Source organism: Gymnodraco acuticeps, unplaced genomic scaffold (genome assembly GCF_902827175.1).
Source record: "Gymnodraco acuticeps unplaced genomic scaffold, fGymAcu1.1, whole genome shotgun sequence".
NCBI classification, from domain to species: domain Eukaryota; kingdom Metazoa; phylum Chordata; class Actinopteri; order Perciformes; family Bathydraconidae; genus Gymnodraco; species Gymnodraco acuticeps.
Genome location: NW_022991920.1, coordinates 707,045 through 829,944, shown reverse-complemented (window position 1 = coordinate 829,944; position 122,900 = coordinate 707,045). Strand labels below are relative to the sequence as shown.

At 40.0% G+C, this 122,900-nt stretch overlaps 6 protein-coding genes and 28 non-coding genes across 36 annotated transcripts in view; 23 read left to right on the top strand and 11 right to left on the bottom strand.

Moving 5' to 3' along the window:
• Positions 1-1,406: 1,406 nt before the first annotated feature.
• Positions 1,407-16,378, top strand: LOC117535655 (dihydropyrimidinase-related protein 5-like; the record flags this gene model as incomplete). The annotated part of the gene is given in 13 exon segments (XM_034200194.1): positions 1,407-1,518; positions 2,723-2,872; positions 6,549-6,707; positions 7,810-7,989; positions 9,121-9,189; positions 9,342-9,386; positions 9,473-9,548; positions 9,628-9,784; positions 9,872-10,013; positions 10,384-10,526; positions 11,768-11,975; positions 13,094-13,265; positions 14,484-16,378. Coding segments are annotated over 13 exon segments (1,695 nt in total). The 3' UTR covers positions 14,570-16,378.
• A 664-nt stretch (positions 16,379-17,042) lies between these two features.
• Positions 17,043-35,209, top strand: LOC117535654 (microtubule-associated protein RP/EB family member 3-like). 2 transcript variants are annotated; one of them, XM_034200191.1, is made up of 8 exons: positions 17,043-17,134; positions 21,042-21,109; positions 24,468-24,592; positions 25,045-25,190; positions 27,310-27,469; positions 29,169-29,305; positions 32,122-32,271; positions 33,458-35,209. In XM_034200191.1, exons 3-8 carry the CDS (start codon positions 24,472-24,474, stop codon positions 33,524-33,526), a joined length of 783 nt encoding a protein of 260 aa, XP_034056082.1. In that variant the 5' UTR covers positions 17,043-17,134; positions 21,042-21,109; positions 24,468-24,471; the 3' UTR covers positions 33,527-35,209. The 2 variants fall into 2 exon arrangements, with proteins under 2 accessions (XP_034056082.1, XP_034056083.1); XM_034200192.1 differs by having other exon boundaries at positions 33,445-35,209.
• A 945-nt stretch (positions 35,210-36,154) lies between these two features.
• Positions 36,155-55,754, top strand: tmem214 (transmembrane protein 214). The gene is made up of 17 exons (XM_034200195.1): positions 36,155-36,461; positions 44,346-44,539; positions 45,476-45,626; positions 45,807-45,941; positions 47,569-47,651; positions 47,811-47,916; positions 48,888-48,969; positions 49,254-49,355; positions 49,696-49,837; positions 50,885-50,976; positions 52,189-52,237; positions 52,410-52,517; positions 52,614-52,731; positions 53,686-53,782; positions 53,932-54,100; positions 54,196-54,347; positions 54,668-55,754. The coding sequence occupies exons 1-17, from the start codon at positions 36,302-36,304 to the stop codon at positions 54,792-54,794; spliced, it is 2,067 nt and encodes a 688-aa protein (XP_034056086.1). The 5' UTR covers positions 36,155-36,301; the 3' UTR covers positions 54,795-55,754.
• A 1,597-nt stretch (positions 55,755-57,351) lies between these two features.
• Positions 57,352-57,439, top strand: trnay-gua. The gene is given in 2 exon segments: positions 57,352-57,388; positions 57,404-57,439. It is a non-coding gene; the product is annotated as a tRNA-Tyr (tRNA).
• Positions 57,440-57,937: 498 nt separating this feature from the next.
• On the top strand, positions 57,938-58,010 carry trnaa-agc. The gene has a single exon. It is a non-coding gene; the product is annotated as a tRNA-Ala (tRNA).
• Positions 58,011-58,364: 354 nt separating this feature from the next.
• trnaa-agc lies at positions 58,365-58,437 on the top strand. Its single transcript has one exon. It is a non-coding gene; the product is annotated as a tRNA-Ala (tRNA).
• A 3,386-nt stretch (positions 58,438-61,823) lies between these two features.
• On the top strand, positions 61,824-61,896 carry trnaa-agc. The gene has a single exon. It is a non-coding gene; the product is annotated as a tRNA-Ala (tRNA).
• Positions 61,897-62,767: 871 nt separating this feature from the next.
• On the bottom strand, positions 62,768-62,840 carry trnaa-agc. Its single transcript has one exon. It is a non-coding gene; the product is annotated as a tRNA-Ala (tRNA).
• A 425-nt stretch (positions 62,841-63,265) lies between these two features.
• On the top strand, positions 63,266-63,338 carry trnaa-agc. The gene has a single exon. It is a non-coding gene; the product is annotated as a tRNA-Ala (tRNA).
• A 331-nt stretch (positions 63,339-63,669) lies between these two features.
• trnaa-agc lies at positions 63,670-63,742 on the bottom strand. The gene has a single exon. It is a non-coding gene; the product is annotated as a tRNA-Ala (tRNA).
• Positions 63,743-64,235: 493 nt separating this feature from the next.
• Positions 64,236-64,308, top strand: trnaa-agc. Its single transcript has one exon. It is a non-coding gene; the product is annotated as a tRNA-Ala (tRNA).
• Positions 64,309-64,635: 327 nt separating this feature from the next.
• trnaa-agc lies at positions 64,636-64,708 on the bottom strand. The gene has a single exon. It is a non-coding gene; the product is annotated as a tRNA-Ala (tRNA).
• A 425-nt stretch (positions 64,709-65,133) lies between these two features.
• trnaa-agc lies at positions 65,134-65,206 on the top strand. The gene has a single exon. It is a non-coding gene; the product is annotated as a tRNA-Ala (tRNA).
• A 6,394-nt stretch (positions 65,207-71,600) lies between these two features.
• On the top strand, positions 71,601-71,673 carry trnaa-agc. The gene has a single exon. It is a non-coding gene; the product is annotated as a tRNA-Ala (tRNA).
• An 858-nt stretch (positions 71,674-72,531) lies between these two features.
• On the bottom strand, positions 72,532-72,604 carry trnaa-agc. Its single transcript has one exon. It is a non-coding gene; the product is annotated as a tRNA-Ala (tRNA).
• A 425-nt stretch (positions 72,605-73,029) lies between these two features.
• Positions 73,030-73,102, top strand: trnaa-agc. Its single transcript has one exon. It is a non-coding gene; the product is annotated as a tRNA-Ala (tRNA).
• Positions 73,103-75,438: 2,336 nt separating this feature from the next.
• On the top strand, positions 75,439-75,511 carry trnaa-agc. The gene has a single exon. It is a non-coding gene; the product is annotated as a tRNA-Ala (tRNA).
• A 1,733-nt stretch (positions 75,512-77,244) lies between these two features.
• trnaa-agc lies at positions 77,245-77,317 on the bottom strand. The gene has a single exon. It is a non-coding gene; the product is annotated as a tRNA-Ala (tRNA).
• A 420-nt stretch (positions 77,318-77,737) lies between these two features.
• Positions 77,738-77,810, top strand: trnaa-agc. Its single transcript has one exon. It is a non-coding gene; the product is annotated as a tRNA-Ala (tRNA).
• Positions 77,811-78,832: 1,022 nt separating this feature from the next.
• Positions 78,833-78,905, top strand: trnaa-agc. The gene has a single exon. It is a non-coding gene; the product is annotated as a tRNA-Ala (tRNA).
• An 863-nt stretch (positions 78,906-79,768) lies between these two features.
• Positions 79,769-79,841, bottom strand: trnaa-agc. Its single transcript has one exon. It is a non-coding gene; the product is annotated as a tRNA-Ala (tRNA).
• Positions 79,842-80,266: 425 nt separating this feature from the next.
• trnaa-agc lies at positions 80,267-80,339 on the top strand. The gene has a single exon. It is a non-coding gene; the product is annotated as a tRNA-Ala (tRNA).
• A 1,022-nt stretch (positions 80,340-81,361) lies between these two features.
• On the top strand, positions 81,362-81,434 carry trnaa-agc. The gene has a single exon. It is a non-coding gene; the product is annotated as a tRNA-Ala (tRNA).
• A 1,949-nt stretch (positions 81,435-83,383) lies between these two features.
• On the bottom strand, positions 83,384-83,456 carry trnaa-agc. The gene has a single exon. It is a non-coding gene; the product is annotated as a tRNA-Ala (tRNA).
• Positions 83,457-84,976: 1,520 nt separating this feature from the next.
• On the top strand, positions 84,977-85,049 carry trnaa-agc. Its single transcript has one exon. It is a non-coding gene; the product is annotated as a tRNA-Ala (tRNA).
• A 1,350-nt stretch (positions 85,050-86,399) lies between these two features.
• On the top strand, positions 86,400-86,472 carry trnaa-agc. Its single transcript has one exon. It is a non-coding gene; the product is annotated as a tRNA-Ala (tRNA).
• A 2,335-nt stretch (positions 86,473-88,807) lies between these two features.
• Positions 88,808-88,880, top strand: trnaa-agc. The gene has a single exon. It is a non-coding gene; the product is annotated as a tRNA-Ala (tRNA).
• Positions 88,881-90,643: 1,763 nt separating this feature from the next.
• trnaa-agc lies at positions 90,644-90,716 on the bottom strand. The gene has a single exon. It is a non-coding gene; the product is annotated as a tRNA-Ala (tRNA).
• Positions 90,717-91,141: 425 nt separating this feature from the next.
• On the top strand, positions 91,142-91,214 carry trnaa-agc. Its single transcript has one exon. It is a non-coding gene; the product is annotated as a tRNA-Ala (tRNA).
• Positions 91,215-93,862: 2,648 nt separating this feature from the next.
• trnaa-agc lies at positions 93,863-93,935 on the top strand. Its single transcript has one exon. It is a non-coding gene; the product is annotated as a tRNA-Ala (tRNA).
• A 1,659-nt stretch (positions 93,936-95,594) lies between these two features.
• trnaa-agc lies at positions 95,595-95,667 on the bottom strand. Its single transcript has one exon. It is a non-coding gene; the product is annotated as a tRNA-Ala (tRNA).
• A 1,011-nt stretch (positions 95,668-96,678) lies between these two features.
• On the bottom strand, positions 96,679-103,224 carry ccdc25 (coiled-coil domain containing 25). Its single transcript, XM_034200174.1, has 9 exons — positions 103,042-103,224; positions 102,837-102,884; positions 102,625-102,664; positions 102,414-102,465; positions 102,188-102,263; positions 99,224-99,327; positions 98,841-99,043; positions 98,431-98,476; positions 96,679-97,365 (listed from the first exon to the last, which is right to left on the bottom strand). Exons 1-9 carry the CDS (start codon positions 103,064-103,066, stop codon positions 97,336-97,338), a joined length of 624 nt encoding a protein of 207 aa, XP_034056065.1. The 5' UTR covers positions 103,067-103,224; the 3' UTR covers positions 96,679-97,335.
• A 272-nt stretch (positions 103,225-103,496) lies between these two features.
• On the top strand, positions 103,497-116,908 carry esco2 (establishment of sister chromatid cohesion N-acetyltransferase 2). 2 transcript variants are annotated; one of them, XM_034200172.1, is made up of 15 exons: positions 103,497-103,629; positions 104,837-104,901; positions 105,356-105,501; positions 106,007-106,310; positions 107,321-107,618; positions 108,613-108,734; positions 108,879-108,990; positions 109,067-109,130; positions 109,261-109,303; positions 109,555-109,693; positions 111,168-111,299; positions 111,833-111,922; positions 112,113-112,256; positions 114,507-114,691; positions 115,869-116,908. In XM_034200172.1, exons 2-15 carry the CDS (start codon positions 104,852-104,854, stop codon positions 115,999-116,001), a joined length of 1,962 nt encoding a protein of 653 aa, XP_034056063.1. In that variant the 5' UTR covers positions 103,497-103,629; positions 104,837-104,851; the 3' UTR covers positions 116,002-116,908. The 2 variants fall into 2 exon arrangements, with proteins under 2 accessions (XP_034056063.1, XP_034056061.1); XM_034200170.1 differs by having other exon boundaries at positions 104,805-104,901.
• A 1,945-nt stretch (positions 116,909-118,853) lies between these two features.
• Positions 118,854-122,900, bottom strand: part of pbk (PDZ binding kinase) — a 13,232-nt gene continuing 9,185 nt past the window's right edge. The window contains exons 5-7 of the mRNA XM_034200173.1: positions 122,679-122,808; positions 120,458-120,661; positions 118,854-119,499 (exon numbers count right to left, since the gene is read on the bottom strand). Of these exons, the coding sequence (XP_034056064.1) occupies positions 119,267-119,499; positions 120,458-120,661; positions 122,679-122,808 (567 nt within the window). The 3' untranslated portion in view covers positions 118,854-119,266. The remainder of the gene's footprint in view (positions 119,500-120,457; positions 120,662-122,678; positions 122,809-122,900) is intronic.

Genomic DNA, 122,900 nt, shown 5'->3' with positions numbered 1-122,900 from the left:
TTGATAAATATAGTTGAGTATCATCCGCATAACAATGAAAATGTACAGAATGATTCCTTATAATATTGCCTAACGGAAGCATATATAATGTGAACAAAATAGGTCCGAGCACTGAGCCCTGTGGCACTCCATGGCTAACTTTGGTTTGCGTGGAAGATTCATCGTTGACACGTACAAACTGAGAGCGTTCAGATAGATAGGACCTAAACCAGTCTAAAGCAGTTCCCTGTATGCCAACTAAGTGCTCTAGTCTTTGCAACAAGATGTCATGGTCGATAGTATCAAATGCAGCACTGAGATCGAGCAAGACAAGAATAGAGACACGTCCCTTGTCAGAGGCTATTAGAATGTCATTTGTGACTTTAACCAGAGCTGTCTCTGTGCTATGATGTGTTCTAAAGCCAGACTGAAAAGCTTCAAATAAATCATTGTTTTTTAAATAATCACACAGCTGTTTTGTGACTGCTTTCTCAAGAATTTGTATTTATTGATTCCTTGTCATCAATCCTTAGTATGGACATTTTAAAATGGTTTGAATATGGTTCACATAACCAGCTTTCTACCTCCAGTAGAAACTCTGTTATATTCCCGCAGATGCTGTAATAGATTTGTAAATTATATATCCTCTGCTTGCCTTAATATTTCATAGAGAAAGCTAAAGGAAGTTTTATTTCTTACAAGACAAAAGGAATATATTAGAAACTCTAGCTCATAATACAAGATGTGTGCAACAATGGATAGTTGTCCCCTTGTGCAGGTTTTTGATTGAAAGCTTTTTCTTACATTCAGATAACTGCAACAGAAGCTGTGAAGCACATTCCCACTCTTTGTCACTATGACACTTTGTGCTTTCCTGTTCTCCTCACCACACAGAAGCCTTTGCATTCACTCTTGTTAGCAGAGGCTTTGGATTGGTTGAGGCAGGACTATGAAAAGATCTTTAGCAAGTCGATTCCTGCCAAGAGGGGCGCAACGCCAGGTTTATTAACAGGGTGTCCGCGGGGTCTTAAAAAGTCTTAAAAGTTGATAAAAACAATTTAGCGAAAATTAAGGATATTAAAAAGTATTAAACAGCATTTTCCAAGGTATCACATTTTGTAGCTTGTTTTCAATAAGTCTATAAATGGTCCAAAGAGGTTGTATTCTACAGTTTGCCTGAATGTATTCATGGCGTAGGTGTGTAGTGTGATTCTGTGTAGTTTATTTATGGCATCCCGTTGGATTTGACGTCATCTGAACAGGACAGCGCACGCTCACTGCTTGATAGCGCGCAAAGTCCCAGGCTCCTCCAACAGTGCAACACAATAAAACAGATCAAATCAGTTAGTTGAATGAAATAAAGGAATTGTGATTGTGATTTATGTCTCAATAATATTGATTTAAATGCATTCCTTTTTTTCCTCCAGTAGGATGGCCAACATGGGTTCGATGCGTATTCTCATCAAGGGAGGGAAGGTGGTCAACGATGACTTCACCCAGGAAGCAGACGTCTACATTGAGAACGGCATCATTCAGCAGGTACACCACGTTCACATGCATTCTTACTCAAGACCCCGCTTTCAAATATACTACACCCTTATTTCTTTAAACACACACACACACACACACACACACACACACACACACACACACACACACACACACACACACACACACACACACACACACACACACACACACACACACACCCTCTTTGACCCACACACTCTCTGCCCAGTGTATCCCCAGCTGTTAGTGTGACTCACTTCACAATAATACAGTATGAGGAGAATGAACCCTGTGGCTGTACATGATGATAGTAAACGCTATAATTAGCTCGCAGAATGTTGTCATGGCAATAAGAATCGGTTCATGTGGAGAGGATGATTCAGACCTGGAAACTCGATTGTACTTTATGAAACACGTTAAGGGTTACACAAATGATAATAGTACTTTAGATCGATAAGTCACTTTTAAAAGGTTATAAGAATAGTTTTAAGATGTTTCTGTATATCCTTGATGCTATCATGCTATCACCTATAAGCACTTTTCAGCTAAACGCAACAACATGCTCACTAATTTGCCTATGTTTGCAGCTATAATGTTTATCATGTAACCATCTTGGTTTAGCATGTTAGTAGGAATGTCATGGCTCAATGTCATTTAGGTATCTGACAAATCTAAATGTTGACCTGATGTTCGCGATAGATTCAAGATAATTGATCACCACAGTTTTTACAATTAATCTGAAGGAGGTGATCAATATGTGTACTACATTTTATAGCAGTTCAATCAGTAATTGTTATGACATTGTACTAAAAATTCCTAATTATAATATCTCTTAATATTTCAGTATGAAAAGACAGTTTATTCTCAGCGCTAGATAAAAACATTAGGAATGATCCTCTGGGAATCATTAATGTCTTTATGAAACTCCTCGAAATACATCCAGTAAATGTTGAGATGTTCCACATGATTAGTGAACATGTAATCCTAATGAAGCACTTACTGTGGCTGTGGTGTAATCCATTCAGTATTAACTCCTGTCTTTGATTGGCCCTCTTTACTATGACCACTCTATTCACAGTTTAATGGACTAGATTAAAAGCACATAGACTCAAACACCAATTGTCCTTTATAGGTCCTCCTGGTTCTAGTCTGTGGTTCACATTATACTGTATGAAAAAGAAACACTCATGGATAAAGTTAATGTTAAATGTGGTGCTCGTGCTCTCTGTGGCAGGTTGGAAAGGAGCTGATGATACCGGGCGGGGCGAAGGTGATTGACGCCTCTGGAAAGCTGGTGTTGCCGGGCGGAATAGACACCAGTGTGCATCTGCAGCAGACCTTCATGAACGCCAGCATTCAGGATGACTTCTACAGCGGGACCAAGGTATAAACACACAACACACACACACACACACACACACACACACACACTGACAAAGCTCTCCAGCATGCCTGTAATTGAACACATTTAGAAACCAGAGACAGCTGTCACACACAGACATACTTTGTCTCTCTCTGCCGTGTCTACATGCAGATCTCCACCCTGCTTCATTCGATCGTCAACACTAATGACCACATGTGATGCAAACACAAACAGCTGTCACACGTTTTTGGGTGTGGATGCAAAGACTTCTGTCACAGCTGTTCAATCTTTTAATGCACACAGGGTTAATTCGTTTATTTTCGATGGATGCTCTGCGTGTTTTCCACTGAGGCTCAGAGCAGAGGATGATTTCATAATTAGGAGACTTAAACATTCAAAAGAGGGAGCGTAGTTGTTGCCTGCAGCAGTGCATTCTGGAGGTTTTTGTGGGCTGTTTTTTTGTTGGGGTTTCTTTTCCCTGGTTGATTGAAGTCAAAGGCGTAAACTCAGTGTATGATGGTGTGGCAGAGGCTACATAATGTAAGCTAGGAACAAAGGTCCAAAAGAAATCCATTTTTCAGCCTTGTCTCAAAAAGTCAATTATTGGCTATTTCACATTAAGGACCAACAATCCTTCTTAAGACAGTTCCTACATGAGGTCAAATTGTTCAGACTGTGGTGTGGTTAACATCTTCTAGAGCAGGTTTGAAACGTTATTACCTGCAGGGCGTTGCAGTGAAATGAGGTCAGAGTCTGATGGAATGCCAGCTGAAATGGGGTGAGAGGAATTTGGGGGGGATTGAATCATCCGTATGCCAGCTTTTCCTCCCCCTTAACTGACCCTGCTGCATAGCAACTAACCCGCTCTTAGGCTACAAATGTGTGCACGCAGGAACATGGCAGAATTGTCTGATCTCTATGGCGACTGCGTTACTGTGGCAACGGCTCATGTGCAAATTGTGAATGGACCCCAAAACTATTTCTCTCAGCATCCTCTCTCCCTCCTGTCGTTTTGTTACAGTGCTCTCCCCCTCTCACGCTTTCCTTCCTTCCTCTCCTCTTCTCTCCCCCTACTGTTTCCTCTGCATCTCCCCCCCCCCGTGTGTGTGTCCCCCCCCCCCCCAGCAGGAGGGCAGAGAACATGCAATGTAGAAACCTGTCAGCGCAGCGTTTATGCATCTAGCGTTAAAGTTGTGTGACCAGATATTTAGCTATACTGTATGTACACTTTAAATGAATTGATCTCGGATAAAAAACGAACAAATATATATGTTATATAGTTTTGAAAACCAAAACATGATCTGCCTACCACAGAAAAAGCGGGGAAAGACACGAAATGTAGGGAAAGAGAGCTGGGGAATAGAACGCAGGTGTAGTATGCGCCATGGGTCTAATCTGTTATGTTAACAAAGAATGAATATTCTACTCAGCACTGAGAGGGGCTGATCACAGAGCTGCAGTGTAATCTGTCCGACACACTGATAGCCTTTCCCAGAGTTCAACATACAAAAATCGTCTCATCCTCTCAGATCAGACATGTCTCCCCCTCTCTCTCTCAGTCTGCTTCACTTTCTTCTCAGGGGATTGTCTTCACAGGAGGCGTCAGGGGTCTGTAATAGAGCAGGGGATTCATGATGAAACACTGTTTGGGGTTTATGTGTAACCATTCACTTAAGCTGTGCTGGCAATGATCAGTAATATGTTTAAGGGGGGAATACATTTGGTCAGGTTTACTGTGGCTTGGCAAGGGAGCTATTAGATTCAAACCATGTATGATCATGTTGTACTACAGGATAACAAAACAAGAACAGTCCAAATGGAATGAGTACTAGGTCAAATTATTAATCTGGCAGTCATTTGGTGTTTTTTGTCAATTTGTACAACTTGAAAAAATCAATTCAGTGGGAAGGAAAAGGCTTTGTCTGCTCGTAATCACAAACCTTTTATAATGGATTGTATGAAAATAATAAATGAGGTTGTTACTATGGAAATGGCTATAAAAAACAGCATGTGTCTTCGAGGCTGGTTTGTACGCCGTGTCTGTCAGCTTCGTTCTGCTCAGCAACACCAGTTACAAACCGTTTCATCAGAACACAACACTGACTGAGCATTTACTGCAATTTATTTTAAATCGTCAGCAGGTGTTGAATGTAGGACATCTAATTTTGGATGCAGCTTAAAAAGAGGAAACTGTCAGCAGGAAGAAAGACATATTTTCCTGCAGACAGTTTCTTTTTTTCCTTTCTGTTGGAATTGTCTTCGGTTCTGGCTTCTGAAACGCTCATAATATAATATAAATACACGTAGCTTTCCGACATATTTTCTCTCTTCTCTCTCGCTATTGTTCATTTTTATTCCACTATCCTTCTTCTTCCGTGAAATGCACTGGCAGTAAATCTTAATTAAGGCCGACACACATCCCACATTCCCCAGCTGTGTCCATGTCCTCTGTTCTCTCTCCGTCACACACACACACACACACACACACACACACACACACACACACACACACACACACACACACACACGCACACGCACACGCACACGCACACGCACACGCACACGCACACACACACGCACACACAAATACACACTGACAGTGATCACTCTTAACACACACACATATATCCAGAGACCTTCGATGCTGACGCTGCAGATGATTCGGACTGGTTACTATGGTAATGGAAAACTTGATAATTCGTTGGCTGGTGGAAATGTCACTCGAAACCCGATGCCCCGCCCCTGTCTGCCACATGTCTGGAGTGACTCAACGCTGAGACATTAACCAGCGTTGTGTTTAAATCAAGTAGCATTTCATTCAGGCTGGTTGTAGAAATGATAGAGAGGTGATGCTTGAATTCTGGTTGCTTTTTCTTTATATGAGGTGAAAATAAATGAAAGAAAGTCTGCAGGGATAGCACACGTTCATTTCCTATTTCATAAATGATTACTGCCCATGACTCCTAAGTGCAATATCCCTGTTAGACTCTGTATGGCCAGTGCACATTTTGAATGGAGAAAAGAGTATGAGGAGAAAGCAGGGAGATGAGGAGGAGGAGGAAGAGGAGGGTGGGGACATGCTACAGGCATGGCTGAGCACTATCTGTTGTCATAGCTACAGCAAAGTGCATTTACCAATCAGCCGAGCGAAACGAGTCACTGCAGACCGCTCCCTTCTCTCCATCACTCCGCCATCTTTCATCTCATCGTTTCGGTTTATTCTACCTCCCTGACTTTCTTCATTGCCACATTCACATCCTCTTCTTCTCCTTTTCATGCCTCATATTTGTCTGCTTCAGTTTACTGTGTGTGAAAAACAGGCACCGGGTTTAGAAAAGATTTTTTTAGAAGCAGTAAAGTTTGGAAGTTCTTACCAAGGCTCTTCTCGGGGGCTCTTTTTTTCTCCTGATCACTTATTTTGAATCGTATACGGAAACCAATTTCTAAGATTGTTCCAAGAAACCAGACCTTTTCACGTTATCCATTTGTTTTGATTTTGAAACACAACTAGTAACAAGTACACTTTATGATGATGAGACAGCAGTTCATAAGGAAAGACTATGGCTCATTGTCACCAGCACAAACAGTGTCTGTGCTTTATAGTGGATCCATTGTTCTCACTTCTAATCAATCTTTCTTGTTTCTCTTCCTCTCCCTCCACTCGTCTCCCTCCTTGCTCCCCCCCCCCCCCCCCCAGGCGGCTCTGATGGGTGGTACCACCATGGTGATGGCTCTGGCCCTGCCTGAACAGCACTGCTCCCTGGTGGACGCCTACGAGAACTGCAGAGCTCTGGCCGACGCCAAGGCCTGCTGCGACTACGCCCTGCACGTCGGGGTCACCTGGTGGGGGCCGAAGGTAAGACCCAAAAACAGAGCATGGAAACTCTTCTTTGTCTTCAATAAACACATTTTAGTCTTTGCAGTTGTCTTCCTCGTGCTTTTATCTTTTCTAAATGAATAATAAAGCAGACAAAGCCTTTTCACATGTGGGTGAAGTGTGTAATGACCTATATTAAACCCCACACGATGTAGGTTAACACACATGCCCACTGGGCACGTTAGGCAGATTGTATGAGTCAACGTGCCTCACCGAGCCTTCGGCATGTGCCACATACTATTACATATAGTGCAATGTTCAACAGCATACTTGGGGCTGCAAAAATGTATACTAAGCATTTTCAAAAACTCTGGTAGTTATTCTTATTTACTGATACATTTTTGGTGTATTAAAAACATTTTAAAATGCCGTCTTTGAATTCCCAGAGCCCAACATTATATGTTTTACTTTAACTGAAACCAACAGATATTCAGTTTATAAGGATTTGATGATGTGTGTGTATAATGCACTGCCAGTATAACAATTACTGTAAGTCTGCAATTACATTTACATTTTAGGTTCAGTGTGGTCACTAAAGGGCTGCCACATTTGCTCAAATATGTCGATTAAAGTGTATCTTGTTGTGCCGTATGACATCTTAGCTTTTTAAATTAAGGAAGATCCTAAATACTGTATGCAGTACTTCTTTCATACCCTTTCATTGATGACATTTTCTCACTTATTTGAATTGTGATGACCCCCTTTTAATGTAGTATCGATGTTTTATTAGTATTTATCGCTAAACACTATATAGTTTACTTTTATTGCATTTTGAGTGAATTACATTTTTTCTTGCAGTGAATGTCTGTGTTGGATTCCTGACATGCAGCAATGTGATCTTTCTCTGGCTGCTCTCCAAGCTCATTTCATGCCCCATATAACACACACACACACACACACACACACACACACACACACACACACACACACACACACACACACACACACACACACACACACACACACACACACACACACACACACACACACACAGTTCTATGCCCTCATTCACATACACTGACATATGCTCTCCCCTGCTCCAGACTTTGTTCTTGACCTCTGACCTTTGCCCTGTGCTCAGGTGCACAATGAGATGGAGACCCTGGTGAGGGAGCATGGAGTGAACTCCTTCCAGATGTACATGGCCTACAAAGACTCGATGATGCTGAGGGACTCGGAGCTGTACCAGTCGCTGCAGACCTGTAAGGACATCGGGGCCATCGCTCGCGTCCACGCCGAGAACGGAGAGCTGGTGGCAGAGGTGAACGTCAACCAATCACACACATATCCCTCCATGTTCTCCTTCTAATGAGAGATGGTCAGCACAGTGACAATTATAACTGCACAGATTAATTATGCCACCAATCCACATGATGGATTTTGAAAAATGAACGCACAGATCAGCACAGACAAAACATGTACATTATGTCTTTGGAGTAGAAGATCTTAAGTGTGAGTAAAAAACACATAATGCTTACGGTTTATAACACCTGCAAGTCCAAAATAAGCTGTGGAGGTACAAACAATGTTCTGACAACAAGAAAGTCCTGTAACCTTGTGCAGTTTAGAACACAGACAGACTTCTGCAATAAGTCCCTCTATAGAGAGGCGAAGTCTCGCCCATCTACTTCTGATCCATGGGACCTTATTTTGGAAAAAGTATGTATTGAAGTCAATGGAGAGAAAAAAGTTATCTTTCGATCCCATTTGAATTGTGCCACGAATTACACATATGATGTTTGTCGATCTTAAATAATAATTTCCATGTAAAAAAAGTCACAGTTTGTCGTAAAACTGTTGAAATATAAGACTATGAAAAATACGCAACTAGAAAGACTACAAATCCCGGCTCTCACGGAACCGACTAACTCCCCTTGTGTGTACGTACAGCTCTCAACGTGCCCAGACTTGTAGTGATTTTCACCTCTTTTAATACTTTCCGCCTCATTCTGAAAGAAAGAAGTGAAATGTTTCAACGTGACGGCCGTCTTGGTGTGTGGAGCGAGACGGGAGATATAGGTCATTGAGCGGTTTCACACAAAACAAAGTGTTACTTCACAGTTTTACGACACATTTAAAAAAAATTGACTTGCAAAATTATCTTTTAAATTGACAAACATCATATGTGTAATTCGTGGCACAATTCAAACAGGAATCGAAAGATAATCTTTCTCTCTCCATTGACTTCAATACATACATTTTCTGAAATAAGGTCCCATGGAGGTCCCCCGGAAGGGGAGGGACTTTGCCTCTCTATTGCATCTGGTGCTATGATAATGTAAAAATACAAATAAAGACGGCAGTTATTTATATATAATAGTGAATGTTTTTATGAAAAGTCAACAACAATGATTGTGTTTTGATTCAAGTTATGTTATATGTGTGTTATTAGGGTGCCAAAGAGGCTCTGGAGCTGGGCATCAATGGACCAGAGGGGATTGAGATCAGTCGACCAGAGGAGGTAAATTCACATCTGAGGTCATTTCCTATCAACCCAGTTTTTATTTCTTTAGATTTTGTGCTTCTACATTTATGTGAATACAAATAAGTTGGTTTTCTGCTCATCATTGATATGGAGTACTTGTTTGAACTCCTCTGTCTTATTTTCTACAGCTTGAGTCTGAGGCTACTCACAGGGCTATCACCATCGCCAACAGGGTAAACAGATGAAACAAATATTATCTTGTCTGTGTGTATGTGTCTGTCTGTCTTTGATAAATGAATGAATGCTCTTGTGCTTGCAGGCTCACTGCCCGATCTACCTGGTGAATGTGTCCAGTGTGTCTGCCGGAGACATGATTGCTGCTGCTAAGATGCAAGGTGAGAGACAGTGATGTTCATATAAAGAAGATGATAAAAAAGATTATTTTAACTAACTTCTGTGGTTTTCTGTCTGCAGGTAAAGTGGTCCACGCAGAGACCACAGTAGCTCATGCTGTTCTGAACGGGATGCACTACTACCACCAGGACTGGATTCATGCTGCCGCCCACGTCACCGTCCCTCCTCTCCGCATCGACCCCAACACACCCAGCTACCTCATGGGCCTGCTGGCCAAGTATGTGCTCCCAACAACATTTCTTTTGTCATACTGGTAAATGATTATAGACAATTCAGATTGTTAAAATGCATAACCTGTTTCCAGTGACTCTCTGAGTGTGGTGGCATCGGAGCACCGTCCATTCAGCACCAAGCAGAGAGCTCTGGGTAAGGAGGACTTCACAAAGATCCCTCATGGGTTGGCTGGAGTCCAGGACAGGATGAGTGTCATGTGGGAGAGGGGAGTGGTACGTACGATACACACAATCACATCACACACACACAAAAACAACTTGTGTTTTGTCTGTGTCAAATTTCCTTTGTTAGTTTGTGTCATGTTTTGTCAACTTCATTTTTAGTTAGAATACATTTCTGGGTTTTTCTCAGCCAAAGAAAAACTGTATATTAACGTCTATTTTGATTACATTCAATTCTTTACTCTCATAATTACCTTAAGTATCAAAGTCCCCACATCAGCATCGCCTTAACCGGGCCGCAAAACCAACGCAAACTAAATAATATGCCGTAGAATCCTCTGACAATAACAACAATTCACAGATTATTAACTAAATGTCCTGGTTACATTTTTTCTTACATGTTTTAAATTATTACCTGCAGGTTACAGGAAAGATGGATGAGAATCGTTTCGTGGCAGTGACAAGCTCTAATGCTGCAAAGATCTACAACCTGTACCCACGCAAGGGTCGTATCATCCCCGGAGCTGACGCTGATCTGGTGGTCTGGGACCCAGATGCAGCGAGGTACACAGTTATATTCAAACAGGAAGACACAAAATACTGGCTGCTAATGCTTAATTGAGTTAAACATGTATTGATATTAAAGATCCCCTATTATACTGTTTTTCATCAATATATTATAGGTCTCAGAAATATACAAAACATGTCTTTGAAGTGTTTGGATCCAAACACCAAACAGATCATTGCAGCACTACCCATAATCCCCTCTGTTTCAGCCCTGTTTCCAAAGTGCTGATTCTCTGTCTGTTACTTTAGATGAAAATAAGGAGCCCCTCCCCACGCCCCTCTGAGAGATATTTGGTTACAAAGAACACAAAGGTGCTCTAGGAGGAGATTCAGGTGATAAGGTGGGGGGGGGTTACCTTGGTTGCTGATTGGCCAAAACATTAAACAAGCCAAAACATCCTTATGACATCATGAAGTGGCCAAAATCTGATCTGATCATTTTCAGACAGGTTTTTATAGAAATGGATCAGGACGAAAAGAGAGAGAATCTTTGTTCCTGAAACTTTCAGAATCTCTTTACACAGAGGGGACACATGTTGATGTAGAAGAGACATGAAGAAGAGGGGACACATGTTGATGTAGAAGAGACATGAAGAAGAGGGGACACATGTTGATGTGGAAGAGACATGAAGAAGAGGGGACACATGTTGATGTAGAAGAGACATGAAGAAGAGGGGACACATGTTGATGTAGAGGAGACATGAAGAAGAGGGGACACATGTTGATGTAGAAGAGACGTGAAGAAGAGGGGACACATGTTGATGTAGAAGAGACATGAAGAAGAGGGGACACATGTTGATGTAGAAGAGACATGAAGAAGAGGGGACACATGTTGATGTAGAAGAGACATGAAGAAGAGGGGACACATGTTGATGTGGAAGAGACATGAAGAAGAGGGGACACATGTTGATGTAGAAGAGACATGAAGAAGAGGGGACACATGTTGATGTAGAAGAGACATGAAGAAGAGGGGACACATGTTGATGTAGAAGAGACATGAAGAAGAGGGGACACATGTTGATGTAGAGGAGACATGAAGAAGAGGGGATACATGTTGATGTAGAAGAGACATGAAGAAGAGGGGACACATGTTGATGTAGAAGAGACATGGAGAAGAGGGGACACATGTTGATGTAGAAGAGACATGAAGAAGAGGGGACACATGTTGATGTCGAAGAGACATGAACAAGTGGATTTTGCATAATAGGTGACCTTTAATGTCTACTGTGTGTGTGCAGGACGATCTCTGTGAGCACTCAGGTGCAGGGCGGAGACTTCAACGTGTACGAGGGTCTGCGCTGCCACGGCGTCCCCCTGGTCACCATCAGCCGAGGACGCCTGGTGTGTGAGAACGGTGTGTTCATGTGTGCCGAGGGATCCGGAAAGTTCTACCCTCAGCGCACCTTCCCTGACTACCTCTACAAAAAGATGGTGCAGAGGGAAAAGGTGTGTTTACTTTAAATGAATCTGATGACTTTGTGAAGAAAATATGTTCGGCATTGCTGCAGACACACCCATCCTACTGTGTCTATCTGCACTGGTTTGGCAGTCGATAAAAAGGATTTAATGCTCCTCTGTTCGCTGACACAGGTTTTTCTGCCGTCTGCCAACCCCTATTACAGCCAGCCTCTGCAAGGATGCTGTTCTGTTTCATTTACACTAATAGATTATACTGCTAACCCATGGGACTTACTGTGCAATGCTTTCAATATTCATTTGTATCAAGTGGCTATAAATCCCAGAATTAAAGATGCGGGAGCATGAGGACAGATAATCTGTGTCATATATCTTAACTGCTCTGCTCCTTTAAAAGTGTATCTGTACTCTAGTTTATCTACTGTAACTATAAAAGTAAAAACGATTAGGTTTAGTCATTTTTTTGTGAATGCTCATTTTTATTAAAACGTTAAGTGCCAGGTCATTTAAACATGTTTTTATTTGCATGATGAAAGCTATTAAAGGTGGGGTAGGTAAGTTTGAGAAACCGGCTCAAGATACCCTTTTTGTTATATTCCATGGAATGCTCTTAACATCCCGATAGCAATGAATATCTGAAGTGCTTTGACAAAAAATCTATAAAAAAATGTCATCTGTGGAAGCCGTAGCGCTGTAAAAATCACGACCAATCATCTGAGCCGGCCCGGCTAAAGTAACTGGATGGCCTACCTGCCTGTCAGCCTTCCATCTGTGCACAAACTTATCTCGTGCCCTCATTGGTCATGTGCGCGTTCGTGTGTGTTGGAGGAGGGGCTCTGTAAGGAAGTGGCAGATTTTTTCCGGCTGTGTATTTTCAAATTCTAGCGCACTCGAGCTGGTTTCTCCAAAATTACCTACCCCACCTTTAACAGAGCTTCTATTATTGCTATTACTATTATATTATATCCAGGAACACCTCACCATATGACAAAGTTTGTGTTCACATTTCTTCATAAAGAGAACATTTGAAATGTACTAATTTATTTGATGATGACTAGCAGAAAAAAGGGTATAAAATCACAAACCTGTATATATGTGTGTTTGCTGTATTACCTGTTAACATCCCCCCCCCTCTCTCCCTGTTTCAGACCCAGGCGATTAAAGGGGTGGACAGGGACCCTTACTCTGGTGATGTAGCCAAGTTGGCAAACACCATGAAGAAGGAGCTCGGTCTGGGCCCCATGGATGGAGACACCAAAGGCGTCCCCCGCGCCCACCAGGGGGTCCGAGACCTCCACGAGTCCTCCTTCAGCCTCTCAGGTAGCTGGAAGAAACATAATAACATTTGAAGGGGCTATATTTTTCAGTAACTGTCAACAGGAAGACCACGTGTGCGATACAACACACATCAAAGACTGTGATATTGCACTCAGGAACTTTTTTATTTTTTTTAAAGAAAAGTGAAATGCTATTTTTAGGCAATAGCATAGGTCTCAGATATATACAAATATATAAAAAACATTTTTGCATTTTGCTCAAAATACCGAACAGATCACCCATTCTAGCCATGCCTCATATCCCTCTATTTCACTTCCTGTTTCAAAAGTGCTGATTTGGGGAATAAAGCTTTAAAAAAAAAAAAAGGAGGGGTCTGAGCTCATGCGGGACCCGGCAGCTACTGTCTAAACTAAATACTGCCGTGATGAAACGCCATATCATGGATTATCAAGGATTCTCTCAGTATGGAGCTCAAAGGCTTTCTCTCTTGCTGGTTATACCACAAGGTGAGTTCCTTTCTATTTCCTGCTTCTTCACACACATGCTCTCCAGTACAGGTTAGCTCTGAGTGTTAGCGATGCTAATATGAACACCGACCATATTACGTCCAAAACAGTCGGGCATTGTTTCTGATAGCAACGTTTCTGATTGGGCCGTGGGTCCACATTTCCAATATTACGTCATATCGGACGCAAATCTGGATCAGCTCCGCTGGAAAAAAGAGGTTTTATTTTCTGACGCTGCGTGAGTTCCCTGACGCACCGGGGACACATATTTATGTATAAAAGACATACAAAAGTACCTTTTGCATGATATGTCCGCTTTAAGTCAATGGACCAAATTGAACGCCAGGCATATTGATAATATTTTTTAACCTCTAGAATATGGACTCTAAAAACAAGGTATTTCAAAACTTCCCCTTGAAATGTGACAATCTGAAAGGGAAAATTTTCACTATTTTCTGACATTTTATCGACTGATTTTAGAACGATTCAGGATTAATCGAAAGGGTGACGATTGGTTCCTGTTCTGTTTATTTTTTTGATATTTCAAATGTAACTATTCATTATTTTATTGTGTGGAAAATAATATCCTTTCTTTTTTTTTATTCACCCAGCAGTTTTTTGTATTTTAGCAGTATAAAGCAAAACAAGAACAATTGACCCTTCTTATTTTTTTTGCTAACCTATACTTAAGAACCTAAAAAACCTTCATGCCTGTAGTTTTTGTTGATTTGTGTGTTGTCATGTTTTCTCTCAGGGTCTCAGGTTGACGACCACGTCCCGAAGAGGTCCTCGGCTCGGATCCTGGCCCCCCCCGGCGGGCGCTCCAGTGGTATCTGGTAATCACTGCAGCCGGAGCTTCACCCGTCCGAGTCTCCTTGTTTTGTATTATTCTGCGCAACCAGGAAAACTGCACTGATTTTCAATCACATGATCAAAGTTAAGAGAGGCAAACAAATAAAGCACACGTCTGTGATTGGTGAAGAACTAACTGACGGTGCGCCAAAGTGACTTTTACAAATCTAATTTGTGTCTTAATTGGAGTGACTGACCTGATTATTTACACGAGAGTGAAGGGCTATATATGAATTTAAAATGTGTTGCCAAATTCAAGCTGATCATACTAACGTTAAAGTGAACTCATTATCACCCTGCTCGTATCCCGCGGAGAAACGCAAACTAAACAAACTGTGAGAGATCAAAACCAGTACAGTTTTTGAAGGTTGGAAGTGATGTCGACTGAATTATTTAAAAGTATTAACTGGATTCAGTGAAATATCTATCACCCACATACACTGTAGGCACCATAGCTTTAGACTCACATGAAGACGTGTATGGATTCTGTTTGTGATTGAACACCCACTGTGCTCGGCTTCCTGCTGCACCGCGGGTTCCTCTAACACTGTTTTTATTTCCAACGGGTGATCTGTGCTGTGTGGTGATGAAATCCAACTGCTTCATAAACACTGTGATTTTACAGCTACACTATCTATAATATCCATCCGTTTATTTCCATTACCTCTGACTGAGACAACACTCACGTATCCCAGAAACATCCTGCCTCACCTGCAACCTAGCAGGACTTTATAGACTGAGTTACAGAAGTAGTGTAGTCTTTTCTGTATGTATAGACTTTGGAAAGACTGGGGAGAAGGAAAGATAAAGAGTAAGTGATTTAAAGGGGTAAACAAGAAGGACAGCGTTCTGTTATTTTTCTGCTGATAGTACAGAACATAACATTAGGGCTTGAAATGATTTAAATAAATTAGAATCTCATTCACCAGAGAGATTACTGTCTGAGGGAAAGTAGGAGCTGCTAAAAACACCAGGGGCCTCATCCATCAAAATGTGCAAGTGTAAACGTCTGTGTTATTGCCAGTTAAGGAAATAATAAGGAAGAATATAGTAAATGAAAAGGAGTATGAACAGGAATGGAAAAAAGGGAAGAAAATTAAAGATTTAGTTGGAAAGTTTCCTTCAATCTGAGTCTCTAGGTTAGTAATTACCATTTGCACCGTTTATGAACACACTAATCTGATTGCACAGCTAATAAATGAGGATGATGATACCCTAGAGATCGCACGTAGAGGGCCCCGAAAGTAACAACAAGAAGGGATGTTATGTTGTTGAATTTCAGTAGTATCTAGAGGATTTTGAGAGTAAACTTCCTGTTTTTAGGTAAATAAAAAAGGGATTTCTTGTCCAGAGCAGGAAGATTGAGCTGCACAGCCTGAAGAAACTTTCTCTTCTCATTCCTGCCTACCAGTATTATATTTATACATGATCACCTCTTGTCTGTGAACTATATACTTAGGATGTTTGTTTGTTTTGTTTTTTAGTTGAAAGAATACATGTGCCAATGTGAATCACTCGTGCAACACCCACACCCATGCATGAAGAGCACCACGCGGAGACGGAGCAGTAAATCTCTTGCAGGCTCACAACAATGGTGCTGTTTTTTTTTTACTATAACCTACTGCTGTATACAACTACATTATTTTACTGTTGGATGGATTTGTTGTTTTGAAGGCACTGTGACTGGTTGGTGGCTGTGTGTGTTTGTAGGTTGTTGTCGTGTCGGACAGTGAAACTGTTGAATCTGTAAGTGGCTGCTTGTTTCTTACCACACGAATAAAGAGAAAAAAAATAACATCTTGTTTCCTTTGTGTCAACTTTTTTTTGTAACATATATTAATATACATAAATATATATATATTTCATACAAAAGGGGACATTGTGTCTGAGATACACTGCATAGTGACATACATGTATGCATGCATGCTATAATATGCATACCAAAATATATATAATAAATTAAAAAAATAAGAAAGCTAGAAAAGTATAGATAAATATGTATAAATTGGACTGGGCATTTAAGCCTACTTTAGTATTGTCTTTTAATCACACTTCTACTCCAATACAACTAAGTCTAAGATTAATATTCTACATTTTTACTACAGTAGCCTACATTTATTTGACTGATTAAGAATTTTGCTTACAAAAAGCTTATAAATATGATGTCTACTGTATGATAGATACATTAACCCAACTGTTTATACAAAACTGCTGACTTACTTTAGTAAGTAGTAATTATTAAGTAACATTTTGAATGCGGGACTTTCTGGTGCTAGTATGTTTATACCGATGTATACCTAAGCAAAATATCTGGATACTTCTCCCACCACAATGGCACCGAACATGGGATGCAATATCTCCATCATGGCTGCTCAAGGGGACACCAGTTTCTCCCATTAAAACGGCAAAATGCTGCAACTGCCCTGCGCATGCGCACTGCCCAAGCGGCTTAGGTGGGTGCGCAGCAGTCAGCGGTGTTATAGCAACAGAAAAGCCCATCGTCATTTAGACACAACAGGACTGCTGTGAGCCGAGAGACGCTGTCGCACTTCAGTGAGTAACATTAACTCAACTTTACTTAAAATCTGCTTCCTTACGTTCAACATCAGTTTATTTAAAGGCTTGTTTCATTTACATGTCACATACATACTTGTGTCGTCTTGTTGGCTGACAGTTATACCGTCATTGATAATGTGCGTGTGTTATGGGGCAGAAAAGGGGCCTTCAGAGGGGCGTAACGTCCGGATGGAAACACACACAAGTCAGTTATAGTTGGAAATACTTTGAGTTCTCTACTGTCATTATGGTGAAATTACATTTCATTGAAAGTGTGTACATTAAAAAATAAACAGTCAGTCGCAGAACAGGTTAGCAGTGTTAGCTAACAGCTAGCAGCTTGACAGTCACACAGCGGCTGTAACGTCAACTGTCACTACACTCGTTAACGGTACGACACCGGGATGAGGAGTTATTTACAAACACACAGGATAGTTTACGTGTGTAATTACTACATAGTCTGTAACCTACTTTAACTGCCAGACCTTATTACATCTCCTGAGAATAAACATCACCAAGTAGCCTACAATACAACTGTCCACCTGAAGCTGTTTACTTGTGGTCACATTTCGTTTATTGGATAATATAAACATGTTTGGCAAGATACATTAAAATATGATCACTTATAACTATAACGTCTGTAGTTATAACCTACTCTAACGGTTATTATATCTGCTGAATATGAGAATAAACATCTCAACGTGTAATAACTGTCCACCTGAGGCTGTTTTCTTGTGGTCAAATGTCACTATTTTAATAATAAAAACATATTTAGTAAGGTAAATCAAATAAGAATCATCTCAAAATACTGCATGACTTTCATCAGTTATTATGGAGTTATAATACGTTTTCCTCAGGTATCTCAGATCAAGTGAGCATGGTTCCTAATGCTGAACAATTGTTACCATGTGTCATCTTGGAATACATCCTTACAATGTTCTCAAATGTATGTGCAATAATGTCGATAGTATTTGCAATATTATAACCCTAACCCTTAACCTGTACTTAAAGGTCCCATGTCATGGCCATTTCTACTGATCATAATTCCATTGTTGAGGTCTACTAGAATACATTTATATTTTGCAATTTTCCAAACTCACATTGGTTTCTCACAGCATCTCTGTATAGTATGTGTATTCACTCTCTGTCCCAAACGGCTTGTTGGAGCTCCTGCCCCCCCCCTCCCTATGAGCCCAGTGTCCGTCTGCGAGACAGCGAGACACAGCTAAACCCAGCCCGAACACACACACACACCCGCAGCCTGGCTGGGAGTTTGTGTGTGTGCTCACACACATTACATTACATTACATTGCATTACATTTAGCTGACGCTTTTATCCAAAGCGACTTACAATAAGTACATTCGACCAGGAAGACACAACCTTGAAGAAAACAGAATCATATAAGTACATCAGGTTTCATAGAGCCAAACATTTCAAGTGCTACTCAACTGGCTTTAGATAAGCCAGTCCTTTATTAGTATATAAGTGCTTTGTTAATAGTTCTATCTCTCGAAGTGGAGTCCGAAAGAGATGAGTTTTCAGTCTGCGCCGGAAGATGTGCAAGCTATCTGCTGTCCTGATGTCAATGGGAGCTCATTCCACCATCCTGGAGCCAGGATAGCAAACCCACGTGTTTTTGCTGATGGGAACTTGGGTCCCCCTCGCAGTGAGGGCGCAGCGAGTCGTTTGGCTGATGCAGAGCGGAGTGCACGCGCTGGGGTGTACGGTTTAACCATGTCCTGGATGTAGGAAGGGCCAGATCCATTCAGCAGCATGGTAAGCAAGTACCAGTGTCTTGAAGTGGATTCTAGCAGTTACCGGAAGCCAGTGAAGGGAGCGGAGGAGCGGAGTGGTGTGGGAGACATTTAGGAAGGTTGAAGACCAGACGAGCCGCTGCATTCTGGATGAGCTGCAGAGGTCGGATGGCACATGCAGGTAGACCAGCCAGGAGGGAGTTGCAGTAGTCTAGGCGTGAGATGACGAGAGCCTGGACCAGAACCTGAGTCGCTTTCTGTGTCAGCTGGGGACGTATCTTCCTGATGTTGTAAAGCGTGTATCTGCAGCAACGGGTTGTAGCAGCGATGTTTGCAGTGAAGGACAGGTTGTTATCTAGGGTCACACCCAGATTCCACACCGACTCAAAGCCTCGCCGCGTCTCGCCGTCTCAGGGAGGAGAAATCGGCAGAGCTGCAGCTGAGAAAAGATTGTGTCTGTGTGTGTGTGAGGAAGTCTTAACGTAACAGCTCCACGGACGTAGCATAACGGCTCCACGGATTGGTCCATTTGGGTACGGGCACGTCACTGTACCCAGGAAGAAAATGAGGAATGTCCAACGAGGCGTTCTGGGGCAGCACAGACAGGTCTTCTCTGTGTTAGAGTTTTACTCGCTACAGGGTGTACTTTGAGGGTTTGTGACTCTGCAGACCGTTCACATGCAGAAAAACCTTCATAACAACAAGGGGACGGGTAATAACCAGAAAAGTGTGACATGGGACCTTTAAGATTTAGTTTTGTATATATATATTTGCAGCCCATAGGAGCAAATAATGATTCTAAACTTAACTTGTTTATGTGTTTTGGCATTGTGTTAAACAGCACACTGTTTAATGTTACTGCCAACCTCGTTACAAAATGTAATTGAATGTGTCTCAACTCCTTTATAGTTCTTGGCATTGTATACATTTAGCAAACTGGTGGATTTTAGATATCTGATATATGACATTTTTCACGTGTGAACCATTTATTTATACTTATGTTGCAGAGGTGTCCTGGTCCAAACATCATCATTTTCATATCTAAGAAATTGTTGCAAAAAATGTCCGTCGTGGACCAGGGTTATTTGCATGCAGTCCGTTCACAGGAAATGCTTTGCTATTGTTGGATGTTTCCTTATCCGAGCAGTCAGTGTGATAAATGGTAGCTGTGTTTGTTTAATGCCTGCTGGATTGTATATCTGGTGATCACAGCTGCCTCTGTGCAACATGACCGGTTTCAACACGCTCAACCCGGGCTAAAGGGATTAAACTGAGGCAGAGATTAGTGACCAGTGAATGACTGCTAGTTTATCTGCTGTTTCTCCTTGTTAACCTGATGGGAGCTCCTGAACAGGACACTAAACTGTACTGACCATTCAGTAGACTCACAAGCGGACAGGAAGTTGTGTTCCACTTTAATAACAAGTCGCTTTGATGTACAGGACAGAATGACTTCAAAAGCACTATGTCCTGATCATACCTACCTAGAAAAATCCCTTCATTTTCAGAAATCTAACCATATTTTTCGACATAAAACCACCATTTTTTAATTAGAAAACACAAACTTAGTTAATAATTTCCTGCATGTTATTTATAATTCGTTTTATATTCACAGACTATAATATCACAGTCAATAATAACCAACAACATTGAGTGTGAAACAGTTGTGCAGGAAACTAGGACAATAGCTTGTTTTTGCCTCATGGGCAAACATGGCTTAATCTGGTTAAAAAAAACGTTAAAAATACAACTAAGAAGCCAGGGGTCTAGATGGAGGGGCTGGAATAATAGAGTGCATTATGTTTTGCTGTAAAAGGTCAAGAATTGTGTGTTTTCAATGGGTTGAACACGTGAAGTAAAGTTTCATATTTATAGTCTAGATGTATGCATTTTGGCTACACAGTGTATTTTATTTAAAGACGTAAATAAGAGACAGACTCAACTCCCTCACCAGTACTTATGTCATGTGCATTAACACAGCCAACATTTTTGAACATTTTAAAATCCAAAAATGTGATGGATCATTGTTAAATAATGATAGATTTTAAGAGTTGGCAGTAAAACTAATTAGAAGTATTATTTTCTTTTATATTGCAGTTTCATTTTTGTTACCACAGATGTATAACATGATACTGGTTTCTATCTCCAGGTCTCTCTGTGAGGTGGTCTACCACAACCCCCTTTGAAGAGTTCACACCAAACACACACCCAGCGTAGGTGAGTAAAGAGAGAGAGAGTGAGTGAGAGAGTGAGTGAGTGAGTGAGTGAGTGAGTGAGTGAGTGAGTGAGTGAGTGAGTGAGTGAGTGAGTGAGTGAGTGAGTGAGTGAGTGAGTGAGTGAGTGAGTGTCTTTTTTTTTGCATCCACAGTGGAGGAGTTCACGCCAGGCCTGGGTGGCTTCTGGTAATGTGGTCCAGTAAACTTCCCATCCACCTGTGGCCTTCCTTTTCCACCTGGGGGTGGGAGTTCAGGGGCTGCAAACATCATCTGTCCCCAGCAGTGACCAGCTTGGAAGGCAGCTCTCTTTGTGTGTTGAATCAATGCTGCTTGTGTTGGGGGGAGTCCTTCCATTATTCTACCTTTCTGGGTGAAGAGCTGCTTGCGTGCCTGATTGACTGACTCCTGGCTGCTAGTGCGGTCATACAATACCAGAGAGCACTGTCACACTCACTTCTCTACTTCCCCTCTTCTACGACCAGGCCAAATCTGTGGCCATGATTCGTCATTCCATCGATGTGGCAAGGCAGGCATTGGAGATTCTGAATCCTGGTCAGATCACTCTGGATCAACCTCTATACGCTGTGGCTCAACTGATGGCAGCACTCAAGGTACTTGGCGACCTCCTGGAGGGGTAGCGGGTGGACAAGAGCAGTGTCATGTCCCCAGTTCCACTTCTGGTCTATCATCCTGCAGCTGGAAATAGAGTTGATGATCTATGTGCGATCAATAAGAGAGGCTGACTTCCTACTCTTCATAAATGCCCTGACCAAGATTGTGCCTTGGTTCCTTTCTCTGGGACACACCCACCATGCTGGATGGACACCAGTCCACTTGCGTGACATTATTGTGCTAAAAGATAACCATCCTGATGTCCATGGGCAGTTTCTGAAAGGAAACTTTGGTGTGAAGAAGACGACACGCAGCTTCTCTGCTATTGTCATTGACCAGGCCCACGAGCAGAACAATGCCTCTGTGAAAAGTGATGGTGGTGCTGTGGGCCTGACAGAGAACCCTGCAGCTCTGCGATCCAGAGACGGTGCTGCTCCACCATGCACACATGAGGAGGCTGATACCCGCATCCTACTGCACCTAGGAGATGCTGTGAAGGAAGGGTATAGCAAGGTGTCAATACGCACAGTTGACACGGATGTGGTAGTACTGGCAGTCACAGCAGCCCAATGCCTCAACATCACTGAGCTGTGGGTTGCCTTTGGAGCTGGGAAGAGTTTTCGGCATTTAGCAGCTCATGAGATGGCGAGGTCACTAGGTCCAGATCGATGCATAGCCTTACCAATGTTCCATGCATTTACTGGATGTGACACTGTGTCATCTTTTGGTGGCAGGGGCAAGAAGACGGCGTGGGATACATGGATGACGTTTGATGATGTCACCAGAGCCCCAGACTCCGTACACAACTGGATGGAGCCTGCTGGGGACAGATGATGTTTGCAGCCCCTGAACTCACACCCCCAACTCATCCATTATGGATGCAAAAAGGGGTGCAGTGGACAATGCAAATGTGTCAAGGCAGCAATTCAGTGCACTGCCCTTTGCCACTGTGGTGGACTGTGTTTTCAGAACTAAATCTGCATTTAGTTGAAAACCTGTAATATTACATATATATTACGTAACATCAGGGCCGCCCCTTGCTAACTTGGGGCCCCAAGCGACATTGTGAGATGAGGCCCCCCCCCCCCCCCCCCAACCGACAGGAGTGAAAAAATGTTTGCAAATATAATTCCTGTTTATTATTATTATCAACAGTTACTTTTTTATACAGTGAGGTAAATGTGCATGTATGTCGTTCAGTATTCGTTTACAGGTGAATACGTCTGCATTTCCTGCCAAATACTAGCCTCATAAAGATTCAAATATAATTAATGCAAATAAACTACTTCTACTAATAATCATAATCAATTCAATAATAAAAATACTATATTGTTTTATTATAATATAGTCAAGACAAAACATGCTTATGACATGCTCAAAAACTGATATTTCTTAAATCTGTATTCTAGTTCCCTCTGTCAGCAATGTATCAACAACTACACACACATTTCTATCAGTATTTCTCTGTGTTGTGGTTGACATGATGATGACTGTTAGGAGTTAAGGGGAGAGGCTGATCGTCACCATGAAATGTGCAAATAGACATAAAAATGAATAAAAGGGGAAAAAAATGCTCCATGTTTTTTAGGCTGTAAACTTTAACTGTTATGTAAGGCAACTAGACAGATAGTGTATCACTCTTCCTCCTGTACATCAGCAGATCAAAGGCATAACATACTTGAATGAATGGTAAATAAAGAATGCTGGAAATAACTGCATCTCCATTAGCCTATATGCTCTGCAGAGACTGCCTTCTTCATGTCGTGAATTGCAGCTGATGTTTTAATATGGCAATTGGCAATTTGACTTATACAACATTCGCAAGTTGTACATTTGACTCACAAACATCACTTTAAATGGAAGATCCCCATAGCCCCCACCCACCCTATGATCGGATCGGCGATTGGTATGGGCCGATACTTATTCCGGCAATCGGCCCCAAAATTCCCGATCGGAGCATCCCTAGTAACATGTAATACTTCACCATAATACATATGTTAATGGTTTGACTGTGTATTTTGGTCCCTGAATACCAGATACATGTAGTTAGCTACATTCTATCAATGGCGGCCATTTGGCGCCATTGGACAAATATGCGATGGCCCTATAGCCAAAAATCTTCCTTCCTCTAACAGTGTGTCAAATGTCATGTTTTTATCATCAAAAGCACAATTCATTCACATCTGCTGTACTATAATGATCCAGCACAGTATCTTTATTTATGGTAGTCTTTTTTTTTATTGCAGTCGTTCTGTCTGTAAGAGACAGATCTTTTCACTCGGTAACACCATTAATAGAAGCTTTGAATAAAACAAATGTATTTCCATACAGCCCTCTATATGTTATATACAAACACAGTTGCTCCATAGCTTCTTGGACAACTGGACTTTAAATCACACTGTACATTTTACATGTATATCCAATCTAATATTTCATATTCCTCACATACTTATGTATCAAATCCTGCTTTATATTTCGTTACTGTAAACGGAAATGTTATTTCTATTGAGAAGTTTACATTTTGGAATGTGTATTTCCAGTCTTTTAATTTGTATTGTTAAATGCTATGTCTTTTTGTGTGTGTGTGTGTGTGTGTGTGTGTGTGTGTGTGTGTGTGTGTGTGTGTGTGTGTGTGTGTGTGTGTGTGTGTGTGTGTGTGTGTGTGTGTGTGTGTGTGTGTGTGTGTGTGTGTGTGTGTGTGTGTGTGTGTGTGTGTGTGTGTGTGTGTGTGTGTGTGTGTGCCTCAGGAGGATGGCGGTGAATGTCGTCTCCACCTCTATGACTATAGAGAACCTGAGTCGTCATGACATGTTAGCGTGGGTCAACGACTCTCTGCAGCTCACTCTCACAAAGATCGAGCATCTCTGTTCAGGTGAGCACACACACAACCACTTCTTTATAAGGTTAAAGGTTTAAATTACATTTTAAGCATCAGTTTGCACGCACTACCTTTAAAGCAGATGTGTGTCTCTGTAGTCGGCGTAAAGAAGTTGGATTCTTTGCAGAATGATTTGAAGGGCTGTTAGAATATTTTTATGTATAGAAAATGTATAAAGAAAGTGTAATTAGAAAGTATGTTCAGGTTTTATGTTTCAGTATTTGTAAATGACCGAAAGAATATTGCTTTTATTTTACTTTTTAATGGTTATTTAATTTTTTTGTTTTGTAAGAAGGGGCAGGTAAAATAAGATGTTCTTCTCCCTGCTCCTTTCCACCATGCGCTATAAAAAACAAACAGTATAAGAGTATAATAAATAAAGGTCTTGAAATTAAATTCCAAATGTACATCAAGCTCTTAAACTAAATGTTTGTTTGTCCCTCAAGGTGCTGCTTACTGTCAGTTGATGGACATGCTGTTTCCTGGGTGCATATTAATGAAGAAAGTGAAGTTTAACGCTAAACTGGAACATGAATACATCCACAATTTCAAAGTCTTACAGGGTTCATTCAAGAGAATGAATGTGGACAAGGTGAGAACACACACACACACACACACCCCACACACACACACACACACACACACACACACACACACACACACACACACACACACACACAAGAAAGGATCATTATTGAGTTACAGTTAAAAAAGAAGGGTAAAGGTATTTCTGACTCTAATTCGACAGAAATAAGAGGAGTGATAGAAGGGGTGATGTGCAAAAATGATCAATTAAACAGGAAACGTTGTGAATACATAGTCAGTATCTTAAAGGTCACCAACATGCTATTTTTAGGCAATAGCATATAGGTCTCAGATATATACAAATATGTAAAAAACATGTGTATTTAGTGTTTTGCTCAAAATACCAAACAGATCACCCATTCTAGCCATGCCTCATATCACTCTATTTCACTTCCTGTTTCAAAAGTGCTGATTTTGGGTATAAAGCTTTAAAAAAAAACGTTTTTGATAACAAATAAAAAGGGAGGGGTCTGAGCTCATGAGGGACCCGGCAGCTACTGTCTAAACTAAATGCTGCCGTGATGAAACGCCATATCATGGATTATCAAGGATTATCTCTGAAACAGTTTGGAGCTCAAAGGCTTTCTCTCTTGCCGGTTATACCGCAAGGTGAGTTCCTTTCTATTTCCTGCTTCTTCACACACATGCTCTCCAGTACAGGTTAGCTCTGAGTGTTAGCGATGCTAATGTGAACACAGACCATATAGAGAACCGCAGTGACGTGTCCTAAAACCCGGAAGGAAGTTAGCATTTTTACCACTGCCGGTTCCTTCGACAAAAGCAATGGGATTCCTCCATAGGGTTTAGGAAAATAGCTGGAAATGAGGTCTGTGGTTGAGACACATTGAAGAGACGGATCACGTTTTGTTCTACGACATTAAATCCATCAGCAGTGACCCCACTTGTGATTTTTGAAGAGTTTACGTGTCTGAAAAACGATGGTTGTTAACAAGTGGCTGAACAGGACTACAGAAGTTGTCGAGGCCGTTGTACGTCATTACGCCGAACACGTAAACACTCCTCTAAGTTAGTTTCTGTTCTGCTTGAAAGCAAGTCCCTGCCTCCTGCAAACTGTTCAAACAAACGCTTCAACTCGTTCCATTTACAATCTGTAGTTTTGAATATGGATCTTAAGTCGGCGTGACGTTGAAGCAGCGACCCTGCTGTAGTTCCTTTATAGCATAACGTTAGCATTTTGCTTCTGGCGACTAGATTTATGATTACAAAATGATAAAAGTAGAAGAGACATGTGGAGATTATCCGGCTGAACAAAACGTGATCCGTCTCTTAAATGTGTTTCAACCACAGACCTGATTTCCAGCTATTTTCCAAAATCCTACGGAGAAAATTGCATTGCTTTTTGACGAAGGAACCGGAAGGAGTTTACTTCCGGGTTTTAGGACGCGACACTGTGGTTCTCTATTACGTCCAAAACAGTCAGGCATTGTTTCTGATAGCAACGTTTCTGATTGGGCCGTGGGTCCACATTTCCGATATTACGTCATATCGGACGCAAATCTGGATCAGCTCCGTTGTTCCCCGTTTTTAGAGATTTGGGTACGGAGGAGTTTTATTTTCTGACGCTGCGTGAGTTCCCTGACACACCGAGGACACATATTTATGTATAAAATACATCAAAAAGTGTATTTTGCATGATAGGTCCCCTTTAAATATAGCCTTCTGTGTGTGGCCAAGTATCATCTTATCCCCAGATTTTGTAATTGGATATTGTAATGTTGTTGTTATTGTAATTTCATATAGTAGTGACCCTTGATCGCAAACTGTTTTTATTGCAGTAGCATTTTCTTTATATCTGTATCCAGGGGTACAGTGTGTCTTATCTGCTGTTTAGAACATATTTTATAGACCATTAGAGCTGCAGCAATTTTTCGACTAATAGGTTAGTTGATAGACAGAAAATATATTACTACAACCAACTACCTTTCATGCAGAAATTTGCTAAATTAAGATTTAGCTTCTGGTTTTGGTCTGACGAAACGAGACATATAAAGACTTAGCCTCGGAATTTGAAAAACTAGGACAAAGGTTTATCACTATTTTGTGAAATGTCATAGCCAAACCTTAAAGAAAACTCATCCCTCTCTCTCTCTCTGTTTTTCCCTCAGATCATCCCAGTGGAGCGTCTGGTTAAAGGAAAGTTTCAGGACAACTTTGAGTTCCTTCAGTGGTTTAAGAAGTTTTTCGATGCCAACTTCGACGGGAAAGAATACGACCCTTTAATGTCACGGCAGGGCCAGGAGGGAACGCCGCCTCCACCAAACCCAGGTACAACACACACTTCACTATCTATATCTGTGTGTGTGTGTGTGTGTGTGTGTGTGTGTGTGTGTGTGTGTGTGTGTGTGTGTGTGTGTGTGTGTGTGTGTGTGTGTGTGTGTGTGTGTGTGTGTGTGTGTGTGTGTGTGTGTGTGTGTGTGTGTGTGTGTGTGTGTGTGTGTGTGTGTGTGTGTGTTGTGTGTGGTGTGTTTTGTGTGTGTGTTTTTGTGTGTGTGGTGTGTGTGTGTGTGTGGTGTGTGTGTGGTGTGTGTGTGTGTGTGTGTGTGTGTGTGTGTTGTGTGTGGTTCGTGTGTGTGTGGTGCGGTGCTGTGTGTGTTGTGTGTGTGTCCGTGTGTGGTGTGGTGTGGTGTGTGTGTGTGTGTGTGTGTGTGTGTGAGAGAACTCAAAGGCTTCATTTCATTGGTTTCACGTCTTCATGGAAAAACATCCCCACCTCTAACCCAGGTGCACACAGTCCCAGCAAACCTAAAAGACCCCCCTCTCGCTCAGGTAACATCTGCTGCATCGTGTGTGTGTGTGTGTGTGCGCGCAGAGTGACTTTTTCTTCATTCAAACTGTTTATTGATTTAAGGTACATTTTAATTGTTTCATTCAGTCTCACAAGTATGTTGGACATTGTCTCTACAAAAGCAGCCTTCACAAGGTTTCCTGCTATGACTCACAAGTTGTTGGTCTGTCTGCCAATCAATATTTGAATGTGCTGCATGTAAATAAGTTGCAAGGCAGGAAAAAGAAGACGTCCAACCAAAGTTACGGTATATTAGAGAACAACAAGTGCGTCAAATCAAACAATGTTAGCAGTGAAGTATTCCAGTCGTGACACGTGAATTGTTATTCAAGGTAATAACATCAAAGCAAACCGCAAAGACATGTATCAATAATCTGTGAGTGTTTGTGCATGTGTGTGGGTTTCCTTTTGTACTTTTATGTTAGAAACAGTTACAGGCCTCTCCTTATCTCTTGAAGGGACTTGTTGACAGGAATGACTTGGCTTTAACGTTGTAAGGTAGGAAGTCGGTTTAGGTTAGGGTAAGTGTTGAGTTGTTTTTGTATGCGATGAGTATGATATCTTATTTGCTTTGTTCTAAGTTGGAGAGAAAAAGGTTGAACCCAGAGTTTAAAATCTTGATATCTCATTAAATGTATTTGCAACATTCAGAAGTTTTAAAGGTTTCATTAATATATGAATAGGCTGAAAAGAGATATTCAAATCTCTGCAAACATGTTCCTTCTTCGCAACTTTTCATTGTTTTTCTCCCAACACAACCCTTTAGTACAGAGAGTAAGAATGACTTACGATACGATATTACTTTATTGGTCAGATCAAGTCTGACATTTGACTTGCATCACAGCAGCTCCATGTCCAACACCAACATAGACACAGTACATGAAACACAAACATTTAACATAACAGCACAATCAGTATTTTCATGACCCTTCAGCGTGCATTTGATCTGGGATTCAGCTCTGTGTTTACTGTGAGGATTGACTGATGCACAAAGGAGTGCTTCAGTCTGACCTTATTGAATCGTGGGACACTTAAAACATACAAATAATTTTGGGTCACATGTATTCTCATATAATTGACTGGTTGCAGCTGCATTGGGTAAAATGAAGTGAATCTGACAGACTAAAGACAACACAGTGCAGATATATAAACATGTGTGTGTATGTTTCTGTCTTCCAGGCCCTGTGAGGACTTCCCCTACAGTACCAAAACCTGCCCCCCCGCCACAGAAGCAGATCATTGTAGCAGCGCCCCGCAAATCCAATAACACGTCCCGTAACGGGGGGGACTCTGAACTCGTGGAGCTCCACCAGCAGGTACCGACGGATGCACCTGTTCAGACATTTCTTTTATTTTTTAACATGATTTTTATCGGGTTTTTTTATATACATACATTAACACATGGGGAAATAACACTCCCCTCCCCCCTCCCTCAACATCGAACATTCAGGGAGACCTCACAGATTGAAATGTTAATACAATCAGATAAAGTAAAGGATGTGAAACAATAATACAAAAAATGAATATGAAAGAATAACTTGTTTCTATATTTAGAGATAGTTATTATTATTATTATTATTATTATAAGCAGCATTATTATTATTTTGTTATCAGTGTTTGATAGCGATATTCATCCATTTTGTTCAGAAATGTCTTTGTTACGTCCCCACTAAGGCCTAGGGGACCTGGAGACAATAACATACAACCAATAAAAATGAGGGAGTCAGCGTAACAGTTGACAAAAGGTTTATTTTGTGTAAACCCCGAACCGAACGGACATATCATTGAAACACTCTGTTGGTGAGGAGGAGGAGGAGGAGGAGGAGGAGGAGGAGTCAAAGGATTGTGCCAAACAAAAGAAACAAGCATAACAAAACCAGGCCTATCTCTACATCTACCCTTCGAAACCAAAACTCAAACAAAAAAACCCTCACTAACTAAACTACAAAGAATTTGACAAAACAATATACAGGGGTGGCAACAAGCTGCTAACCTAGTGTGTCTAAACATTAGTTAGCTACGTGGTGAGAAATGTACAGGGTACCCCAGACTAGTGATGGCAGTTTGACACTGAAGCTTCGAACGGAGCTTCAACCCTGGACTTCCTATTCCATAGAAGCAGTGCTTCGAAGCATGCTTCAAATCACGTGACATATGACGTCCGAACCAGCAACTGCTTCATTTCCTGAATGAATCAGTTGACTGGTTCACGGTCCATTCACGCGATTCAATGCACTGCCTCGTCTCGATTCTGACAGGTTGAAACAGTTTCAAACTTGAGTGCTTCAACACTTTATGTCTGCTCTAAACAATGCACAATGTGTGGGTTGTTGTCGTAGTTTGCGTTGTTGCTGTTGAGTTGTTGTTGGTATTGCATTTGATATCATTATAGAGCAAGCCAGGAAGTAAGATCGGTCGTTCTGGGAAACACTTCGAAATGTGGAGAAGTTGTGAACAAAAAGACAATTATCAGTAATATAAAAACAGTTAAATATTTCAAGCAATAGATAGCCCAGTGGGTCGAGCCGGCGGCACCGAATGCGGCGATGTCCTCCGCGCACCTTGTTCAAAGCCCGGAATAGATGTATTTTAATCATTGCTTTTCAACTTTAATAACTGATAAAAGGCCGTCTCCGCCCAAAAACACGTCCAGCACTCTCTAGTCTCTTCTCAATAACCCAATACACACAATTATCAATCTTTAATTGCAAATAGAACATGATATTCAGTCTTAGTGTGTGTGTGTGCATCGAATATTTTTCAAGGCAAAGATACGTTAAACCCACTGCAGCCTTGCACTTCGCCAGGAGAGGTCGCTGTAACTGAAGCTTCGAGAAATGAACCTATTTCCGACACAATTGTCCAAGTGGTTCGACGCTTCATTCAAAGCTTCATTTTGCCATCACTACAGACAATACCAGGAGCATGAGTTGCTAAACACTGCAGTCAATTGCAGGCTCCTCAATCAGCAACAGGCCCAGAGTGAGAGAGAGAAGACTTCCTGGGTGCCTCCTTTATGGTCGGCGCTGGCTGCTGATAGGCCAGCTGAGGGTGAGAGGATCCAATCAGCCATCAGACTCAGGTGCACAGGCAGATACCGATCAGCTGCTGATTAGCTGTGCAGAAGACAGGAGCCTCATCCCAATACCCCTCCTCGACTCCTCCTTTCCCTCACTCGCGTCCCTTCCTTGCATCTTAGCTCCGCCTCCGTAAGATGCAAGCGAGGGACACGAGGAGGTGACGCGAGGACAGAGGAGTCCTCAGGTATTAATTGGGACGTCCTCGTTCACTCAAATGTCACTCTTCTACGACGTCTGTTAATGATGACATGTGCCCAGCTGTATCCCCTCTCGTCGGGCTTAACTGAATAACCCTTTAGAACCGGCCCATTTGTTGTTAAATATTTATTTAAATGAATGAATCTTTCTCTTGTTAGTCAATGTATGATGGTTGGTCCTGCTTTTGTGTTCCGTTTTGGTGTAAAATGTAGCCTACATTTAAATAAAAAAGTAATTATAGTAATGTGAAAGCCTTTTAGAAATGAATTGCACATAATAATTCCCACGGAGCTGTGAGCACTTATACATTTATGTGACGCTTTTCCACTCATCTTCCAGTTGTCGGTTTTCCTCTGTTGAAATCGACCAGCTGTGAAGGTGGGGGCGGGGCTTTTATACGCGAGTAGTGAAAACACTTCCGCGTAGTCTGCTCGCGTGTATCCTCCCTTTTGTCTCCTCCCGCACACCTCCTCCCGCACACCTCCTCCCGCACACCTCCTCCCTCACCCCTCCTCGACTCCTCCATGTGCATTTCAGCTATTGGGACGTCCTTCAAAATGGAGTGTCTTGATCGATTTCCGGGTCAAGTCCCGGAGGAGGGGAAGAGAGGAGTCGAGGAGGGGTATTGGGATGAGGCTAGGGAGAAGAGAGAAACACAGGAGGGAAGGAAAACCACACAAGTACAGCCTGCCTGGCACGTAACAGTCTTCTATACGTAGAAGTAGTAGTTACCCAACAGTGCAGGTTTATAATTAAATTGCATGATTAATGGTACCTAATTATGTTTATGAAGTTTCTCTGAAAGCCCTGTTTCATATTGAGAGCACCCAAACCCCTCCTCTCTCTGCACACAGCTGTCGGACCTGAAGCTGACTATAGACGGACTGGAGAAGGAGAGAGACTTCTACTTCGGAAAGCTGAGAGACATTGAGGTCCTCTGCCAGGACAGCGAAAGTGAAAACCCAATCTTCAACAAAATCATGGATGTGCTTTACAGTACAGAGGTAAACACATTCAAATTACAGGACACAAGATTTAACACGTTAATAATATTTGCTTACATGCCAAATTAATAATACTTTTTAAGCTGAACGATGGAAGAGAGATGGTTCTCAGTTTTCTATTAATATTGTTTAGTGCAGTGCTTCTCAAACTTTTCTCAGCCAAGTACCCCCTGACCGACCCCGGACATTTTTGACAGAAAAAGCCTATATAAATAATTACAATATAGTGATGTTCCATCGAAAACAAATTAAAAACAGATTTTTCCAAGGAGTTTTTCAATTGAAGTAATATATGTTTAACAAACCAGTGAACAAAATAATATATTATGAAAAACTAGAAATACAATACACAAATGTAACATGTTTATATAAGTGGTTCTAGGAATATTTTATATACAATTTTGTTTTCTATTTAACTTATTGTACTAAGATTATTTTTGTAATCATGCATGGTATTTTTTTAATTAACCTTTTTATTTTATTTTTAACCTCACATACCCCCTGCAGTACCCCCGACATACCTCTAGGGGTCCGCGTACCCCCATTTGAGAATCACTGGTTTAGTAGGTGCAACAATACAGAAGAGAAATTACTTTAGAGTTTCTTGTGAGAATGTCTTAGGAAGACTTAGAGAAGTTCCTGGATAGTCATGAGTTAGTTAATGTGTACAGAATTATGCATTAATAGTTTAGCAAGTAGCGATTAAACCTCTGAATCTGCTTTCTTTGAAACCTGTTTTCCCATTTACATGAGTTTTAAAAATATCAGCGTGCTGCAGAAAGCCAACTGCAGTATCTTTAAGCTGACTCAGAGGTCTGATGGAAACAAATTAAAGCTTCATGTCAAGGTGAAATACAAGGATCTGATCTGGCAGAACGAACAAGGACATCTGCAGTAACACCAACCAGTAGAGATTTACACCTCGGCATATTAGGGACATTGTAGATAAAATAAATAACCTTCGGAGCCGGGGGGAGGGGGTATAATGTAAGAAAAAAACATTTGAGTATTGTTATAAATTTACAAAAGAATTTGGTACATTCTCTGACTATTCACTTCCATTTTCTAGTAAATTCACAAGGTCATTCTTTTTTTTTCTCTGATTATAATCCACCCTCCCCCGGCTCTGGTGAATCATGTTTTGTTTCTCATCCTGACGTACACTGACCTCAGCCTGCTTCCACAGGAGGGCTTTGCACCACCAGAGGATGAAGACATCGACGACGGGGCACAAGGAGACGAGGAAGAGTTCTGATCTCTTCATCATCCTCCACCCTATCATCGTCCTCCTGTTTTTACCCCTTTTATTATTTCCTTTCTACAACTTCCCCTTCCTTCCCCCATCTTTTCCGCGGCTGTCCATATCCATGTTGACTTTTGCTTTAAAGTAGCTGGACTCAACATGACGTTATTCTCACAGAGGAGACAGCTGCACTGCAGGGCTGAGTTAGCCTGCAAGAGAAAAGGTTGACAGCAATGAGATTACAGGAATCCAGCACTCACAGGTCACTTTCTCTCACCATGCACTTTCATCGGTGGCCACACACGAGCATCAGGGTCCTCTGTAGAGTTTACATATGAAACCACAGCAATTTCCACACAATGTGACCAGTTTAAACATATTTGGGCTATACACTTCACTAGGAGACATTATTAATCGATTTAAGACACTTTAAGAAAGAGGCATGCACATATATTTTTAAGATTTTTCTTATGATGACACGTGAACATGCATTAACCCCCTTTCTTCCCCCCGGACATATCACCGACTTTGAACTGCTCATAATGCATAAAGAAGTCATCACTCCCGAATTCATTCATACGGTTTGCTTATGATTGTATTGACGATTTGTTTATGAGACAGTATGTTGTATTAATTATTTATTTATGGTTTTTCTTTGCTACAGTTTCTGGATTTGGGGATATTGAAGATATTGCACAAAATGTAGCAAAACAAATTGACTAAAAGGCCAACATGCAGTGAATATACAGAAAGATGCAATTTTATATATTTTGTAGATTTATTTTAAAGAGGTTTGTTTTTTTTCGATTTGCATTGAAATGTGAAATGGCCAAGTTAGAGGCGTCAGAGTAAATTACAAGACAAATGCCAGGCTTTGAATTCTTTGAGAGCATAACATGTACAGACAGACACTAATAAGTACTAATGTTTGGCTGTGTTGAATGAGTTAATCATTTTAGCTGCTATCATCTTTCTGTTGCCGTATTTAATTGAGTTATTTTACAAAGCGTTCAACCGCCACCACAGGGGCAGCCAAGGAACTATTGGTGTGGTTTATTGTGATCGACAGTGGTTAAACCTGTCTGAGAGAAAATACTTAAAAGTGTATCTCATGGCAGCTTGTGATAAACTTGCATCGTTTGCAGTCACTGCTGCAATAAAATAAAACTCTTGTGTTCAAAAAAAGAAACAAACCTTATTGTTGTGTTTGCTTTCTGACATGTTACTGCTGTATTTCTCCTTAATCAGGAGCAGTTTTGTATCACCGTGCCAATAACATCACAAACACACACTTATATATCATACAAATATGAATTTGTTGATCAAATACTTGGATATTGCTATAATATTGTAGGGTTTCTAATTTCAAAACATACTTACACAATGAGATAAAACAATTATAATAACCATCAGTAATGTGAATATAATGACTAAGTGGGTAAAGATACATAATACACAATTTAAAAACTTGGAAAAGACAACAATTATGCCATATCTTGATATTCCGATATTCAGAATCGAAGAAAATATCTTGTCTCATATCCCAAAATGTATATATTGTCCAACCCTTGTAGTGTAACAACAGGATGTTGAGTCTAGAGAGAAATGATTTGTACTTGAAACCTGTTTTGGGACCAAGAGAGAGGTGTATTGTCAAGTAAACAAAAGTACATAAGATAAATATTGACACAGTGAGATGTCCATTGTGGTCATTGGTTAAGCTTCAACTCAGAGGAGGTTTTGAAAGAGATCCAGGATGTTCGCGCCAAACACTGAGAAACTGCAGCCAAAATCACCGTCTGCTCCCCAGATCCCAGCCATCCTTTATGGTTTAAATGGACGTGGCACTGGTTAGAGATGGAGCCAACAACAGAGAGCACATAAGGACGACATGAATACATTTCTAGTTATTCATTAAAGAAAATTGGTAATCAATCGGCAAATCATCAATAATTTCAGCTAAAGGTCGGGCTGGCTACAGCTCTTCTGTAGCATATGATTTGTATAAACACAATTGCTATTGTTTGTATATTGCTTGACTTAAAGAGCTTATAGGCTACACTTGAATATAATTCACAATATGCGCAGACCCAAGTGGAGAGCTATGCAGCTTTTAAAAGAGGTAGTGTTGAGCAGAAATGTGCAAAATAGAGGATTGTGCAGGGTTCACAGTATAAAAAAGGTTTGCTTGCATGATGTGTCAATATAAGGGTTTGTTAGGACTCTGTTCGGATCCCACACCTTGATGAGAACAGTAAATAAATCAAAGTTTATTTATATAGCCCAATATCACAAAACACGTTTGTCTCAATGGGCTTCATAGATAACAGGAATGAAAGTGCTAAAACATTAATACAATTACAAGACAGACAGAGAGTAAAATATCTAAAATACAAAAAAAACACAATAGAAACAATACAATAAAAGGTCTTAAAATGTAGGACTCAGGATGCCAACATAGGGTAATCTTAAAATACAATGAATTATTTATTCTTTGTGGTTATGTGTGTATTAGTTTTGTGGGGAGGTAAAATGTTCTTAAATCATCATGTGTGAGATGAGAACCCTTTAATGCATTTTTTTTCGATATAAACGCAGACGTGTTTGAATGTGAAGGCAACGGTTTGAACCGGTTTTTGAACGCATCACTCTGACGTCACGCTGACCAAAGAGACGTGGCAGGCGGAAGGTTAAATTATCCGAGCAGTTTGAGTCGTCCTGTTTCATTCAGCAGGAGGAAGGAGTCGCACAACTTTAGAAAAACGACCCAGTATCAGGACTAAAAACATGGCTTCGAACAATGGCTCAGCTGGTAAATGGGAGGTGGTGAAGAAAGGGAAGAAAAATACAAGCGCAACCGGAGGAGGAGGGAAGAACCTGAGCGACAAGAAACCCGGAGCCGGTGGACGGAAAGCCCTGGGAGAATCTAACATCCTGGCATCCAGACGTAAGTGGCCCGAATAGCTGACCCATTTACCCCACAGAAGTAGTTCAAATAAGACTACAAATGTGATACTAATGGAGCTCAATAATCTCTTTCATGTCCGTGCCTTAAAGGTTATGAAAGTCACGGAAACGGGGTCTTAACGGTTATGATATTCATTGAAACGGTCTCGGTTACGATAGTCAGGGAAACGACGTCTTAACGGTTATGATATTAGTAGAAACGGTGTCTTAACGGATATGATAGACATATAAACGGTGTCTTAACGGATATGGTAGTCATGGAAGCGGGGGAGAATTAAAGGGATTCTCATAGCTGTCAACTGATTCGACCTGCTAGCTTTAGCATTAGCATCACGCAGTAAAGCTACTTCCTGCGTGCACAATTTTGTGTTGTCTAATTCTACCATTTAATGTGAGTGGTTGTATTTATAACTTCTCTGCTGACATAATCATTTTAAAAATAAAAGCTTACTGGCCTTTCTGGGCAATGTCGTTATTTCCCATAGAGCTAGTAGGGATAAAAAGGGTTGCAGTTAGCTTGCTAGCAGTGTGTCAACAGGAGCAACGTCATCACTGAGGAGCTGCTTGTGGTAGCATATGTGGGACCTTTTGGTCTTTTTGCTGCCGTTACATTTGTGTAAAAGGTGCTGTTGTTGCGTCGTAATTCAACAGTGTAATGTCAGGCTAATGACTTGGGCATCCCCTTTTTTCCACTTCGCCTTAAGGAACAGCTGTCAGTGCTGAATCATCAATGTATTTTAGGATTTTTCAGGATACCCATTAGCTGATGCAGAACTACAGCTGCTTTTCCTTGGGGTTCACTCAAAAATAACTACATGATTGACAGTTTATTTGGTTTTGCAGACAAACAACAAAACATATCCTAATAATAATCTGTGATTAATAAAATGCATGTGTGGTGTTGTAATAAAGATATGCATGACAGACTGATAAGAGAAACCAGAGGGTTTTTTACTTTATTATTACATCATTTCTGAATTATAGGCTTGAATACACTTAGCTAAAGCATCAAATCCCTTGTATCCCCCTTTTTAAAGGATAAGGATGGCAATATTCAGTTTTTTTAACATGCTGATATAATATATATATAGATATATTCTTTATCATTACAAGTGTACCTGTTAATCAAAATGAAACTAAAACACTTGCCACAGTTCTGTGACAGGTCTAGAGCAGGGATCAAGACTGGATTAACAATTTGGTAAATTGGGGAACTGACCCTCAGTCCCAGAAATCCGGGAGCCCCAAAAGCCCAGCCTTACTGTATGTAAATCAGTTTGAGACCACCACAACATCAGCTGATGGTCGGCATGATGATCAGTTGAAAGAGGAGTCATGGGTGATTACCTGAAGCCCTGGTTGCGTTCCGATAATCCAAAAATCAGCTCCTAAATTCTAACCCTATCTCCTATTCCTTGACCTCCGAGTGAAACGTCACGGGGTTGAGGGATAGTGGATAGGAGAATTCAAAAGGACTTAGGAGAAGAGACTGCGGTACTTTAGAGCAGTGGTTCCCAAACTTGTTTCCAAGGCACACCAAAGGACAAGTAAAAATCTCAAGGCACACCTATTGTGCAAAATAGCCCTTATAACACGTGTTATCACTCATATCATGTAAAATATCTGTAAATGTGCATAATTATTTACTAATGCAAAATAAAATGTGACAAAGACAACTATGTTACTCGTGAAATATTTATTAACGAAGTTCAGAAATTAATTTGAAACTGTATCAAATTAGGCTTCATCAAAGCAGCAACACACTCATTTAAACCAGACAGGTCACAACATTAAAAATGAGGCAAAGGAAACTCAGCAGAAATTCAGCACAGAGAACTGTCAATGCAAGGAAGCTGCATTGTCCATGGTCCTGAACTACAAATTATAAATGTAACATTTCAGCAATCAGCATTGAAACATGTGCTATTGTAAATATTTTGCCGATTTACAAATTAGTGAGATACATGTGCCTGTCGGGGTGCTGAGGAGAGGGCCACTCGCAAGTCCTGTTCAACAGAGAGCCGTGACCTCCTGTTCTTCATGTAAACCAGAGTAGAGAACGCCAACTCCAGAGATGGGGTCGTTACTAAAAAAATGTAATATATTACATATTACTTTAAAAAAAGTAATATATTCCACTACTTCGTTACTATCTACATAAAGTAACTCGTTACTTTACTCGCCGAGCCAGTACGAACTGCGCATGCGTGAGTGGCAATAACTCTCCTTGCCAGCAGGCGGCGGTAGTGTGTATTTGTCATTCAAAACAGGCAACAACCGGAAGACAGAGAAGAAGAACAGACTACGTGATATAAACAAACAACAAATAGCGTGTGCGGTAGCTTCACCTTAGCATGTGTTCTTTGCAGGTGTGTGTTGAGGTTTGACCACGTGGTGTTTCCAGCAGTGGATAACAGCTTCTGGCCTGGACACAGTTTGCACCTCACCGTCACATTCCTGTCTATTCTTCGGACGAACTCAAAGTAATGGGCATACCTCCACCCCTCGAGAGTTATCGCTGACTCAGCCATGTTTATGCAGCACTGCACGTGGAGATGTGGACGCACAAGTCGCGCAGATTACGTGCATATAAAGCTACAAAGTACTGATATAGTAAATAAAAAAATAATTATTTGTTGTGTAGTTGTATATTGCAATAATAATGTATGGTTGTCACAAAATCCCACGGCACACCCGGACACACACACACACCAGTGTTCCGCGGCACACCGTTTGGGAACCACTGCTCTAGAGAATCCGAATGCACTTTCACTATCCGACGTGTTTATGATGCGCCAGCGGACGTCATGAATGTGCGTCTGCTGCTGTGGGGTAACTATGGAAACTACAGTTTTCTATACAGCGGACTACAACATGGATGTATAATAAGAACGAGGGACTCATCTAGAGACTCTGTGCTCTGACGCTGTTGCTTTGCTTTATGAACGGGGACAACAGAGAAACATATTCTTCAGGACCAAAGTTGGAATTGAAATAAAAAAGGAAAGTGAAACTTCTGCTCGTCACCCTCTCCCTCCGGTCCACATTAATACAAATGATCCCAATACGTATGATTGTATGAACTATAAACATATCTTAAAATCAATACAAATGTATTTATTATAAACGTTAGTGCTGAACATCTATCACTGTCTATATCACCATTCAAACATCTTTTAAAAGTTGAACAAACCACACAGCTCAGTAAAGACTGTGAGATGTTGACTTTATTTGATCATTTCAGTAAAAACTAACGTTCATATTTCTCTTTTTGATTATAATACTGATGAACGTTCAGAACAAAGCACTTTGGCAACTTACCACATACGTTTTAAAAAGCTTAATAAGCACCGTAACTTTCATGATATCATTTCTCGGTCATAATCGGTTGTTTCCGTGAACGGCCGACTGTTGAGTGACGGCAAATGCTGCGGCTGCAATGCATTGTGGGGCAGCATTTTCTCCTCTCCTTTCATCAAGGGAGGTCCAGTGGTTCCTAAGCTAAAGGAGGTTATAAAGGAAGTTTGAAACCTCCTTTCCTTTCATTTGGAGAATTGGAACGGCACTTATCATGGCTGCCACTGAGGGACTTCCGGGTCATTTCACTCCGTTAGGAAGGTTCCTAAACTAAATGGACTATTGGAACGCAACCCCTGTCTTGAGTGGAGCATATGTTCGAATCCATTTTGTGCTTAAAACATTGCAAATCTGTAAATGAATGTGTAATATAAATGAGTAGACCTGGAGCCAGGACAGACATGTTCAGAGAGTGGGAAGGAATGTGGTGGTTGAAAAGAGCTAATCAACTTATTTCTACACTTATAGAGAGGCGAAGTCCCTCCCCTTCCGGGGGACCTCCATGGGACCTTATTTCTGAAAAAGTATGTATTGAAGTCAATGGAGAGAGAAAGATTATCTTTCGATCCCGTTTGAATTGTGCCACGAATTACACATATGATGTTTGTCAATTTAAAATATCATTTTGCAAGTCAAAAAAATAAAAACGTGTCGCAACAATGTGAAGTAACACTTTGTTTTGTGTGAAACTGCTCAATGACCTATATCTCCCGCCTCGCTCCACACACCAAGACGGCCGTCACGTTGACACATTTCACTTCTTTCTCTCAGAATGAGGCGAAAAGTATTAAACGAGGTGAAAATCACTCCAAGTCTGGGCATGTTGAGAGCTGTACGTACACACACAAGGGGAGTTAGTCGGTTCCGTGAGAGCCAGCATGCGGGACCGGGACTCTGGGATTTGTAGTCTTTCTAGTTGCGTATTTTTCATAGTCTTATATTTCAACAGTTTTACGACAAACTGTGACTTTTTTTACATGGAAATGATTTTTTAAGATTGACAAACATCATATGTGTAATTCGTGGCACAAATGGGACCGAAAGATAATCTTTCTCTCTCCATTGACTTCAATACATACTTAATACGAAATAAGGTCCCATGGGTCGGAAGTAGATGGGCGGGACTTCGCCTCTCTATAACTACACTGTAGCTATGTACGAATGACAATAAAAGCCTTCAGTGTGACACTTTACTGTGTGATGATTCAGTATGGCCTACTTCAAATGAAAAACCTTTGATGGATTGATTGTTTTTTATTCATTACATTCAGTAAACCTGGCAAAAACTGTCTGTATTTACCACACCCTCTCTTTGCAGCACATTTTAATCTTTTTTTCCACCGCTATTTGTTTACGCACCAGTTTTATCAGAGAACCAGCCGGTCCAAAGTCTGTCTGATCACAGTGACCGTGACCGGGTCAGTTTAAAGGTGATTTCAAGGTTTTATTTCAAACAAATACATTTCTCTTTTTGGCAAATGCTTTTAAATTCTTCAACGACTATAGTTCTTATCGTGAACTATCCTAAAATGTCTAGTATTGACTTGGTGTAATCAAGCTAATACTTTTCTCAGAAACTAACCATGAGCTTTACCAGAAAGAAATAGATAAATACTGAAATATTAGTTATTTAGATTCATTAACTTAAATGCCTACAACACTTACATGAGGCATGGGTCATGTAGAGAAAGTAAAATATTCACAGTATCTCTGACCAAATACCTAAATATTGCAACGGTTAACAAATATAAAATAAGAGTGAGATAACGTAACCAAGACTAGGAACATCACTCGGATAACCTTGATTATTTACTCTATCTTCCCTCTTAATATTCTGTATCTTTCTAAATCTACCGGATTTATTGCAATGCATCATATACACAACTTCCCCTTGAGAAGGTCATATTTACGACAGCTGATTTGAAACTTAGATTGAACTTGTCACATCATGTCCAGACAAGTTCTAGGATGTCTGACCACAGCTCTAGTTTCAACAGAAGAGATTAAGTGCAGTCCAACACGTAGGTTTACAAGCCACATACTTTGAGGGGACCCTAACTTGGGAAGATGACAAAAATAGACGTCATTCAAACCGTTATTGTTGGTTTATTAAATGTTTAGTTCAATTCATGTTATGTGTAACAGTTACATCGAAGCATTTGTTGGCATGAAAGTCTCACCAACATGTCCCCAAGATATTGAAGTGACTGTTATTTTGTATATATTGATTGTTTGCTTTTATTTATGTCTAAATGTGTTTGTGTATATATAGGATATACATATTTTTATAAATATTTTTGTATTCGGGATTGTGGGAAAGAGTATTTCGATCTCTCGGTCTGTACACACAAACTGAAAGATGGACAATAAAGTTGACTTTGAACACCTAATTAAACATGCAATCTGCAAGTAAAAACAAGCGACACAAGCCTGGCTGTTGTTGAGAAATATCTGAAAGGGGTTTGCTCTGTGTCTATATGTGAAGAATCCTGTCAGCTATTCTTCTGCTGGTGTGAAAATCCATTCCCAGTCCACCCACCCTGTGAGAGGGCCATGTTGGGTGCATCTACTCCGATTACACCCCAGCAGACCACGAAGACCCTCTGCTCACAGACACCAAAGCTGCCACCAAAATCCGCCCCTCGTTCACTCGGTTCACTCAAGCGCTCGTCAAATATCCTTATCGGTTTTTTAAAGGTTGCTTGAGGGGGCGGGGCGGGGGGGGGGGTGAATTTAGTACAGTGATTGTGTCTGTCCGTCTTCGATGATGACTCAATGGAGACATGACGCTTGAAGAAGTGGAAACCTTCTCTGGTTTATGGCTCATAGAGGCTTTCATGGAAATGGTCATTGATTTGATGAATATATTGTCAACACCAAAACGTTGATAAACGCTGTTCTTGTTTAGTCTGGCTCAAAACCATTAATATAGAACAAAGCCGTTTGAGGATCTCAAAACCACGTATTTCTTTCCCAACTTTGATTGGTCGTTTTTACATTTTTTTAAGTACAGGAAATCAAGTAAAGAACGATAGTAAGGTGTCAGCAAAAAAGAACATTATAGAGGAGGTGTGTGGTTTTGCATGTGACTGGTTTTGAGTAAGACATTCTATAGCAAACAACCGATCTCACAGTTTCAACACACTGCTAAAATTATCCTTTTTGAACGAACATTATATATTTTTCCCTTTTTAAATACATAACATCACATAGTGTACATCTCATCAAGTACCGCCTCCAATTGAGGGAAATCAGTCTGTTGGCTAAAAGACGTTCATTAGCAATGCAAGTTGACTGTCCTTACAATTAAGATGATTGTACTCACAGTAGAGTGGCCTCAAGTTTCTTTTATAGGGCAGAATCTAAATGAATTCATTTGAAAGGAGATCATTATAGTCCTGGTCCTGGAATTGACTTGTAATTTAACTTGGGTCCGAGCACACATGTATAAAGCTGTCATTTACATATTTTACCATTTCCCTGTGTTCAGTAGAGTGGCCTCATGTGTTCCCTTGGTTACTGTATGCAGCAGGTCCTCATGTCAGGAGCTGCTGCTGGAAAGGATTGACTTCCTGACACGTGTATGGATATTAGTTTGTAGTATTCATAGACGTGAACACCTTGGTCGGCTTACCTCATTACTCAGTCTTTCAGTACTTCCCTCACTGTTAAACTCTGGTAATGCATACTAAGCAATCCAGACAACTGGCTTCAGTGTTCAGTTCAGGGAAGTGAAAGGTGATCCTGCCTCAACATTTGAATAGGGAACTGAATCCAGGGTGTGATGAAACGCTGCGTCACAGCCCTGTGTTGTACTGACCAGATATAGATTTAGGTTTGTCAGCAGCCTGTACAGCTGAATGATCCGTGAACAACTGGTGAGCTCTGCCAACACCGACTGGAGTGTGTGGGGAGGTCTGACTGGGACTCCTGTGTGCAGCCGCGTGGCCTTAAATACTGTACGTGTCTGTGCTGTGTGAGTTACTGTAGCATTGTTATGGAGCTTCATCTGAAAGTTCTGCAGAAGAATTGTATACCCAAAATTGTGTTTGCGTAGTAGTCTAATATAGGCTTAAAATATTTGGTCTTTGCCAACTTATTAGACGGGTATATTGGTGTTGGTCAATCTCTCATAATGTGCTTAGTTCAAGTGGAAGTTGTTTACAAATCGGGTCCTAATGAGTAACACACAGGGGAATACTTGCTGCTGGTGCTTAACTCTATTCCTTCGTGGATTGTAATAAGTGTTGCATGAATTTCGTCCTGGATAATAACAGCGTATTATGCAAGTCATAGAGGGAGGGAGGACGCACTGAATGTGAGGGGAGGGAGCCACAGGCAGGGGACGGCCATGGTTTCATGGATTAACTTCATTATCAGGACACGGGTCGCATATGAAGAAACTGTTGGAGACCATAGAAAATGCTTTTGCTGCATTTAAAACAAACCAATCGAAGTAAAGAAGCACATATCTGCACGCGTCTTAGTTTCCCTTGTTTCTTTTCAGCTCCCCTGAAGATGTCGGAGACCATTTATGACAGTTTTGAGAAGATGGCAAAGAAACAGAACAAGGAGCAGGTTCCACCACCAGCCGAGACGGAAAATAAGAAACCCTCCTCGAGTAAACCACCCAGGAAACCCCAGCCCAGCAGCCCAGTCAGCCACGCAACTCGCAAGACCCTCGAGGAATCGTTCAAAACCGTGAGTAATGCACACACACCTCTTTACTATCTCATCCTGACAGCCTTTGAGACATTGAAATGTAGCTTGTATAAAAGCTGAACATTTGTATTTCTTGCAGTTAAATAGAAGCTATTATTAAACTATTTTTAAAGATTCTGCTAAATATTCCCTGGTGCCTCATTAACACCTCCTTAACACCTGGTACCCTCAAAGGTCCAACTCTCTAATGATAATGTGCTAACGATGTTACAGCGGATAGACGCCCGTAGAGTTTTGCAGATGAGTGCGATGGTGCTGTGTTGGAGTAGGGACAGGGAATCTAACCATTAGTTTATCTGTTATTTAAAAATGCCATGTACGGGAGCTTTAGTCATGTGTTTCCATGAACCAACTGTCTTTCCACCTCCATCAAAAAATATATGAAGGGAAGCGTGACCATGCCTAAATTCACTGCTGTCGTGACCCCTCTTATAAATGATACCACCAGTTCTACGCTAACTATGTCACTGTAACTGCTTGTGGCTTTTAGCACACATCTATGTAACTGTTTTTGCAATAATGCTCTTTTGCATAGAAAGCATTTCATCCTTTGAAGGTGCTTAGACACTCATACGGTATTCTTTGGTCTTATTTGTACAGTTTTAGTGGCTACAAAAGCTGTGCAATCCTTTTGTAAATCCCCTCTGTGTGCTTTTTGCCTTAAAACTATGAGTTTTTAGAAAAACCTGATTATTTATCATCGTCACAATTTAGCTTTTCGTGACTAGACAGAAGAAATGATGTTATTGACTTTGCAAAAGCTATAAATAACTCCATCCACACACGCACACAATCAATGCTGCATTGTAGCATCTTCCAAGTTGAACATCACATGCTGAAACCCACTTTGCATAATGGACCGGTTGTTTCTCCGTGTACAGCCTTACATGTTTCTCTTCCTTGTTGTCTTTGTAGTTGGATGTTGCGGACCTCAAGCAGCAGTTGGCTCGCAGTCAAACTCTGTTCCCAGAAAACCCTTCAGTGTGGGTCAAAGACCTGGCAGGATACCTCAACCTCAATCTGACTGCTCCAGAGAGCGAGCCCACGCTCAGCAGCTACGCTCACGGTCAGTCAAACTCAGGATTTAAAGGCGGAGTAAAGATCAAATTCACCGCACACTCAATATATCCCTTTAGGACTTATTTTGACTTGAGTTTATTTGTACTAAACAGTCTGACGTGAAACATTTCTGCAGGACAATTCGAAATACTTGTATGAGTCCAACTTTTTTTGTTTCTGTCCCCAGACTACCCATACTGCCTTGCAGGAAAAGAGCTGAAGACTGTGATCAAAGCCCTCATCGGACGCTGCAGTGACATTCTGCCAGATTTCTTGGACCACTGTGTTTATACGATGCTCAGGGAGATGGACAGACAGTCAGGTGGGTCAAAGAGAAGTGGTTTGTGCTGTGGATCAAAACATAAGGGACGGTGATGTCATGTATAGTTATTTAGTTCACTCACATAATTGCAACATGACACCACAGCAGATCAAATATATAATATGTAACAATAACACAGACCTTGGCTGACATTTAAAGCGCTAAAAGTCACCGTGCTTACTTCTGGAATGTAATTTTGGTACTTATGGAAGAAACAAACATTAAGATGCTGCTGATATGTGTATAAATAATTGACTTTACTATATTTTAAAGTAACCTTGTTGCCTTTATTTCACAGCAGTAATAAGGGGAGAGAGAAAAGTGACTTAAAGGGGACCTATCATGCAAAATGCACTTTTTGATGTCTTTTTATACATAAATATGTGTCCCCGGTGTGTCAGGGAACTCACGCAGCGTCAGAAAATAAAACCCTCTCTCTTTTCCTCCGTATCTAAATCTCTAAAAACGAGGCTACAACGGAGCTGATCCAGATTTGCGTCCGATATGACGTAATATCAGAAAGTTGCTATCAGAAACAATGCCCGACTGTTTTGGACGTAATATGGTCGGTGTTTACATTAGCATCGCTAACACTCAGAGCTAACCTGTACTGGAGAGCATGTGTGTGAAGAAGCAGGAAATGAAAAGGAACTCACCTTGTGGTATAACCAGCAAGAGAGAAAGCCTTTGAGCTCCAAACTGTTTCAGAGAGAATCCTTGATAATCCATGATATGGCGTTTCATCACGGCAGCATTTAGTTTAGACAGTAGCTGCCGGGTCCCTCATGAGCTCAGACCCCTCCCTTTTTGATTTTGTATCAATTTGTTTGTTTTTTTAAAGCTTTTTACCCAAATCAGCACTTTTGAAACAGGAAGTGAAATAGAGGGATATGAGGCATGGCTAGAATGGGTGATCTGTTTGGTATTTTGAGCAAAACACTTTATAGACATGTTTTTTATATCTTTTTATATATCTGAGACCTATGCTATTGCCTAAAAATAGCACGATAGGTGACCTTTAAATCATCACAATTTGATTACATGAACGTTTTTCATCCTGATTTGATCAATTGTTAAATTTTTCTATATTTAGTCTCAGTCCTGTGTTAAAACTAGTTTATGGTAGTTTCATTCAATAAGAACTGTTGAAAAAGGCCAATAACGTGTGTGTGTGTGTGTGTGTGTGTGTGTGTGTGTGTGTGTGTGTGTGTGTGTGTGTGTGTGTGTGTGTGTGTGTGTGTGTGTGTGTGTGTGTGTGTGTGTGTGTGTGTGTGTGTGTGTGTGTGGTGTGTGTGTGTGTGTGTGTGTGTGTGTGTGTGTGTGTGTGTGTGTGTGTGTGTGTGTGTGTGTGTGTGTGTGTGTGTGTGTGTGTGTGTGTGTGTGTGTGTGTGTGTGTGTGTGTGTGTGTGTGTGTGTGTGTGTGTGTGTGTGTGTGTGGTGTGTGTGTGTGTGTGTGTGTGTGTGTGTGTGTGTGTGTGTGTGTGTGTGTGTGTGTGTGTGTGTGTGTGTGTGTGTGTGTGTGTGTGTGTGTGTGTGTGTGTGTGTGTGTGTGTGTGTGTGTGTGTGTGTGTGTGTGTGTGTACAGTTAAAGAACTGACAAGAAACACCTTTCTCTCTTTGTCTGCAGGAGAACCTCTTCATGGCTACAGAGTTTGCATCCAGGCGATCCTGCAGGACAAACCCAGGATGGCGACACAAAACCTGCCAGAGGTGAGTGTGTGTCCTTCAGTCCATTGCTCTAAAACAACTTTATTGAAGTAAAAGTACAAATAAAACAATTGCTTTCCCTTCTGAAACTCGTCGATTGTGCTGGGGATTTCTTTGCAATATAATGTTGAACTTTCTCTTGTTCTTGCCGGTCTTGTCTAGTATTTGGAGTTACTGCGATCTGTTCAGAATCGTCCAGTGAAGTGTTTGACCATCATGTGGGCTCTTGGCCAAGCTGGATTTTACGACCTTAGCCAGGGACTAAGAGGTAACACACAACACACAACACACACACACACACACACTCACACACATTCACACTCTCTCTCTCTCTCTCACACACACTCACACTCACACACATTCTTTCTCTCTCTCTCTCTCTCACACACACACATTCTCTCTCTCTCTCTCTCTCTCTCTCACACACACACACTCCTTTAAATATCTAGATTCTAGACAGTGTTTCCACATCATGTCCACTCCATTAGTCCCAGCCTGTGTCTCTCCTTTCTCCCACTTTCCCAACTAAATGTGCTGACATCAATTCTGTGTTCAAATGACATGTCACTTGTTAGACGCTTGTATCCAAATGAATCAACAGTGCACATTTAGAGCAGCAACACATCCACTGTGAGCTCAAACTCTGGGCCTGGTCTTTACTGACTCCAAGATGTGGGTGGCAGAGAGTGGGAGGGCAAATATTCTTTAAAGATTATATAACGACCTCCTTCTGCAAAATAAAATGACTGAGTACATTTCCATTTACCCGAGGCAAGAAAAGACAAGCGCTGTCGACTCAAGTTTACTTAGGTTCAAGTACAAAATGTCCCTCGTGTTATCTTGATCTTAGTATAACTAATTGAATAGCCTGGCTAAAATGTGATGGATAACTATATTCAGCAACACTTTAATCTTGTTTAAGCAACCCAAGATGTTCCTGTCTGAGCCCCACACTGACCTGATATTGAAATATTTCCAGTGGGATATGCAATAAAGTAGGCAACATTAGCTCTTATAATAGCGACAGTAAATGTCACGATAACGATTACAGCTGAGTGTATTTAAAGTTACAGACGTGTGACTTGATGATATATTTTCCTTTCATAAGATATAAGTGCCATGTTTTTCTCCTGCTCCTGGCTTTTTTAAATTGAAGTCCGAAAAGGCAGGCTGTTGACACGTTTAAGGCCGGAACTTAAAGGCCCCGTGATTAATGAACTTCGTTATTGTGTGTTTCAGTGTGGCTGGGCATCATGCTTCCTGTGCTCGGAGTGAAGTCCTTGTCTTCATATGCCATCGCATATCTGGAGAGACTTCTCCTGTAAGTCTTCCTCACATATATATTGCTAATTTATTAGATTTTCCGCTAGGTCATGTCAAATACAACAAACACCTTTTATTTTTATTACACTAAGCTACAATTAAAATGTTAAGTGCGACAACCAAATATATTCTTCTTCGTTTGACTTTACTTTCAATGCCCTTTGCATTTACTACGGATTCTTTAGGCTTTTAACAGTTTAGGTATACTTGCTTTTAATGTGTGACTAAATTAATCCATGCCATCACACCTAAATGTGTGCTAATTGTTCTCTTTCTCCCCAGACTTCATGCCAACCTGACAAAGGGATTTGGCATCATGGGGCCCAAAGAGTTCTTTCCTTTACTGGATTTCGCCTTCATGCCCAAGAACGCCCTCTCATCAGGGTAAATGTCACACAATGCAAACAATGAAACCCGGTCACATCATTTTCACATTTACAGATGGTTGTGAATTATCCTTGATGCCTAGCCTCAAATACTTTATCAAACAACCACAAGGCTATCTTTGGAGAAAATGCCATGGCTCTTGTTACTTATCCCATTAGGCCATTATCCCAACAGTTTCCACCTGAATAGTTACCATTCATATCTCCATAAAACGTGACATCCATCTCAAATGACAGGTACATTTGAATGTGTCATCAATAGCTCGCTTGTTGTTTTTCTGACGGTAACTGTTTTCGATTTAAAAAGTGATAAAGTAACATGTTTTGTTTGTGTTCAGTCTGCAGGATCAGCTGAGGCGTCTGTACCCTCGACTCAAGGCCCTCGCATTCGGAGCCAAACCCGAGAGCACATTACACACATACCTGCCGTCATTTCTGTCCAGAGCCACACCACACTGCCCAGATGATATGAAGAGAGAGGTAACACACACACACACACACACACACACACACACACACACACACATACACACTGATCTTCTGCTACAGTAGTCTGAGGGTGCTTTAGTTCAGTGCTGTAGCATAAATCCTACTGACGAGCGACCTATTATACGCTATGTTGTTAATAGTATAATTATGGTGACATGTGTCAAAAAAAGTCAAGATAACATATCTGCAAATGGCTCGGCTTGTAATTAGTCTGGAAAAATGATTTTAAAAATGAAAATGTGTGTAACCACTAGGGCTGTATCCGAATATTCGGCCGTTTGCCCACTATTCGTTTTTCAATTTCGTTATTCGGATATTCTTTTTTTTTGGCAGCCGCATTTCCAATATCAACGTAAGAGCTTGTGCCTCTTCGGGGGGTGCTAACACTTAGCCATAAACGTTATCCTTTACTTTCTCCGTCTTTATATGTAGGCCTAGATATGACTTTTCTCCGTTAATCTCCGGTCCTTTTGTCCGTCACGTTGTTTCCATAGCAACAACAACTTCCTGTCAACAGTGCTAACTCTCCTTCAAAATAAAAGCATGTCCATACAAAATAGGAAGCCAAGCCAAATTACACTTAAGACATATACAACTGCAACGAAAGTAACAAACACAATATCCTTTTCAATTTCAAAGAACATAAATTGGGTTATTTACATTAACAAATAACTATAAAACACCAATACTGTAGAATAACAAAATGAATGCCTTGAATAAACCGAAATACACGTGTTGAAGCTCGCGCCGAATATCCGAATATTCGCTGCTGATTAATACCGAATATCCGGAGCCCGAAAAAAGGTATTCGGGACAGCCCTAGTAACCACAAGTCAGCAACTCCAAGCCACTTTTAAAATGGTCTTTGGATTTCTGATCTCTGTGTTTAAAAAATCAATGAATAAAATCAGTCTAAACTAATATCGATTCTTAAAACATATTTTAGAGTAGGGTGTGATCTTGAGCTGTTTTCTGGAAGTTGAATATCACATCCTCCAGAGTTAAAGTTCTCTTTCTGTCTGTTGTGTTTCTCTGCAGCTGCTCGGCAGTATGACCGAGTGTTTGTGTGTGGATGTCCAGAGTCTGGGAGTGTGGAGGCAGCTCTACACCAAACACTTACCCCAGTCCAGGTGAGTCATTGAACATGAGAAATAGGGGTGCAACAACTAATCGACTTAATCGATTAAAATCGATGACCAAATTAGTTGCCAACTAATCCAGTCGTCGATTCGTTGGTGACGTCATCGCGTGTGTTTTACACACCGTTAAGCTCCAACGTTATGTCTTTTTATCGGTACAGGAGACATTTAAAATATATATGTCATATGTATTACTGCTACATAAACATTATATCGCAGTCTTAGTGTCGCCAACTCGTTTCTAATACGCAATAAGACTACAAAATGCGTCTATGATGTATTGATCTCTCTCTCTCTCCCCGTCTGTGTGCGAGGGGGCGGGACAGTTTACACACACGCTCTGCAACATGCATGCAACACACACACACATTAGATGGCGGAGAGAACTAAGCGCTCCAAGGTGTGGTTAAACTTTACCCGTCTCCATCTGGACAATGCTCATTGCCAAAAGTGCAATAAGAGTTTAGCATGTAAGGGCGGTAACACGAGCAATTTGTCTAAACATTTATCAAAAGTGCACCACATCCAGACGGAGGAATGCACCGTCTTTCTAGCAGCTCTGTAGCCCCATCCACGAGTAACGTTTCCACGTCAGGTGTTCTGTATGCTAGCAGCAACACACGGAGTTAACTACATTATACAAACATGGGTTAATGATTAGAGGAAACTGAGTTATTTAGTTTGTTAAAGTTTCAGCTATTCTGTTTACAGTTCTGTTATCAGATTATTTAATATGATTTATTAAAACACTGTTGTTTCTTTTGATGTGAAATATTATTTATTTAATTTAAATAAAAAGCAATGTTAGTTTTGTTCACTATTTGTATTTTTGAATGAAGTATTAATCTGTATTGTCTTCATTGTTAGTTTCCACATGCCTAAAACAACCTCAAGCTAAGTCTAAAAGTTGATGGCTAAATAAGAGCGTTAATTGTGCACGGCATAATAGTCCGAATAGTCGATTAACCGTTTCATTAATGGATTATCAAATTAGTCATTTGTTGCAGCCCTAATGAGAAATAGAAAGAAAACACAAAATGAAGACGCTCTGTGGCAAAAGCATAAAACCTATACGATTTTTAAAGTAGTAAAAATGCAATTGTAAATAAAAATGACCTTTTGAAATTGACATTTGTGGATTTCAGCCTTTTAAAATACTGATAGATAAGGCTGACTGTTTGTTCTTCTTTCTTTTTTCTCAAGTCTTCTGTTGAACCATCTAGGGAAGTCCTGGAAAATCCTGCCACCAAAGGTACGACCCCTCCTGCCACACTCATCTCCCTAGAGATAGTTTAATTAGAGCATTATGGCATGTTTCCATTTTGAGAACATTATCAGTCCGGCTCGAAATGAAGAAAGCATCTTCTGGAAAACTCTCCTTTATGATATCTTTGTGTGTTTTGTGCTTTCTTCACTATCCTTAGCTCCGGAACAACCTTGAAGAAACGATCCAGTCCTTCAGAGTGACCAATGAGGAGATGAAAGACACCGTTGAATGCCAGGAGCTTCAGGACTGCAATAACCTGTGCCAGGTGAGACAGACTGTCCCTGTGTAACCTGAATTAAGCTACAACAATACAGGTAGCTAACAAATTGAGGATTATATTTTTGTTTCCTCGTGTCTCCAGAACCTGCAGGTGAAGATGCGCGGGCGTGGGTTCCCCTGGTCCAAAATGTTCATGGTTCTGCTCGTGTTTGCCGCCGGCTTCATCGCACACGACATCAGATCCCATGGCTCCTTCGCAGGTCAGTCTTCTTGAGTTTATCGTTATTTTTATATATCAGAGCTTGCAAAAATGGAACCATTGTCTTTTCATCGGCCCTGCATCTGTCTGTTTGTAGCTAATCTAAAATACTGGACCCATCAACCATGACCTGATGCTTTTATTTACGCTTTAGGTCATTACATTGCATTTAGCTGATGCTTTTATCCAAAGCGACTCACAATAAGTGCATTCGACTAAGAAGACACAACCTTGAAGAAAACAGAATCATATAAGTACATCAGGTTTCATAGAGCCAAACATTTCAAGTGCTACTCAACTGGCTTTAGGTAAGCCAGTCCTTTATTAGTATATAAGTGCTTTGTTAATAGTTCTATCGCTCGAAGTGGAGTCGAAAGAGATGAGTTTTTAGTTTGCGCCGGAAGGTGTGTAAGCTATCTGCTGTCCTGATGTCAATGGGGAGCTCATTCCACCATCTTGGAGCCAGGACAGCAAACCCACGTGTTTTTGCTGATGGGAACTTGGGTCCCCCTCATAGCGAGGGCGCAGCGAGTCGTTTGGCTGATGCAGAGCGTAGTGCACGCGCTGGGGTGTACGGTTTAACCATGTCCTGGATGTACGAAGGGCCAGATCCATTCGCAGCACGGTAAGCAAGTACCAGTGTCTTGAAGTGGATTCTAGCAGTTACCGGAAGCCAGTGAAGGGAGCGGAGGAGCGGAGTGGTGTGGGAGAATTTAGGAAGGTTGAAGACCAGACGAGCCGCTGCATTCTGGATGAGCTGCAGAGGTCGGATGGCACATGCAGGTAGACCAGCCAGGAGGGAGTTGCAGTAGTCTAGGCGTGAGATGACGAGAGCCTGGGCCAGACGCTGCGTGGCTCTCTGGGTCAGCTGGGGACGTATCCTCCTGATGTTGTAAAGAGTGTTAATATTTCCTTCCTGTTTTTGAGGTCTTACAATGCGTGTTGTGTGTTTCAGAATCCACCACAGCCTTGCATCTGCGCAACTCAGGGGTCACAGCCGTATCTCAGCAGGCCTTGAGCAAAATAAAAGTGTACTCATCACAGGGCTTCAGGTACGACCTCACACTCTTACATGCTTATGCCATAACGTGTGTGTAAGTAAAGCAAGCATTAGACCAACATGTCTAACTCTTCCCTCCCACAAACTAATTGTCATCATTTGACTTGACGTTTTTAATTGGTGTTTCTCGATGTTCTGTAGCTGGTTGGAGACCAACACTCCTCATTATTACTCCGAGTGTGCTCGGGTTTTGGGGCCGCTAATGGACCAAGGCATGGAAAAGACAAAAACAGCAGCCATCTTCATCTCTGAAAACACAACACAGTTTATTCTCTGGGCCAAAGAAAAGACGCCACAGGCCATCGATTGGGTAAGGCTGGAAAACTGTCCCTCGATGTTTACCTCTTTGAATCCGAAGAGTTGTAAACAGTTGTATCGTATTTATTGAACTTGTATGTTCCTCAGGTGATCACCAACACTCCCGACAGCGTGTTCACGGCGTTGGCGTATCTGAAGGAGCTGCTCCTCTCGCTCCATCAGAACTACATTCTGCCCGCGCTGGCTTTCATTTCTGAACTGCTACAGCGAGCGTGGACAAAGCTACAAGAGTCCTGCAAGTCAGTAACTTAAGAGCTTCTTTTCACATTTAATTAAAAATGGCAGCTTCATCTCCAAATCCAAGTCTTACTTCACCCACTGTATGTTTTTGAAAAATACTTTAAAATGTCGGTCTAAGTGAGCAATACTTCTTTAATTATGATAATTGAAGAGATGAAAGTGGCGATGAGGTCTTAAAATGTACGGAAAGGGTCTTAAAAAAGGTCTTAAGAGGAATTACATTTGACCTCAGGATTCCTGCATATACCCCGTCATTGCACGTTCGTTAGTTGAAGGACTAACCCTCAAACATTCCTTCCTGTTCTCTTCTCTCCTGCAGCGGCGAGGTTTCTGTCTCATGTCTGCAGGGCCACGCTCTGTCCTTCACCAACTCCACGTGGCAGCTGCTGCAACACACCACCTCGGCCGTCAAGACGTGGGCTCATGAGCTGCTGACACGAGCGTGATGACTTCCCAGACACAAAATACACACATGAAGTTATGTACACACACACTGACCCAAAATGAGGCTGCCTCTCAAGCCGTGACTGGACACTGTGGGGTCAGACAAACAAACTCTCACTCAAAAGGACTCTTCCATCTTGTTTTGACTACATTTTTAAATCAGTTTGATGTTGTATAATATTTTTTTCTACCAATCGTTATGTCACTGCTGGACGCCGAGGTCTTATCTCTCTCTCTCTCTCTCTCTCTCTCTCTCTCTCTCTCTCTCTTTTTCTCTCTCCCTGAGTTATCTACTGCAAATTTCAGCTGTTGCGTTAACCTTTTGGGTTAAACAGATTGTGTAATTTATAAAAAAAATGTAGGTTTGTAGATGATTTATAACCCATTTTTATTTAAAGATATATAAAAAAGTATTATGTAAAAAAACTTGGAAACGAGCAGGTAACCCAAAAAGATATTCCAGACTTCTCAAAGCTGCTGCAAGCCTCATCAGCTTCATCACATATTATTGTCTGAGTCTGGGGTCAGTCAACCCTTCAACAAACCTGAAAGTCTGTCCAATATGTAAAGCAAAACATGTTATGGGTAAAGGTCATATAAGTCAAGAAGAAGAAGAAGAAGAAGAAGTCTACCTGCTGTCTTGTCTGTCCTGCACATCTTCTCGTTGCTGCTTCGTCATCTTTCTGCTGTTTCACTCGCCATCTGCGAAAAGCAGTGTACTCATACTTGAAGGCTGATGATATTGTGTGTTTGTGTGGATCAACAAGCTTGTTCTAAATAACGGGATCATGTTAAAACCCGTGCCAACGTCTGCCCCGTACGGCAGGCTATCACTTAAGAATAATCCTAACATTTCTAACCAGCTCATTCACTAACCCTTAGCAAGATGTTTGGATGGATATGGCAATGACTAATGTCTTACTTTGTAATGTAAATGATTTATAATAAAGACTTCAACCTCACTGTGTGTTTTATCGGTTTCTCTCAAGCGAAGTCTCTGATTTTAAAGGGGACCTATCATGCAAAAGGCACTTTATGTCTTTTATACATAAATATGTGTCCCCGGTGTGTCGGGGAACTCGCGCAGCGTCAGAAAATAAAACCCTCTCTCTTTTCCTCCGTACCCAAATCTCTAAAAACGGGGGAACAACGGAGCTGATGCAGATTTGCGTCCGATATGACGTAATATCAGAAATGTGGACCCACGGCCCAATCAGAAACGTTGCTATCAGAAACAATGCCCGGCTGTTTTGGACGTAATATGGTCGGTGTTTACATTAGCATCGCTAACACTCAGAGCTAACCTGTGCTGGAGAGCATGTGTGTGAAGAAGCAGGAAGTAAAAAGGAACTCACCTTGTGGTATAACCGGCAAGAGAGAAAGCCTTTGAGCTCCAAACTGTTTCAGAGACAATCCTTGATAATCCATGATATGGCGTTTCATCACGGCAGCATTTAGTTTAGACGGTAGCTGCCGGGTCCCGCATGAGCTCAGACCCCTCCTTTTTAAAAAAAAAAAAGAAGCTTTATACCCAAAATCAGCACTTTTGAAACAGGAAGTGAAATAGAGGGATATGAGGCATGCCTAGAATGGGTGATCTGTTTGGTATTTTGAGCAAAACACTTCATAGACATGTTTTTTTATATATCTGAGACCTATGCTATTGCCTAAAAATAGCATGATAGGAATCGGAAAGATTTATTTACATTTTATTTTTTTTAATTGTTTCTTTTCAACAAAAGAGGACATTCCCTGACTCACAAAAAAAATTATGAATAAATATGACATTTTGTTCAAATAAAAACTAATAAAAAACATTTTACATATTATAGATTCTCACTACAATGTCAAGATGTAGGTCACAGGAAACTGGAATGCTTGTACAGTCTCTGCAGCTCTGGGCTCCTCTCCACGCTGTCTCAATTGATCCACACTGTGAATATGAGAAGGGAAGAATGAGTTTAATAAATGCGTTCAGACAATAAGAAAATAAAAGGTTAACTTTTAAGAGTGGCTCAATTCCTTTATATTGACAATATTAATATTGTATTCCTAATATCTCATGTATGGTATGAAGGTTTAATTTAAAAGAAGTATAGGCACCTTAAAATAAAAATTGGTCTTTCAGTACATTTTGTTAATTTTTCTTTTGAATTATTTGGCTAAAGTCAATGGCTGGTACTTCGTCCTCCCCCCTCCCATGTAGGGGCCATGAATCTGGGCAAGGATCGAGTAAAGAAGATAGGCAATATTGAGTGCAAAGAAATAATGATTTAACGAGAATCCAGGGGGAAATGTTGGTTACCATTAGCATCACAAATAGGCTATAGTGATCCGTTCAAGCTGGCGGACTGCAACTAAATCAAATAAGATTAGATTAGATTACTTTATTGTCATTACAAAAATGCAAGCACAGTGTAACGAAATAACTTGTCATTGACGATATAAATTTTGTATTATTGATTAATTCCTGTATTTATTCTTATGTTATGTTCCGTCTTCCATAGTTTTATTCTGAAACCAGGAAAATTATGTCGTTTTGGTGTCATCACGTCAGCCCCTTCGATAGCTCAGTTGGTAGAGCGGAGGACTGTAGAGTTGATCGCAAGATATCCTTAGGTCGCTGGTTCAATTCCGGCTCGAAGGAGGTACCTTTTTAATTTTCGTTAACTTGAAAAAATACGCCACCGAGAAAGTTAAATAAGCAGAATACGGTACTGCTAGCAATTTAACGAAACACCTGTTAGCTAGCTTCTCCACCTGTTTAAAATTAGCCTGATTCCCGTATCAATCACAACAAATAGTGTCTTTAGAAATGCCACGTTTATTGTGTTTTATGACGCTTAAATTTACGATAACATCTATATTTCAATTGTGCTTTAAACACGTTTAGCTAAAGTTACTATTCTGACGATCCTGCCATGTAACATGCGTTTTACTCTTTAACCAAAGCACGTTTTCCTTTCAACTTAATCGTATATTCTACCGATATTCCGCATCTAATGAATGACTGCTACTGAAGAGGTATTGTATATTATTTACTATTTTATGAACTATTCTACTTCACAAATATTAAGGATAACGTTTGCTTTTTATTAATTTCTACAGTATAAAATGGACCGAAATCATTAAAGCAATGCATCACGGGGGATTAGCTCAAATGGTAGAGCGCTCGCTTAGCATGCGAGAAGTAGCGGGATCGATGCCCGCATCCTCCAGATCACTTTTTCTCAACTGACTTACAAATACGCTTTTCTAATGATGTACTTGACTAACTACATTTTATACTACGGGTTGCCGCAAAAACGGTCAATAGAAAGATAATTAAAACGGAACTTTAACCAGAAACACATGACCCAGCTGACATCGTTTTCTGGAGACTCTTCAGTTTAAAGCCATGATGATTTATCTGCAGACGGTAAGTAACTAGTCTTATTTATAACTGTTTTAGTGCTGGGGTAATAATGTTTAATACATATACAAGCAATATACTATTTAACTTATACTTTAAGGGTGTTTTTTATGTTAATATCTGTGTTTTTGATGTTACGTCACTGACTTCAAGGCATCTTGGGGGATTAGCTCAAATGGTAGAGCGCTCGCTTAGCATGCGAGAAGTAGCGGGATCGATGCCCGCATCCTCCAGATCACTTTTTCTTCAGTCAATAGTACAAACAGGATAGACCTTATGGAAGAAGAATAAGCTGTTTAAATATTTTAATTCTGGGAATTTAAAAGAAAAGTGGTTTAAAGGTCAAATATGGGTTCAGGTAACAGTAAAACAGGAACATTTGTTGTCTGGGGATCAGGGCCGCCCCTGACCAACTTGGGGCCCCAAGCGACATTGTGAGATGAGGCCCCCCCCCAACCGACAGGAGTGAAAAAAATAATTCCTGTTTATTATTATTATCAACACAGTTACTTTTTTATACAGTGAGGTAAATGGTAAATGTGCATGTATATCGTTCAGTATTAGTTTACAGGTGACTATGTCTGCATTTCCTGCCAAATACTAGCCTCAGAAAGATTAAAATATAATTAATGCACATAAATTACTTCTACTAATAATCATAATCAATTCAACAATATAAATACTATATTATTTTATTACAATATAGTTGTAATATAGTCAAGATAAAACATGCTTATGACATGCTCAAAACTGATATTTCTTAAATCTGTATTCAAATGTAGTTCCCTCTGTCAGCAATGTATCAACAACTACACACACATTTCTATCAGTATTTCTCTGTGTTGTGGTTGACATGATGATGACTGTTAGCAGTTAAGGGGAGAGGCTGAGCATCACCATGAAATGTGCAAATTGACATAAAAATGTATAAAAGGGGGAAAAATGCTCCATGTTTTTTAAGCTGTAAACTTTAACTGTTATGTAAGGCAACTAGACAGACAGTGTATCACTCTTCCTCCTGTACATTAGCAGATCAAAGGCATCACATACTTGAATGAATGGTAAATAAAGAATGCTGGAAATAACTGCATCTCCATTAGCCTGTATGCTCTGCAGAGACTGCCTTCTTCATGTCCTGAATTGCAGCTGATGTTTTAATATGACAATTGGCAATTTGACTTATACAACATTCGCAAGTTGTACATTTGACTCATACAATAACCCACCTTCGAGTGATGCTCTAGTTTCTTCATGTTTTGTGCGCCGGACTGAAACTGTCTTTTCACCGACATCTCTTCACCTGCACTAGTGGCCGTATCAAAGCCGTGATTGGTCAGATGTGGATTCATTGCAACGGTGTCGGGTTACAGACGTGCTCCCCTTGTCACCTCTCACTCTCACTCTCGCGGGGGGTGCGCGGAGAACTGAGCGGAGAACTGCGCACAGCAGCTGAGGCCCTCTGGGCGGGGCCCCCTGCGCAAGGCGGGGACCCTGCTGGGGATGCAACATGGATGAAAGAGAAGGATGAAAGGAATATCAAAAGGTTAGGAAACTGTCAAAATAACTATCATTTCACGGGAAGACTAGGGGTCGAGGAATGTGAGAATCTGGTTCGGGATATTGTCAAATATCTGGAACAAACTCCCAGAAACCTGCAGGTCCGCTGCAACTCTGACTACTTTTAAATCCAGGCTGAAGACTTTCTTTCTGAAGCTGCTTTGAATTGAACTATTCACATCTCACTCTGCACTGTAACTTTTATTCATGAACCTGTGTTATTCATGTTTTATTATCTTTGCTTTTTAATGTTTCTAAAGTGTTTTATGCTCTTAATGTCTTTCATTTTTGTAAAGCACTTTGAATTGCCTTGTGTTGAAAAGTATAAATAAACTTGCCTTGCTGGATAAATAAATGTATGAATAAATACAGAAATACAGGACTAAAAACAGGAGTATATAAAAGATTAAATACATGTGGAAATAAATATAGGAACAAATAAATAGAAGAATATATAAATAAATGTATGAAATGTATTCATTTGTGTTTTATTTGTATTATAAACTTTTATTTATGCAGTTAACCAAAGCATAGTTGTATTGTTCTGTTTACTACTATGTTTATTAATATGTTTCAAGTTTTATTTATTTGTTTGTGTTTTCTTTCGAGCATTTATTTATTTACTATAAAGTGATCTGGAGGATGCGGTCATCGATCCCGCTACTTCTCGCATGCTAAGCGAGCGCTCTACCATTTGAGCTAATCCCCCAAGATGCCTTTAGAGCAGTGACGTAACATGAAAAACACACATATGGAGCATACTTCCAGTTCAATTTACAGGATAGACCTTATTATATATGGAAGAATGAACATGACATAAACTGGATAAATACATGTGGAAATAAATATAGGAATGATGATCGATCTTTGAGGGATTTATCTGCAGACCGTGAGTTACTAGTCCTTTTTCTAACAGTTTAGTGCTGGGGTCACAATGTGATACAGTTTAATAAACATACAAGCAATATACCATTTAACTTGTACTTTTTAGAGTACATGTGTTATATTATAAATCCAAGATCTCAATGTAAACTACAGTATGTTGGCTCCTTATGTGTGTTTTTGATGTTACGTCACTGCTCTAAAGGCATCTTGGGGGATTAGCTCAAATGGTAGAGCGCTCGCTTAGCATGCGAGAAGTAGCGGGATCGATGACCGCATCCTCCAGATCACTTTATGGTATAAATAAATAAATGCTCGAATCAAAACAGAAACAAATAAACAAAACTGGAAATATATTAATAAACATAGGAGTAAACAGAATAATACAAATATGCTTTGATGAACTTCATTTAAAATGGTTTTAAATAAATAAAAGTTATACGAACATATACATGCAATTATAATACAAATAAAACACACATGAATACATTTCATACATTCTTCTATATATTCCTGTATTTATTCATACATTTATTTATCCAGCTTATGTCTATTATGTCATGTTCCTTCTTCCATCCCTAATAAGGTCTATCCTGTAAATGAAAAGTGATCTGGAGGATGCGGGCATCATCCTGCTACTTCTCGCATGCTAAGCGAGCGCTCTACCATTTGAGCTAATCCCCCAAGATGCCTTGAAGTCAGTGACGTAACATCAAAAACACACATAAGGAGCCAACATACAGTAGTTTACATTGAGATCTTGGATTTATAATATATAACACATGTACTCTAAAAAGCACTCATTAAAAACACACATATTGAGCATACTTCCAGTTTAATTTACAGGATAGACCTCATATGGAAGAAGGAACATGACACAAGCTGGATAAATACAGGAATATAAAAAAGACTAAATACATGTGGAAATAAATATAGGAATGATGATCGATCTTTGAGGGATTTATCTGCAGACCGTGAGTTACTAGTCCTTTTTCTAACAGTTTAGTGCTGGGGTCACAATGTGATACAGTTTAATAAACATACAAGCAATATACCATTTAACTTGTACTTTTTAGAGTACATGTGTTATATTATAAATCCAAAATCTCAATGTAAACTGCTGTATGTTGGCTCCTTATGTGTGTTTTTGATGTTACGTCACTGACTTTCAAGACATCTTGGGGGATTAGCTCAAATGGTAGAGCGCTCGCTTAGCATGCGAGAAGTAGCGGGATCGATGCCCGCATCCTCCAGATCCCTTTTTCTTCAGTCAATAGTACAGACAGGATAGACCTTATGGAAGAAGGAACATGACATAAGCTGTTTCAATATTTTAATTCTGGGAATTTAAAAGAAAAGTGGTTTAAAGGTCAAAGATGGGTTCAGGTAACAGTAGAACAGGAAACTGTGTTGTCTGGGGATGCAACATGGATGAAAGAGAAGGATGAAAGGAATATCAAAAGGTTAGGAAACTGTCAAAATAACTCTCATTTCACGGGAAGACTAGGGGTCGAGGAATGTGAGAATCTGGTTTGGGATATTGTCAAATATCTGGAACAAACTCCCAGAAACCTGCAGGTCCGCTGCAACTCTGACTACTTTTAAATCCAGGCTGAAGACTTTCTTTCTGAAGCTGCTTTGAATTGAACTATTCACATCTCACTCTGCACTGTAACTTTTATTCATGAACCTGTGTTATTCATGTTTTATTATCTTTGCTTTTTAATGTTTCTAAAGTGTTTTATGCTCTTAATGTCTTTCATTTTTGTAAAGCACTTTGAATTGCCTTGTGTTGAAAAGTGCTGTATAAATAAACTTGTCTTGCCTAAACTGGATGAATAAATGTATGAATAAATACAGAAATACATGACTAAAAACAGGAGTATATAAAAGATTAAATACATGTGGAAATAAATATAGGAACAAATAAATAGAAGAATATATAAATAAATGTATGAAATGTATTCATTTGTGTTTTATTTGTATTATAAACTTTTATTTATGCAGTTAACCAAAGCATAGTTGTATTGTTCTGTTTACTACTATGTTTATTAATATGTTTCAAGTTTTATTTATTTGTTTGTGTTTTCTTTCGAGCATTTATTTATTTACTATAAAGTGATCTGGAGGATGCGGGCATCGATCCCGCTACTTCTCGCATGCTAAGCGAGCGCTCTACCATTTGAGCTAATCCCCCAAGATGCCTTTAGAGCAGTGACGTAACATGAAAAACACACATATTGATCATACTTCCAGTTTAATTGACAGGATAGACGTTACTAGATATGGAAGAAGGAACATGACATAAACTGGATAAATACATGTATGAATAAATACAGAAATATATAAAAGAAGAAATACATGTGGAAATAAATATAGGAATGATGATCGATCTTTGAGGGATTTATCTGCAGACCGTGAGTTACTAGTCCTTTTTCTAACAGTTTAGTGCTGGGGTCACAATGTGATACAGTTTAATAAACATACAAGCAATATACCATTTAACTTGTACTTGTTAGAGTACATGTGTTATATTATAAATCCAAAATCTCAATGTAAACTGCTGTATGTTGGCTCCTTATGTGTGTTTTTGATGTTACGTCACTGCTCTACAGACATCTTGGGGGATTAGCTCAAATGGTAGAGCGCTCGCTTAGCATGCGAGAAGTAGCGGGATCGATGCCCGCATCCTCCAGATCACTTTATAGTGTAAATAAATAAATGCTCGAACCAAAACAGAAACAAATAAACAAAACTGGAAATATATTAATAAACATAGGAGTAAACAGAATAATACAAATATGCCTTGATTAACTACATTTAAAATGGTTTTAAATAAATAAAAGTTATACAAACATATACATATATACAATTATAATACAAATAAAACACACATGAATACATTTCATACATTCTTCTATATATTCCTGTATTTATTTATAATTTATTTATCCAGTTTATGTCTATTATGTCATGTTCCTTCTTCCATCCCTAATAAGGTCTATCCTGTAAATGAAAAAGTGATCTGGAGGATGCGGGCATCGATCCCGCTACTTCTCGCATGCTAAGCGAGCGCTCTACCATTTGAGCTAATCCCCCGAGATGCCTTGAAATCAGTGACGTAACATCAAAAACACACATAAGGAGCCAACATACAGTAGTTTACATTGAGATCTTGGATTTATAATATAACACATGTACTCTAAAAAGCACTCATTAAAAACACACATATTGAGCATACTTCCAGTTTAATTTACAGGATAGACCTCATATGGAAGAATGAACATGACACAAGCTGGATAAATACAGGAATATAAAAAAGACTAAATACATGTGGAAATAAATATAGGAATTATGATCGATCTTTGAGGGATTTATCTGCAGACCGTGAGTTACTAGTCCTTTTTCTAACAGTTTAGTGCTGGGGTCACAATGTGATACAGTTTAAGAAACATACAAGCAATATACCATTTAACTTGTACTTTTTAGAGTACATGTGTTATATTATAAATCCAAAATCTCAATGTAAACTACAGTATGTTGGCTCCTTATGCATGTTTTTGATGTTACGTCACTGACTTCAAGGCATCTTGGGGGATTAGCTCAAATGGTAGAGCGCTCGCTTAGCATGCGAGAAGTAGCGGGATCGATGCCCGCATCCTCCAGATCACTTTTTGGTATAAATGAATAAATGCTCGAACCAAAACAGAAACAAATAAACAAAACCGGAAATATATTAATAAACATAGGAGTAAACAGAATAATACAAATATGCTTTGATGAACTTCATTTCAAATTGTTTTAAATAAATAAAAGTTATACAAACATATACATGCAATTATAATACAAATAAAACACACATGAATACATTTCATACATTCTTCTATATATTCCTGTATTTATTCATACATTTATTTATCCAGTTTATGTCTATTATGTCATGTTCCTTCTTCCATACCTAATAAGGTCTATCCTGTAAATGAAAAGTGATCTGGAGGATGCGGGCATCGATCCCGCTACTTCTCGCATGCTAAGCGAGCGCTCTACCATTTGAGCTAATCCCCCAAGATGCCTTGAAGTCAGTGACGTAACATCAAAAACACACATAAGGAGCCAACATACAGTAGTTTACATTGAGATCTTGGATTTATAATATAACACATGTACTCTAAAAAGTACAAGTTAAATGGTATATTGCTTGTATGTTTATTAAACTGTATCACATTGTGACCCCAGCACTAAACTGTTAGAAAAAGGACTAGTAACTCACGGTCTGCAGATAAATCCCTCAAAGATCGATCATCATTCCTATATTTATTTCCACATGTATTTCTTCTTTTATATATTTCTGTATTTATTCATACATGTATTTATCCAGCTTATGTCATGTTCCTTCTTCCATATCTAGTAACGTCTATCCTGTCAATTAAACCGGAAGTATGCACAATATGTGTGTTTTTCATGTTACGTCACTGCTCTAAAGGCATCTTGGGGGATTAGCTCAAATGGTAGAGCGCTCGCTTAGCATGCGAGAAGTAGCGGGATCGATGCCCGCATCCTCCAGATCACTTCATAGTATAAATATATAAATGCTCGAATCAAAACAGAAACAAATAAACAAAACCCGAAATATATTAATAAACATAGGAGGAAACAGAATAATACAAATATGCTTTGATTAACTGCATAAATAAAAGTTTATAAAACGAACATGTCAAATCAAGCAATCTGATTGGTTCTTAGCCGTGATATAATGAGCGGATATCACGGGTAGAATTGTAGTTATTTTCACAACAAGTCAGTAACCCTCCGCGTCTGACAAAAGCTACAACCGTTACAACTGTTACATTACGTCCATTACGAAGCTAACTAACTAACAAAGCTTTTTTTTGCTTTTCCACTCAGGGCTACTTTTCCAAAAAAATTCTGGCTCTCCAAAATCGAGGTTCTTACCGGGCCAACAACCGGGCTGAATATGCTAAACTAGTGACGCAAAAAACTCTCGACTGCTGATTGGTCAGAGAGAATCGCTGGCAAGGGGGCTACAAATACAACAAGATGAACATATTTGACCGTGATTTAATTGTAATACACGTTTCAAAAATGATACCGAAGCATGGGCGTCGCCTGGGGTAGGCATCCGGGGCTTTAGCCCCGGATGTTTTTTCTTTAGCCCCGGACAAATTCTCGCTCAATAATATAATACATTAACCTACTTTACCTATAGGACGGACGGCAGAACTGTAATTTCCCATGTTCAGTGAATGCAACACAGAGGCAAGACGACGCCACCAGACCAATCAGAGAGTTGCATGGAAATAAACGTGTTTTATTGGCTGACAGGTAAGTACCTCTCCTCTGTGACAATGTTTAAACTTTAAACTGTCAGCCCCGGACGCGGAGATTCTGAAGATGGACATTAGACATTTCTTTAATAAAAAAGACGGCCATTCTCAAGTGGTGGCTCACATAACAACCCCAGAGCCACCACCTGAGCCAGATGAACAAGGTATGTACCTGTCAGTAAACTTACAAGTTATGCGAACATGTAAGCAAAGCATACATTATAGCTACGTTGACGTTACTTTGAATCGCGCGGGTAAGCTAAACCGTTAGCAAGTAGCTATAGCTAGCCAGATATATTAAATAAACACTTTGTCATACAATCTAAATGTTGTGTTTTTTAGCGTTACTTGGTGATTTCAAAGAAAGCTCTCTGGAAAATGTTGACTTACTGTCAGTGTTCGACATGAAGCTAGAAGCTACCTTACCTCACAGTTGATCCGGAGTCCTGTCAGTTAAAGTGTTTCATAGTTAGCTTAGCTAAGCATCAACCTAGCACTGAAATATATGGATGTTATGTGACAGTATTTCTGAGGAACAGTCAGCTGAAATGGTGGCATAGTTGCCACTGCTTTAGGTGTCGACAGCATGTTTGAACGTATTTGCAGCAGTAAATGTGGCTGTCTGGCCACTGACGTTGCCATAACAACACCTGCATTTAAATGTGCAACCTCTTTTTGTGACAGATTTTGCATGAAAATATAATTCTTCTGATTGATATTTCCTATTGACAGCTAGTTTCTATGTGAACATTATGAGATGGACAGCCAGCTAACAAGCTTTTTATACAAATATTTCAGATCAAAGCCAATCCAGTGGGGCTCCTGAAAGGGAGCAAGGGACACTATGCTCCCAAATATTAAGCCTTGACCCGCATCTTAAAATTGATATGATCAAAAAATGATCTGCATTGTCGGAGGCCTTTTTTCCTCATTATCATGTCAAATTGTACAGCTTTCCTTAGTGTTGAATGCAGAAAGATGACTATATTAGAGTATTAAGTGAAAATGACTATATTAAAGTTTTAAGTAAATATATTAAGTGAATTACTCAAACTGCATTTGTATAGGAATGATTCTGTCCTATTGGCAGATAACTACTCTTAATAGTGATATCTACAAGAGGTTTCCAATGTAAATTTAACTATTTTCAATTGGTTAGTATTACATTTTGTGACAGTGTGGTGACACTCATTTTAATGAAGACACATTTGTGTATCTTGAAATTCATTTATTTGACAGAGCTGGAAACTGATTGACTTACATACTTGTTTGTGTTTACCTACACAGTCATCACAGATGAGCCAAACAGAGTAGAGGATGAAGAAAGGAGAACAGGAGAAAGGGACACACAAGAAGGAGAAACAACAGACAAGAACAACAATGGAGACAACAATGAACAGGAACACCAGAACAGACAAGAGTCAATGAGTAACATGACTGATTTAGGGACTGCAGATACAGGGCCAAGGCAAGTGAGACATCACTGCTTTCCATTTGGCCAGCAAAAGAGATCATTTCAACTGCAAACAGCAAGAGATGAGGGATTATTATTTCCTCCTTCCATCCCTTTTTTCTGTTTAATCTGATTACTAACAACTTCTAATCATTTGACATAGTTTATGATTTAATTGGAAAATGAAGTGTTTTTAAATAATAAACCCGTTTCTGATTCTGATTCTTTGATTTCTTTTTGACATATAGGTGTTGAGAGATGTATCCATTTCTCTTAATGTTGCTCTCAAAGTGTACAAGATTGATGCTTTTAACTTCAATATTTAAAAAAAATCTTCCTGGGGGACCCCAGAGGAGGTGAGTTCCCCCCAAAATAGCACTTTATCTCTGCTTATGTAACTCCGGTGTAGTGTCCCCTCGGCAACAGATCACTCAGAGCTGGTGATTATTTTCCTGCATTTCAATGGACAGCATATAAAAAGGACACGTGAGCTGCATTGCTTAAGAGATCCTCTAATGCTATCTCTTTTACAAAATAAGTGTCAAGTCAACAACAAAACATCAGTGATCGTATAGTGGTAGTATATCTTTCACAAGCAATGTGAAACATTAAACTTATACAAACTGGTGCACAAAACTCACATACCTGCGTTGATCTCCTGGAGTGTCTCTACTCTTTCTTCTCCACATCTCTTGTCCACCATCAGAGATTGCAAACATTTCAGAAACAGCTAGAGGTAGGGGACAAACAACTTGTTCGCTGGGCATGTCAAAAACCTCCCTGCTTTGATCAAGACTTTAGGGAGCCTTTCAGCCCCTCTAGAAAAGGGACTGGAAAGCAAGCTTTGAAAATTCAGTACCATCTGCATGCTGTCATGTTCCAGACACTGCTCTCAACCACTCAGGGCCTGCACACATACCTGCAGAAAGAAACAATTGACTTGGTGCAGGCAGTAGATTACAAAACAGCAGTTGAGAACACACTGAAAAGTTACCGAAGTAACGAGAAAGCACATGAGGTCTATGACAAGACCAAGGCCCTGTGCAATGATCTTGATATTCCCGAAACTGTGACACAGAGGAAGAAGCGTAGAAACATGGAATACTTTGTAGTCAAGGCATCATGTGGAGCAATGTGAAACATTAAACATAAATAAACTGGTGTACAAAACTCACATACCTGCATTTCAATGGACAGCATAAAAGGACACGTGAGCTGGGTTCTGGTGCTCAGATTAGATATTGATGATCACGTTGATAAATCATATAAAACAAATAGCCAATCACACAAAAAACATGTTGCTGTGACTGTGAGCATTAAACAATTAACATTAAACTAAACAAACACAACAGTACGTTATTGTCCTTATAAAATAAAAACATACATTATGTCCACCGAGATAATACAGGCACCTTACCCTCAAGAGATCCTCACGTGCTATGAGAATCTCCCACAATCCATTGCCGTAACAAAGCTAATGCAGGCGCACGTTTGTGACACCAGATGGCGCAATTGTGTATGTGCTGTGGGGAGTCTTGCAGTAGAACATTTGACTGTAGCGCCGCCCCTGGGGGCTAAGCCCCGAATGTTTCCAAGTCCAGGCGACGCCCCTGTACCGAAGTAACAACATACTGATACCGGTTAGTAAAAACCATGAATTAATGCTTTGACAAGTCTGCAGACAGACGGCAGGCGAAAAACCTTTTAAAATGCGTGTTTTCTAAATGGAGCTTGGCTAAGCTAACGTTGTATATGCTCCGACCGTCCACACTCACAACAACGGCCTACAGACATAAATAAAGCAGCGACTGTATTCGCCATGACACAGACAGTCTGTGGTTTGTAGTTGTTTAACTTTTGTCTAGTTTCTGAACAGATATGAGGAGCTGTGAGTAGGGCCGCCTTAATGCACGGGCTGACCTGGGCTGAAGCCCAGGGGCCTACGGAGATCAGGGGCCTATCCAACCCAGTCCCACAAAAAAACGTGTAATAACTACGTTGGTCCACAACGTAGGACGTAGTATATCTACAAAAACTATTTATGATCCATGTCACGTTTCCAGTTCATCATGTTTGTCTCATCAAGGCTCTATAAATAGAGAACTACAGCAGATATGTAACATTTAATGCAGCCCAACCGTGTATTACAATGCTGTTATGTGATGACTTTCAAAGAGAAAAGCAGTGGACCAACACTAATAACGGTGTTGGTAACGGAAAATAACGTATCTATTGTGGTGATTGACATTATTCACCCACGGATCTATGGGTTAAGCCAGGGTATTGTTCTGCACCGACATTTTAGTGAGCCGGACTTCCTGTCTCCGCCGGTCCGATGTGTTTTGAGATGCTAAATAAAAGTCTAGCTTGTACCTTTGATTTTGTTAAACTAATAGGCCTACGTTTGCACTGTGGACCAACACTATATATTGACGGGGAAGGGGGTAGCAATAAAGATAACACCATTTTACACAAGATAACAGAAATAATATCGATAGCAGCGTCCCTAGCAACCATCTTGGTAACAATGAAAACGTTGAATGGACACAATTTCCTGAAGTAATCTTCGTAATAACTAGCAAACTAAAGATCATGTACACCCACTGCACACATAATCTTAAATAACAACTCATATTTCTCGCATGAAATGACATCAAAACGCACCTTAAAATAGGCATTTTACACCCAGAATAAAACGAAGGTCGGCCATGTTTATTTTTCTGCAGGGAGAAATTTGAAGATCACGTGACATAGAAGCCAGCTATTGGAATGAATGGTGAAAAAAAACGTAGGCATCTTACAATTTCAGAGGCGTTTTTGTAGATATACTACGTCCTACGTTGTGGACCAACGTAGTTATTACACGTTTTTTTGTGAGACTGGGTTGGCCTATCATGAGCCAATAAAAAAGTTTTTCAAAAAAAAGTTTTTTATTTCGGATGTTTTTAAAAAACATTTAAATAAACAAAGTCTTGGCTTTCAGAATATTAAACTTGTTTCGGATTCAGATGATAAATACAACGTTGAAGCTTGTAACGGCATAATTACAAGCGGAGAACGGAGTAACTTGACGTCACAGCAGGCATAACAACAGCCGGTGTTTCTCGTGAGTGTTTTCCCCGGGAAACAAACAGAATACACACAAATGCAAAAATACACAAACACACACGTATACACACACACACACACACACACACACACACACACACACACACACACTCGCGAGCTTCCCCCAGACCAGTAATCCAAACGAAAATATCTTCCCTCCGTAGTATTTTGATCATTTGCTCCGCTAATCAATCAGATCGATGGATTCCAGAGATTTTTCTCAAAAATTACGACTCCGAAACAGTCAGTACCACTTAACAGCCAATCAGAATGAGAATATGTTTCACATGTGATTTATTCAAATTGCGAGTGATTGAGTGACAGATAAAGGTTGTTTAGGAGAAAAAGTTTGAGAAGAAAAAGTTTGAGAGTGGCGCTCGGGAAAGGAAATTGTTGAGGGAAAAGGAGTTTGGAGACAAGCAGCTATTACAAAAAATGCCGAAGTTTACAGGTTATTTTAAACCTGTAGGCCAGGATGAGGAGGAAGGACAGATGAGTTCTGTACCGAGCAGTAGCGGTGCCGGCCGCGGGGCCTCGGAGCCAAGTAGGCATACGTCTGGTTCTGATAGCGATGGAGTAGCGGGAGAGGAAAAACAGACAGGAGGGATGTTGGAGGAGATGGAGAGGACGACGAGGACTTGCTACGTGGAGGGGAGCCAACGGCAACCGGACAAATACACGAGGGAGGCCCGATACGTCACTCATCTGGAGGAGAGGACCAAGCGTGCGTAGAGCAGAGTGGAGAAGTGCGATCACAGAGCCTGCCGAGGCTATAAATGACTTTGATTTGTTGTTTAAATAGGGGGCCTACAAAACCTATCAGCCCCAGGGCCTGATGGCAGGTTACGGCGGGCCTGGCTGTGAGCTCTGAGGGCTAACAGCTAACGGCTGATGTTGGTTTTGTGTTTAGCATTGAAGATTCATAATTGTATTTATCCAGCTTATGTCATGTTCCTTCTTCCATATCTAGTAATGTCTATCCTGTAAATTAAACTGGAAGTATGCTCCATATGTGTGTTTTTAATCTTACGTCACTGACTTAAAGGCATCAGGGGGATTAGCTCAAATGGTAGAGCGCTCGCTTAGCATGCGAGAAGTAGCGGGATCGATGCCCGCATCCTCCAGATCACTTTATAGTGTAAATAAATAAATGCTCGAACAAAAACAGAAACACATTTTTAAAAAACGGTAATATATTAATAAATAAAGGAGGAAACTAAATAATACAAATATGCTTTGATTAACTGCATAAATAAATGTTTATAATACAAATAAAACACAGAGGACTACATTTCATGCATTTATTTATATATTCTTGTATTTATTTGCTCCTATATTTATTTCCACTTGTATTCTTTTATATACTCCTGTATTTAGTCATCCATTTCTGTATTTATTCATACATTTATTCATCCAGTTTAGGCAAGGCAAGTTTATTTATACTTTTCAACATAAGGCAATTCAAAGTGCTTTACAAAAATGAAAGACATTAAGAGCATAAAACACTTTAGAAACATTAAAAAGCAAAGATAATAAAACATGAATAACACAGGTTCATGAATAAAAGTTACAGTGCAGAGTGAGATGTGAATAGTTCAATTCAAAGCAGCTTCAGAAAGAAAGTCTTCAGCCTGGATTTAAAAGTAGTCAGAGTTGCAGCGGACCTGCAGGTTTCTGGGAGTTTGTTCCAGATATTTGACAATATCCCGAACCAGATTCTCACATTCCTCTACCCCTAGTCTTCCCGTGAAATGAGAGTTATTTTGACAGTTTCCTAACCTTTTGATATTCCTTTCATCCTTCTCTTTCATCCATGTTGCATCCCCAGACAACACAGTTTCCTGTTCTACTGTTACCTGAACCCATCTTTGACCTTTGAACCTCTTTTATTTTCAATTCCCAGAATTAGGATGTTCAAACAGCTTATGTCATGTTCCTTCTTCCATCCCTAATAAGGTCTATCCTGTAAATGAAAAGTGATCTGGAGGATGCGGGCATCGATCCCGCTACTTCTCGCATGCTAAGCGAGCGCTCTACCATTTGAGCTAATCCCCCAAGATGCCTTGAAGTCAGTGACGTAACATCAAAAACACACATAAGGAGCCAACATACAGTAGTTTACATTGAGATCTTGGATTTATAATATAACACATGTACTCTAAAAAGTACAAGTTAAATGGTATATTGCTTGTATGTTTATTAAACTGTATCACATTGTGACCCCAGCACTAAACTGTTAGAAAAAGGACTAGTAACTCACGGTCTGCAGATAAATCCCTCAAAGATCGATCATCATTCCTATATTTATTTCCACATGTATTTCTTCTTTTATATATTTCTGTATTTATTCATGCATGTATTTATCCAGCTTATGTCATGTTCCTTCTTCCATATCTAGTAACGTCTATCCTGTAAATTAAACTGGAAGTATGATCAATATGTGTGTTTTTCATGTTACGTCACTGGTCTAAAGGCATCTTGGGGGATTAGCTCAAATGGTAGAGCGCTCGCTTAGCATGCGAGAAGTAGCGGGATCGATGCCCGCATCCTCCAGATCACTTTATAGTATAAATATATAAATGCTCGAACCAAAACAGAAACAATGAACAAAACCCGAAATATATTAATAAACATAGGAGGAAACAGAATAATACAAATATGCCTTGATTAACTGCATAAATAAATGTTTATAAAATGAACAAGTCAAATCAAGCAATCTGATTGGTTCTTAGCCGTCATATAATGAGCGGATATCACGGGTAGAATTGTAGTTACTTTTCACAAGTCAGTATCCCTCCGCTTCTGACAAAAGCTACTACAGTTACAACTGTTACATTACGTCTGTTACGAAACTAACTAACTAACAAAGCTTTTTTTTGCTTTTCCACCAGGGGTAGTTCCGGCTCAGGGCTACTTTTCCACATTTTTTCTGGCTCTCCAAAATCGAGGTTCTTACCGGGCCAACAACCGGGCTGAATATGCTAAACTAGTGACGTAAACACTCTCAACTGCTGATTGGTCAGAGAGAATCGCTGGCAAGGGGGCTACAAATACAACAAGATGAACATATTTGACCGTGATTTAATTGTAATACACGTTTCAAAAATGATACCGAAGTAACAACATACTGATACCGGTTAGTAAAAACCATGAATTAATGCTTTGACAAGTCTGCAGACAGACGGCAGGCGAAAAACCTTTTAAAATGCGTGTTTTCTAAATGGAGCTTGGCTAAGCTAACGTTGTATATGCTCCGACCGTCCACACTCACAACAACGGCCTACAGACATAAATAAAGCAGCGACTGTATTCGCCATGACACAGGCAGTCTGTGGTTTGTACTTGTTTAACTTTTGTCTAGTTTCTGAACAGATATGAGGAGCTGTGAGCCTTAATGCACGGGCTGACCTGGGCTGAATCCCAGGGGCCTACGGAGATCAGGGGCCTATCATGAGCCAATAACAAAGTTTAAAACAATTTTTTATTTCGGATGTTTTTAAAAAACATTTAAATAAACAAAGAGTGCGCTTTCAGAATATGAAACTTTTATTTCCAAAATCACATGATAAATACATTTTTGAAGCTTGTAAAGGGAAGATGACAGCTCTCACTCGCCACTCACTCCCCCTCCCTCCGGCTGAAGTTATGAATGTAAGGCGTATAGTATTCATAGATAACACGGCAGGGTCCGTTACAGTTTGTTTTCATCTGGTTTCAAATAAACAAAGTCTTGGCTTTCAGAGTATTAAACTTGTTTCGGCAAATTCAGAAGATAAATACAACGTTGAAGCTTGTAACGGCATAATTACAAGCGGAGAACGGAGTAACTTGACGTCACAGCAGGCATAACAACAGCCGGTGTTTCTCGTGAGGGTTTTCCCCGGGAAACAAACAGAATACACACAAACGCAAAAATACACACACACACACACGTATACACACACACACTCGCGAGCTTCCCCCAGACTAGTAATCCAAACGAAAATATCTTCTCTCCGTAGTATTTTGATCATTTGCTACGCTAATCAATCAGATCGATGGATTCCAGAGATTTTTCTCAAAAATGATGACTCTGAAACAGTCAGTACCACTTAACAGCCAATCAGAATGAGAATATGTTTCACATGTGATTTATTCAAATTGCGAGTGATTGAGTGACAGATGAAGGTTGTTTAGGAGAAAAAGTTTGAGAAGAAAAAGTTTGAGAGTGGCGCTCGGGAAAGGAAATTGTTGAGGGAAAAGGAGTTTCGAGACAAGTAACTATTACAAAAAAAGCCCAAGTTTACAGGTTATTTTAAACCTGTAGGCCAGGATGAGGAGGAAGGACAGATGAGTTCTGTACCGAGCAGTAGCGGTGCCAGCCGCGGGACCTCGGAGCCAAGTAGGCATACGTCTGGTTCTGATAGCGATGGAGTAGCGGGAGAGGAAAAACAGACAGGAGGAATGTTGGAGGAGATGGAGAGGATGACGAGGACTTGCTACGTGGAGGGGAGCCAACGGCAACCGGACAAATACACGAGGGAGGCCCGATACGTCACTCATCTGGAGGAGAGGACCAGGCGCGCGTAGAGCAGAGTGGAGAAGTGCGATCACAGAGCCTGCCGAGGCAATAAATGACTTTGATTTGTTGTTTAAATAGGGGGCCTACAAAACCTATCAGCCCCAGGGCCTGATGGCAGGTTACGGCGGGCCTGGCTGTGAGCTCTGAGGGCTAACAGCTAACGGCTGATGTTGGTTTTGTGTTTAGCATTGAAGATTTATAATTGTATTTATCCAGCTTATGTCATGGTCCTTCTTCCATATATAATAAGGTCTATCCTGTAAATTAAACTGGAAGTATGCTCCATATGTGTGTTTTTAATGTTCCATTACTGGTCCAAAGGCATCCAGGGGGATTAGCTCAAATGGTAGAGCGCTCGCTTAGCATGCGAGAAGTAGCGGGATCGATGCCCGCATCCTCCAGATCACTTTATAGTGTAAATAAATAAATGCTCGAACAAAAACAGAAACACATTTTTAAAAAACGGTAATATATTAATAAATAAAGGAGGAAACTGAATAATACAAATATGCTTTGATTAACGGCATAAATAAATGTTTATAATACAAATAAAGCACAGAGGACTACATTTCATGCATTTATTTATATATTCTTGTATTTATTTGCTCCTAGAGCCAAGTCAGAACGTATAAAAGTTAGCGCTGAGCTACAGTGTGCAATGTTCAAAACAACAGATAAAGCCAGAAATCTAGGTGTAGTCATGGACTCTGACCTGAGTTTCAACAGTCACATTAAAACTGTTACTAAATCAGCCTACTATCACCTAAAGAATATATCTAGGATTAAAAGACTAATGTCACAGCAGGATTTGGAAAAACTTGTCCATGCTTTTATCTTCAGTAGACTCGACTACTGCAATGGTGTCTTCACAGGTCTCACTAAAAAATCTATTAGAAAGCTGCAGCTAATTCAGAACGCTGCTGCTCGAGTCCTCACTAACACTAAGAAAGTGGATCACATCACTCCAGTTCTGAAGTCTTTACACTGGCTTCCTGTGTGTCAAAGAATAGATTTCAAAATACTGCTGCTGGTTTATAAAGCACTGAATGGTTTAGGCCCAAAATACATTTCTGACCTCCTGCTAAATTATGAACCATCCAGATCTCTCAGGTCTTCAGGGACTGGTCAGCTTTCTGTCCCCAGAGTCAGAACTAAACATGGTAAAGCAGCGTTCAGTTATTATGCTCCAAATATCTGGAACAAACTCCCAGAAACCTGCAGGTCCGCTACAACTCTGACTACTTTTAAATCCAGGCTGAAGACTTTTCTTTTTGTCGCTGCTTTTAATTGAACTATTCATATCTTAGACTGCACTGTAACTTTTATCCATGTATTTTTTTCTTTTAATGTTTATTTTATTAGCTTTTCTTTTAATGACTGATTTTAAATGCCATTTTCTTAATCTCTTTCATTTTTTGTAAAGCACTTTGAATTGCCTTGTGTTGAAAAGTGCTATATAAATAAACTTGCCTTGCCTTGCCTTGCCTTGCCTATATTTATTTCCACATGTATTCTTTTATATACTCCTGTATTTAGTCATGCATTTCTGTATTTATTTATCCAGCTTAGGCAAGACAAGTTTATTTATACAGCACTTTTCAACACAAGGCAATTCAAAGTGCTTTACAAAAATGAAAGACATTAAGAGCATAAAACACTTTAGAAACATTAAAAAGCAAAGATAATAAAACATGAATAACACAGGTTCATGAATAAAAGTTACAGTGCAGAGTGAGATGTGAATAGTTCAATTCAAAGCAGCTTCAGAAAGAAAGTCTTCAGCCTGGATTTAAAAGTAGTCAGAGTTGCAGCGGACCTGCAGGTTTCTGGGAGTTTGTTCCAGATATTTGACAATATCCCGAACCAGATTCTCACATTCCTCTACCCCTAGTCTTCCCGTGAAATGATAGTTATTTTGACAGTTTCCTAACCTTTTGATATTCCTTTCATCCTTCTCTTTCATCCATGTTGCATCCCCAGACAACACAGTTTCCTGTTCTACTGTTACCTGAACCCATCTTTGACCTTTGAACCTCTTTTCTTTTAAATTCCCAGAATTAGGATGTTCAAACAGCTTATGTCATGTTCCTTCTTCCATACCTAATAAGGTCCATCCTGTAAATGAAAAGTGACCTGGAGGATGCGGGCATCGATCCCGCTACTTCTCGCATGCTAAGCGAGCGCTCTACCATTTGAGCTAATCCCCCGAGATGCCTTGAAGTCAGTGACGTAACATCAAAAACACACATAAGGAGCCAACATACAGTAGTTTACATTGAGATCTTGGATTTATAATATAACACATGTACTCTAAAAAGTACAAGTTAAATGGTATATTGCTTGTATGTTTATTAAACTGTATCACATTGTGACCCCAGCACTAAACTGTTAGAAAAAGGACTAGTAACTCACGGTCTGCAGATAAATCCCTCAAAGATCGATCATCATTCCTATATTTATTTCCACATGTATTTAGTCTTTTATATATTTCTGTATTTATTCATACATGTATTTATCCAGCTTATGTCATGTTCCTTCTTCCATATGAGGTCTATCCTGTCAATTAAACTGGAAGTATGATCAATATGTGTGTTTTTGATGTTACATCACAGACTTCAAGGCATCTTGGGGGATTAGCTCAAATGGTAGAGCGCTCGCTTAGCATGCGAGAAGTAGCGGGATCGATGCCCGCATCCTCCAGATCACTTTTTGGTATAAATGAATAAATGATCGAACCAAAACAGAAACAAATAAACAAAACCGGAAATATATTAATAAACATAGGAGGAAACAGAATAATACAAATATGCTTTGATTAACTACATAAATAAAAGTTTATAAAACGAACATGTCAAATCAAGCAATCTGATTGGTTCTTAGCCGTGATATAATGAGCGGATATCACGGGTAGAATTGTAGTTACTTTCACAAGTCAGTATCCCTCCGCTTCTGACAAAAGCTACTACAGTTACAACTGTTACATTACGTCTGTTACGAAACTAACTAACTAACAAAGCTTTATTTTGCTTTCCCACCAGGGGTAGTTCCGGCTCAGGGCTACTTTTCCACATTTTTTCTGGCTCTCCAAAATCGAGGTTCTTACCGGGCCAACAACCGGGCTGAATATGCTAAACTAGTGACGCAAACACTCTCAACTGCTGATTGTTAAGAGAGAATCGCTGGCAAGGGGGCTACAAATACAACAAAATGAACATATTTGACTGTGATTTAATTGTAATACACGTATAAAAATGATGCAGAAGTAACAACATACTGATACCGGTTAGTAAAAACTATGAATTAATGCTTTGACAAGTCTGCAGACAGACGGCAGGCGAACAACCTTTTAAAATGCGTGTTTCCTGAATGGAGATTGGCTAAGCTAACGTTGTATATGCTCCGACCGTCCACACTCACAACAACGGCCTACAGACATAAATAAAGCAGCGACTGTATTCGCCATGACACAGGCAGTCTGTGGTTTGTACTTGTTTAACTTTTGTCTAGTTTCTGAACAGATATGAAGAGCTGTGAGCTCTGAGGGCTAATAGCTAACGGCTGATGTTGGTTTTGTGTTTAGCATTGAAGATTCATAATTGTATTTATCCAGCTTATGTCATGTTCCTTCTTCCATATATAATAACGTCTATCCTGTAAATTAAACTGGAAGTATGCTCCATATGTGTGTTTTTAATGTTACGTCACTGGTCTAGAGGCATCCAGGGGGATTAGCTCAAATGGTAGAGCGCTCGCTTAGCATGCGAGAAGTAGCGGGATCGATGCCCGCATCCTCCAGATCACTTTATAGTGTAAATAAATAAATGCTCGAACAAAAACAGAAACAAATTTTAAAAAAACGGTAATATATTAATAAATAAAGGAGGAAACTGAATAATACAAATATGCTTTGATTAACGGCATAAATAAATGTTTATAATACAAACAAAACACAGAGGACTACATTTCATGCATTTATATATATATTCTTGTATTTATTTGCTCCTATATTTATTTCCACATGTATTATTTTATATACTCCTGTTTTTAGTCATGTATTTCTGTATTTATTCATATATTTATTCATCCAGTTTAGGCAAGGCAAGTTTATTTATACAGCACTTTTCAACACAAGGCAATTCAAAGTGCTTTACAAAAATGAAAGACATTAAGAGCATAAAACACTTTAGAAACATTAAAAAGCAAAGATAATAAAACATGAATAACACAGGTTCATGAATAAAAGTTACAGTGCAGAGTGAGATGTGAATAGTTCAATTAAAAGCAGCTTCAGAAAGAAAGTCTTCAGCCTGGATTTAAAAGTAGTCAGAGTTGCAGCGGACCTGCAGGTTTCTGGGAGTTTGTTCCAGATATTTGACAATATCCCGAACCAGATTCTCACATTCCTCTACCCCTAGTCTTCCCGTGAAATGATAGTTATTTTGACAGTTTCCTAACCTTTTGATATTCCTTTCATCCTTCTCTTTCATCCATGCTGCATCCCCAGACAACACAGTTTCCTGTTCTACTGTTACCTGAACCCATCTTTGACCTTTGAACCTCTTTTCTTTTAAATTCCCAGAATTAGGATGTTCAAACAGCTTATGTCATGTTCCTTCTTCCATACCTAATAAGGTCTATCCTGTAAATGAAAAGTGATCTGGAGGATGCGGGCATCGATCCCGCTACTTCTCGCATGCTAAGCGAGCGCTCTACCATTTGAGCTAATCCCCCAAGATGCCTTGAAGTCAGTGACGTAACATCAAAAACACACATAAGGAGCCAACATACAGTAGTTTACATTGAGATCTTGGATTTATAATATAACACATGTACTCTAAAAAGTACAAGTTAAATGGTATATTGCTTGTATGTTTATTAAACTGTATCACATTGTGACCCCAGCACTAAACTGTTAGAAAAAGGACTAGTAACTCACGGTCTGCAGATAAATCCCTCAAAGATCGATCATCATTCCTATAGTTATTTCCACATGTATTTAGTCTTTTATATATTTCTGTATTTATTCATACATGTATTTATCCAGCTTATGTCATGTTCCTTCTTCCATATGTAGTAACGTCTATCCTGTAAATTAAACTGGAAGTATGATCAATAGGTGTGTTTTTCATGTTACGTCACTGCTCTAAAGGCATCTTGGGGGATTAGCTCAAATGGTAGAGCGCTCGCTTAGCATGCGAGAAGTAGCGGGATCGATGCCCGCATCCTCCAGATCACTTTATAGTATAAATATATAAATGCTCGAATCAAAACAGAAACAAATAAACAAAACCCGAAATATATTAATAAACATAGGAGGAAACAGAATAATACAAATATGCTTTGATTAAATGCATAAATAAAAGTTTATAAAACGAACATGTCAAATCAAGCAATCTGATTGGTTCTTAGCCGTCATATAATGAGCGGATATCACGGGTAGAATTGTAGTTACTTTCACAAGTCAGTATCCCTCCGCTTCTGACAAAAGCTACTACAGTTACAACTGTTACATTACGTCCGTTACGAAACTAACTAACTAACAAAGCTTTATTTTGCTTTTCCACCAGGGGTAGTTCCGGCTCAGGGCTACTTTTCCACATTTTTTCTGGCTCTCCAAAATCGAGGTTCTTACCGGGCCAACAACGGGGCTGAATATGCTAAACTAGTGACGTAAACACTCTCAACTGCTGATTGTTAAGAGAGAATCGCTGGCAAGGGGGCTACAAATACAACAAAATGAACATATTTGACCGTGATTTAATTGTAATACACGTATAAAAATGATGCAGAAGTAACAACATACTGATACCGGTTAGTAAAAACTATGAATTAATGCTTTGACAAGTCTGCAGACAGACGGCAGGCGAAAAACCTTTTAAAATGCGTGTTTCCTGAATGGAGATTGGCTAAGCTAACGTTGTATATGCTCCGACCGTCCACACTCACAACAACGGCCTACAGACATAAATAAAGCAGCGACTGTAGTCGCCATGACACAGGCAGTCTGTGGTTTGTACTTGTTTAACTTTTGTCTAGTTTCTGAACAGATATGAAGAGCTGTGAGCTCTGAGGGCTAACAGCTAACGGCTGATGTTGGTTTTGTGTTTAGCATTGAAGATTCATAATTGTATTTATCCAGCTTATGTCATGTTCCTTCTTCCATATCTAGTAACGTCTATCCTGTAAATTAAACTGGAAGTATGATCAATAGGTGTGTTTTTCATGTTACGTCACTGCTCTAAAGGCATCTTGGGGGATTAGCTCAAATGGTAGAGCGCTCGCTTAGCATGCGAGAAGTAGCGGGATCGATGCCCGCATCCTCCAGATCACTTTATAGTATAAATATATAAATGCTCGAATCAAAACAGAAACAAATAAACAAAACCCGAAATATATTAATAAACATAGGAGGAAACAGAATAATACAAATATGCTTTGATTAAATGCATAAATAAAAGTTTATAAAACGAACATGTCAAATCAAGCAATCTGATTGGTTCTTAGCCGTCATATAATGAGCGGATATCACGGGTAGAATTGTAGTTACTTTCACAAGTCAGTATCCCTCCGCTTCTGACAAAAGCTACTACAGTTACAACTGTTACATTACGTCTGTTACGAAACTAACTAACTAACAAAGCTTTATTTTGCTTTTCCACCAGGGGTAGTTCCGGCTCAGGGCTACTTTTCCACATTTTTTCTGGCTCTCCAAAATCGAGGTTCTTACCGGGCCAACAACGGGGCTGAATATGCTAAACTAGTGACGTAAACACTCTCAACTGCTGATTGTTAAGAGAGAATCGCTGGCAAGGGGGCTACAAATACAACAAAATGAACATATTTGACCGTGATTTAATTGTAATACACGTATAAAAATGATGCAGAAGTAACAACATACTGATCACCGGTTAGTAAAAACTATGAATTAATGCTTTGACAAGTCTGCAGACAGACGGCAGGCGAAAAACCTTTTAAAATGCGTGTTTCCTGAATGGAGATTGGCTAAGCTAACGTTGTATATGCTCCGACCGTCCACACTCACAACAACGGCCTACAGACATAAATAAAGCAGCGACTGTATTCGCCATGACACAGGCAGTCTGTGGTTTGTACTTGTTTAACTTTTGTCTAGTTTCTGAACAGATATGAAGAGCTGTGAGCTCTGAGGGCTAACAGCTAACGGCTGATGTTGGTTTTGTGTTTAGCATTGAAGATTCATAATTGTATTTATCCAGCTTATGTCATGTTCCTTCTTCCATATATAATAACGTCTATCCTGTAAATTAAACTGGAAGTATGCTCCATATGTGTGTTTTTAATGTTACGTCACTGGTCTAGAGGCATCCAGGGGGATTAGCTCAAATGGTAGAGCGCTCTCGCTTAGCATGCGAGAAGTAGCCGGGCTCGATGCCCGCATCCTCCAGATCACTTTATAGTGTAAATAAATAAATGCTCGAACAAAAACAGAAACAAATTTTTAAAAAACGGTAATATATTAATAAATAAAGGAGGAAACTAAATAATACAAATATGCTTTGATTAACGGCATAAATAAATGTTTATAATACAAATAAAACACAGAGGACTACATTTCATGCATTTATTTATATATTCTTGTATTTATTTGTTCCTATATTTATTTCCACATGTATTCTTTTATATACTCCTGTATTTAGTCATGCATTTCTGTATTTATTTATCCAGCTTAGGCAAGGCAAGTTTATTTATACAGCACTTTTCAACACAAGGCAATTCAAAGTGCTTTACAAAAATGAAAGACATTAAGAGCATAAAACACTTTAGAAACATTAAAAAGCAAAGATAATAAAACATGAATAACACAGGTTCATGAATACAAGTTACAGTGCAGAGTGAGATGTGAATAGTTCAATTAAAAGCAGCTTCAGAAAGAAAGTCTTCAGCCTGGATTTAAAAGTAGTCAGAGTTGCAGCGGACCTGCAGGTTTCTGGGAGTTTGTTCCAGATATTTGACAATATCCGAACCAGATTCTCACATTCCTCTACCCCTAGTCTTCCCGTGAAATGAGAGTTATTTTGACAGTTTCCTAACCTTTTGATATTCCTTTCATCCTTCTCTTTCATCCATGTTGCATCCCCAGACAACACAGTTTCCTGTTTTACTGTTCCCTGAACCCATCTTTGACCTTTGAACCTCTTTTATTTTCAATTCCCAGAATTAGGATGTTCAAACAGCTTATGTCATGTTCCTTCTTCCATACCTAATAAGGTCTATCCTGTAAATGAAAAGTGATCTGGAGGATGCGGGCATCGATCCCGCTACTTCTCGCATGCTAAGCGAGCGCTCTACCATTTGAGCTAATCCCCCAAGATGCCTTGAAAGTCAGTGACGTAACATCAAAAACACACATAAGGAGCCAACATACAGTAGTTTACATTGAGATCTTGGATTTATAATATAACACATGTACTCTAACAAGTACAAGTTAAATGGTATATTGCTTGTATGTTTATTAAACTGTATCACATTGTGACCCCAGCACTAAACTGTTAGAAAAAGGACTAGTAACTCACGGTCTGCAGATAAATCCCTCAAAGATCGATCATCATTCCTATATTTATTTCCACATGTATTTCTTCTTTTATATATTTCTGTATTTATTCATACATGTATTTATCCAGCTTATGTCATGTTCCTTCTTCCATATCTAGTAACGTCTATCCTGTAAATTAAACTGGAAGTATGATCAATATGTGTGTTTTTCAAGTTACGTCACTGCTCTAAAGGCATCTTGGGGGATTAGCTCAAATGGTAGAGCGCTCGCTTAGCATGCGAGAAGTAGAGGGATCGATGCCCGCATCCTCCAGATCACTTTATAGTATAAATATATAAATGCTCGAATCAAAACAGAAACAAATAAACAAAACCCGAAATATATTAATAAACATAGGAGGAAACAGAATAATACAAATATGCTTTGATTAACTGCATAAATAAAAGTTTATAAAACGAACATGTCAAATCAAGCAATCTGATTGGTTCTTAGCCGTGATATAATGAGCGTATATCACGGGTAGAATTGTAGTTACTTTCACAAGTCAGTATCCCTCCGCTTCTGACAAAAGCTACTACAGTTACAACTGTTACATTACGTCCGTTACGAAACTAACTAACTAACAAAGCTTTATTTTGCTTTTCCACCAGGGGTAGTTCCGGCTCAGGGCTACTTTTCCACATTTTTTCTGGCTCTCCAAAATCGAGGTTCTTACCGGGCCAACAACCGGGCTGAATATGCTAAACTAGTGACGCAAACACTCTCAACTGCTGATTGTTAAGAGAGAATCGCTGGCAAGGGGGCTACAAATACAACAAAATGAACATATTTGACCGTGATTTAATTGTAATACACGTATAAAAATGATGCAGAAGTAACAACATACTGATACCGGTTAGTAAAAACTATGAATTAATGCTTTGACAAGTCTGCAGACAGACGGCAGGCGAAAAACCTTTTAAAATGCGTGTTTCCTGAATGGAGATTGGCTAAGCTAACGTTGTATATGCTCCGACCGTCCACACTCACAACAACGGCCTACAGACATAAATAAAGCAGCGACTGTATTCGCCATGACACAGGCAGTCTGTGGTTTGTACTTGTTTAACTTTGTCTAGTTTCTGAACAGATATGAAGAGCTGTGAGCTCTGAGGGCTAACAGCTAACGGCTGATGTTGGTTTTGTGTTTAGCATTGAAGATTCATAATTGTATTTATCCAGCTTATGTCATGTTCCTTCTTCCATATATAATAACGTCTATCCTGTAAATTAAACTGGAAGTATGCTCCATATGTGTGTTTTTAATGTTACGTCACTGGTCTAGAGGCATCCAGGGGGATTAGCTCAAATGGTAGAGCGCTCGCTTAGCATGCGAGAAGTAGCGGGATCGATGCCCGCATCCTCCAGATCACTTTATAGTGTAAATAAATAAATGCTCGAACAAAAACAGAAACAAATTTTTAAAAAACGGTAATATATTAATAAATAAAGGAGGAAACTAAATAATACAAATATGCTTTGATTAACGGCATAAATAAATGTTTATAATACAAATAAAACACAGAGGACTACATTTCATGCATTTATTTATATATTCTTGTATTTATTTGTTCCTATATTTATTTCCACATGTATTCTTTTATATACTCCTGTATTTAGTCATGCATTTCTGTATTTATTTATCCAGCTTAGGCAAGGCAAGTTTATTTATACAGCACTTTTCAACACAAGGCAATTCAAAGTGCTTTACAAAAATGAAAGACATTAAGAGCATAAAACACTTTAGAAACATTAAAAAGCAAAGATAATAAACATGAATAACACAGGTTCATGAATAAAAGTTACAGTGCAGAGTGAGATGTGAATAGTTCAATTAAAAGCAGCTTCAGAAAGAAAGTCTTCAGCCTGGATTTAAAAGTAGTCAGAGTTGCAGCGGACCTGCAGGTTTCTGGGAGTTTGTTCCAGATATTTGACAATATCCCGAACCAGATTCTGACATGCCTCTACCCCTAGTCTTCCCGTGAAATGAGAGTTATTTTGACAGTTTCCTAACCTTTTGATATTCCTTTCATCCTTCTCTTTCATCCATGTTGCATCCCCAGACAACACAGTTTCCTGTTTTACTGTTCCCTGAACCCATCTTTGACCTTTGAACCTCTTTTATTTTCAATTCCCAGAATTAGGATGTTCAAACAGCTTATGTCATGTTCCTTCTTCCATACCTAATAAGGTCTATCCTGTAAATGAAAAGTGATCTGGAGGATGCGGGCATCGATCCCGCTACTTCTCGCATGCTAAGCGAGCGCCTCTACCATTTGAGCTAATCCCCCAAGATGCCTTGAAAGTCAGTGACGTAACATCAAAAACACACATAAGGAGCCAACATACAGTAGTTTACATTGAGATCTTGGATTTATAATATAACACATGTACTCTAACAAGTACAAGTTAAATGGTATATTGCTTGTATGTTTATTAAACTGTATCACATTGTGACCCCAGCACTAAACTGTTAGAAAAAGGACTAGTAACTCACGGTCTGCAGATAAATCCCTCAAAGATCGATCATCATTCCTATATTTATTTCCACATGTATTTCTTCTTTTATATATTTCTGTATTTATTCATACATGTATTTATCCAGCTTATGTCATGTTCCTTCTTCCATATCTAGTAACGTCTATCCTGTAAATTAAACTGGAAGTATGATCAATATGTGTGTTTTTCAAGTTACGTCACTGCTCTAAAGGCATCTTGGGGGATTAGCTCAAATGGTAGAGCGCTCGCTTAGCATGCGAGAAGTAGCGGGATCGATGCCCGCATCCTCCAGATCACTTTATAGTATAAATATATAAATGCTCGAACCAAAACAGAAACAATGAACAAAACCCGAAATATATTAATAAACATAGGAGGAAACAGAATAATACAAATATGCCTTGATTAACTGCATAAATAAAAGTTTATAAAACGAACAAGTCAAATCAAGCAATCTGATTGGTTCTTAGCCGTCATATAATGAGCGGATATCACGGGTAGAATTGTAGTTACTTTTCACAAGTCAGTATCCCTCCGCGTCTAACAAAAGCTACTACAGTTACAACTGTTACATTACGTCTGTTACGAAACTAACTAACTAACAAAGCTTTTTTTTGCTTTTCCACCAGGGGTAGTTCCGGCTCAAAGCTACTTTTCCACATTTTTTCTGGCTCTCCAAAATCGAGGTTCTTACCGGGCCAACAACCGGGCTGAATATGCTAAACTAGTGACGTAAACACTCTCAACTGCTGATTGGTCAGAGAGAATCGCTGGCAAGGGGGCTACAAATACAACAAGATGAACATATTTGACCGTGATTTAATTGTAATACACGTTTCAAAAATGATACCGAAGTAACAACATACTGATACCGGTTAGTAAAAACCATGAATTAATGCTTTGACAAGTCTGCAGACAGACGGCAGGCGAAAAACCTTTTAAAATGCGTGTTTTCTAAATGGAGCTTGGCTAAGCTAACGTTGTATATGCTCCGACCGTCCACACTCACAAACAACGGCCTACAGACATAAATAAAGCAGCGACTGTATTCGCCATGACACAGGCAGTCTGTGGTTTGTACTTGTTTAACTTTTGTCTAGTTTCTGAACAGATATGAGGAGCTGTGAGCCTTAATGCACGGGCTGACCTGGGCTGAATCCCAGGGGCCTACGGAGATCAGGGGCCTATCATGAGCCAATAACAAAGTTTAAAACAATTTTTTATTTCGGATGTTTTTAAAAAACATTTAAATAAACAAAGAGTGCGCTTTCAGAATATGAAACTTTTATTTCCAAAATCACAAGATAAATACATTTTTGAAGCTTGTAAAGGGAAGATGACAGCTCTCACTCGCCACTCACTCCCCCTCCCTCCGGCTGAAGTTATGAATGTAAGGCGTATAGTAATCATAGATAACACGGCAGGGTCCGTTACAGTTTGTTTTCATCTGGTTTCAAATAAACAAAGTCTTGGCTTTCAGAGTATTAAACTTGTTTCGGCAAATTCAGAAGATAAATACAACGTTGAAGCTTGTAACGGCATAATTACAAGCAGAGAACGGAGTAACTTGACGTCACAGCAGGCATAACAACAGCCGGTGTTTCTCGTGAGGGTTTTCCCCGGGAAACAAACAGAATACACACAAACGCAAAAATACACACACACACACGTATACACACACACACTCGCGAGCTTCCCCCAGACCAGTAATCCAAACGAAAATATCTTCTCTCCGTAGTATTTTGATCATTTGCTCCGCTAATCAATCAGATCGATGGATTCCAGAGATTTTTCTCAAAAATGATGACTCCGAAACAGTCAGTACCACTTAACAGCCAATCAGAATGAGAATATGTTTCACATGTGATTTATTCAAATTGCGAGTGATTGAGTGACAGATGAAGGTTGTTTAGGAGAAAAAGTTTGAGAAGAAAAAGTTTGAGAGTGGCGCTCGGGAAAGGAAATTGTTGAGGGAAAAGGAGTTTCGAGACAAGTAACTATTACAAAAAAAGCCGAAGTTTACAGGTTATTTTAAACCTGTAGGCCAGGATGAGGAGGAAGGACAGATGAGTTCTGTACCGAGCAGTAGCGGTGCCGGCCGCGGGACCTCGGAGCCAAGTAGGCATACGTCTGGTTCTGATAGCGATGGAGTAGCGGGAGAGGAAAAACAGACAGGAGGGATGTTGGAGGAGATGGAGAGGATGACGAGGACTTGCTACGTGGAGGGGAGCCAACGGCAACCGGACAAATACACGAGGGAGGCCCGATACGTCACTCATCTGGAGGAGAGGACCAGGCGCGCGTAGAGCAGAGTGGAGAAGTGCGATCACAGAGCCTGCCGAGGCTATAAATGACTTTGATTTGTTGTTTAAATAGGGGGCCTACAAAACCTATCAGCCCCAGGGCCTGATGGCAGGTTACGGCGGGCCTGGCTGTGAGCTCTGAGGGCTAACAGCTAACGGCTGATGTTGGTTTTGTGTTTAGCATTGAAGATTTATAATTGTATTTATCCAGCTTATGTCATGGTCCTTCTTCCATATCTAATAAGATCTATCCTGTAAATTAAACTGGAAGTATGCTCCATATGTGTGTTTTTAATGTTCCATTACTAGTCTAAAGGCATCCAGGGGGATTAGCTCAAATGGTAGAGCGCTCGCTTAGCATGCGAGAAGTAGCGGGATCGATGCCCGCATCCTCCAGATCACTTTATAGTGTAAATAAATAAATGCTCGAACAAAAACAGAAACACATTTTTAAAAAACGGTAATATATTAATAAATAAAGGAGGAAACTGAATAATACAAATATGCTTTGATTAACGGCATAAATAAATGTTTATAATACAAATAAAACACAGAGGACTACATTTCATGCATTTATTTATATATTCTTGTATTTATTTGCTCCTAGAGCCAAGTCAGAACGTATAAAAGTTAGCACTGAGCTACAGTGTGCAATGTTCAAAACAACAGATAAAGCCAGAAATCTAGGTGTAGTCATGGACTCTGACCTGAGTTTCAACAGTCACATTAAAACTGTTACTAAATCAGCCTACTATCACCTAAAGAATATATCTAGGATTAAAAGACTAATGTCACAGCAGGATTTGGAAAAACTTGTCCATGCTTTTATCTTCAGTAGACTCGACTACTGCAATGGTGTCTTCACAGGTCTCACTAAAAAAATCTATTAGAAAGCTGCAGCTGATTCAGAACGCTGCTGCTCGAGTCCTCACTAACACTAAGAAAGTGGATCACATCACTCCAGTTCTGAAGTCTTTACACTGGCTTCCTGTGTGTCAAAGAATATATTTCAAAATACTGCTGCTGGTTTATAAAGCACTGAATGGTTTAGGCCCAAAATACATTTCTGACCTCCTGCTAAATTATGAACCATCCAGATCTCTCAGGTCTTCAGGGACTGGTCAGCTTTCTGTCCCCAGAGTCAGAACTAAACATGGTAAAGCAGCGTTCAGTTATTATGCTCCAAATATCTGGAACAAACTCCCAGAAACCTGCAGGTCCGCTACAACTCTGACTACTTTTAAATCCAGGCTGAAGACTTTTCTTTTTGTCGCTGCTTTTAATTGAACTATTCATATCTTAGACTGCACTGTAACTTTTATCCATGTATTTTTTCTTTTAATGTTTAATTGACTGCCATGTATTTTTTTCTTTTAATGTTTATTTTATTAGCTTTTCTTTTTAATGACTGATTTTAAATGCCATTTTCTTAATCTCTTTCATTTTTTGTAAAGCACTTTGAATTGCCTTGTGTTGAAAAGTGCTATATAAATAAACTTGCCTTGCCTTGCCTTGCCTATATTTATTTCCACATGTATTCTTTTATATACTCCTGTATTTAGTCATGCATTTCTGTATTTATTTATCCAGCTTAGGCAAGACAAGTTTATTTATACAGCACTTTTCAACACAAGGCAATTCAAGTGCTTTACAAAATGAAAGACATTAAGAGCATAAAAACACTTTAGAAACATTAAAAAGCAAAGATAATAAAACATGAATAACACAGGTTCATGAATAAAAGTTACAGTGCAGAGTGAGATGTGAATAGTTCAATTCAAAGCAGCTTCAGAAAGAAAGTCTTCAGCCTGGATTTAAAAGTAGTCAGAGTTGCAGCAGACCTGCAGGTTTCTGGGAGTTTGTTCCAGATATTTGACAATATCCCGAACCAGATTCTCACATTCCTCTACCCCTAGTCTTCCCGTGAAATGAGAGTTATTTTGACAGTTTCCTAACCTTTTGATATTCCTTTCATCCTTCTCTTTCATCCATGTTGCATCCCCAGACAACACAGTTTCCTGTTCTACTGTTACCTGAACCCATCTTTGACCTTTGAACCTCTTTTCTTTTAAATTCCCAGAATTAGGATGTTCAAACAGCTTATGTCATGTTCCTTCTTCCATCCCTAATAAGGTCCATCCTGTAAATGAAAAGTGATCTGGAGGATGCGGGCATCGATCCCGCTACTTCTCGCATGCTAAGCGAGCGCTCTACCATTTGAGCTAATCCCCCAAGATGCCTTGAAGTCAGTGACGTAACATCAAAAACACACATAAGGAGCCAACATACAGTAGTTTACATTGAGATCTTGGATTTATAATATAACACATGTACTCTAACAAGTACAAGTTAAATGGTATATTGCTTGTATGTTTATTAAACTGTATCACATTGTGACCCCAGCACTAAACTGTTAGAAAAAGGACTAGTAACTCACGGTCTGCAGATAAATCCCTCAAAGATCGATCATCATTCCTATATTTATTTCCACATGTATTTCTTCTTTTATATATTTCTGTATTTATTCATGCATGTATTTATCCAGCTTATGTCATGTTCCTTCTTCCATATCTAGTAACGTCTATCCTGTCAATTAAACCGGAAGTATGCACAATATGTGTGTTTTTCATGTTACGTCACTGCTCTAAAGGCATCTTGGGGGATTAGCTCAAATGGTAGAGCGCTCGCTTAGCATGCGAGAAGTAGCGGGATCGATGCCCGCATCCTCCAGATCACTTTATAGTATAAATATATAAATGCTCGAACCAAAACAGAAACAATGAACAAAACCCGAAATATATTAATAAACATAGGAGGAAACAGAATAATACAAATATGCCTTGATTAACTGCATAAATAAAAGTTTATAAAATGAACAAGTCAAATCAAGCAATCTGATTGGTTCTTAGCCGTCATATTGCACATCTTCCGGCGCAAACTGAAAACTCATCTCTTTCGACTCCACTTCGAGCGCTAGAACGATTAACGAAGCACTTTTATACCAATAAAGGACTGGATTACCTAAAACCAGTTGAGTAGCACTTGAAATGTTTGGCTCTATGAAACCTGATATACTTATATGATTCTGTTTTCTTCAAGGTTGTGTCTTCCTGGTCGAATGTACTTATTGTAAGTCGCTTTGGACAAAAGCGTCAGCTAAATGCAATGTAATGTAATGTAATGTAATATAATGAGCGGATATCACGGGTAGAATTGTAGTTACTTTTCACAAGTCAGTATCCCTCCGCGTCTGACAAAAGCTACAACCGTTACAACTGTTACATTACGTCTGTTACGAAACTAACTAACTAACAAAGCTTTTTTTTGCTTTTCCACCAGGGGTAGTTCCGGCTCAAAGCTACTTTTCCACATTTTTTCTGGCTCTCCAAAATCGAGGTTCTTACCGGGCCAACAACCGGGCTGAATATGCTAAACTAGTGACGTAAACACTCTCAACTGCTGATTGGTCAGAGAGAATCGCTGGCAAGGGGGCTAAAAAATACAACAAGATGAACATATTTGACCGTGATTTAATTGTAATACACGTTTCAAAATGATGCCGAAGTAACAACATACTGATAGTAAAAACCATGAATTAATGCTTTGACAAGTCTGCAGACAGACGGCAGGCGAAAAACCTTTTAAAATGCGTGTTTCCTGAATGGAGATCGGCTAAGCTAACGTTGTATATGCTCCGTCCACACTCACAGCAACGGCCTACAGACATAAATAAAGCAGCGACTGTATTCGCCATGACACAGGCAGTCTGTGGTTTGTACTTGTTTAACTTTTGTCTAGTTTCTGAACAGATATGAGGAGCTGTGAGCCTTAATGCACGGGCTGACCTGGGCTGAATCCCAGGGGCCTACGGAGATCAGGGGCCTATCATGAGCCAATAAAAAAGTTTTTAAAAAAGTTTTTAAAAAACATTTAAATAAACAAAGTGTTGGCTTTCAGAATATGAAACTTTTAATTCCAAAATCACACGATAAATACATTTTTGAAGCTTGTAAAGGGAAGATGACAGCTCTCACTCGCCACTCACTCCCCCTCCCTCCGGCTGAAGTTATGAATGTAAGCGTAGAGTAATCATAGATAACACGGCAGGGTCCGTTACAGTTTGTTTTCATCTGGTTTCAAATAAACCAAGTCTTGGCTTTCAGAATATTAAACTTGTTTCGGATTCAGATGATAAATACAACGTTGAAGCTTGTAACGCCATAATTACAAGCGGAGAACGGAGTAACTTGACGTCACAGCAGGCATAACAACAGCCGGTGTTTCTCGTGAGGGTTTTCCCCGGGAAACAAACAGAATACACACAAACGCAAAAATACACACACACACGTATACACACACACACACACACACACACACACACACACCACACACACACACACACACACACACACACACACACACACACACACACACACACACACACACACACTCGCGAGCTTCCCCCAGACCAGTAATCCAAACGAAAATATCTTCCCTCCGTAGTATTTTGATCATTTGCTCCGCTAATCAATCAGATCGATGGATTCCAGAGATGACTCCGAAACAGTCAGTGGGCACCACTTAACAGCCAATCAGAATGAGAATATGTTTCACATGTGATTTATTCAAATTGCGAGTGATTGAGTGACAGATGAAGGTTGTTTAGGAGAAATAGTTTGAGAAGAAAAAGTTTGAGAGTGGCGCTCGGGAAAGGAAATTGTTGAGGGAAAAGGAGTTTCGAGACAAGTAGCTATTACAAAAAATGCCGAAGTTTACAGATTATTTTAAACCTGTAGGCCAGGATGAGGAGGCAGGACAGATGAGTTCTGTACCGAGCAGTAGCGGTGCCGGCCGCGGGGCCTCGGAGCAGAGTAGGCATACGTCTGGTTCTGATAGCGATGGAGTAGCGGGAGAGGAAAAACAGACAGGAGGGATGTTGGAGGAGATGGAGAGGACGACGAGGACTTGCTACGTGGAGGGGAGCCAACGGCAACCGGACAAATACACGAGGGAGGCCCGATACGTCACTCATCTGGAGGAGAGGACCAGGCGCGCGTAGAGCAGAGTGGAGAAGTGCGATCACAGAGCCTGCCGAGGCTATAAATGACTTTGATTTGTTGTTTAAATAGGGGGCCTACAAAACCTATCAGCCCCAGGGCCTGATGGCAGGTTACGGCGGGCCTGGCTGTGAGCTCTGAGGGCTAACAGCTAACGGCTGATGTTGGTTTTGTGTTTAGCATTGAAGATTCATAATTGTATTTATCCAGCTTATGTCATGTTCCTTCTTCCATATCTAGTAACGTCTATCCTGTAAATTAAACTGGAAGTATGCTCCATATGTGTGTTTTTAATCTTACGTCACTGACTTAAAGGCATCAGGGGGATTAGCTCAAATGGTAGAGCGCTCGCTTAGCATGCGAGAAGTAGCGGGATCGATGCCCGCATCCTCCAGATCACTTTATAGTGTAAATAAATAAATGCTCGAACAAAAACAGAAACACATTTTTAAAAAACGGTAATATATTAATAAATAAAGGAGGAAACTAAATAATACAAATATGCTTTGATTAACTGCATAAATAAATGTTTATAATACAAATAAAACACAGAGGACTACATTTCATGCATTTATTTATATATTCTTGTATTTATTTGCTCCTATATTTATTTCCACTTGTATTCTTTTATATACTCCTGTATTTAGTCATGCATTTCTGTATTTATTCATACATTTATTCATCCAGTTTAGGCAAGGCAAGTTTATTTATACTTTTCAACACAAGGCAATTCAAAGTGCTTTACAAAAATGAAAGACATTAAGAGCATAAAACACTTTAGAAACATTAAAAAGCAAAGATAATAAAACATGAATAACACAGGTTCATGAATAAAAGTTACAGTGCAGAGTGAGATGTGAATAGTTCAATTAAAAGCAGCTTCAGAAAGAAAGTCTTCAGCCTGGATTTAAAAGTAGTCAGAGTTGCAGCGGACCTGCAGGTTTCTGGGAGTTTGTTCCAGATATTTGACAATATCCGAACCAGATTCTCACATTCCTCTACCCCTAGTCTTCCCGTGAAATGAGAGTTATTTTGACAGTTTCCTAACCTTTTGATATTCCTTTCATCCTTCTCTTTCATCCATGCTGCATCCCCAGACAACACAGTTTCCTGTTCTACTGTTACCTGAACCCATCTTTGACCTTTGAACCTCTTTTATTTTCAATTCCCAGAATTAGGATATTTAAATGAATGTCATGTTCCTTCTTCCATACCTAATAAGGTATATCCTGTAAATGAAAACGCGATCTGGAGGATGCGGTCATCGATCCCGCTACTTCTCGCATGCTAAGCGAGCGCTCTACCATTTGAGCTAATCCCCCAAGATGCCTTCAGAGCAGTGACGTAACTTCAAAAACACACATAGGCCTATGGAGAGTACTTCCAGTTTATTCATACATGTATTTATCCAGCTTATGTCATGTTCCTTCTTTCATATCTAATGAGGTCTATCCTGTAAATGAAACACATGAATAAATACGGGAATATATAAAATAATAAATACATGTGGAAATATATATAGGAATAAATAAATACAAGAATATATAAATAAATGTAAGAAATGTATTCATTTGTGTTTTATTTGTATTATAAACTTTGATTTCTTTAAAAAAAAAAAAATATTTATGCAGTTAAACAAAGTATATTGGTATTATTTAGTTTACTCCTATATTATTTGTCTAAGTAGCCTACATGTTTTCATCCAACTGCACCTTATATTCTACTTCATACTGTTTACGTTTTTACTGCCTTATTGTTCTTGTATTTGTATGGTAATGTTGTATTGTTTTGTAAGCGTACTGTTCAATGTATCATAGGTCCAATTCATAGTCACTTTATATATTAAAAATGTTAGCTTGTATTGTCAAAATTATATACTTACACTTTCTGTTATGTGTGATTGCACCATCAGGAATGCTTGGAATTTTTGCTGTACTTTGTGTAGTGACAACAAAGGAATCTATCTATTTATATATTTCGGGTTTTGTTCATTTGTTTCTGTATTTGTTCGATCATTTATCCATTTATTCTATTGACTGAAGAAAAAGTGGTCTGGAGGATGCGGGCATCGATCCCGCTACTTCTCGCATGCTAAGCGAGCGCTCTACCATTTGAGCTAATCCCCCACGATGCACTTGTGAAACTGACGTTAGATTTTATAGATAACACATAGACTTTGAAGTCTGGTGGGTTAGTGTTTAAAGAAGGGGAAAGCCTCTTTGCGTTTGGATTAGAGCAGATCCACCACAATGACTTTTTCACTCATTCACTGTTAGCAATACATCAGCGTTTCAGACTCTCCTATCTGAGTCTTAGATGGGTTGATAGTGCCCCCTACAGGAGAGAGGAAATAATAGCTGCAGTAATTGTATTTCCTGCAGGTAAACAGTATTTTATGTAACTGCTGTTTGTGTTAGCAATGCATCATTTAAACCTCTAAGATGTTAGATTGTGTTGGCTATATGAATGTATTTGTTGAATACTTGGAAGAGCAAATAAGTGCAAACACAGAATATGTGTGCATATGCCTGCTGACAGCAAAGATACGTCTGTAGGTCTACATATATATATATATATATATATATATATATATATATATATAAAATAATGTATTATATTACATTATTGCCTCTGAATTGGATTATTATCGGATAGGATAATAACTTAGTAATTAACTACGTCTGAAAGCAGAAGTCCAGGGCAAATAATTGCAAGTCTCTTCAGTGCGCATGTCACAAAACGAGATGCATTGTGGGACATGGAGTTTATGGGCCACCTGCTTCTGTAAACATGTAACCGTATAATAAATGTATTATATCCTTTGCAAGCTCTTGCGGGGTCACATAAAATGAAGTCGCGGGCCGGATTTGGCCCCCGGGCCTTGAGTTTGACACCCCTGCGTCTTAACAATGAGAGCTTTAACATCTCAGTGCTGCTGGTCTTATTTAACAAGAATAATCTTTACTGAAAGTCTGTTTACTTGCTTTTAACTGAAGTCATTGATTTATACAGATGTGTTTAAAGTGGTTCAATAGAAATGCACTTTTTATTTATTTACTGTGACTGCGGTCCAAAGGTTGAGAAAGTACTTTTTTTTAATAATATACATTAATAGTTAAGTGATTTGACAAATTAAGATTGTTTCACCTTTTTTAGTGACACATTTCTACAATGGGTAATTATTGTAAACTGTAGTTTATTTGGATTTTTGGACAGAATAATCATTTTGAAGAGCAAGGACATGGGAAATGTGACAGGCGTTATATAGGAAAGAATAATCATTAGATGTAGACCTACATTTGCGTATACATTGTTTAAAATAAACAAAAATCTTTCAGGACACCATGCTTCTGCAGTTAGTGGATGTCAAGGTTAATCTATAACTGTGAGTACATTGAATTGTATTGTACATGAAGATGAATGAACACATAAAGAACAGACGGGTTTGTCGGGTTATTAAAACATAGGAACATAGGTTTTGCAATTTGAGTGTTTTCCAACCGAAATGATCAGCATTTTTGTTGTCCTGTGTTTCCTCTACAGTGTCATCTCTCATGAAGAGACGCGATGCTTGGTCTGGTTTTGAAAGCAGTGTCTGAACCAATCAGCATGTGGAATAAATCCCCGGCACTGTCCTCTCATTGGCTGCGTTCTGCTCCACAAGCAAAAAGGTATCCGTTTGTCTTTGTTGTTATATTTCAATGTCAGTGCAGAGTAACAGCAAGCAGAAGCAGCAGGAGAGGACTGAAGAAGAGGGGAGAATTCTGTCTGCTTGCTGCCGGCGTTTAATCCTCTCACATGAAGTCGTCTGAATCATTGCCATCCTGCAAAACAAAAAGGCAGCAAAACACAACTTAATGCGGTGAAAATGACACAAGCTGGAATCAGATATTTTTGTACATGGTCTCATAACTCTTTAAAACAAAGCTCGTCCATGAATGAAATACACATTTATTTATTTAAATGTATTATAAATATTAACAGCTTTATTTCTGTTGTTCACTTGACACCATGGGCGTAGGAAGCATCCTCAATGTGGGTGGGGCAATTTGACAGGGGGTGTGGGCGGGTGGTGGACTTCACCTCCTCTAGATCAGGGGTTCCCAACCTTTTTTTCCCAAGGGCCCCCCCAAATGACTCCTGTTGGAAGTCTAAATATGATATTTGGCCTCAAATCATCTGAGGCCTGGCGCCCCCCCTGCGATCTTTGGTGCCCCCCAGGTTGGGAACCACTGCTCTAGATGATTACCAAAGCGTTTGAGACCCACTACTTAGAAGTGAGCTATCTAAACCCTCAGAGAGTCCTTTACCTCACTGAGCTGTAGTTATCAGCCTCTCAGTCTGACAGGAGAGGACTCTCCCTCCACCTCTTTAATAACAGCGCCTTGGAGTGCTAGTGGAGCGCGCTCGTGAACTGTTAGCGCCGGAGCCTCGCAGCGTGGAAACTGTGGCGCGCATCATTTTACACAAAAAACGCAGCATGTGTACGACTCATGTGTACGGCTCTGAGAATCTGCCTTGGTACAAAGTAGCAGTGAAAACATGGGACGGAGTTTCATTGATTTGGGCATTCTCCCAATAAGCAAGTGGAATGGATTTGATAGTGAAGCACTGACACAGCGCTCTACCAAGAGGCCAGTGGATAGACCGATTCACGGACTTTCCGCATAGTAAAAGTGGGGGGGGTCTAAACTAATCATTTTTAAAAGGTGGGGGGGACTTGTCCCACCCTCATATAATGGCTGCGACGCCCATGCTTGACACTGATATCATATATATATCTGGAAGAAATTAAACACATTTTGACCCATTCATGAATATTCTAGATATTGAACAAATGCAGCAGATTCCCGATATGTTCGATTCATCTCTAAATATAATATACTCACCTCATTAGTCTGCATGTTTTCATCCACCAACAATGAAGTATAGTGCCTGGAGAGAGAAACCAACACTTAACAAATAAAAAATATATAAATGGAATTAAGTAAAGACTACAAAGTATATAATAGTACAGGTTTAATTTAGAAGTGTTTTGTGAGCGTGATCACAGTGTGCAAAAGGTTAACATCCAGGACCTTTAATCACTCGTCATTTCCTGTTTTCTAAGTCACGGATAACGACCATTAGTCATTTTTCCATCAGTGAATGTTAACCTGCACTGATTGAAGTACGTTTTTTTTGAAAGAATTTAATTAATATAAGCTGGATAGTGGACAGTAAAAACCACTTTCACTTTTGAATAATAGTGAGAAACCTTTTCACAATGCTAAGATTATTGTCTCTTTTGTGGACGTACTTGAGTTCGTCCATCTCTTTTCTCTTCCTCACGTCATCCTTCTCCTTCTTCCTCTCTTCCTGGATCTGAACTTTTTTCTCGTTCCTCTCCTCTCGGTCTCTCGACTCTTTCTCTGCCGCCAGGTCGGGGTATCGTTCGTCTTTAGTTCTCTCCAGGCGGTTTACGATCTCATTCACCTTCTTCTCCACCGCCACGAGCTTGACCTGTAAAACAACCGAACATCAAACTACTTCCATGGCCTGTAAGTGGGGGAAAGGGACTGTGATGTAGAAAAGGAATCCTTGTGGTAATGGGTTATATAAATAAGATATACTTGCTCAAAAACAGCTTAATGTCAGTGAAGATGGAGTCTTTTTTTTGTTTTAATATGACTGTTTACTGACCTCTTTCTGTCTGAAAAAGCCGATCTGTCCAACGTCCATTTCTCCGGTTTTCTTCAGGTTGGCCCACGGTGTGTAAACCACATTGATGTTGTTCATCTTACATCCTAAGTATACGTGGAAACATAATCAGGTGTCACTTCCAAAAACAGTAGATAACAGGCTATTACAGGATCATTTGTGAGGTTGTTGTTACGCCTGTCGCGATAATCAATAAATTGACTTATCGTACGATAAATTAAAATGGACTTGATAACTTTTCTGAGCTCGATAAATTGCCGTTTACATGCGTGTTTGTTTACATAAGGATGTGACCAGCTTTTTAGCCCGGCGCGCTATGGCTGCCGGGGGAAAAGATAATTAAGTCCAGAGTGTGTCCCTTATTGTACGCGGGCTCCGTCACATGCTGAGTCAGTCCATAGCTATCAAGAACACAAAACAGTTCTTTAGCCCCTCTGTCCTGGGGGTTGTCAACATGGATGTTAAAATCACCAACAATGACTAGACGGTCAAAGTCAATACACACTATAGACAGCAGTTCAGTAAAGTCATCAAAAAAGCTTGCACAGTATTTGGGTGGTCTATAGATATTTAGGAACAGAGCTCGAGAGGAGCATTTCAGCTGAAGGGCCACATATTCAAAAGAAGCAAAGTTCCCATAAGATGTTTTCCTGGGAGGGGTTGATTCGATAAGAACAGCTGCACTGTTATTTTGTTCAATCCAAGTTTCCGTTAAAGCATAAAATCGAGATTGTGCTCAGTGATAAAATCATTGATTAAAAACGTTTTTCCTGCCAAAGACCTTTTAATAAAGCTAGTTTAAGTTTGTTAAATACAGGTTTTTTGTGGCAAGCTGTGGCTGACATGGAGTCACTGCTACATTTGATAAACTCACACAAACGTTTGAGCGCTTCCTGTTTCTAAGCTGATTCACCGCTATTAATCTATTACCTATCAACATAGATATCGGCAAAGCTACTGGCAGGCAGGGCCCCGGCATGTCCTGGAAAGAGTTGAGAGTGCCATACGCCCTTGAGCCTGGACCCAGCACATATCAGTTAGAGTTTGCTGTGTTTTGTACACACACATTCTTATCAGGCTTCGGTGACCACAGATGGTGTCTTGAAGGGGGGGGGGGTGGTTGACATAGGCACGGTGATGAAGACCGGGGGAGATGGTGCGCGTCTCTGTGGACGTCGTTGAGGGGCGGGGGGTAAAGGACATGCTGCCAACCCTGCGTATCGCCTCAATGCGGTCATTGAACTCCAGGAAGGAATTGGTGCCATCCTGTATCTCCTTCATGTGTTCAGCGATCTCCAGGAGGGTGGGCGAGGGTGAGTAGAGAGAGCTGTGGGGTGAAGGAAGAGTATCCTCAGAGGTGATAGGGGGGGTGGAGACTCCTCCATTTGTCTCATAGGTTTCCCATAATCAAGACATTCCTCAGGCGGGTGCAGTGATACTTCTTCAAGGTTTTCTGAGCGATGTGTTGTGTCTTTCTCTTGTTTTGATTCCTCTTGCCGCTTGTCCTTGGCAGAGGGAACAGATTGATGACGCAGGCAGTTGAATATGTTAGAGATAAACTATTTCACTCCTGACTTATTCAGGCAAACTCCATCTGCCTTAAAAAGATGTCTGCGATCCCAGAAAAAGTTAAAGTTGTCAATAAAATGAACAGAATGGTCAGTACAGGCCGTTGAAAGCCAGGTGTTCAGTGCAAACAATCTGCTGAATCTCTCCACTCCTCTTCTGACTGGCAGTAGAGGGCCACTGATGAACACCTCTGCATTTAGAGAGCTGACAGTTTCCAACAGACATTTAAAGTCTTCTTTCAGCACTGATGTGCAGTACCACATTTTTCACAGTCGGATGTTCAGCAGGATCTTCTCAGCCAAGTCAGAGACCATATCAAACTGAGTACTTTGGTGTTGTTCTTATTACACAGACCTTTTACATCTCTTACAGCAGAGTCACCCACAATCAGTTTCAGGCCCAGTCGTTAGCTTTCCCTCTAGCCTTTTACTTTTGGAGTAGCTATTGGTCCTTACCCTGCTGTGTGAAGAGGACGGGTTATCCAGGTCATCAGATCTCCGGTTCTCTGTCAGCGGAGCGTATCTGTTCTGGATTGGCACACTCTGTGGTTTAGGAGGATTGTTTGTAGTTCTCCCTTTAGCAGCTGTTCACGGCTGTTTCCTAGTATGAATAGGGGTTGAAGAGGCGCTCTTCCTGGGTGATAACAATGCAGGCCAGCCGGTCGCATCACAGATTTCAGAGCGCTGGGCTCTCCCTGTTGTTCGTCCTCCCAAATCCCATGGAAATGATTTACTCTTAGGCTTTGCACCCAGAGTTCGAGGGAGGACTACCACTTGTAGATGTATTACCCGGTACGTCAGCCCTCCTGTTCCTTGGAATCCTTGTAGCTGCTAACTAGCTGTGAGTTAGCATGCCTTTGTCCATTCTTTTGCAGCACTGGTAAAGTGGTGTCATTCCAACCTAGTCCATTCACTTCCACGTTAAATTCCAACCGCTACATTTTCATTTCCAACACGGCCATCTTCTGTAGAAGTTTGTGGAAGTCATCTGTAGAGAACGGAGGCATGTTGCTGCTAACTAGCTAAATAGCATGCAGTACCAGGCTTTAGCTGTTACTAGGCCACGCTACTGTAAGACTGAGGCCGTCGTAAAAATATTGAAATATGGCTGAAACCCTCCATCTATTTACGAAGAGTAACTGTCCCAGTGATAAGTTAATGACCAGGAGCCGCTGCTCGAAGTTATCAGAAAAGAAAAATAGGAAAATCAGCATAAAAAGTAAGCAGAGGCAGGAGCAAGCAGAAAAGAAAAGCGTCTGCACTGTAAGAAAGCAGGAAGTAGTAGATCTTTAGGGATCAGCTCTGATGTTTCTCATGGCTGATACCTGAAGCCAATCATTCTACAAATTAAATTAAATCATTGGAAGCAGATCTTTACCTTGGATGCTGTTGTTTTTCACCAGCTGTGCACAGTCTATCAGCACCTCGGGGGGAATGTCATGTATCGTATGACCCTAGAAAAGACAGAGCAACCAGCAGTGCATACGTGTGCAAAAGGCATCGGTGTCCATAGACAAAGTATTTGGCGGATAGCTAAACCTGTTGAGAATCACCATGACTAACTTACAATTCAGTATTTCAGGTTGATTGTGTTGAATCTTTACCTGTGGCAGTCTCAGATAAACATGAGCCGAAGACAGTTTGTCCACATGAAACCTGGAGGTGGGAAAACAAGAATCAACAACACATCAATAACTTGTAATATTCCTATTGATATTTCTGTTAGTTGTGCTTTAATATGGTTTATAATGAGATATTAAATTACACTTTTTGCATAACAGTTAAACAAGCACTTAAAATACACTGAAGTCTCACCAGATGTCTTCAGGCCATCCGTATTTTATTAGATCCTCATCTGCAAAACCATATCAGCAAGTTAGAGGTGATCTGGATCCTTTGTGACCCATTACAATAACTAGCTCAACAAAAACAGGCATAGCATAAGACACACGTTACTATTAAGTAGCAATAAGGGGACCAAGTGTTTGAAAACGTGTGTGTGTGTGTTACTTATCATATTTACTTACTCTCATATTTGTCTTTTCCCATGTAGATTGTGTACTGAGGGTTCACCACTGAGAGAGAAATAACACACCGATAGTTACTGCATGAAATGTTGTTATATATGCGAGCACAAAACTCATAAAAGGCACAAACAAGAGTCACATTAAATGATAATTAAAGCTTTGTACTAGCTAGCATCGTTGCTAGCTCTGCTGTGGTTTTACTCACCGGCACTTGTGAAGTAAAACACCATCTTAGATCAATTAAAAAACTTGCCACTTAAATATGAATAGTGAGCGTTTATATTTTGAAAGCTAAAACAGCTAATTATGGACACAAGCAATCTGTTTCCCGACTGATCGTGGCTGCTGTCACTTTTCGCGTGCAGAAGTTGACCCGGGAAGTTGTTAGTACTAGACAGGAAGTATCCAATTAGTTTTCAAAATAAAAGCAGGACGTTCTTTAAATATGCCAATGTTGCAATTTTTAAGTTACCTATTGAACTTCTAAGTCATTCAAATTGCAAAAAAGCTGCCTTTCATAAATTAAATCCAGTTCCTCTCCTTCATCATAAAACCCTACTCCATTTCTAAACAGGTCTCTTTTACTTTGAAGGCAACGACCGGAAGTTTCTCCAGGTTTTTACTGCGGTAACTTCACTTCACTATCCGTTTCCGGTTTATCTGGTTACGGTTTTTTTAAGAGTGCCGCGCTGTTCAAAACACAGTTAAGAAACGCGGGGAGAAGAAGCAACAACGCAAACATTATACCGACATTTATTGCTTTCTCTATTGGGACATAAACGTTTTCGATAAGGTATTTAACTGGTGTTTTATGTAGCGTGTTTTGTGTTTAATACGTTGTTTGTTTCTCCTCTAAATGATGCATTAACGTAAAGTGACGTAAGCTTGTTACCATCAAACTGTCTAAAGTTTGACGGTATTTATGTATAATCTCTAACTCACAAGGAAACAAACAGGTTAAACTTGGTATACGTCGTCGTGTTAGCTTGTTTGTATATACGCAGTCATTTTTGTAGAAGCTAATCATCCCGCCAATTATCCACTCATCTGCACTTTAACTAACATGTCACGCTAAACTAACCTTAATGTGGAGCTTAATGCACATTTATGCACAAACACGATGAAATGATGTTGTCACGTCAAATGCAAATCAGTAATCAAAATCTATTAATAACCTCGGTGTAGTTACCGGGTTGTCCGACCTACATGCACCACACACTGCTTTCCCCCCTTTATTCAAGATAATATACACACAAGTCAGTGTACCATCAGGACATAGGTACATATACATATAAAGAAAATAGGGATTAAAAACGAAACATTTCAAGTAAAATATTTATCAATTACACATTTGGTTTTGCATGCTTTCTTATTTTCATAGGAAGTGAAAATGTAAAAAGTTGGGTTTAATTTCTTCTTGTGAATGTGACATTTTCCCACTTGCAGTGCCACTGAGAAGGTCACGCTTAACTTCAGCTTAAAGTGTGGCAATTTAACGTCAACACACAAAAATAACCCAAAGAGTTTATCTATTTGAACAGCTGCTAGTTTTGTGCATTGTTTACAGCAGCAAAGTGGATAATGCAACAACAGGTGGCATCAGTATAAAGCAAGATAGAAGTAGAAACAGACAAACTGGTTATTTACAGTTATCGCACATATTAAATACTTATATTGCATAGTTTGGTATTTGTAATGTGTAATTTGTTTCAGTTGAATTATACTTAAGGTTCAGGGTAATCAACTGTTTTCTCCAATAAATGGATGTTTTCAAAGTCAATGAATAATCGCATTTAATAATCGCAATTACAATTATTGACCCAAATAATCGAGATTATGATGTTTGCCATAATCGAGCAGCTCTAGTCGTGATATCACAAATATGTTACAGGGTAAATGTGTTTACCCCTTTTCTAGTTGTGTTGATAAAAAGAAAGCTGAAAGTTGTGCTATTTTATTTGACTCTAGATCGGCTAATCTTACACTGGGTGTGTGTGTAGGTGAGGTTTGTGAAGATGAAGACCACGAGGAAGAGGAATCTCGCCTCCCTGGACTCTGACAGCAGGTGAACACACTGGGTTTATGCAGTTTGCTATTTGGACCAACACTCTTGTATCATAACAACACTCAGCCCAAGTAACCGTAAACATTTATTAATATACTGGGTGTCCTTTTGTGCTCTATACATTTGTTTCACATATTTGAATTGTTTTTTGTCATTTTCCTTGTATAACCAACTACATGCTGCATTGATTTGAATCTAAAGAGAAGCCTTGTGAAAGCTGTTGTATATGTGGCCCTTCCTTGCTGTTTCTCTTCCATGACTCTGGCCGTTTCTTAATGTCGAGTGAAGCTGCTGCAGAGCCACTATTTCAAGTATACTACGTCATCGAGTGGCGCCGAAGGACTGTTTAAATGCATTCGGCGCCACTCGATGACGTAGTATACTTGAACTAGTGGCAGGTATACTCGACATTGAGAAACGGCCCCAGACTGACCTTCTTTTTCCTCAACTCCAGTCACCCGGCCAAGACTGCTGTGAGGCCGGATGTGTCCCCGATGACGAGGAGATCCACCAGGAAGACCCCTCAGTCTCCGAGGCCAGTCAGGCATCTGCCAAAGGCCGACTGTCCCTCTCCACAGAAATCCCCACGAAAAGCAGCAGGTAAGGGGGGAGGCATTGTTTAGTTATCTCCTGGGAGCAGGTGGGTCTGGTTGAAGTCTTAAACAAGGCGTTATAATAGTAGAATTAGTACCAGGGCTGCAACTTGTATATTTTCTATATAAACTTAACACAAAAAGTAAGGAAATGTGTGGTTGGTAGGTGATTTCTGTGTTGTAACAATGCTTTTTGGAAATAAATCTTATACCGTTGGAAAGCCTGTCTTCTTACCTTTTCTAATGGAGCCACATTTGTGAGGAACAAGCATTTGTGGGATGAGCAGCAGAGCTGAGTATGTGGGTTGCACCAATGAAAAATGTGACAATGCCAAACAGCAGCCAATCTCCGGTCTCGTTCGGCTGCCAGGAGATTTTTCACTTTCCTTACATTTTGATCTATATTTTCTATATTAATCGATCAATTGACTTTCTCCAAGACATTCTAGAAAATAGAGGCAAGCAGGAGACCTGAATTGCTCCTCTTTTCACATATCTATCATCTTTTCTAGGATCTCCTGCCAAATCACCTCGTAAATCTCCGTTCAAGCCTTCCATGATTACGAGCTCCTTCTATGGCCAGAAGAAGCCCCTCTATCTCACTCCACTGGAGAGGAAGGCGATAAAAGACTTGCCTTCGCGTCCTCTTCCTTCCCCTCCTTCCCCGGAGAAAAAGCAACCGCAGAAGAAGAGAATTGTTAAAGGAGGCGGCAAGCAGAAAAAAGTGGTGTTAGGATCTAGTAATGCTGGGAAGGCGTTTACCAAAAGCTACATGACTTCTCCAAGGAAGATCAAACTTCCCACACTCGGCAGCAGGTTTGTTTCCAAGTCAAAGTCCAGTAACACCTGCTGCAGCTTTCTGACACCTCGTGCAGTTAGTTGTAGGGATGGGGATCGTTAAGGTTTTAACGGTACTACTACTTTTATCGATCCGGTCTTTTAACGGTACTCTTATCGGTGCTTTTGGAGAGAAAAAATAATAAGGTAAACTAACAAAACAAATTGTGAACAAAATTAACATTGCTTATTATTTAAATAAAATAAATAATGTTTCACTTCAAAAGAAACAACAGTCTTTTAACAAATCATATTAAATACTCTGACAGAATAGCTGAAACTTTAACAAAAATAAATACCTCAGTTTCCTCTAATCATTAACCCATGTTTGTATCATGAAGTTAACTCCGTGTGTTGCTGCTAGCATACATAACACCTGACGTGGAAACGTTACTCGTGGATGGGGATAGAGAGCTGCTAGAAAGACGGTCGAACCCGGTGCATTTCTCCGTCTGGATGTGGAGCACTTTTGCTAAATGTTTAGACACATTGCTCGTGTTACCGCCCTTACGCTAAACTCTTATTGCACTTTAGGCAACGAGCATTGTCCGCATCGAGACGGGTAAAGTTTAACCACCTCGGAGCGCGTTCTCTCCGCCATCTCCTCCGTGTGTTGCTGCATGTAGCAGCTGTGTGTGTGTGTTGCCCCGCCCCCTCGCACACAGACGGGGGAGAGAGATCTCGTCTGGATTGGAAAGATCGAAAATACTCAAAATAATCATAGACGTCTTTTTAGAAATGTTAGAAACGGAGTTGGCGAAACTAAAACTGCAATACAATGTTTGTGTAGCAATAATACATATGACAGATGTTTTACATGTCTCCAGTACCGATAAAAAGACAGATAACGTCGGAGCTTAACGGTACCACGGTCTTTAATAATTCAGCCCCGGGGCTCGGTACCCATCCCTAGTTAGTTGGAAATCACAAGTGTAGTTTTAGTCATAATTTCCCTTTTTAATCTGTTTCGGCTTCATTTCTTTGAATAGGTTCTCTGCTGAACCGGCCTCCGCTACAACCAGCGCTCCCGTCAGCTTCCCTAAGCCAATAGAATTGAAGAAAGCGTTCACCATCACTTTCAGCAACCTGAAGCCCAAACCCAAGCTCTTTGTTGGAGCTGCTTTCTTCGGTACAGGGAAGAAACCCAAGTCCATGTACAAGAAATCTGAACCGAAGTCCAAGCCAGCTTCGGTCCCGGTGAAAAGCAAAGCTGTCCCGCTGCAGACAAAGACGGAGAAACCAAAGCCAGCTGCTCCGGTGATGAAGCAACAGAAACATCCTGAGGAGGTGAGAGCAGACCTTAGATCTGTTCACAGCGTTGTTTATTATGACAATAAGCGGTATTGTATTCCACTGTTGTCCACTTCTAGATAATTACATCTAGTTTTTAGATGCACAGCGACAAGCGAAACCTCCCAGACATGTATTGATCTGTACGGCAAAGTACGGTTTGGAAACTATCATTTCCTTTTGGAGGGCATGCGTAACACGGCATAACACCGGAGCCTCGCTGCGGGGAAACGTTGGCGCTGTTCCGAGTTTGTTCTAATCTGTCAACATGACGGACTGCTTTCAGATTTTTCCGTCATTGTTAAATAAAATATTCGGTTAACGCGACCACTGCTGTCCCGGCAACATCAGTACCAAGCGAGAGAGTTTTTTCCAGAGCAGGGGATTTTGTAAATGCCCAAACATCCCAGTTTATAAATACCTGGAAATGTGGACATTCTCATATTCCTAAAAACCTGTCTGACGATGCTGAGTGAGTGCCTAGTGAGTTTGAGTTACTTGAAAAACTAAAGTAAAACTTGATTTATTTGATTGCAGGGTCTGATTATTAAATGTCCTTGTTTATTTGTGAGATGCAGTGGCACAAAGAAAATGCCTACTTTGTTTGGTAGTACTATAGGTACAAACACACTGGTTTTCTTGTTCCAGTCTGTTACTGTCACTTTGTTTTTGACACTTTAAAATACTGCTATCCAACTAAAATGCTGTACAAATCAGATTTATTATTTAATAAAGAAACATTTTCCGAGTAAACAAATGTTTTATTGAAAAAAATTAAATAATAATAATTTTTTTCTTTATTATTCAATATCGCGATAAATACCGTACCGTGGACTTGTTATCGCGATATTACCGTACTGTGAGTTTTTGGTATCGTTACATCCCTAGTTAAGACACAAACATTTGTACATCAGTTTTTACAATGGTATTTCTACACATCTTCAGGAGCATATTGTCTCCAGCTGCTGTTAACTTATCGTGTTTCCTGCAGACGGCCGTCCCTCCGGTCACGACAGAAGACATCGAGCCGAGCGCCAAGCAGAGACCAAAGTTTGACCCGTTAGACTGGATGGACTGCTTTTCTGAAGAGCCTGAAACTCCAGAGCCATTCAGGTACTTTAGTAGTGGCACTAACATCACACCATTTGTGCATCATCGAATGTTTGGGTATCCTGTGACCAACTGAGTAACTAGACTACGGAGTGAGCAGACAATCATTGTTCTAGGTCTTCAAAATCCTTCATCTTCCTCCTGCAGCTCTCCTAAAATGCTGTTTGATGTGTATGGGATCACCAAGGAGCTGTCGATCGTGTTGTCAAGGACTCCAACAGCAAGTCCCGCTTCCACAGCCTCATCCCTCAGTGTTCAGGTACAGAAGAAAAATTGTAAATTAAATGTTGATTTGTCAATTTATTTTTCATGAACAAAAGCTCATTGTGTTCCAGGATGGAGGCTCTAAGCCCATTTTAGACCTGAGTGATATAAGTCCTGCTGCTAGCCCACCCAAAGGTACACACGCACACACACATACACACACTCATGCATACACACACTCTCACACACACACACAGTTGTTAAAAGTACCACAGTTCGATATATGTTGCTTTATTTTAAATATATAATTGTATTTTCTCCACAGATGCTGCAGGGGTGTATCCCATCTTTGGCTCTTCCTCCAAAAGGTGAGACGGTCTGTTTAGTCGTCAGTCGTGAAAAAAAGAGAGATTACTTTTGTGAGAAGAAGGGAAATTTGCACAGCATAAAACAAAGTTAAGCTTTGATGTTCTGGTGGATGTTCTTCCCACATGTTATAGATTTATCAGCCTTTTGATTTTTAAAAATTCACTTCGAATGTCAAACCCCTTAATTGCCGTGCATGTTGCATTAACCCACTACAATTCCAGTGCATCTTCTGTTATTGGTTGTCGTGCAGGTTAAGATATGCAGCCCTGCGGCCCCCGGTGTCCTGCAGCACCCCCTCCGCCCCGACAGCATTACTGAGTACTCCTGCAGTCAAAGAGCGACCTGTTCGCAGGAGGAAGGAGAAACAGGACGACGACCAGCTCATCATCGTACGTTTATGTTTACATCTTTAAGAGGAGGGGCACTTTTTAAATAGATCTGGCAGCTAGAGCTTGCACTAAATATCATCATCCCTAACAGAAACAAAGTACCATTCTTTCCATCCTTACTTGTATATTATGATTTTACAGACATTAAAATATTTTATAAAAACGTATTGTGGCAAGTTTATAGCAGCATTGACGTATTTCTTTTTGCAATGCCACCCATTCAACTGTCAGAAAGACATGCCCCAATGACTGTCATCAGTCCGAGCAAACTTAGAAGACTGATGGATTGAAGCCAGCATATTTTTCTTGGCTATTATTAAACATCTTAAGAGGATTTTAATGCAAACTACACTGTATTAAAGGTCCCATGTCATGGCCATTTCTACTGATCATAATTCCATTGTTGAGGTCTACTAGAATACATTTATATTGTGCAATTTTCCAAACTCACATTGGCTTCTCACAGCATCTCTGTATAGTATGTGTATTCACTCCCTGTCCTAAACGGCTTGTTGGAGCTCCTGTCACCCCCCCCCCTCCCTATGAGCCCAGTGGCCGACAGCGAGACACAGAGAAACCCAGCCCGAGCACACACACCCGCAGCCTGGCTGGGAGTTTTGTGTGTGCTCACACACCGACTCACAGCCTCGCCCCGTCCCGCCGTCTCAGGGAGGAGAAATCGGCGGAGCTGCAGCTGAGAAAAGATTGTGTGTGTGTGTGAGGAGCTCCACAGATTGGTCAATTTGGGTATGGGCACGTCACTGTACCCAGGAAGAAAACAAGAAATCTCCAACGAGGCGTTCTGGGGCAGCATAGACAGGTCTTCTCTGTGTTAGAGTTTTACTCGCTACAGGGTGTACTTTGAGGGTTTGTGACTCTGCAGACCGTTTACATGCAGAACAACCTTCATAACACACAAGGGGACGGGTGATAACCGGAAAAGCATGACTGTTTTGGACGTAATATGGTCGGTGTTTACATTAGCATCGCTAACACTCAGAGCTAACCTGTACTGGAGAGCATGTGTGTGAAGAAGCAGGAAATAGAAAGGAACTCACCTTGTGGTATAACCGGCAAGAGAGAAAGCCTTTGAGCTCCAAACTGTTTCAGAGAGAATCCTTGATAATCCATGATATGGCGTTTCATCACGGCAGCATTTAGTTTAGACAGTAGCTGCCGGGTCCCGCATGAGCTCAGACCCCTCTTTTTTATTTTTTAATCAATTTGTTTTTTATACCTTTATCCCCCAAATCAGCACTTTTGAAACAGGAAGTGAAACAGAGGGATATGAGGCATGGCTAGAATGGGTGATCTGTTTGGTATTTTGAGCAAAACACTTCATAGACATGTTTTTTATATATTTGTATATATCTGAAACCTATGCTATTGCCTACAAATAGCTTGATAGGTGACTTTTAAGTGTATTTTTCTTTTTGCGTGTTCACTCGATGTTTCTCTCCATGTCCCCGCTCAGGACGCAGGTCAGAAGCAGTTTGGAGCGACAACCTGCAGCTCCTGTGGGATGGTGTACAGCTTGGACAACCCGGAGGACAACTTCCAACACAACCAGTTCCACCAGCGCTTCCTCGAATCCATCAAATATGTGGTAAAAATGTCCATTAATCTCTGACTGAACTTTGACACCTAGCTATGCGCTGATGGCACATTGTCTTTTTTACAATTCTTTATTTAGAAGACAGTTGAAAACATTTCACCAGTTACAATGAAATATATTTGCAGTTACAGGGAGTAGTAAACCTTTGCAATAAGGGAACAGTAAACATTGAAACCCTCCCCTTCTCATCGTCCTCTGTTTTCCGATGTGCATCTTGTACAATGTTCACAAACTTTATACAATAACAAAAGGGATGTTTCGTAACAGAGGCATAATTGACATAGTGAGGGACAATCAAGTGGTTCTTTTAAACGCAATAGACCTGTAGTAGTCCTAATTAAACTGCTCTATGATCTGATGGGGACTACTTTCTTATCTTACTTTAACCTTTTACTGTCCCTTCAGTCTTTTCTCTTTTGTTGCCACTGTAATAGTTTATGTAGCTTGTTTTTAGGTTAAGTAGTTTGTTATTTTACCCACTTCTTCTGCCAAGACTGCTGGCATGACTTTGTGTTGTGTTTCAGGGCTGGAAGAAGGAGCGTGTCGTTGCAGAGTTCTGGGATGGAAAAATCATCCTTGTTATGCCAGGTGATCCCAAATACGCCATCAAAAAGGTTTGGAGTTCAACTTATTTCTCCACTTTAAGTCCGTAAACTCTCAGTTCAGCTGGCTACAAATCCAATCAGTCAAACATCTGACTGCTGGGAAATGGCACACTTGAAGCTGGTGGGAATGTTTTTACCTTTTTGTTGTGCAGACTTGTTTTTCCACTCGTTCTTCCTCACCATGTGTGTTTGTTTTCAGGCGGATGACGTTCGACATGTAGCGGATAGCGAGTTGGGTTTCCAGCAGCAGACTCTGAGCAGACCGACGCAGGCGAAGACGTACCTGTTCATCAACTCTGAGCGCATGGTGGTGGGCTGCCTCGTCGCCGAGCCCATCAGACGGGTAGGGCTGCAGGAGTGTGTGTGTGTGTTAATGTTAGCATGTGTGTGAAACGGGCCGAAAGACAAACAAACATATCTTAGTAAAAGCCTTGATTTGCAGCCATCATATTTGCAAATAATGCAGAGTTAAGTATAACAAGTTTGGAACAGGGTATTGTATATATTGATTGTTGTGCTTTTATATATGTATTAATGTGTCTGATTGTGTATATATAGGATATATATATATTAGGGCTGTGAAGTTAACGCGTTAATAACGCGTTAACGCAAAATAAAATTACCGCCACTAATTATTTTAACGCGATTAACGCATGTGTATTTTTTTTCCTCGGCCGCCCCGTAGTTTCAGAGCGCATTGAGTTTAAAATACCGTCTACAAGCTGATGCTGACAGCCCCGCTCCTGCTGCCCGCTTGTGGCAGACCACACTTCCACGCTCACCGGCAGGCACCGACTGGCTGTTGGGAGGACCGGGAGGGTGTGTGTATGTGTGGCACGAGCGAGCGAGAGAGAGACCTTACGTGCATTGTTGTTGTTAGCATCTGGTGCTAGCTAGCTGCGCTAACGGATACAAGGAGCTGTTTAAATGAAAACAGAGGAGCGACATTTCGCCACAACTGCGCCGAGCACTTGACTTTATGCAGGAAGCCAGACAGTGGGGCATTGCACGAACAGTCAGCACGGATAGTGCACGCAACATGATTGCAGCGTCCAGGCAGCTCCCGTTCGAGCATATGCCTTGAGTTGCACATTGCTCCAACGATCCATCACAGTGTCTCTACACTAGGGGTCGACCGATAATCGGCTTGGCTGATTATCTGGGCCGATATTCCGCATTTGACCGATTATCGGTATCGGCCTTTTTTTTAATCAAATTGCCGATAAAACTTTGGCTCTGATGCGGCCGTTTCTCTGGCTGCAGTCACCACATCCCTATCCCCTATGCTGAAGTTGCAAAAACACCACGATCTTATGATCCAATTCTATCAGTTACACAGGGACGCGGGAAGTCAGTCAGAGTTGGGGGTGCGTGCAGCGTCTCGCAGCGGAGTAACTGTGGTGCGGAGGGGTTGATATCATATCAGGTTGATATGTGAAGCTCATTAGCTAGCCAACATGTATCTAGCAAATGTTTAGCAAAATATTAGAAGTGAGGCTACTAGACTAACGTTAGGTCTACTGTGATAGCCTCACTTTTAATAGTTTGCAAAACATTAGCTAGCACTAGTGTTTTGCAGTTGCTAGCAGCTTATTGGGATTTTATGCTAGATAGACAGATCTAATAAATTAAGCATTATTGTTAGTTAAGCATGTCAGCCTGCAGCCCCACTTCTTGTCTCTCTCTCTAACTCATTGCAGATGACTGCACTAAAGAAAAGGGCACAGAGAGGAAACCAGTTGTAAGATGTTTAAAAGTTAATTAAACATAATATATGCTTAAATGCATTTCAAAGAAGTTGTGTTGAGTTGTGTCGGAGTTTGTGTTATTCGACATTTTGACACCAAGATTTTCTGATTTTACTGCAAATGTATATCGGTTCCAAATATCGGTTATCGGTCTCCTTGATTACTAATAATCGGTATCTGTATCGGCCTTGAAAAAGCCATATCGGTCGATCCCTACTCTACTCTATGCACACACACACACACACACACACACACACACACACACACACACACACACACACACACACACACACACACACACACACTGTATTGTATTATTGTATGAGAGAGGTTCCAGGTTGAATTGAGGTTCAGAGGTTGTTGTGTTTAATATTCATGAGGATATTTGTCATTGTTCAAATGATAATAAACATTTGCATAAAGCATATTTGTCCACTCATATGTTGATAAGAGTATTAAAAACTTGAAAAGGTACATTTAGAACAGATACAAAACTGTTGGATTAATCGCGATTAACTATGGACAATCATGCGATTAATCGTATTACATATTTTAATCGACTGACAGCCCTAATATATATATATATATATATATATATATATATATATTTGGGATTGTGGGAAACGGTATTTTGATCTCTGTCTGTACCCATGGTCTGTATACATACATGCATACAAATCAAATAATACAGGCATGTTATAAATCAGAATAACCTATTGCATTTCTGACCTTTTGCATCATTTTAATACTTTCACTGAGAACAAGTCCAATTCCCTTTGGTTAGTGACTTTTCAACCCTTTGCAGTTAATTGTTAGCCTAATTGCTCCTTGGTATGTCTCCTCAGGCGTACAGAGTGCTGGAGCAGCCGGAGCATCACAAAGACATGACGAAGGACGACTTCATGGAGCGACACCGCGCCTGGTGCTGCTCCACCGTCCCCGAGCAGGCTCTCTGTGGGATCAGCCGCATCTGGGTCTTCAGCCTGGCCCGACGACAGGGCATCGCCACACGCATGCTGGACACCGTCAGGTACAACACAAGTCTTAAAGGTCACCTATTATGCAAAATCCACTTGTTCATGTCTCTTCTACATCAACATGTGTCCCCTCTTCTCCATGTCTCTTCTACATCAACATGTGTCCCCTCTTCATCATGTCTCTTCTACATCAACATGTGTCCCCTCTTCATCATGTCTCTTCTACATCAACATGTGTCCCCTCTTCATCATGTCTCTTCTACATCAACATGTGTCCCCTCTTCTCCATGTCTCTTCTACATCAACATGTGTCCCCTCTTCATCATGTCTCTTCTACATCAACATGTGTCCCCCTCTTCTTCATGTCTCTTCTACATCAACATGTGTCCCCTCTTCTTCATGTCTCTTCTACATCAACATGTGTCCCCTCTGTGTAAAGAGATTCTGAAAGTTTCAGGAACAAAGATTCTCTCTCTTTTTGTCCTGATCCATTTATATTAGGGCTGTCAAACGATTACAAATTAATTAATCACCATTCGAACTATGTCCAAAATATGCCATTTCTTGATGTATATTGTTGTGGGAATGGAAAGATAAATGAAAGAAGGCGGATATATCCATTTAACATACAGTATGTATGTTTATTATAACATTGTTCTGTGTGTCAAAATGAAAGACAGCCCACACACCTATCAATCATCAAACCGTGGGGTCTTCATTACGTGTTGATTTCTATCAACATGTAATGTTGTATCGATAAGAGTATTAAAAACTTGAAAAATATTCCTCTAAGGTACATTTAGAACAGATAAAAAATGTGCGATTAACTATGGACAATCATGCGATTAATCGCGATAAAATATTTTAATCGACTGACAGCCCTAGAAATAACCTATTGTTTATAAATGTGTCTTTGTAGCCATTTCTAAAACCTTTAGTTCAGTTAACAAGTAAAAGTGAGTTGTTCAAAACATCAGGAGTTTACCACATGCTCGCTAATATTTCTCCTTTTTTAAATTAATGAAAAAAATATAGATACATTTAATTGATAACTGCTTGTTTAATTTGTGTAGCTCTGGTTATGATACAATTGTTGTTTTGAGGGTCAAAAATAAATGTTAAATGTCATTAATAAACCATCCTTACACAGATAATGCTGAATTTCGACATATGGACAACCTGACACTACTTTAAAAACATGGTTCTTCCCTTTTCCTTGTTTTCTTAAAGGAGCACCTTCGTGTACGGCAGCCATCTAACGAAGCAGGAGATCGCCTTCTCCGACCCGACACCTGACGGCAAACAGTTTGCTACAAAGTTCTCCAACACACCGACCTTCCTCGTTTACAACTTCATCTCATGAAGTAAAAAGCTTGAGGATGCATTACTGTTTTAACTCTCACGTTTCATTATAAGTATTGCTTATTAATACACCTTCCGGCAATCGTTAAATTGTCTTTCATATACAAAGCAATACTTGTTCAGGTTCTTATGTGGACTAGGCGTTAGATTGTATTGAAGAGTGTTTAAGCTTCAGATGTTTAGTTACGATACGTTCTGTGTTCAGGATTAAAGCAACACTTCACCCACAAAATCTTCATCTGTAGTCGCCCTACATCTGAAAGGTCTTTTCTGGCAAACCTCCACATTGAGTACAGAATTGGGTAAAGTAAATCAGGGCTGTGTTTTAATAGAAAAACGATGCAGTTTAATCAAAGGTTTTGGACCTAAAGTTACTATTTTTAAAATGCTCTTTTAGATATGAAACTGTCATTTTAAATCTGATAGTGTTGCTGCTAGACAGATGACATTTAATACATTCATCAATACTTTCTGGGTTATTTTTAGAGCATTTTGCCACAGTGGAGGCATGTGAGATGAACAAAGTGTGCTTGAAATATTCAGGAAAACATGGCGTTTTAATAATTCAAAGGACATTTAGTGGGTGAAGTATGTTAATGATGCGCCTGTTATCGCTCAGTATTTATATTCCGTTCTGCTGTTGAATGTTGTGTATATTAGTGTTTTGTATTCAGATGTTTATATTCTGCTTAATGAGCAGCTTGAAATGGGCAGGGACTGAAAATATTTTTCCATTTTTGTATCAAAGACACCAAGAGGCCTCCTTTATATACGTTTTTCCTTTTTTATGGTACTTCCAGTTGGACGTTTTTCTGAATATTTTTGGAAGGAACATATGTTAATAGACCTGTTTGAGATGTGGAGGCCATTCTACTTTGTAAATACATTAATAAACATATTGCCTAAAATTGTTTCTTGAACGTGTTTTTATACACTAACCAGGGTGTCCGCGGGGTATTCAAAAGTATTAAAAGTTGATAAATCAATTTAGTGGAAATTAAGCCTATTAAAAAGTATTAAACGGCATTTTCCAAGGTATTACATGTTGTAGCTTGTTTTCAATAAGTATATAAATGGTCCAAAGAGGTTGTATTCTACAGTCTGCCTGAATGTAATCATTGCGTAGGTGTGTAGTGTGATTCTGTGTAGTTTATTGATGGCATCCCGTTGGGTTTGACGTCATCTGAACAGGACATCGCGCGAAGGTCTGTTTACGCCGGTTGTTAAACAACATCGTTATGGGGAAATGCAAGTCTGCGTCCAAATTGTTGGAAGATAAGGAGGAAGGACAATCAATACTGTATATAGTCAATGTGAGGTAAAGTGTGTCGCCAAGGTAACCGGTTAAAACTCCAAGTGGCGATGAGGTCTTAAAATGTATGGAAAGGGTCTTAAAAAAGAAATGACTTGACCCTGACTAAACCTGACTAACAGTTCTCTTAAATCTGTTTTATAGAATTCTTCCTTTTAAAAAGTGTATCTGTGTGACTACAAACACAAATCTAGCTCGTTCCAGTCTTTGTGCTACGGTAGCTAGCTGCTGTAGCTTTATATTAACTGCAAACATGAACACTATAAGTCTTTAGAATAACCAACCCAGTCTCACGGCATTTCGTATTATAGTCACGAAATACATTTAATCTATTGATTCGTGTTTACTAACAAGATTTTCCCCTTTTTTTCGTGTCACAACGATTTTAAAAGCAATGTATTTCTATTGGTAGTGTGTTTCGTGCCTGCACCACGTCTTTTTAGAGGTTTCTCAATACTCTAATTTCCCCTCCTCCACTCCTCCGGCAGTGACCCGGAAATGGATTTCAGCGCGCCATGTTGAAGGACATCTCTAAATGCACATCGAGGACCGGGGTATATCCAGTCTCTGATTGTGTTACGTTATGAGTGCTCTCATAATTGTTTGATTCTGAAATTGTATATTTATATAATATATATGTGTGTGTCTATGTCCGCATCTGTAGCCTGTTATTGTCTCATTATACCGCACTGTCAATGAATTAAAAGTAAATATATAAGTCGTCATGAACACATCTGTCCATCAGACAGAGTGCTGCTGTCATCATTAATGGACGTCTCTTTAAAATGACCGCTCAGAGGAGAGGAGTTATAATTTCTCTAACCGCCTGCTGCTTCCACTCCTCTCTCCTAGGTTCCCCTCCTCAGTCCTCCGCTCGCATCTCCTGTTCGCGGCACTAAGTCTCGAGGATAGGAGTCGAGGAGGGGAAATTAGAGTATTGAGAAACCTCTTTTGTCTAATCGGGTCTTGGAAGACCGGAAGCTGTGTGGTTCATAAAAACATTTTCTTACTCAATATCAAGCCACGATTATTGTTTTTATTATATCGTATAATGTCGAACTTTTTTTGCCGTCTGCGAGGAAAATAAATGGGGCTCAGAGCCTCAGAATACTGAAATCTGTATTTAAAAAAGAATTTTTTTAATTATTTGGTACAGGCACGAAACATACTACCAATAGAAATACATTGCTTCTAAAATCGTCTGTATTTGACATATTTTTTTCCTTCAAATTTGTTATTATTTACATTGCTTTTAAAATCGTTCTGTGTGACACGAAAAAAAATGGGGAAATGGTGTTGGTGAACACGAATAAATAGATTAATTTTCGTGACTATAACACAAAATGCCGTGAGACTGGGTTGGAATATAACATACAACATACAACCTCATAAGATAATCTCGTTTTAGCATCAAATAATAACCACTGTTTTCTTTAGAGTTCCTAATACTTCCCATTTGAAATAAATTGCTAAGCATGATTTTAACACCTAAAATACAAGCACATAGTATTGCAGCTTAGCTCAAATAATACAAAAACAACTTCATTCTATATTTCTTTAATTGTATTATGAACGATAATACATAAGCGCAACATCCAAAGAAGAAAACACAGGATAGCTCAAGAGTTTGATCGAGACATGAATGTTTACAGAAGTGCAGAAACAAACACATAAGACAAACAGTAAGTAGAAACATTTACACTCTCGAAGTTGAAATACATGGAAAAGGACAACACAAATAGATGCTCCTGAAAGCGTGGACAGTATAAAGATTTGTTTTTCTAAGCTCATTCCCGCCAAAATCAACCATTCAGCGCCTGGTGTTTTCCTACATTTAGTCCAGATCTGAAACATTTACATTTTCTGGATAGTAAATAAGAGAAATTTGCAACACATCTTAAACCAGTCTTTAAATAATAGTCTGGATCCTAAACTAGATAACTAACTTGCAGATCTAGTCGATGACGATCACCTCGCTGGGGTTTTTATTCAGCGGGACGTTGCTCTCTAAAGCCTGGAGGATCCGTGTGGCTGAGGGTCTTTTCTTGGGGTTTTCCTCAGTGCACAGGTAGAAGAGCTCCACCATCCTCCGGTACGAGCTGCCGAGAGCCTCGAGGTCCACCGCCGGCCGCGTGCCCAACCTATCGTAGTACGCGTCCTCGTCGAAACTGAACTCCATCGATTTGTCTGAAACACAAACGCAACTGGTCTGAATGTAGCGGCCTAAAATGTCCAAAAAAATCAACCATTTTATCCACAGACGTTTCCAATTTTGGATAACCTTAAAGGTAGGCTAGGTAAGAATGGAGAAACCAGCTCGAGTGCGCTAGAATTCGAAAGTACACAACCAGAAGAAATCTGCCCCTTCCTTCAGACTTCCTTACAGAGCCCCTCCTCCAACACACACGAACGCGCACATGACCAATGAGGGCACGAGATAAGTTTGTGCACAGATGGAAGGCTGACAGGCAGGTAGGCCATCCAGTTACTTTAGCCGGGCCGGCTCAGATGATTGGTCGTGCTTTTTACAGCGCTACGGCTTCCACAGATGACATTTTTTAATGTATTTATTGTCAAAGCATTTAATATATTCATTGCTATCGGGATGTTAAGAGCATTCCATGGAATATAACAAAGTGTTTCTGAAGTGAATTACCTACCCCACCTTTAAGCAAAATGTGACTGTATCATTTGAAGGTTAGAGATTAGAATGTAGCGGAAAATGTCAAACAAAATCAACCATAAGAAGCTTTTTATCCACAGACGTTCCCAATTTTCGATAACCTTAACCAAAATGTGTATAATTTGAAGATCTTTTAGAGACTGGAAGTTCTGAAACTACTAATGACATGACCTAGCATTGTATAACAAAAGCAGTTTAAAGTCATAGTATTGTTGCAAAATAAAAACATAAAGTCACAGTATAAAGAAGATATAATTGCAGCTCAGCTCGCGACAGATTTGTACCACTAAACATAACAGCTATGAAGTATTTGTTTCCAATAAGCTACAAATGTGTATCTAATATGCATGGGAACACCAACAATATTTCAGTAAAACAAGTCTAAAATGTGGCTCCTGAAGGAATTTGTGTTGACAAAGTGTGAAAGTCATGCGTCCTGAGGCCACAGAGCGTCTGTCTCACCTTCATCTTCCTCCTCCTCATCTACTTCTTTTTCGTCGTCCTCACCCTCCAGCATCTCCAGGTGAGGCATGGCCAGCGACATCATCTCCCACAGCGTCAGCCCGTATGCAAAGATGTCCGCCTTGTCCGTGATCTCTCCGCCCTCCAGAGCTTCCTTCGGTGTCCACGGCTCGGTGCCGATGTACTCCGCCTTCGGATCTGACACTGAGGAGAAGGGAAAACACTATTAATGAAACCAGGTTGGACATTTTGTCTATTCTACAGTACTGCAATACTACCCGGTACAAGTGTTTGTCAACTGCTTTAAAATCAAATCTGCTCCACCTGTCAACAATCTGCTCAAAGATTGTTGGTCGACCCTGTCAAAGACTTTATGACTCGGCTTACCATAATAACCTGAGAGGCTGTCCAACAACATCATCTGGGACCCAAAGCATGTTCTGAACAGAGAGTATGAACGGCTACCATCTAATGGGAGATTCAATGAAGTCAGACTGAAGCATCCTTTGTGCTCCAGTCGATCAGCGTTTCCGCCAGGGGGACGTCTTGCCGTGATTTGACTCGCGCCGAGGGCGTCCAACAATTTTTTTGAGAAGAACGAGAGTTTTTATCGCTTGAAATGACGAAACGGAAAAAGGAAAAGGACATCGCTCTGTTGGAGGGGCAAAGGAGTCTGATGGGATTCTTTTCGCCGCCAGCAAAGCGCGTTCCTGTGAAGAAAAAAAACAAAACACCACCGCATCTTCCAAGGACCATGCCAGGAGGGGTGTCCCTGTCGGCAGGGAGACGTTAAGAGATAGGATAAGGGACGGCGCAATTCAAAATGGTGTGTGTGCAGACGTTAAGAGATAGTATCTATAAGGGACGGCTCAATTCAAAACTCAAATCACGTGACGTCACCCCCCACCCCCCCCCCCGAGAGCGGGGTGGACGTCCTCTCAGTCCTGGTCTGGCGGAAACACTGCAGTAAACACAGAGCTGAATCTGACCATTAAATTAATATCGTATTACATTTTTCTGTAAAGACACAGAGCTCTTGTTCTTCGCGGACGTTTTACAGTTTAAATAACAAAGCAGAGATCCAGAAGTTTCCAGTTAGCTTACGTTATGCTCAATAATAGAGGACACACCCACTGGCAGATGAAGATGTAAAGAGAGTAAAGAAGGGAACACAAACATTACATTGAACAGTTGTTTCCTCTCATATGTTTTCTGCCAATTCTGTGCTTTAATCCATGATGATAAAATCATGCAAACCCATTTTTTTTTAATCACTTGTCTTGTTTGATGTGATGGAGTACAGGGATGTGTTTAGTGATATCTAAATGACTTTAATGTCATGGTTAAATATGAAGCTGAATTAGGGCTGCTTAATTAATCGTATTTTAATCGCGATTACGATTATGGCCTACAACGATTACGAAAACAATGTAATCGAAATAAAACGATTATTTTTTTATTATTATTACTTTTTTAAATATATATATTTTTGGTTTTTCAGTTGAATTATACTTAAAGTTCAGGGTAATCAACTGTTAAAAACATACTGTTCACATTTTCTTTCTCTCCAATAAATGGATGTTTTCAAAGTCAATGAATAATTACATTTAATAATCGCAATTACAATTATTGACTCAAATAATCGAGATTATGATTTTTGCCATAATCGAGCAGCCCTAAGCTGAATGCAACAATGTGGAAGGGATGCACAATCTTTGAAATAACTGAGCGCACACAAAAATGTAATTACAAACAGACTGGATTTAGCTAAAAGGTAAATCATTGTTTTTCTTTCTCAGTCTTTACATAATGATGTCAGAGACGTGTAGTGGCCTTTGAACGGTCTGAGCATATTGACTAAAAACACTTGGTTGTACGTTGCAAGAGTGTGGCTGCTTTGTTATCGCTCAATTTCCAAAACTGTTATCACTTGAAAACCTTGAGATAATTGCTTCAAGGTTGAACAACAAAGGAATGACTCTTTACAATTTTAAAAGGTTTGTCCAAATGATTGCTATAAATAATAATTTAGGAAAATGTGCTATATTTTCCCTGTTGTATACAAAGTTTCTGATACTGACCTACTATTTTTTTTAATTCTTAATATATTGAGGAGCTGGGGAACACAGTTTGTTATTTTTGAGTATACAAGGCTGCATTTTCACATTAAAGCTACCGCGTTGATTTGTATCTTCTTCACTGACATGAACTCTCACGATACCTCTCATGTTCTCGTCGAGCTGCAGAGACACACCGACATCGCAGATCTTCACCGTCTCAAAGTCGCCCTTGATGACGACGTTACAGGACTTCATGTCGCCATGCAGCAGCTTCTTCTCATTGTGCAGATACTAGGGAGAGAAAGGAAAGAATAAGAACTTCTATTACCTGCTCGATTACACTCCTCGACACTATAACTTCAGATTTCAAAGGGGTTCAAATG

What these genes read in the sequence shown, in the direction of transcription:
- tmem214 (XM_034200195.1), top strand. Translation starts at nt 36,302, where the DNA reads ATGGCTTCGAACAATGGCTCAGCTGGTAAATGGGAGGTGGTGAAGAAA. An exon ending in GGAGATGGACAGACAGTCAG is followed by an intron (nt 45,942 to 47,568) that starts GTGGGTCAAAGA and finishes CTTTGTCTGCAG; the next exon opens with GAGAACCTCTTCATGGCTAC. An exon ending in CAGATGATATGAAGAGAGAG is followed by an intron (nt 49,838 to 50,884) that starts GTAACACACACA and finishes GTTTCTCTGCAG; the next exon opens with CTGCTCGGCAGTATGACCGA.
- LOC117535654 (XM_034200191.1), top strand. Translation starts at nt 24,472, where the DNA reads ATGGCGGTGAATGTCGTCTCCACCTCTATGACTATAGAGAACCTGAGT. An exon ending in TCGTGGAGCTCCACCAGCAG is followed by an intron (nt 29,306 to 32,121) that starts GTACCGACGGAT and finishes CTCTGCACACAG; the next exon opens with CTGTCGGACCTGAAGCTGAC. An exon ending in ATGTGCTTTACAGTACAGAG is followed by an intron (nt 32,272 to 33,457) that starts GTAAACACATTC and finishes CTGCTTCCACAG; the next exon opens with GAGGGCTTTGCACCACCAGA.
- ccdc25 (XM_034200174.1), bottom strand. Translation starts at nt 103,066, where the DNA reads ATGGTGTTTTACTTCACAAGTGCCG. An exon ending in GGGAAAAGACAAATATGAGA is followed by an intron (nt 102,665 to 102,836) that starts GTAAGTAAATAT and finishes ATGGTTTTGCAG; the next exon opens with ATGAGGATCTAATAAAATAC. An exon ending in TTTATCTGAGACTGCCACAG is followed by an intron (nt 102,264 to 102,413) that starts GTAAAGATTCAA and finishes TGTCTTTTCTAG; the next exon opens with GGTCATACGATACATGACAT.
- esco2 (XM_034200172.1), top strand. Translation starts at nt 104,852, where the DNA reads ATGAAGACCACGAGGAAGAGGAATCTCGCCTCCCTGGACTCTGACAGC. An exon ending in CCTCATCCCTCAGTGTTCAG is followed by an intron (nt 108,991 to 109,066) that starts GTACAGAAGAAA and finishes ATTGTGTTCCAG; the next exon opens with GATGGAGGCTCTAAGCCCAT. An exon ending in TGCTGCTAGCCCACCCAAAG is followed by an intron (nt 109,131 to 109,260) that starts GTACACACGCAC and finishes TTTTCTCCACAG; the next exon opens with ATGCTGCAGGGGTGTATCCC.